This window comes from Pogoniulus pusillus, chromosome 1 (genome assembly GCF_015220805.1).
Source record: "Pogoniulus pusillus isolate bPogPus1 chromosome 1, bPogPus1.pri, whole genome shotgun sequence".
NCBI classification, from domain to species: Eukaryota; Metazoa; Chordata; class Aves; order Piciformes; family Lybiidae; genus Pogoniulus; species Pogoniulus pusillus.
Genome location: NC_087264.1, coordinates 2,725,791 through 2,847,686, shown reverse-complemented (window position 1 = coordinate 2,847,686; position 121,896 = coordinate 2,725,791). Strand labels below are relative to the sequence as shown.

The following is a 121,896-nucleotide window of genomic DNA, read 5'->3' as shown; positions in this document are numbered from 1 at the left end:
ATAGAAAGGGGAATTTCTAGCAAAAAATCCAAACCAGAGTGAATTCCAAGGAATTATATTGACCAGATCAAAACAGTAAAATGCCTCTTTCGATAAAGCAGAGGTCTTTTCTCTGTGGCACCTGCAAGAGGCATTTTTGTAAGAGGAAGGAGAAACCTGGCTGCACAACTGGGCAAAAAAAACCCAGTTAGAAAAGGGAATTTCTAGCAAAAAACCCAAACCAGAGTGAATCCCAGGGAATAATATTGACCAGATCAAAACAGCAAAATGCCTCTTTTGCAGAAGCAGAGGTCTTTTCTCTGTGCCATGTACCACTGGTGTGAAATAAAAAGGCAGCTTTGTAAGAGCAAGGAAAATCCTGGCTGCACAACTGGGCAAAAAAAAAAAACACATAGAAAAGGGAATTTCTAGCAAAAAATCCAAACCAGAGTGAATTCCAAGGAATTATATTGACCAGATCAAAACAGTAAAATGCCTCTTTTGATAAAGCAGAGGTCTTTTCTCTGTGGCATCTGCAAGAGGCATTTTTGTAAGAGCAAGGAGAAACCTGGCTGCACAACTGGGCAAAAAAACACCCAGTTAGAAAAGGGAATTTCTAGCAAAAAAACCCCACAAAGCAGAGTGAATCCCAGGGATTAATATTGACCAGAGGAAAACAGTAAAATGCCTCTTTTGCTAAAGCAGAGATCTTCTCTCTGTGCCATGTGCAAGAAGCAGCTTTGTAATAGCAAGGAGAAACCTGGCTGCAAAACTGGGCAAAAAAAAAAAAAAACCCGGTTAGAAAAGGGAATTTCTAGCAAAAAAAACAAAGCAGAGTGAATCCCAGGGAATAATATTAACCAGATCAAAACAGTAAAATGCCTCTTTTGTAAAAGCAGAGATCTTTTCTCTGTGCCATGTGCCACTGATGTGAAATAAAGAGGCAGCTTTGTAGGAGCAAGGAAAAACCTGGCTGCAAACCCGAGGTAGGGCACAGCGAGTGGGAACATAGCTTGGTTTTGAAGAGGCTGTCTCAGCCATTTGTCCCATTCCAGCAGGACCAAGCAGCATTTGGTATTCAATTGACTTTCTAACTTAGAAGACAGGACTTTCCATCTTCAAATACTGCAAAGAGATTGCATTCTTGGCCCTTTGCTTTGAACGGTTGGAGAGAATAAACGCACACCCTGGTCGTGTCCTAGTGATCTCCCTAATCTCGGTTGCACTTTGTCAGGACGAGGTAACTGGTAGTTAAGTGAAATACCTTAGATCAAAGGGGGATTAATCACCAACTGAATCCTTGCTGAATAAACCTGTCATTCAAGAAAATTATTTCCACTGAACTTAGCAGAGGATTGGAGGTATTTGCATAACAGGGACCAACGTACTTCAGCCAGGTTAAAGGGTTCAGAATTCAGGCAGTGTTTAGCTTTTTGGCTCCTTTTCCTTTCAGCAGCCCTGTACAATGGTTTTTAATCTGATAATACAGCTAACTATCTAAATGATGTCAGAACAGGAAAGTATTGCAAAGTTTGGCTGAGGGATGGATCAATTTCACTTTCAGCAACTCCTAAATCTGATTTGTTGGAATTTAAGATGTAATCATTTAAAAAAAAAAAAAAAAAAAAAAAGGTCCATTTAAACCAGAGAGCTGTTTATTAACATCCTTTTTTATTTGACCTTTGTCTTAGGAACATCAGGGTCTTGCCTGCTGCCTTAGCCAGGGCTCTCTGGGATCTTTTCCTACAGGTTTATCCCGGCAGCCGAAAGCGAGCCCAGCGGATCGGTGCACCCACGGCGCGCGTGGAGCGTGCAAACGCACACTAACAGCTTTTCAGGCTTTCTTCCTCCCCCCCTCCCTTTCTCTTCTTTTTAAGCCCATCTTTTGGAGATCACACTGAATTCGAATGTGAGTCAGAGGGAGGTAATTAAACAACGGGACCCAAGGAGCCGCCATCATTTTCCAGGCTCAACCCTTGGAAGCGATTTGCGGACCGCAGCCTCGATCGGGGTTCGCTGTTTGGTTGCGGCAGCAATTTTAAGCCACGTGAACAATCTGCTGTTTCAGAGCAGCTGCTTTCTGCTCTGACTTTTCATGGAGAAGGCATTTCTCTTAGAAAGAAATCAGGCTTCTTCCAGGGCTGGAAGGGGATGGCTTTTCAATCCACACTCCTAAAAATGGGGGAGAGCAGTTAAAATAACGGAGCTTTCCGGAGAGTGCTTTACACCATCTCCCTCCCCAGCCTTTCTGGGGTTCATTTGCAGGAGTTTCCTCCTCTCCTACCTTCCAGGCACATGGAAAGATGTCAAGCTACGTGGCAGACACCAGGTTTCATAATCAGATTTTGACAAGAAATGGAATTGAGCCACTTCTGCACCTAGCCCGCGCCCGACACCATTCATCCTTTCGGTGGGTGCAGTTCGTATCCGTCGCCGACTCAAAAGCATCTTTCAAGCTAAAAAAGAGAGAGAGAGAAAAAAAAAAGCAGCAAAGAATGGTTATCAAAGAAAATGAATAAAATCCATATTGAGATAATTTTTTTGGGGGGGGAGAAAATGATTGAAGTTTTAACCCAAGAAAGGACTCTTAGAGTTTCTTATAGCTTAGAATAAGAACGTGTCAATCACGATTAAGCTTCTGGAATTGGAATCCCTTTGAAATGCAGCTGTTTCTTCTTTAATTGTGGCAGCAGACTCAGAAGAAAAGAAAGGTCCAGCCTTAAAGATGAGTAAGGAATACAAAATAGCTCGGGATTAGTTGTGGAGTTCAAAGGTCGCTAATTACACTAAGGAGTTCCCAGACACAGAGAAAACATTAAACAGGTCACCTACCAAACGGGAAACAGACTTTGACTTGAGGAAAAAAAAGGCAAAGCAAAGCAAAGCAAAAAGATCCTGAAGAGATAGAGAAAATCAGAAGTGCCCAGCTGATCACATGGGGAAGAAAATGGGTTGGGTTTAGATCCTCACTGTTGTCGCTGCAGAAGACATCAGGCTGTCAAAAAACTATCTAGAGCTCAACCACGTTTCTAGGAGGCTCCATGGGGAAGGGGGGAAAAAGGGGCAGGCCTTTGCCTTAAAAAACCTGACTTGTAGTTGTAGTGTGGCTTGTGGGTCCTTGAAAGGAAATCCAAGAGGGTTGAGACCATCCCATCAGTATTTCATAGAATGATAGAATCAAGCAGGTTGGAAGAGACCTCCAAGATCATCCAGCCCAATCTATCCCCAGCCCTAGCCAGTCAACTAGACCATGGCACTAAGTGCCCCAGCCAGGCTTTTCCTGAACACCTCCAGGGACATTGACTCCACCACCTCCCTGGGCAGCCCATTCCAATGCCAATCACTCTCTCTGTGAAGAACTTCCTCCTAACATCCAGCCTAGACCTACCCTGCCACAACTTGAGACTGTGTCCCCTTGTTCTGTTGCTTGTTGCCTGGGAGAAGAGGCCACCCCCCACCTGGCTACAGCCTCCCTTCAGGGAGTTGTAGACAGCAACGAGGTCACCCCTGAGCCTCCTCTTCTCTAGGCTGCACACCCCCAGCTCCCTCAGCCTCTCCTCACAGGGCTGTGCTCCAGGCCCCTCCCCAGCCTTGCTGCCCTTCTCTGGACACCTTCCAGCACCTCAACATCTCTCTTGAATTGAGGGGCCCAGAACTGGACACAGTTGGCTTGATTTGTTGAAGATGGGAGATCTAGGTTAACTGGTCCATCAACTGGGGACACAGTCTGTGTTTGATCAGGAGGGTTGGACTAGATGATCCCCAGAGATCCCTTCCAGCCCCTACCATTCTGTGATTCTGTGTTTTGCAGATGTCAGCCATAGTGTCCTTGAAGGTAAGGACAGAGACATGTTGCAGTGCTGCAGCCAGCCACCTGTGTATCTTATTTCACATCCAACTCCAGATGTAGAAGCATCAGGTGAGTGACTTAATATCTGAAAGCAGGGTTTGAAACCCTCTGTTCTTGTCTACAGAAACTAAGATGTAGAAGCATCAAGTAAATGGGACCTCATTGCTGTCTACAACTACCCAGAATCATAGAACTGTCAAGGTCCAGAGAACAGAGATTAACCTGAAGGGAGGCTGTAGCCAGGTGGGGTTGGTCTCTTCTGCTAGGCAAGCAGCAACAGAATAAGGGGACACAATCTCAAGCTGTGCCAGGGCAGGTCTAGGCTGGATGTTAGGAGGAAGTTGTTGTCAGAGAGAGTGATTGGCATTGGAATGGGCTGCCCAAGGGAGGTGGTGGAGTCTCTGTGCCTGGAGGTGTTGAAGCCAAGCCTGGCTGGGGCACTAAGTGCCATGGTCTGGTTGATTGGCCAGGGCTGGGTGCTAGGTTGGACTGGATGATCTTGGAGGTCTCTTCCAAGCTGCTTGATTCTGTTTATCCTATGAATAAATAGAGGACAATTGCTGTTGCATGTTTATTGTAGTCTTGTTTCAATGTTCATTTGCCAACAATTGGCCAAAGTGCTTAACTGTGGTTAATGATGATTCTATGACTGCACATCAGCCACCTGAAGAGATCCCTCTCCTCACCATGGTACCTAAGTGCCATGTCCAGAGAAGGGCAACAAAGCTGGTAAGGGGCCTATAGCTCAAACCCTATGAGGAGAGCTGAGGGAGCTGGGCCTGTTTAGCCTGGAGAAGAGGAGGCTCAGGGGTGATCTTATTACTGTCTACAAGTACCTGAAGGGGCATTGTAGCCAGGTGGGGGTGGCCTCTTCTCCCAGGCAACCAGCAATAGAACAAGGGGACACAGTCTCAAGTTGTGCCAGGGTAGGTCTAGGCTGGATATTAGGAGGAAGTTCTTCACAGACAGAGTGATTGGCACTGGAATGGGCTGCCCAGGGAGGTGGTGGAGGCACCGTCACTGGGGGTCTTCAAGCCAAGCCTGGCTGAGGCACTTAGTGCCATGGTCTAGTTGACTGGGCAGGGCTGGGTGCTAGGTTGGCCTGGATGATCTTGGAGATGTCTTCCAACCTGCTTGATTCTATGATTCTATAAGTGCAACTCTTTGGACACAACACTTTGAGGGAGAGGCAGGTGGGCGACAAGGGAGATTTTGGTGAGAGGCTCAGGAGCTGTCAGTAGCTCCAGGATTTGGACATTTCTTTTAGAAACAGGCCACACAGGCTGATGAGAACCACAGCAGCTGTAACTTCATATTCATTGGCATTGCTTACATTAGCCCAAAATGTAAATGGAATTAAAGGAAATTAAATGAAACAAAATCATTTTATTAAAGAAGTGACTTCTAGATTAACTTCTTACTTATTTATAGCCAGTGTCACAGAATAATCAAATCAGTCAGGCTGGGAAGGGACCACAAGGAGCAGCCAGTTCCAACCCCCCTGCCATGCCCAGGGACACCCTACCCTAGAGCAGGCTTCACACAGCCTCAGCCAGCCTGGCCTGAAACACCTCCAGCCATGGGGCCCAACCACCTCCCTGGGCAGCCCAGTCCAGCCTCTCACCACTCTCCTGCTCAACAACTTCCTCCTCACCTCTGGTCTCAATCTCCCCACCTCCAGCTTTGCTCCATTCCCCCCACTCCTGGCACTCCCTGACAGCCTCAAAAGTCCCTCCCCAGCTTTTTTGTAGACCCCTTCAGATCCTGGAAGGCCACAAGAAGGTCACCTGGGAGCCTCCTCTGCTCCAGCCTGCACAGCCCCAACTCTTTCAGTCTGTGCTCACAGCAGAGCTGCTGCAGCCTCTCAGCATCCTCCTGGCCCTGCTCTGGACACTCTCCAGCATCTCCACAGCCCTCTTGTCCCAGGGGCTCCAGAACTGGATGCAGGACTCCAGGTGGGATCTCAGCAGAGCACAGCAGAGGGGGAGAATCCCCTCCCTGGCCCTGCTGGCCACACTTCTGCTGCTGCAGCCCAGGCTCTGCTTGGCTTTCTGGGCTGCAAGTGCACACTGCTGGCTCCTCTTGAGCTTCTCCTCCAGCAGCACCCCTAAGTCCCTCTCCTCAGGGCTGCTCTCCAGCCACTCACTGCACAGCCTGCATTTGTGCTTGGCATTGCCTCCACCCAGCTGCAGGACCTTGCACTTGGTCTTGTTGAACCTCCTGAGGCTGGCTTGTGCCCACCTCTGCAGCCTGCCCAGGTGCCTCTGGATGGATCCCTGCCCTCCAGCCTGGCTGCTGCACCACACAGCTTGGTGTTGCCAGCAGCCTTGCTGTTGTGTTAGGCCTGATAGGCCCAAAATAGGCTTACACATGTCCTGCCTTGCCTGGCCATGTTTTTTTGTTCCACCAGAGAGGCAAGCACGGGAAATGGACACAAAAGAACCTGGAGCCACTGAGTCTGGCCTGCCCAGGGTCCTGTGGTGTAAGGTACACACACTTAGCTTGTGCCTGCCTAGTGCAAGGCCTGTGCTTTTCCTAAATGAGGGAAAAGTGAGCCTGTGGCTTTGCCTAACATGGCAAGGTTTGGCTAACCTGATCTCCTTTTATGATCAGGTTACCCTGCTGGTGAATGTGGGGAAGGCTGTGGATGTAGTCTACCTGGTTCTTGCTAGATGTAGATATTATCCATAGAATGTTTCCATGAGCATGTAAGAACCCAAATGTTATTAACATAAGTGGTGGGGGGTGGTGAGAGTTCTGAATAGCAAAACTAATAACCAATATTAATGGTGGAAAATATCAACTCACAGCAATTTATTTCCCCTCCGTGACACTTGCTGAGGCTGCACTCAGTGCCTCTGTCCATGGCACCCACAAAGATGTCAAACAAGACTGGTGCCAGGACTGATCCCTGAGGGACTCTGCTTGTCCCTGGCCTCCACTTGGCCATGGAGCCATTGACAGCCACTCTTTGGGCACAACCAGCAAGCCAATTCTGTATCCATCCAGTGCTGCACCCATCAAACCCATGTGCCACCAGCTAGGAGACCAGGATGTGGTGAGGGACAGTGTCAAAGGCCTTGCTTAGGTCCAGGTAAATGCCATCAGTTGCTCGCCCCTCACAATGGCTGTGTTTTATCAGCTGGCAGAGGAGTTTCATCTGGAAGGCATTTCACAGGAACTGAGCCATCCTTTAGAACATCTAAGCAGCCAATCAGTTCACTCTCATTTTTTATAGTCTATCTTACAGCTTTTCCCTTTACACAACCATAATCTTGTTTATAATCATAGAATCAAGCAGGTTGGAAGAGAGCTCCAAGCTCATCCAGTCCAACCTAGCACCCAGCCCTGGCCAGTCAACCAGACCATGGCACTAAGTGCCCCAGCCTGGCTTGGCTTCAACACCTCCAGGGATGGTGACTCCACCACCTCCCTGGCAGCCCATTCCAATGCCAATCACTCTCTCTGACAACAACTTCCTCCTAACATCCAGCCTGTACTTCCCCCAGCACAACTTGAGACTGTCTCCCCTTGTTCTGCTGCTGCTTGCCTGGCAGGAAAAACCAACCCCACCTGGCTACAGCCTCCCTACAGGTAGACAGCAATGAACTCTGCCCTGAGCCTGCTCTTCTGCAGGCTGCACACCCCCAGCTCCCTCAGCCTCTCCTCACAGGGTTTGTGTTCCAGGCCTATCACCTAGTGTAGTTAAAGAAGGCATGGCAGGAGCAGCCATGCACTCAGTCATTAGATGGCATTCTTCTCTTCTTTTCTGCTGCTCTCCAGGTCCTGGTTTTCACCACCCTTTCAGAATGTCTTCAGTTCCTGATGACTCTCCTAAAATCCATTTCCACTGTGCCTGCAGATACCAATTTTCTTCTCAACATTAGAGGCCTGCTTCTGGAAACCAATTCATTTTCTGCCTATTTTTCAAGGGAAAAAGGCTCGGTGATGTTTTTTGAAACCTGCAGCTCACTGTGGCTGTTTCTGTCTTGTGATTTGGAAAAAAAAACACAGGTTCACACCTCTGGACCAAAATTAGCTGTCAGGAATGGGCTGCCCAGGGAGGTGGTGGAGGCACTGTCCCTGGAAGTGTTGAAGCAAAGCCTGGCTGAGGCACTTAGTGCCATGGTCTGGTTGATTGGCCAGGGCTGGGTGCTAGGTTGGATTGGATGCTCTTGGAGGTCTCTTCCAACCTGGTTGATTCTGTGACTCTAGAATAAATTGTGCAGAGTGGTTTTGGATGACCTCTCCCTGGAGGTGCTCCAGGCCAGGCTGGATGAGGCCTTGAGTAACATGATCTAGTTGAGAGGCCATAGCAGGGAGGCTGGAGTAGATGGAGAGAAGGGTGACAAAGCTGGTGAAAGGCCTGGAACATAAACCCTATGAGGAGAGGCTGAGGGAGCTGGGGGTGTGCAGCCTGCAGAAGAGGAGGCTCAGGGCAGAGCTCATTGCTGGCTACAACTACCTGAAGGGAGGCTGTAGCCAGATGGGGTTGGGCTCTTATTCCAGGAAAGCAGCAATAGAACAAGGGGACACAGCCTCAAGTTGTTCCAGGGGAAGTATAGGCTGGATGTCAGGAAGAAGTTCTTCCCAGAGAGAGTGATTGGCATTGGAATGGGCTGCCCAGGGAGGCGGTGGAATTGCCATCCCTGGAGGTGTTCAAGCAAAGCCTGGCTGAGGCACTTAGTGCCATGGTCTGGTTGACTGGATAGGACTGGGTGCTAGGTTGGACTGGATGATCTTGGAGGTCTCTTCCATCCTGGTTGATTCTATGATTCTATGATCTCTGAGGTCCTCTCCAACCTAAACCACTCTGTGATTCTGTGCAAGTTAGAAGGGAAAGTAAAACTGGCCATGGCTTGTAGATTCCAAATTGTCTTCTTAAACTGTATTCCACACTAAAGGGTCTAATACCAGTGTATGTTTTTCTGAGACAAGTGCCCTCCTGGTTTTCCTGCACAGAAAATTTGAAGTAAACATCCAAATTCCAAGTGCTGGAGAGTATTTATTTTCACTGCATCCCAACAGCACTCTCATGAACTGTTCTGTTGAAATACAAAAGTCATTCAGAAGCAAATTGGTCGAGTAAGGTTTTGTACGCCACAGGTGCCGGTGCTTTGGAATTCCAGATGTAGTAATCGGAAGAAATCAGTTCCTGGGCTGAAAGAAATAACAAGCAAGCAAGAAAAACAATACTTTGAGGGTGCTTTACAATCAGACATTCCTTTATCCAAGTTAAGAGACTACTAATCCATCCTTACTAGTTTACAGAAAAGGTATAATGGCCTCTTTAAACTCTAAGACTCTTATTATGATTTGAAAATCGTTTCTGATAATGAGACATTTAAAGTCTCAGCTTCAATTACCTTTACTAATGTATCAGTCATGAGCTTAAAATTCAAACAGAGGTGAAGTCAAAGGCAGGTGGATGGCTTGGATTTTGTTCAATGAATATAAATTGCACACTCGATATAAGGCATGCAGGATGAAAACGCTGCCGCTTTGCGTTACGATGTAGGACTGAATGTGACCTGTCACAAAATCAACAGTGTAGATCACGGTTTTCAAGAGGCATTTCTGGGCTTTTGCTAACATGAATGACAGGAGCTGGAGGAGAGAGACAGCTACAAATAAAACTGCTTCCATGAGACAGTGCTGCTCAGGTTTAACAAGGGCCTATTGCTTCCCCGGTAGGTGTAATTGGGGCGAAGATTTGGAATGCGTTTACTGAAAAAGCAGCAGATTTGGTTTCTGCTTCAGGTTATTCTGACTGTTGGTGTGGTGATGACACCAGGCTGTGTGGTGCAGCAGACAGGCTGGAGGGAAGGGATCCATGCAGAGGGACCTCAACAGGCTGCAGAGGTGGGCACAAGCCAAGCTCAGGAGGGTCAACAAGAGCAAGTGCAAGGTCCTGCATCTGGGTCGGGGCAATGCCAAGCACAAATGCAGGCTGGGCAGTGAGTGGCTGGTGAGCAGCCCTGAGAAGAGGGACTTGGGGGTGCTGCTGGAGGAGAAGCTCAACAGGAGCCAGCAGTGTGCACCTGCAGCTCAGAAAGCCAAGCAGAGCCTGGGCTGCAGCAGCAGAAGTGTGGCCAGCAGGGCCAGGGAGGGGATTCTCACCCTCTGCTGTGCTCTGCTGAGATCCCACCTGGAGTCCTGCATCCAGTTCTGGAGCCCCTGGGACAAGAGGGCTGTGGAGGTGCTGGAGAGTGTCCAGAGCAGGGCCAGGAGGGTGCTCAGAGGGCTGCAGCAGCTCTGCTGTGAGCACAGACTGAAAGAGTTGGGGCTGTGCAGGCTGGAGCAGAGGAGGCTCCCAGGTGACCTTCTTGTGGCCTTCCAGGATCTGAAGGGGGCTACAAAAAAGCTGGGGAGGGACTTTTTAGACTGTCATGGAGTGCCAGGCCTAGGGAGAATGGACACATATTGTGTCCCCGACAAAAGTGTCCTAAACCAGGAGCCAGGCTGAAGAGTCATGTTCTGTGCCCCCTAGTAAAGGTTCTGCCACTATGCAGAGCGCAGCAAAACAGAACAGGCTGAAGTATGGAGAGAGCCCAAGAGAGTCTGACTTTGTAACTGAACAAGAAGAGCTTTCCTATAAAAGAAAGATGACAGCCCTTACTCCAAGGATGCTTTGAGCATTACCAAAAAAACCACCCCAAAGTAAAGCAGAGAACAAAATGTGTGCAATGTCACAAGCAAACCAGGAAAAGGCTTTCTCCAACTTCAGCTACACAATTTTAGTCACTGACGCCTAATCTGTAGCCTGAATACACACTTTCAGTTAAACACTTAAGCAGCTCACCTGCAGTCATTTTGAGTTTGCCTGGTGCAAAGATCTGGACAGACTGCTGGTCTGCATAGCATCCAGTAAGTGTGAAGTCTGGGATTCTGAAATACAGCTACAGAAAGAGGGAAAACATCATCAGATGCAATAGTGTTGTGCTTGCTGTGCAAATACTGGCAGTGTGTGCTCCATAGAAGCATGGAATCAGCCAGGCTGGAAGAGACCTCCAAGAGCATCCAGTCCAACCTAGCACCCAGCCCTATCCAGTCAACCAGACCATGGCACTAAGTGCCCCAGCCAGGCTTGGCTTCAACACCTCCAGCCACAGCCACTCCATCACCTCCCTGGGCAGCCCATTCCAATGCCAATCACTCTCTCTGGGAAGAACTTCCTCCTAACATCCAGCCTAGACCTCCCCTGGCACAACTTGAGACTATGTCCCCTTATTCTGTTGCTGGTTGCCTGGGAGAAGAGACCAACCCCACCTGGCTACAGCCTCCCTGCAGGCAGCTACAGACAGCAATGAGCTTTGCCCTAAGCTTCCTATTCTCCATGCTGCACACCCCCAGCTCCCTCAGCCTCTCCTCACAGGGCTGTGCTCCAGGCCCCTCACCAGCTTTGTTGCTCTTCTCTGGCCACCTTCCAGTACCTCAACATCTCTCTTGAATTGAGGAGCCCAGACCTGGACACAGCATTCAAGGTGTGGCCTGACCAGTGACTTCCTCCTCATATGAAGATACACTGATTTTAAACCCAATGTAGCTATTAGCCTCTTCGTTCTCACCATGGAGTTCTCTGTTGTCTTGCTTGCAAGATTTTACATCCTGTCATTTTGGAGCACACTTGAAAAATAAGGGCATGTGCTGGGCCTGATCCTGTTCATTATCTTTATTGATGATCTGGACCAGGGCACTGAGTCCAGCATCAATAAGTTTCCAAATGGCACCAAGCTAGGAGCAGGTGTGGAGCTATTGGTGGGTAGCAGAGCCCTGTAGAGGGACCTTGCTGTCTACAGCTACCTGAAGGGAGGTTGTAGCCAGGTGGGGTTGGTCTCTTCTCACAGGCAAGCACCACCAGAACATGGGAACAAAGTCTCAAGTTGTGCTAGGGTAGGTCTTGTCTGGATGTTAGGAGGAAGTTGTCAGAGAGTGATTAGCATTGGAATGGGCTGCCCAGGGAGGTGGTGGAGTCACCATCCTGGGAGGTGGTGGAGTCACCATCCCTGGAGGTGTTGAAGTAAAGCCTGGCTGAGGCACTTAGTGCCATGGTCTGGTTGACTGGATAGGGCTGAGTGCTAGGTTGGACTGGATGCTCTTGGAGGTTTCTTCCAACCTGGTTGACTCTATGACTCCATGCTTCACAGCCAATTTAAGACAATAAATAAAATACAAAGGCCTCTTTTCTGTGACTTACTTTTACATAAGCAGTGTTGCCAGTGCAAACATAATCAGTTGGGTGCTCTTTGCCTGCAGTGCCAAAAGACACAGTTCCAGTCAGAGAAACTTCCAAAGATTTAGGGAACTTCTGTCCTAAAACCAAAAACAGCATCCATAAGAAATTACACAGCTGTGCCTATGCTATACAGAACTGACTGAGGAGGAAGCAAGAGTGCAGAGGAGTGTTCTGCTTACCAAGGACCCAAATCAGCAGGCTCTTCTCTCGTGACAAATCCACTTGGCCATAACTAACTTTGTACTCCAATTGCGCAATAGGGCCCCTACAATAGGACAGAGGAGAAATAAAGCCATTGGAATTTGTACCAACCAGTATTGGTTAACACTCATTTTGTCAGAGAAAGCAATGAAATGCTGAGAGACATTATTTATGTGCACATAGCCAAATCCTGCACACCACTAATTTATGGAAAGAAATGAGAGAGCAGGAGAAAATCACTGCGGTCTCAACCTAGTAATCATAAAAGTGCTGTTGATATTCTCCTGGCTTTAGTTCACTGATAGCATTTTACTAACACTATGATCAGCAGAAGCAACTTCCTATCATTTCATCTTTAAATTGTCATGATAATTATGTGACAGCATAGTCAGGGCAGTTGTCAGAGAGGCTTAAATGAAAACTATCGTTTTAATTTTAAATGACTGTATTTTTGGTAAGCTGATCTGTAGCTAGGATTAGCAGTCTTAAGGAACAGGTAACCCTGGGTTGGAAGTGATCTTGAGACTTAATCCAGGAGGATTGGGGCAATGTTTTGTGAGAGAAAAAAAATACCACAAGGAAACAGAATGGGCAACAGAAAGAATCACAAGATTATCAATGCTGGAAATGACAAGAATTCCAAGAGGACTGCCCAACACCTGCAAGGTCAGTAGCCACTGGTAGTATAATCACAGGCTCACAGGATGTTAGAGGTTGGAAGGGAACCCAAAGAGATCATCCAGTCCAACCTCTCTGCCAGAGCAGGACCACACAATCCAGCTCAGGTCACTGAGAAACACATCCTGACAGGACTTGAAAGGCTCCAGAGAAGGAGACTTCACAACCTCTCTGGGGAGCCTGTGCCAGTGCTTTGGGACACTAACAGTGAAGAAGTTCCCCCTTGTGTTGAGCTGGAACCTGCTGTGCTGCAACTTACACCCATTGCTGCTTGTCCTATCCCAGGGAGTAGTGAGCAGAGCCTGTCCCCACCTCATGACCCTCAGCCCTCAGATCTTTATAAACATTGATCAAATCCCCTCTCAGTCTTCTCTTCTCCAGACTAAGCAGCTCCAGGTCCCTCAGCCTCTCCTCATCAGGCAGTGCTCCAGTCCCCTCATCACCCTCGTAGCCCTCTGCTGGACCCTCTGCAGCAGATCCCTGTCCCTCTTCAACTGGGGATCCCCAAACTGAACGTGGTATGATGGAGCATAATCTGCTATATTGATTCCTGACAGGTTCATTTCAGAGAAATGGAAGAAACTTATTCAGGATTCTTACCTGTTGAAAAAAGGTATCCGAGCTTCACAGTACTCAAAAGAATTCTTTATGCTTTCATGAAGCTTTAAATTAACTGCTATTTTTAACTGTGATCCTTCTTCAGTGAGTTGATAACATCCCAAAATTGGTGGAACAGGGACCTGGAAGAAACTGTATTCATTCTCTAGATAAATTAAGGCTATCCTCATAAGATCAATTATATAGAGATAGGCAGGTGGGGGTTGGGCTCTTCTCCCAGGCAAGCAGCAACAGAAGAAGGGGACACAGTCTTCAGTTGTGCCAGTGGAGGTCTAGGCTGGATGTTAGGAGGAAGTTCTTGCCAGAGAGAACGACTGGCATTGGAATGGGCTGCCCAGGGAGGTGGTGGAGTCTCTGTGCCTGGAGGTGGTCAAGCAAAGACTGGATGAGGCATTTAGTGCCATGGTATAGTTGACTGGCTAGGGCTGGGTGCTAGGTTGGACTGGATGAGCTTGGAGGTCACTTCCAACCTGGTTGATTCTATGATTCATAGCTAAATCAGTTGGAAAAACAAACACACATTCATTGCTGGCCGTGCCAAACTTTTCCAGGCTGCTTGCAATACACAGATTTATGGAACACTCACCTGACTTCTCAGCCTGGATTCATATTCTCCAATTCAGGCATGTAAGTGGTTCATTTAAATAAAGAGCAGCCCTGACACCTGACTCAGATGACTCAAGTCCTGAAGTGCCTTCCAAGCAGTTTATTGTATAAAAACCATCCTATCAACCTCTGACAGACCTGTCCAACCACACAGGTATTTTTTATTCCCATTTGAAGACTGGAAAATAAGAGGGGTCAGAGATGTTATTACCTGGGAAGTGTAGTAACACAAGTTGAATGAATCTGAAGGAGGAATGAAAGGAAATTTGTAAGGTCCATTAAACACAGAATCATCCAGTGGCTCAGCACTGCTGGACATCAGCATGGCAGGGTCAACAGAAGTCACACAATGATGGACCACAATATCTTGGAGCGGAGGAGCATTGGTTGGGAGATTCAGAGTGAGGGTTACGTTTGGTGCAGATCCCTCTATGTCACACTTTGAAAACAATGAAGTCAAGAAGTTAATCTAAAGCAGCTCCTTCAGGTCAGAATTTGATGTTCACAAGTCAAAATGCAAGCATTAAAAAAAAACCACAAACAACCCACACTAAAATTTTCCAGCTGGTTTCAAACATTCGATTTGATTAACACTGTCAAAGCAAAGTCCCTTTCCCATTTCTGGACCCTTCCCACAGTAGGGCTATGATAGCACAGAATCACAGAATCCCTTAGACTGGAAGAGTCATTGGCTACTGGAATGGGCTGCCCGGGGAGGTGGTGGAGTCGTCGTCCCTGGGGCAGTTCAAGGCAAGGTTGGATGTGGCACTTGGTGCCATGGTCTAGCCTTGAGCTCTGTGGTAAAGGGTTGGACTTGATGATCTGTGAGGTCTCTTCCAACCTTGGTGATACTGTGATACTGTGATACCTTCAAGATGATCAAGTCCATTCACATTGACAAGTCCTTGACTAAACCAAGTCCCTCAGCACAACATCTGATCACTATGAATCGCTAGGGTTGGAAAGGACCACCAGCATCAGCCAGTCCAACCTTCATCCCAGCAGCCTTCTTCACTAGACCACAGCCTCAAGCACCACATCCACTCTCCTTTTAAACACCTCCAGGGATGGTGACTCCACCACCTCCCTAGGCAGCCTGTTCCAGTGCCTGACCACCTGCTCAGGAAAGAACTTCCTCCCAACACCCAACCTAAACCTCCCCTGATGCAACTTGAGGCCATTTCCTCTTGTTCTGTCACTAGTAATTCAGGAGAAGAGACCAGCTCCAGCCTCACTACAACCTCTATTCAGGCTAGAGGTGAGGAAGAAGTTGTTGAGCATGAGAGTGGTGAGAGGCTGGACTGGGTTGCCCAGAAAGGTGGTTGAGACCCCATGGCTGGAGGTGTTTCAGGCCAGGCTGGCTGAGGCTGTGTGCAGCATGCTCTAGGGTAGGGTGTCCCTGGGCATGGCAGGGGAGGTTGGAACTGGCTGCTCCTTGTGGTCCCTTCCAACCCTGCCTGATTCTATGGTTCTACTTTCCCTAGGTCAGCCTCGCACACGAAACGCTCTCACCTTGCAATTGACAGCTCCGTACACTTGCCATGTGTCCACCACATCTCTTTTATCATACTGCATACACTTGACTTTTTCAGTGATGCAGATGTTAACCTGAGGTTTGCCTTTGTACGTGTTGGATCTCCAAGCTGGCTGATTCTCATCTGCAGGCATCTCCTGAATGTCATCAAAGCAGGTGTTGAGGCTGCGGATGTTAGTGTTTAAGGGGGTGCCGAGCGGACAGGCCTGCAGGAGAAGATTTCGAAGCTGGCCTATTTTTGTGCTCATCTCAGCTTCATTTCTCTGACTCGGAGAGATGTAGTCCACGATGCCTAACAGAAGAGCCAGTCCTTGGGAGAGCCCAGGAACGGTGAGGAGGGGTGGCCGTGGCTCCAACCTCTCCTCAACTAGTGGAAGGCAGGCATAAATGAGACCATTCTTCTGGAAAGCAAGGACGGGCCAGAGGTCCCCTCCCTCGGTGCGAACCGAGTACACGGAGGAGTGATTGATTCGCGTGCAGGTGTCTCGATGCTCCACAAAAGTGTGCTCATCCACCAGGCGCAGCTCCAAGAGCAGAGCTGGAAGGAAAGCACTGTCAGAAGGCACAGGCACATGTGTTGGCCCATTGAAGGTCTCAGCACGTATTTCGACAGTGGGGTAACGCCTGGGACGGGGAAAGAAAATCAACTTAAAGCTGTGCATCTTTTCCCACTCAAATTAGCATACCAACAGTTCCTAGAAGCATAGAAGCATAGAATCAAACAGGTTGGAAGAGACCTCCAAGAGCATCCAGTCCAACCCAGCACCCAGCCCTGGCCAGTCAACTAGATCATGGCACTAAGTGCCCCAGCCAGGCTTTGCTTGAACACCTCCAAGGGCGGTGACTCCACCACCTCCCTGGGCAGCCCTTTCCAATGCCAATCAGTCTCTCAATTGAGTTCATCATCAGTAAGTTTGCAGATGATACAAAGCTAGGAGCAGCTGTGGAGCTGTTGGAGAGTAGCAGAGCCCTGCAGAGGGACCTGGCCAAGCTGCATGGGTGGGCAGAAGCCAACAGGATGAGACTGAACAAGGCCAAGTGCAGGGTTCTGCACTTTGGCCACAACAACTCAAAGCAGCACTACAGGCTGGGGACAGAGTGGCTGAGAGCAGCCAAGCAGAGAGGGAGCTGGTGGTACTGGTAGAGAGTAGCTGAAGATGAGGGAGCAGTGTGCCCAGGTGGGCAAGAGAGCCAATGGCATCCTGGCCTGGATCAGGAACAGTGTGGCTAGTAGGATGAGGGAGGTTATTCTGCCCCTATACTCAGCACTGCTCAGGCCACCCCTTGAGTGCTGTGTCCAGTTCTGGGCTCCTCAATTCAAGAGAGATGTTGAGGTGCTGGAAGGTGTCCAGAGAAGGTCAACAAAGCTGGTGAGGGGCCTGGAGCACAGCCCTGTGAGGAGAGGCTGAGGGAGCTGGGGGTGTGCAGCCTGCAGAAGAGGAGGCTCAGGGCAGAGCTCATTGCTGTCTACAACTACCTGAAGGGAAGCTGTAGCCAGGTGGGGTTGGTCTCTTCTGCCAGGCAAGGAGCAAACACAAATACAATACATGTGACTTGAAGCTGTTCTAAGTGTTTCATTAGGGTTTTGGTTTGGTTTTCTTTTTACTTTTGAGCACTTAAGCTGTTAGAGAGACAAAAGGCTTTGTATATTTTAAAGCTGCTCTGTTGCAACACCATATATTTTTATACATTTTATTTTAAACTTCCTAATGTTTGGGGAAAAAAAAAACAAAACATTTTTCTTCTGAAGAAGTATTATTTTTTAAAAGAGAGTAGGATGAATTTCTTCTCCAACTGAACTATTAGGAGGAAGTGGAGAGCTGTGTTTTAATAAATAGCTGAGAGTTGAAAATGTGCTACTTCCTCTAATGCATTGTTTTTCACCCCTTTTTGGAACTACAGACTCACATGAGTGTCTCTTACATTATGTCTGATAACAGGTTGGCTTTTCTACATTCTCCTTTGTGGATCCTCTTAGCAGCTATGCACAGTCCCTCCAAGTGTATAATACAAGTTACCTGCCAGGGAACTAGTTAAATCACTTAAAGAATCATAGAATGGTCTAGGTTGGAAGGGACTTGAAGGAACATCCAACTCCAACCCCCCTGCCAAAGGCAGGGACACTTCCCACTAGAGCAGGTTGCTCAAGGCTTATCCAACCTGGCCTGAAGCACCTCCAGGGAGGGAGCAGCCATGACCTCCCTGGGCAACCTGTGCCAGTGTCTCAGCACTCTCACTGTAAAGAACTTCCTCCTAACATCTAGTCTAAATCTCCCCTCTTCCAGTTTAAACCCATTACCTCTTGTCCTGTCACTACAAGACCTTGTCAATAGTCCCTCCCCAGCATTCCTGTAGGCCCCCTTCAGATACTGGAAGGCCACTAGAAGGTCTCCTTGAATCCTTCTCTTCTCCAGACTGAAGAGCACCAACTTTTGTAGCCTGTCCTCACAGCACAGGTGCTCCTCTGATCATCTTTGTGGCCCTCCTCTGGACTCACTCCAACAGTTCCATGTCCCTCTTGTGCTGGGGAGTTCCAGACCTGTACACAGTACTCCAGGCAGTGTCTGACGAGAGCAGATTTTGTAGCAGATCTGTTCTCTGGCTGCATGTTTGAGCCCAGAGCCATGCTTGCAGGCAAACATGGGAATACAGACCACAGATATATAACTAACTCAATTTATTCCCCTTTAATACCACCTTTAAAAGACATATAGATAATCTTTCTTAAATTGCCATGGAACCTGTAATCCCAGCAATGTGGTACTTTGTTTTATCTACGCCCTCCAGATGTATTGCTCCCCTTCTGCTCTTCAGCACTTGCATGGTTCTTATCCTGCTGCCTCTAAACCCCACCTACACCATCTTTTCTTAACTGACTAGCAAAGTCACTTGCTGGAGGCACTTCCTCATGCTTCTTTTCAATGACTGTGCTTTTTTGGGTTTATTCTTAATTAGGCATCTACAGCTTTGGAGACAGAGATGTGAGATCCGTAAACAGGATACAGATGACAGTAAACTCCTCCCCTCAGTCTCATGTCTGTTCTGAGTAGTAAGGAAACAGTGGTTTTGAGGCTCAAAAATTTATGAAGACCTTCAGAGCAAGGTTATAAAAGGCCACATGTAACCTTGGTGAGCATCTCCTATTTTTCAACAATGTTTTGGAAACAAAGGAAGAGGAAATCTTTCAGTCTGGGTTTGTTTTGCTTATGTCCCAATTTCCCTGCTTCTTTTAGTAAAGGCCTCCTCATGCTTTACCTTCCCAGCTTTCATGATTGCTTAGCCCTTTAGGTATCAGAGCTTTAACAGGGATGATTGGTTAGCCCTTTAGGTATCAGAGCTTTAACAGGGATGATTGGTTAGCCCTTTAGATACCAGAGCTTTAACAGGGATGATTGGTTAGCCCTTTAGATACCAGAGCTTTAACAGGGATGATTGGTTAGCCCTTTAGATACCAGAGCTTTAACAGGGATGATTGGTTAGCCCTTTAGATACCAGAGCTTTAACAGGGATGATTGGTTAGCACTTTAGATACCAGAGCTTTAACAGGGATGATTGGTTAGGCCTTTAGGTATCAGAGCCTTAACAGGGATGATTGGTTAGCCCTTTAGGTATCAGAGCTTTAACAGGGATGATTGGTTAGCCCTTTAGGTATCAGAGCCTTAACAGGGATGATTGGTTAGCCCTTTAGATATCAGAGCTTTAACAGGGATGATTGGTTAGCCCTTTAGGTATCAGAGCTTTAACAGGGATGATTGGTTAGCCCTTTAGATATCAGAGCTTTAACAGGGATGATTGGTTAGCCCTTTAGATATCAGAGCTTTAAGAGAGATGATTGGTTAGCCCTTTAGATATCAGAGCTTTAACAGGGATGATTGCTTAGCCCTTTAGATAGCATTTTTTTCAGTGTTCTCTTCTAGAAAGTAATGAAAATGTAAAAAGATGAAAGTTTCTAGGGTGGATGAATGAGCTTTGGCAATTCAAGAGAGAGACCAAACTTGTTGCCTGAATTAAGTTATGATCAGCCTGAAAAAAAACAAGTGGAATGCTTTGATGTCCCAGATGTCTTCTCTGAGGTTAAAGATCAGGGCTCATGTATCTCCAGCTGAGTGCATAAGTCCTGAAACCAACAGCTTCCATGTGATCTGGCATTCTTTATATTGTCTGCCTGCTTTGTTGAATTTAAGGTCAGTTAGGAGGATAAACCTGGGGTTTTCACAGTCCTATTATTTCCTCTGGGAACTTGAAAGATCTAAGTCTGGAAATCACTTGAAGTATCAAGTATAGTTTGTCCTTTTCAAAGAAGTGCTATTCCTTGTCTCTGCGTCTTACTGTGTGACAAGTTACTTCAGCCATCCCTGTCACCAGCCCCTCCTTCCTCCATGGTGATTACACTCTCAGGTTTTTTGGGACAAGGCTTTCTCTTTCTCTGTGTTTGTAGAGGGGAGGCCTCATCTCTGGTCTTATAGCTAATACAAGGATCATAACACTAATCCTAAAACAATCAGAGGAATGTCCAATGTAGAGATCTGTCTGCACCTTAAGATGGAAGATAGTCTACTGGGTTAACTACTTATAGGTTCTCTCTTCAGTCTACTTGTTTTTTTTATCTCCTTATAGGTTGTCCCTTCAGTCTATTTGATTTTTTTGCCTCCTTATAGGTTCTCCCTTCAGTCTACTTGCTTTTTTTTACCTCCTTAGAGGTTGTCTCTTCAGTCTACTTGCTTTTTTCACCTCCTTAGAGGTTCTCTCTTCAGTCTACTTGCCTTTTTTACCTCCTTATAGGTTCTCTCTTCAGTCTACTTGGGATTTTTTACCTCCTTATAGGTTCTCCCTTCAGTCCACTTGCTTTTTTTACCTCTTTATAGGTTCTCTCTTCAGTCTACTTGGGATTTTTTACCTCCTTATAGGTTCTCTCTTCAGTCCACTTGCTTTTTTTACCTCTTTATAGGTTCTCCCTTCAGTCTACTTGCTTTTTTCACCTCCTTATAGGTTCTCTCTTCAGTCTACTTGCTTTTTTCACCTCCTTATAGGTTCTCCCTTCAGTCTACTTGCTTTTTTCACCTCCTTATAGGTTCTCTCTTCAGTCTACTTGGGTTTTTTTACCTCTTTATAGGTTCTCCCTTCAGTCTACTTGCCTTTTTTACCTCCTTATAGGTTTTCTCTTCAGTCCACTTGGGATTTTTTAACTCCTTATAGGTTCTCCCTTCAGTCTCCTTAGTTTTTTTCATCTCCTTATAGGTTCTCCCTTCAGTCCACTTGCCTTTTTTACCTCTTTATAGGTTCTCCCTTCAGTCCACTTACTTTTTTTACCTCTTTATAGGTTCTCCCTTCAGTCCACTTGCCTTTTTTACCTCTTTATAGGTTCTCCCTTCAGTCCACTTACTTTTTTTACCTCCTTATAGGTTCTCTCTTCAGTCCACTTGCTTTTTTTACCTCTTTATAGGTTCTCTCTTCAGTCTACTTGTTTTTTTTACCTCCTTAGAGGTTGTCCCTTCAGTCTATTTGATTTTTTTTGCCTCCTTATAGGTTCTCCCTTCAGTCTATTTGATTTTTTTTGCCTCCTTATAGGTTCTCCCTTCAGTCTATTTGTTTTTTTTGCCTCCTTATAGGTTCTCCCTTCAGTCTACTTGCTTTTTTCACCTCCTTAGAGGTTCTCTCTTCAGTCTACTTGGGTTTTTTTACCTCTTTATAGGTTCTCCCTTCAGTCTACTTGCCTTTTTTACCTCCTTATAGGTTTTCTCTTCAGTCCACTTGGGATTTTTTAACTCCTTATAGGTTCTCCCTTCAGTCTCCTTAGTTTTTTTCATCTCCTTATAGGTTCTCCCTTCAGTCCACTTGCTTTTTTTACCTCTTTATAGGTTCTCTCTTCAGTCTACTTGGGTTTTTTTGCCTCTTTATAGGTTGTCTCTTCAGTCTACTTTTTTACCTCCTTATGAGTTCTCTCTTCAGTTTTACCGAATGCTCACATCTCTCATTCAAGTCTCATTATTTTTCCTTTTCCTAGCCCCCAGGTTATTTTTCCTCCCATTCTTTGGAATGCTCTGAAATCACAGAGAGCAGAAGGAAACGGCAGCATATTTTCTCAGACCACAAAAACAAGCAGCCTGCCTAGCCCAAAGTCTTACTTAGAATCATAGAATCATAGAATCAACCAGGTTGGAAGAGACCTCCAAGATCATCCAGTCCAACCTAGCACCCAGCCCTAGCCAGTCAACCAGACCATGGCACTAAGTGCCCCATCCAGTCTTTTCTTGAAGACCCCCAGGGACGGTGCCTCTACCACCTCCCTGGGCAGCCCATTCCAATGCCAATCACTCTCTCTGGGCAGAACTTCTTCCTAACATCCAGCCTATACCTACCCTGGCACAACTTGAGACTGTGTCCCCTTGTTCTATTGCTGGTTGCCTGGCAGAAGAGGCCACCCCCCACCTGGCTACAATGTCCCTTCAGGTAGTTGTAGACAGTAATAAGAGTTGTGAACAAAAAAGTTTTGCTTTGGCTGATTAAAAGAAACCTTTTTATATATAAACATTAAAACCAAGTGGAAAATTAATGTTCTGCCTGAAGATGCTGTACTTTTTGTACAGTTACAAACCACCACACAGAGAATATTAGCAAAATCTCTTTCCTACTTTGCACTCTTTGTTCATCTGGCAGTATTTCAGGATCACTACCTTGTTCTTTTGGATATCAGGACAGAAAAGAACTAGGTAAATACACTCAGGGTAGCTACCAGAATCATAGAATCACAGAATCAATCAGGTTGGAAGAGACCTCCAAGCTCATCCAGTCCAACCTAGCACCCAGCCCTAACCAATCAACCAGACCATGGCACTAAGTGCCTCAGCCAGGCTTTTCTTGAAGACCCCCAGGGACGATGCCTCCACCACCTCCCTGGGCAGCCCAGAAAGAGGAAGAGAGAAAGTCCTATGCAAAATCAAGATGCGGTTGAAAAAGTCAAGCTAAAAATCGCATTAGCTGAACTGAGAGATGTTCAAAATCAGGTTCATAAATGTACGGGGGCCTGCGGTGCTATGACAAGCAAAGAGCTTTATCCCGCATCAGAAGATCTTGGTATTTTTGGCTCTGCTCTGGGACCCTGAGGCAGCTCCGGCTGCACTGAAAACCTCGACGCCTCCGATGCGAACCCGCAGCTGCTCCTCTTTCCCCGCTGAAGGGGGGCGGGCGCCCAACAAGCCGCGCAGAGGTGCCCAGCAAACCTCCCCCGGCCCCCCGAGGCTCCTCGTCCCGGCCTGCCCCACCGGCCTGCCCGGGCCGCCGGGCCGCTCCCCGCCCTCCGCCCGCCCCACGGCCCGGCGCGGCGGCCGTTACCTGGAGAAAAGCACGGTGCCGCCGGCCCCAGGGTCGTGCCTGAGGAGCCACAGCGCCCGCAGGGCCATGGCCGCGGCGGCGCCGAGGGCAGCCCGGGCGGCGCGGACGGGCGGCAGCCGCTCCCGCCGCAGCGCGCAGCTCCCGGCCCCACCCCGGCGGCGGCCGCCCCGGCGCAGGCCCAGTTCCGGCGGGTGGAGGCGGCGCCGCCGCGGCAGTCGCTGCTGCTGCCGCCGCTGCCGGGACACAATGGGCGGCAGCGGTGGGGTGCCGGCGGCGGGCCGCTGAGGAGTCCCGCCGCCATCCCTGTGGCCATGGCCACCACGGCCGAGCTCTTCGAGGTGGGTGCGGGCAGTGCCGGGGCCCCGCCGCGGGCATCCCCGAGCTGGGCCTAGGGGCGGCAGGCGGCGACTGGGCCGAGCGGCTCTCCGATTGGGATGCTGCGGCCTCCCTCCGTCACCGCCGGGGCGCGGCGAGGATCTGCTGCGGGGGAGGCTGCGGACGGGCAGACAGGCGAGGGGAGGGCGGGAGGGGGGTGAGCAGCGCCGGGCCGGAACCGGGGGAAGCGGAGTGCCGATGTGGGAAGCGGAGGGCACGGGTGCGATCCTCGGGAGGATGCAGGCCTGCGCCTTCCCTAAGGACCGGGCTTGCGGTGGCCCTTGCGGCCGGGGCGCGCAGGTCTCTGCCGCAGAGAGGGTGCTGCTGTCAGCAGCGGGGCAGACCACGCCAGGCCCCAGCGCCACCCTTCTCCCGAAGGCGCACACGCCTTGACCCCAGCACCCTCGCACTGTAGCATGGCTTCTGCTAAGGAAATAAGCAAATAACTTTTAGCTGCTGTGGAACGGAGGGATGCGAAACCAAAAAGCTCTCTCTCCCAAGGCCACGCGTGAGCAGGACGGGAATATAGCAGGAGTCTGGCAGATCTTGGACTGCTCCCCAGGCTCTCATGGTGTGACCTGTGATTAACACAAAGTGTTTGTCCTACTGCGGCCAGCAGGACAAGGGAGGTTCTTCTGCCCCTGTACTCAGCACTGCTCAGGCCACACCAGGAGTGCTGTGTCCAGCTCTGGGCTCCTCAATTCAAGAGAGATGTTGAGGTGCTGGAAGGTGTCCAGAGAAGGGCAGCAAAGCTGGTGAGGGGCCTGGAGCAGAGCCCTGTGAGGAGAGGCTGAGGGAGCTGGGGGTGTGCAGCCTGCAGCAGAGGAGGCTCAGGGCAGAGCTCATTGCTGTCTGCAGCTGCCTGCAGGGAGGCTGTAGCCAGGTGGGGTTGGGCTCTTCTGCCAGGCAAGCAGCAAGAGAAGAAGGGGACACAGCCTCAAGCTGTTCTGTGAGAGGTCTAGGCTGGATGTTGTTAGGAAGTTGTTGTCAGAGAGAGTGATTGGCATTGGAATGGGCTGCCCAGGGAGGTGGTGGAGTCTCTGTTGCTGGAGGTGTTGAAGCCAAGCCTGGCTGAGGCACTTGGTGCCATGGTCTGGTTGAGTGTCTAGGTCTGCATGCTAGGTTGGCCTGGATGATGTTGGAGGTCTCTTCCAACCTGCTTGATTCTATGATTCTATGATTTGCTGGTGTGTGAGGATGTAGTGTCATTGTCAGGGTATCCTGTGTTTGCTCTCCAAGTCACTCAAGAGCGGGTTGTTCATTTGGTGCCTTAACACCAGGAGATGCTTCACTTAGCCTTCAGGAAAGGTCTTCCTGTTTCTCTGGAAGATCCTATAGCTCTGGCTTGTATAAATGCATTCTGTGTGCTTGCATTTGTGAATCACAGTTATGACACATGAGTGCTGTGACTCACATCTTTTGGCTTGCATGGGATAATAGCAAGACTAATAAACTGTGTTCTAATTGGCTGGATGCTATGTTTCATGCACTCCCTACATGTCTCTAGCTGTCCCAGGGCTAGTTCATGTCATTGGCTGTTCATTCCTGTTCTTTGTGTTGACACTGAATGTGAGATAACTTGGACATGGAAAGAAAACTAAACTTTTGTCTGTTTTGGGTCATGCCACAATTTGTCTTATTTTGCAATAGCAATAAAGATGAAATTGTAAAGCAGGTGAGACCCTTGCCTAGAGATAGGGCTTGAAAATATGTTTTTCATTATAGAAGCTGGTATTTGTTTCCTCTCTTGCTTTCACTTCTCTTTTACTCCCAAGACAAGTGAGGTTTTCATAGAATCAACCAGGTTGGAAGAGACCTCCAACATCATCCAGTCCAACCTAGCACCCAGCCCTAGCCAGTCAAACAGACCATGGCACTAAGTGCCTCAGCCAGGCTTGGCTTCAACACCTCCAGGGAACAGAGACTCCACCACCTCCCTGGACAACCCATGCAATACCAATCACTCTCTCTGCCAACAACTTCCTCCTAACATCCAGCCTAGACCTCCCCTGGTGCAGCTTGAGACTGTGTCCCCTTGTTCTGTTGCTGCTTGCCTGGCAGCAGAGCCCAACCCCACCTGGCTACAGCCTCCCTTCAGGGAGTTGTAGACAGCAATGAGCTCTGCCCTGAGCCTCCTCTGCTGCAGGCTGCACACCCCCAGCTCCCTCAGGGCTGTGCTCCAGGCCCTTCACCAGCTTTGTTGCCCTTCTCTGGACACCTTCCAGCACCTCAACATCTCTTGAATTGAGAGGCCCAAAGCTGGACACCATACTTAAGGTGTGGCCTGACCTCTTAAATTATTGTTGCTTGCTATGTTACTTCCAACATGAAGATAGGAATGACCCTTTTCTGCACAGAGTGTAGTTATTTGTCAGCACGTTTTCATGTGTGATGCTTTGGGTGTTACCTGCCCTCCCACACTTAAGGAAATCACTCAGACTAGGCTCAGCCAGTTGGAAATTGAATGAAGCTTTATACTTAGAGCTTAGCACAATATACAAGCAAGTGTTTGCAGTATATACAACTATGGATAGAAATAGACAAGGGAAAAAGTAATACAGACACACAACTCCCCTCCCAGAAACCTCAGTGCCCAGGAAGGGCTCTCAACCACCCTTCCACCTTCTTCCCACCCCTCTACCTTACCCCAGGCTTTGCCTTATGCTCAAGATGAGTTTGGAGGGTCAGCTGGGGGGTTAGGAAGCAGAAGGGTTAGTCATTTTGACAGCAGGTTAGGTTAGAGAGAAGTTCATGCAGCCCCAGAGACAGACTCCCTTATCTATGTTTATGTTCTTGTTCTTATACATCTCAGCAAGCCTATGAGTGCAGCAGCCATCACCATTGCTTCCTTTTCACATCCTATCACCTAATTCTTCTCACCAAAATATCCCAGCTAGGCTCAAACTAGCACATCATGAACATGTGGGCAGAAGTCTTTTTCAGTATAGATATGTGACACGGGGTAGAGGGATCCATGCTGAAAATGGACACAACATGGACTCAATTCTTCCTCATAACTCAAAGCTTAATTTAGAATCAAACTGGGCTAGGTCCAGTTTAGTTTCATTTGCAAAGACCAGAGCAAACCAGGTTATCATCCACTTCAGACCTATCTTTTATTAAATCAGTAGTATTGGCTAAATGGGGAGGATCAGGTTAATTCATCTTGAGCTGGAGGGAAGTTCAAAGCAGTGGAGAAATTGACTGCTTGAGCTCATCTGATAACAGGCAAAGGACTTGCAAATGACATTTGTAATAGCTGATTTTCAGCAATTTCTGCAGGACTGGATAGGAACCTTAAACTGGGAATTAAACTGCCAGCTATGGGTAACCTGTTATCAAGATAGCATTAAAACTCAGCAAACTATGAGGAATATAGGCTACACAAGCTAAAAACTAAAAAGTTTTGGATTAGCAGTAGAAGCTGTGAAATCTTAAAAAGGCACTGCTGAACTTCATTTATTACTTATAAATCAGGTAGGTTATTTTTAGCACACCCTTTGTGAAAATTTGGAAGGGGAAAACCCTCGTTTTTCATCTCAGTTGGTCAGTTTTCTGCACGTCGTAATTTTCCCTGCAGTTACTGGTTCTTAAATAATACAGAACAAGGTTTATAGAGCTAAAAAAAAACCACTAAAGGACATGTCTCTTATTTAAAATGTCCTGAAAACCGGATTTCCATTGGAATGGGCTGCCCAGGGAGGTGGTGGAGGCACCGTCCCTGGAGGTCTTCAAGAAAAGACTGGATGAGGCATTAGTGCCATGGTCTGGTTGACTGGATAGGGCTGGGTGCTAGGTTGGCCTGGATGAGCTTGGAGGTGTCTTCCAAGCTGCTTGATTCTATGATTATTTTCCAGGTTATACCTCTGGCATACCAATGGCAGTGATTCTGCCATTCTTTATGTTTAACTAAAGTGATTAATAGTCTTTGCTGTTGTATCATAGAATCATAGAATCAGGCAGGTTGGAAGAGACCTCCAAGCTCATTCAGTCCAACCTAGCACCCAGCCCTATCCAGTCAACCAGTCCAAAGCAGCAATTGCCTCATCCAGGCTTTGCTTGAACACCTCCAGGGACAGCCACTCCACCACCTCCCTGGGCAGCCCATTCCAATGCCAATCACTCTCTCTGCCAACAACTTCCTAACAACATCCAGCCTAGACCTCCCCCAGAACAACTTGCCACTGTGTCCCCTTCTTCTGTTGCTGCTTGCCTGGCAGCAGAGCCCAACCCCACCTGGCTACAGCCTCCCTGCAGGCAGCTGCAGACAGCAATGAGCTCTGCCCTGAGCCTCCTCTTCTGCAGGCTGCACAACCCCAGGTCCCTCAGCCTCTCCTCCTGAAGGGAGGCTGTAGCCAGGTGGGGTTGGTCTCTTCTGCCAGGCAAGCAGCAAGAGAACAAGGGGACACAGTCTCAAGTTCTGGCAGGGGATGTTAGGCTGGATGTGAGGAGGAAGTTGTTGTCAGAGAGAGTGATTGGCATTGGAATGGGCTGCCCAGGGAGGTGGTGGAGTGGTCGTGGATGGAGGTGTTGAAGCCAAGCCTGACTGGGGCACTTAGTGCCATGGTCTGGTTGATTGTCTAGGGCTGGGTGCTAGGTTGGGCTGGATGCTCTTGGAGGTCTCTTCCAACCTGCTTGATTCTATGATTCTAAGTCAAATTTACAGATACTGACAGTTCAAAATCAACACAATATCCCCTTGTACAATATTTCAGCTCCCCTCAGCCCCAAACACAAAGAGCTCCAGAGCGCCTGCTGCCTCTACCTCCCCCCCACCTTGTGTCTTTTTCAGTAGCCAGAATAACCAGCAAGCAAGGTCAAGAGAGACAAGCAACAAGCCAGAAGTGGCAGAAAGAAAGGGCAAGCTTGTATTCCTAATATAAGCTATTCAGCAGACCAAGGGAATTAGATCAGTTTGTCCTATTATTATTCTATGTCCACTCCCTGTTTATTCTAAACTAGAACTCTGGAAAAAGAAACAACAATTTTTGGCGTAGCCTTGAACTGATACAGTGTGTTGAAAAAATATTTGAGCTGTTTAACATTTTAGGCCAAATAAAATGGCAGGTTTGGGGATTTTAATGAGGTCTCTGCCTTCAGGAAACATTGTTGGCTGGAGAAAGAATCTGAACTCTTCACCATGGTTCAGTATTTTTATGAAAGACTCTTGAGTAACCTTGTGTTCTTCGCATCTCTTTTCCTTCTTGGCCAAGTGGAGTCTGTGACCTGTTTTTTGTGCTTGCTTTGTTATATTTCTTTTTACCTGCTTTGTTTCTGCAGCTACAGTTTGATGTTGCAGTGTCCCGTGGCAATGTGGCATCGTTCTTGCCGCAGGGCAGTGTCTTGTTCAGTTCTGTCTGTGGTGCCATGTGAACTGCATCAGAGTGCAGTGTCCTCTGAGCATAGACTGAAAGAGTTGGGGCTGTGCAGTGTGGAAAAAAGGAGGCTCCCAGGTGACCTTCTTGTGGCCTTCCAGGATCTGAAGGGGGCCTTCAAAAAATCTGGGGGGGGGGGGGACTTTTTAGGCTATCAGAGAGTGACAGGACTAAGGGGACTGGAGCAAAGCTGGAGGTGGGGAGATTGAGACTGGAGGCGAGGAGGAGGTTGTTGAGGCGAGGAGGAAGTTGTTGAGCATGAGAGTGGTGAGAGGCTGGACTGGATTGCTCAGGGAGGTGGTTGAGGCCCCATGGCTGGAGGTGTTTAAGGCCAGGCTGGCTGAGGCTGTGGGCAGCCTGCTCTAGGGTAGGGTGTCCTATCCTAGACGCCATGGCAAGGGGGTTGGATCTAGATGCTCCTTGGGGTCCCTTCCAACCCTGACTGATTCTGTGTGTTGACCAACTGCAAAGAAAACTTTGCCATCTAACTTTTTTAGGCAGATCACTTCTCCTGCCTTATCTGCTGCACAGCTGATGGCTGAGTCTCATATGGTGGCATCTCAAATCAAAGTAGCTGCTGCATGGTTCAGACACTGTAATGACAAGCCATAAACTCATCTGGTAATGAGGACAGGTAATTTGGAGCCAACTCTTCACAGACCTGCAGCAAGTTCCTTCCCACTCATCTGGCAATCTTTAGACTAGATATTCAAACCCAAACCTTATGAAGACCATTGTTCTCTACATTAACTTTGTAAATATAAAAGGTGATGGGCTAATTATCAACACTCTACTTGCTCTTGATTGTAGTAAATCTTCTAAACACTTTCAGAATGTTGTGTAAGCAGCTGCTAAGGAACAACCTGCAGTGGCTCATTGTAAGGTGTTTTTATTCTGTGGCTAGGAGCCCTTTGTGGCAGATGAATACATTGAACGCCTGGCATGGAGAACACCTGGAGGAGGTTCCAGAGGTGGAGAAGCTTTTGATCCAAAAAGGTAAAATACAATTGCATAATGGTCAAAATGAGTCTATCTCTAATTGTACTGTTTTATTCCACACATCACAAAAAGCCTGTATGTAGTGTTGGGACGTGGCCAAGGAGGCTTTCATTTGGGAGAATTGCTAGAATTTGTGACCATGAGCCAATTATTCAGAACCAATTATTCAGTAACAAGAGCAGGGAAAGTCACTTTCTGGTTGAGACCTTTTGAATGAAGCAGAATTGATGTTGTTTGTCCTTGTCAGACATGACTGTTCCAAAGCACCAGAGCTGCCAGATTAAAGCTTAATGTGAGGCTTCACTGCTATGATAGTTAAGTCAATTTAAATAGTCTCTTGCTAGTTTAGCTCCCTCAACTGCTTTGTTTTAAGACTCAGTAGTTTCCAGTCCTGGTGCAAATAAAAGGCCTAAACAGGTAGGATGGGAAGAAAGGCAATGTTTCCTTAGGTTGTTTTCAACTGAACTGGTGTGAATTTTTACAGCTTTCATCCACTGAACAGCTTGCAGCTGCTGAATGGAGATGGGCTGCTGCTCCTCTTCCTTGCTCTCAGCTGCACACTGTGATGACTCATCTTGAGCTAGTTCTAGGCATGAGATCTGATCATAAACTAATCAAAATATGAGAAAAGATATTTTTTTCCCCTGCTTGGTTTAGCAGTTATAGGGGACTGGAAAAGCCTGGAAGCAAGTGCAAAGGAGGGAGAGGTTGCGTCTGAGCTGGTGTGGGAACCAATGTGTGGAAAGGAGCAAGGCTGGGGCAGGGGATGTGGGGAAGGAGGAGGTAGTGCAGGACCTTCTCTTGTTTGTGGGTAGTTGGTTTGGCATTGAGAAACTTCACCCTCAGAAGCTAGCTCTCTGTGCTCCAGGCCCCTCCCCAGCTTCGTTGCCCTTCTCTGGACACCTTCCAGCACCTCAACATCTCTCTTGAATTGAGGAGCCCAGAGCTGGACACAGCACTCAAGGTGTGGCCTGAGCAGTGCTGAGTACAGGGGAAGAAAAACCTCCCTTCTCCTGCTGCCCACACTGCTCCTGAGCCAGCCCAGGATGCCACTGGCTCTGCTGCCCACCTGGGCACTGCTGCCTCATCTTCAGCTCCTATCTCCCAGCACCCCCAGCTCCCTCTCTGCCTGGCTGCTCTCAGCCACTCTGGCCCCAGCCTGTAGTGCTGCTTGGGGTTGTTATGGCCAAAGTGCAGAACCCTGCACTTGGCCTTGTTCAGTCTCATCCCTCTGCCCACCCATCCAGCCTGTCCAGGTCCCTCTGCAGGGCTCTCCTACCCTCCAACAGATCCTCACCTGCTCCTAGCTTGGTGTCATCAGCAAACTTACTGAGGCTGGACTCAGTCCCCTGGTCCAGATCATCACTAAAGATACTGACCAAGACTGGGCTCAGCACTGATCCTTGGGGATAATAGTAATGCAGCATGCTTACTGTAGGTCTTCTGGCAAGCATGATGTGGAGGAAAAAATGTGACAGACATCTTCCTCAATCCACTTTTCCTTTTAAAAAGTTGTTCCTTTAAGTCACTGTTGCAAGGATACCACCCAAAGTAGGGGTTTAGACCAGTAGAGTGGGGAAAAACACAGTTCCTGAGCTGCAGGTAGCAGGGTAAAACTCAGTCATTTTGCCATAAGATAAAACTGAAAATGCAGTGATCCTCCACACAACTGTGATCATCTGAACTGGAGAGATTCATACTCTTATCCATTAGGTTTTGGAGAAAGCTCTAGATGTTGCTGAGGAGAGGTACTGTCATTGTTACTGGGAAGGAGTCACATGAGGGTAGAGTAATAGATTCTGCTTTTAACTTCTGCTTGCTGAGCTGCTGTAGTCTGACCATGGGGAGCCAGGAGTGGAACATCATGCTGGCTGCCTTTCAGTGGCTCTGCAGGGTGGAAGAGCTTCACATTTCACAGTTTACCTGCTGAACAGAGTACCTGTGAAAAAGCAGATTCCTTAGTAGTCTAGAAATAATTCCCTGGAAAAGATTCCCATTTCCTCTGCTCTGCTTTGACATTAAACCTAGACAGCAGAGTGCTCAAATCTTTCATATGTTTTCAGGTATTAGCATGAGCTTAATGGCTGTGGAGGGTCTGGAAATAATCCATTCCATGGACCCCAGTGACTGGGGTGTTTAGAGAAGTAGGTTGAAAAGACAACTGTAATGGGACAGAGTGGACAGAAGGAATGAGAAAGACATTGAGAATGGAATGAACAATAAAGAAAGTTTGAGAATGCATCCTGAAGTGTATGTCTGGGAGAAGTAAAATGTTAGTCTGGAAGAAAAGTTGACTGGCTAGGGCTGGGGGATAGGTTGGACTGGATGATCTTGGAGGTCTCTTCCAACCTGCTTGATTCTATGATTCTAAAAATCAAAGTGATGGGAAAGAACAGGGAAAACCCCTTAAAATACTGTATGGTGTAAGAAGCAGTGAAGTCAGGGAGCAACATGGTTATAAGCAAAACAATATTATGAACTGTGTGATTGTGTTCATAGTATAGTATCACAGTATCATCAGGGTTGGAAGAGACCTCACAGATCATCGAGTCCAACCCTTCACCACAGAGCTCAAGGCCAGACCATGGCACCAAGTGCCACGTCCAGTCCTGCCTTGAACAGCTCCAGGGACAGCGACTCCACCACCTCCCCGGGCAGCCCATTCCAGTGTCCAATGACTCTCTCAGGGAAGAACTTTCTCCTCACCTCCAGCCTAAATTTCCCCTGGTGCAGCCTGAGGCTGTGTCCTCTCGTTCTGGTGCTGGCCACCTGAGAGAAGAGAGCAACCTCCTCCTGGCCACAACCACCCCTCAGGTAGTTGTAGACAACAATAAGGTCACCCCTGAGCCTCCTCTTCTCCAGGCTAACCAATCCCAGCTCCCTCAGCCTCTCCTCGTAGGGCTGTGCTCAAGGCCTCTCCCCAGCCTCGTTGCCCTTCTCTGGACACGCTCAAGCATCTCAATGTCCCTCCTAAACTGGGGGGCCCAGAACTGAACACAATACTCAAGGTGTGGTCTAACCAGTGCAGAGTACAGGGGCAGAATGACCTCCCTGCTCCTGCTGACCACACCATTCCTGATGCAGGCCAGGATGCCACTGGCTCTCTTGGCCACCTGGGCACACTGCTGGCTCATGTTCAGGCGGGTATCAATCAGCACCCCCAGATCCCTCTCTGTCTGGCTGCTCTCCAGCCACTCTGACCCCAGCCTGTATCTCTGCATGGGGTTGTTGTGGCCAAAGTGCAGCACCCTGCACTTGGAGCTATTGAACCCCATCCCATTGGACTCTGCCCATCTGTACAGGTGTTCACTGCTTATTAATAAAATGCTGAGTTACAAGTGTACAATAATATGTGAAGGGTATTTTCCAGTTAGAGCCCATACATTGAAGGGATGTAGTGGCCTAAGATCTCCTTGTCCTTAAGAGACTTCTGTGGCCAGAGGGATTTTTGTATCTGTGGCAGAGCCACATTTCTCGAGTGAGTATTCCTCTCTACCCTGGCATACCTCCTGTATAGAATCATAGAATCAAGGCAGGGGTGAAAGGGACCACAAGGATCAGCCAGTTCCAACCCCCCTGCCATGGCCAGGGACACTCTTCCCTAGTTCAGGCTGCACACAGCCTTATCCAGCCTGGCCTTAAACACTTCCAGGGATGGTTTCTGAACCACCTCCCTGGGCAGCCCATTCCAGGCTCTCAATAGTCACACACTTTTCGTGTAGGCTTAGAGTTCTACACACTTAGAATGATGTAATTCAAAACAAAATAGCATCTGTAAGCTAGACATGATTATCTCAGCCTTGTAGGAACATTCTTTGAGTTCTTATTCACCTCCCTGCAGAAGACAATGTCTTTCTGACTAAAATCTACTTTCTTGTCTTTCACTTTAAATCAGATTATTGGAAGAATTTGTAAATCACATCCAAGAATTACAGGTAATGGATGAAAGGATTCAGAGAAAAGTGGAGAAACTGGAACAGCAATGCCAGAAGGAAGCAAAGGAATTTGCCAAGAAAGTACAAGAGCTGCAGAAAAGCAACCAGGTAAAATCTAAAGTGACTGCTAAGTTGTGCAAGTTTTACAAGCATTACCTGCTCTTTTGACATTTCTTTGGTACAGTGTGCTGCTGTTTGAGGTAAGTATGAAGAGGGTTTGACAGAAAACAATTTCCTTTGTCACAGGGTGCTAAGCTATTTGCATGTTCCGTGACCAAGTGTTAGCTGTTCTGAAAGTAGTGAATCTCCACAGTAGTTTAAAGGAGGGCACTAAACTTGAAGAAAATGTGTGTTTAGTGTGTGATTCTGAGTTACAGCACCTGGAAAGAAGAGGAGGCTCAGGGGTGATCTCATTGCTGTCTACAACTCCCTGAAGGGAGGATGTAGCCAGGTGGGGTTGGTCTCTTCTCCCAGACAACCAGCAACAGAACAAGGGGACACAGTCTCAAATTGGCCCGGGGGAGGTCTGGGCTGGATGTTGTTAGGAAGTTGTTGCCAGAGAGAGTGATTTGCACTGGAATGGGCTGCCCAGGGAGGTGGTGGAGTCTCTGTGCCTGGAGGTGTTGAAGCCAAGCCTAGCTGAGACACTTAGTGCCATGGTCTGGTTGCTTGGGCAGGGCTGGGTGCTAGGTTGGCCTGGATGATGTTGGAGGTCTCTTCCAACCTGCTTGATTCTATGATTCTATGTAAGCTGATGCCTGGTTTCAGTGCATTTCTTACTTAGTAAATTTAATGCTTCTTAAAGTGCAGCAAATGGAAATCCTGAGTTTTGTCTGTGTCTGTGTTCTCCCAGGTTGCCTTCCAACACTTCCAAGAACTAGATGAGCACATCAGCTATGTAGCAACTAAGGTCTGTCACCTTGGCGACCAACTGGAGGGGGTAAACACGCCACGGCAACGGGCTGTGGAGGCTCAGAAGCTGATGAAATACTTTAATGAGTTTCTGGATGGAGAGCTGAAGTCTGATGTTTTTACAAACTCTGAAAAGGTAAGAGCTGTCAGCGGGATGAAAGCAGTTCAAAGCACTAAGCAGTACTGCCCTAATTACAAGCTGCTACCATGACTTACCATGGTCAGGCTTCAAACCACTGAGTGACTGACTTGTTCAAGTTTCATTGTTCTGAAATGTAAATTAACAACACTGGGCTGCAGATTGCTGATAAAGCATTTGTATTCAGTGATGCTTAATGTGGCAATGTTGGCATTTTTCATTTTATGAAATTATCAGAGATTTGAGAAACGCTGGGAGGGCAACTTTAGGGTGCATACAATGTCTGCCTTTTCTCTTTGAACCTCTTGCCTCAGATCCACCCTGTAATGCAGAACGTTTCTGAATGCAGCTTCTTTGTGAAACTTTGCTCTGTTGGGTCAGTCCACTGGCCTTGGATACCTTTTTGTCACAGCATGCCTTTGGTCTTTGTGTAATCCTGTGGTTATGTCTCCACCCTCTGAATTTAGAGGAACAGAGCAGGAAAACTTCAAAGAAACAAAGTATTTTGTTTTTCTTATGCTCCCAAGAGTAAGTTCATGAAGCAAATACTCTCTGAATGGTGTGGATAATAGAAATAAAGAAAAGTGTCTAGCTGTAAGCAAAAGGGCACACATCAGATTTCCTTCTGCAGTCTGAAAGCCAAATGGTTGGTTTGGGTTGCAAGTTTATTGTCAGGAGGTTCTGTTTGCTTGTTTGGGGTTCTTTTTGATATCCTTAAGCAGTCTGAGAGCTAAATGGTTGGTTTGGGTTGTGAGTTTATTGTCAGGAGGTTCTCTTTGCTTGTTTAGGGTTCTTTTTGATATCCCTGTGCAGTCTGAAAGCTAAATGGTCGTTTTGGGTTGTGAGTTTATTGTCAGGAGGTTCTGTTTGCTTGTTTAGGGTTCTTTTTGATATGCCTGTGCAGTCTGAAAGCTAAATGGTTGGTTTGGGTTGTGAGTTTGTTGTCAGGAGGTTCTGTTTGCTTGTTTGGGGTTCTTTTTGATATCCCTGTGCAGTCTGGAAGCTAAATGGTTGGTTTGGGTTGTGAGTTTGTTGTCAGGAGGTTCTGTTTGCTTGTTTGGGGTTCTTTGTGATATCCCTGTGCAGTCTGAAAGCTAAATGGTTGGTTTGGGTTGTGAGTTTGTTGTCAGGAGGTTCTGTTTGCTTGTTTGGGGTTCTTTGTGATATCCCTGTGCAGTCTGAAAGCTAAATGGTTGGTTTGGGTTGTGAGTTTATTGTCAGGAGGTTCTGTTTGCTTGTTTAGGGTTCTTTTTGATATCCCTGTGCAGTCTGAAAGCTAAATGGTTGGTTTGGGTTGCAAGTTTGTTGTCAGGAGGTTCTGTTTGCTTGTTTGGGGTTCTTTGTGATATCCCTGTGCAGTCTGAAAGCTAAATGGTTGGTTTGGGTTGTGAGTTTAGTGTCAGGAGGTTCTGTTTGCTTGTTTGGGGTTCTTTTTTATATCCTTAAGCAGTCTGAGAGCTAAATGGTTGGTTTGGGTTGTGAGTTTATTGTCAGGAGGCTCTGTTTGCTTGTTTAGGGCTCTTTGTGATATCCCTATGCAGTCTGAAAGCTAAATGGTTGGTTTGGGTTGTGAGTTTGTTGTCAGGAGGTTCTGCTTGCTTGTTTGGGGCTCTTTTTGATATCTCTGTGCAGTCTGGAACATAAATGGTTGGTTTGTTGTCAGGAGCTTTTGTTTGTTTGTCTGGGTGTTTGTTGTTTTTATTTTTTAATATCTATCCTGAAGAATCTTTTTCCTTTCCTCAAATTCTGTGCAGTGGTAAGGTTGTAGTATGGAAAAAAAAATTACACTCTGTGAGAACATCAAAGACTTCATTCACAGATTCAGCAAAAAATCACAGAGTATCACAGTATTATTAGGATTGGAAGAGACCTCACAGATCATCAAGTCCAACCCTTTACCACAGAGCTCAAGGCCAGACCATGGCACCAAGTGCCACGTCCAGTCCTGCCTTGAACAGCTCCAGGGACGGCGACTCCACCACCTCCCCGGGCAGCCCATTCCAGTGCCCAATGACTCTCTCAGTGAAGAACTTTCTCCTCACTTCCAGCCTAAATCTCCCCTGGCACAGCCTGAGGCTGTGTCCTCTCGTTCTGGTGCTGGCCACCTGAGAGAAGAGAGCAACCTCCTCCTGGCCACAACCACCCCTCAGGTAGTTGTAGACAGCAATAAGGTCACCCCTGAGCCTCCTCTTCTCCAGGCTAACCAATCCCAGCTCCCTCAGCCTCTCCTCGTAGGGCTGTGCTCAAGGCCTCTCCCCAGCCTCGTCGCCCTTCTCTGGACACGCTCAAGCATCTCAATGTCCCTCCTAAACTGGGGAGCCCAGAACTGAACACAGTACTCAAGGTGTGGTCTAACCAGTGCAGAGTACAGGGGCAGAATGACCTCCCTGCTCCTGCTGACCACACCATTCCTGATGCAGGCCAGGATGCCACTGGCTCTCTTGGCCACCTGGGCACACTGCTGGCTCATGTTCAGGTGGGTATCAATCAGCACCCCCAGATCCCTCTCTGTCTGGCTGCTCTCCAGCCACTCCGACCCCAGCCTGTATCTCTGCATGGGGTTGTTGTGGCCAAAGTGCAGCACTCTGCACTTGGAGCTATTGAACGCCATCCCCTTGGACTCTGCCCATCTGTGCAGGTGGTCAAGGTCCCGCTGCAGAGCCCTTCTGCCCTCCAACTCAGTCACATCTGCCTTCAGCTTAGTGTCATCTGCAAACTTGCTGATGACTGACTCCATGCCCTCATCCAGGTCATCTATGAAGATGTTAAAGAGGATCTGCTCGTGAAATGCAGGTTCTAAAGGACCTGAGAATAGGTCTCTGCTGAGCTGAAGGTATATCTCAAGGGCAGGAAAAAAGAATAATCTCATACAGTTGTATTCCCAAGAAATCAATTGCAGAGTGGCTTTTGCTGTATGGTAATTACCAGTTGATTGGTCGCTGTGATATAAGGAGCTTCCAACATAACAAAAGTTCTTCTATGGACAGCCTTTTCCAGATCTCTGTTAAGTTTTGTTGCTGCTGTTTGTTGGGTTTGTTTCTCCCTTAACTGGAAATAAGCATTTTCAAAAGTATTTAATGGCAACATGGTAAATAACAAAGTACAAGTTAAAGTGAAGTAGGTATTGTCTGCTGGAGAGTCTCACCTAGAATTCAGCTTCTACTTTAAATTATAAGTTTCTTAATACTTTCTGTATTACCATGGTAGATAAATGGGGGAGGCTAATAAGACATTCAAGAAATGTGAAGTGAGACTGATGTAATAGACTCATAGAATCATAGGATCAACCAGGTTGGAAGAGACCTCGAAGATCATCCAGTCCAACCTATCCCCCAGCCCTAGCCAGTAAACCAGACCATGGCACTAAGTGCCTCAGCCAGCAGTGTGCCCAGGTGGCCAAGAGAGCCAATGGCATCCTGGCCTGGATTAGGAAGAGTGTGGGCAGCAGGACAAGGGAGGTTCTTCTGCCCCTGTGCTCAGCACTGCTCAGGCCACACCTTGAGTGCTGTGTCCAGTTCTGGGCCCCTCAATTGAAGAGAGATGTTGAGGTGCTGGAAGGTGTCCAGAGAAGGGCAATGAAGCTGGGGAGGGGCCTGGAGCAGAGCCCTGTGAGGAGAGGCTGAGGGAGCTGGGGGTGTGCAGCCTGCAGAAGAGGAGGCTCAGGGCAGAGCTCATTGCTGTCTACAGCTTCCTGCAGGGAGGCTTTAGCCAGGTGGGGTTGGGCTCTGCTGGCAGGCAAGCAGCAAGAGAACAAGGGGACACAGTCTCAAGCTGTGCCAGGGGAGGTCTGTGCTGGATGTTGTTAGGAAGTTGTTGTCAGAGAGAGTGATTGGCATTGGAATGGGCTGCCCAGGGAGGTGGTGGAGTCGCCGTCCCTGGAGGTGTTGAATCAAAGCCTGGCTGAGGCACTTAGTGCCATGGTCTGGTTGATTGGCCATGGCTCGGTGCTAGGTTGGACTGGATGATCTTGGAGGTCTCTTCCAACCTGCTTGATTCTGTGATTCAGGATTTCTTTTTCCTTTCCCCCCGCCCCTGTGCTTAGGTTGTTGCTTTCCACCTTGCTTTCTCCTGACTATATTTAGCAGTTTCTTAATTGCTTCTGTGCAGTTTCTTTTCTTCATTGCTATCTTGTCCTATGCTATGTGTGTTTTCATCTCTGAATCCTTATAATTCCCCATATGCTCCTAGCTACCCAGTCCCTCTCCTGGGCTAAAGGCTTGAAATCACTCAGTTAAAACAATTCAATTATCAGAATGATCTAACAGCTCCCTTGTTCCTCATTCCCTGACATTGTCCTCTGTTTTAATGTATTTACTTTTCTTATTACATCATTTTTCCCATTTATGTTCTGTGCTCAACATCATTACTCTTTTTAGCTCGTTCATAAAAATACTTCATGGTGAGATTCTGTCTGAGTATTATTTGTCTGTAATTTTCTGAGTGTTATTTGTCCATAATTTTTGGAATATGCCTGGGTTTTAGCAGAAACCATGTAGAATTGATTTGTCCTGGCTTCTGTTGTGTGTAAGAAAGAAAACCTTAAGTTAGTTAACAGCTACTGTGTGAAGAGGAGACAAAGAAAATGTTGTTTGTGAGCTGATTGTTCTGTTTTGTTTGGCTTTCTCTGCTAACAGCAGTAAATAACAGTGAATATGTGGCCTATATTAATGACATCAATATTGATTACAATTGCTAGTCAGGTATTAAGGTTGCTGTAAGCCAACAGAAATAACTGCTGTTTCATTGGATTTATTTGAGGAGCGTGGCTGCTTTTGACTTAAGAGGCTATTGTGAGCTGACAGTTCAAAACATAAGCTGCTCTTAATAAGCAGAATGGATGTTCTTTATGAGAGCCCTGTCTTTGCTGCACAGTTAACCTAGCATGATGCCTGTGCTCTGTGTTCTTACCTGTGCATCTTGCTCTGTTCTTGAAAAGTTTTAATCCTTACCTTCTCTAAGGTGAGAGAATTGGGCTTTATTACCTTCTTTCCTGTCACTCCAGTTCCCTGGAACATGAATCATAGAATCATACAATCAGCCAGATTGGAAGAGACTTCCAAGGTCATCCAGTCCAAACTAGCACCTAGCCGTAGACAATCAAGCAGACCATGGCACTAAGTGCCCCAGCCAGGCTTTGCCTTGACACCTCCAGGCACAGCAACTTCACCACCTCCCTGGGCAGCCCATTCCAATGCCAATCACTCTCTCTGCCAACAGCTTCCTCCTAACATCCAGCCTAGACCTGCCCTACCACAACTCCAGACTGTGTCTCCTTGTTCTCTTGCTGCTTGCCTGGCAGAAGAGCCCAACCCCACCTGGCTACAGCCTCCCTTCAGGTAGTTGTAGACAGCAATGAGGTCACCCCTAAGCCTCCTCCAGGCTAAATGAGCCTCTCCTCATACGGTTTGTGTTCCAGGCCTTTCACCAGCCTTTCTGCCCTTCTCTGGACACCTTCCAGCACCTCAGCATCTCTCTTGAGTTGCAACCAGCTGCATTCCTCACATTTTCAGATTGATGTTTTCTGTAGTTTTAGTCAGCCTTCTGAAACAGTCACTAAGTGTTGCTGAGGTGCACCTCCCCTGCTGATTGATCAGGGAAGAGTAAATGATGAAAGGCTGTGCTGTCAAGACAGCAGATACTTGCATGCTGAGTTAACTTTAGCTTTTGTATTCATTCCACTAGTCTGTTTTGTAGATGTAGGATTAACTGATCTTTGCTTTGAACCTCAGTAGTTTCTCATTTCTAACACAACTTCCATTTCTCCTTCCTTAGGATAATGTAATTCCACTTTGCTTTGGTCCCCTTCTTCCAAATCCTCCCTAGAATTGTCATCTCTTTTAGATACAGCTAATTTCATCAGTTGCAAAGATTTCCCTAGTGCTTTTCCTGACCTGTCTGAAAGGGTTGCTGTTTCAGTTCTGAGTTCAACAGATGCCTCTTCTTGGTTAGGTGTGAGTCAGTAAGGCCTTTATCCTAATGCCTTGTAAAGTATAATGGTGCAGTTCAGCCAGCTCTTGTGTTACTTACATATGTTAATCCCAAATGGAAGAGTTCAGATTTTCATGAGATTGCTTTAGCCACATCCTGATCAAATCAGCCTTGAGGAGTCTTTGGTCTGTAAACTCTACAACCATAGTGCAACAATGTGCTGTTTGTCTAGTAGCTTAGACAGCTACACAGACAACCCAATGTGAAGCTATAATAAAAGGCTTTTTATCATGTTTTATAGAATCATGGAATCAACCAGGTTGGAAGAGACCTCCAAGATCATCCAATCCAACCTATCCCCCAGCCCTAGCCAGTCAACTAGACCATGGCACTAAGTGCCTCAGCCAGTCTCTTCTTGAACACCTCCAGGGGTGGTGACTCCACCACCTCCGTGGGCAGCCCATTCCAATGCCAATCACTCTCTCTGACAACAACTTCCTAACAACATCCAGCCTATACTTTCACCAGCACAACTTGAGACTGTGTCCTCTTGTTCTATTGCTGGTTGCCTGGCAGAAGAGACCAACCCCCACCTGGCTACAGCCTCCCTGCAGGTAGTTGTAGACAGCACTGAGGTCACCCCTGAGCTTCCTCTTCTGCAGGCTGCACACCCCCAGCTCCCTCAGCCTCTCCTCACAGGGCTGTGCTCCAGGCCCCTCCCCAGCTTTGTTGCCCTCTCTGGACACCTTCCAGCACCTCAACATCTCTCTTGAATGGAGGAGCCCAGAACTGGACACAGCACTCAAGCAGTGACCTGAGCAGTTTTGAGTACAGAGGAAGAATATCCTCCCTTGTCCTGCTGGTCATAGTGTTCCTGAGCCAGGCCAGGATGCCTTTGGCTCTTTTGGCCACCTGGGCACACTGCTGCCTCATCTTCAGCCTACTATCAGTACCCCCAGGTCCATCTCCTCTTGGCTGCTTTCCAGCCACTCAGTCCCCAGCCTGTAGTGCTGCTTGGGGTTGTTGTGGCCAAAGTGCAGAACCCTGCACTTGGCCTTGTTCAGTCTCATCCCATTGGCCTCTGCCCACCTATCCAGCCTGGCCAGGTCCCTCTGCAGTGCTCTCCTACCCTCCAACAGCTCCACAGCTGCTCCTAGCTTGGTGTCATCTGCAAACTTACTGATGCTGGACTCTATCCCTTCGTCCAGATCATCAATAAAGATATTGAACAGGACTGTTAGGTTTAAACCCTCTAAACTTTAAGTGTCATAGAAGTGCATACTAAAACTTTGAAGGGGTGGTCTCTTCCATGGGTGTATCACCTTATCCAGCTTTACAGATAGGAACTACATGTTTGAAAATTGGGACAGTGGAGGAGGAAAGGAATACCTCACAATCAGACCACCTTTCATAACGCTGTCGTGTTTTACTCCTAACAGATTAAAGAGGCAGCTGACATTATTCAGAAGCTGCATTTGATTGCACAAGAGCTGCCTTTTGACAGGTAAAATTCTATCTGAACATCTTTTAGAAGTAATCTTCACATAGGTATGATTTTCTGATGCTTCCCTTGTCTACTTTTTGGTGCTTTGCTTCCTGATTCCTGCAGCTTTTGAGCTGGATTGTGTGCTTATTTCTCCCTTCTGTTCTCAAATTTGCCTTCACCCACTCGTGTTGCAGGATCATCTTTACATACACATCCTAAACTGCTTAACAGACTTTTAATGGGATAATTTTCCTGTGCTGACTTAATGCTAGATTTGAATTTGATGCTTGTAGGTTTTTATGCCTCTAAAGCATGTAACTTCTCTGTCGTCTTTGTGATGCATGTTCTCATTTTAAAGTAGAGTGCCTGTTACTCGTGATCTGGAATGCCTGTGATTTCCCTTGTGATGTGGATTGGAATTTAATCATGGTATTTTTGTTGTTAACAGGTTTTCTGAAGTAAAATCAAAGATAGCAAGTAAGTTATCTATCTGGTTCAATCCATATTCCTATATTTGCATTGTTAAAGATGATTAAAGGGGTAGGCAGTACTGTCAGTATTGCAGCTTTTGTCAATGCTTGTAATATGTAGCCTTATGGATTTTTGTTGTTATCCCCTTTCCTCCTCAGGTAAGTACCATGATTTAGAGTGCCAGCTAATACAAGAATTTACCAGTGCACAACGAAGAGGAGAAATATCCAGAATGAGAGAAGTAGCAGCAGTTTTGCTTCACTTTAAGGTAAAACCTGAAGGGTTTTGTTTAAATCATAGAATCAGTCAGGGTTGGAAGGGATCACAAAGGTCATCTAGTTCCAACCCCCCTGCCATGCCCAGGGACACCCTACCCGAGAGCAGGCTGCACACAGCCTCATCTATCTTGGCCTTAAACACCTCCAGGGATGGGGTCTCAACCACCTCCCTGGGTAACCCATTCCAGCCTCTCACCACTCTCATGCTGAACAACTTCCTCCTCATGTCCAGTCTCAGTCTGCCCACCTCCAGCTTTGCTCCATTCCCCCCAGTCCTGGCACTCCCTGTTATCCTGAAAAGTCCTTCCCCAGCTTTTTTGGAGGCCCCCTTCAGATCCTGGAAGGCCACAAGAAGCCTTGGAGCCTCCTCTTCTGCAGACTGCATAGCCCCAACTCTTTCAGTCTGTCTTCATAGCAGAGGTGCTGCAGCCCTCTGAGCATCCTCCTGGCCCTGATCATCCTCGTGTAAATAAAACCACTCCTGATACAGTAAGAGGCTGTTTCAAGGGAACATATCTGCATATTGGCACAACCACCATATCAGATAACACATAGAACTTTAGAAATAACTGAGATGTTCCACCTCAAATCAAATGCAGGGGAATAAAAGAGGGAGATATCAAGGGACTGAAGGTGGTGTCAGTGGAGACCATTCTATATCTTATCTTCTATCTGTGTAAACTGATTTCCATGCTTGAGAAAGTGGTGAAACCTGTTGTCTACACCCATGTAGAGTTTTGATAAGTGACATTGCATCAGATTTATGGCAAAAGTGGATTTGAAATCATCTGCATTTTTGGTGACTTCTTTTGGGGTGGTTGTTTGTGGGGGTTTTTTTGGGGGGGTGTTTGTTTGGTATAGGCTTTTCTGCATGCATAGGTTTTTTTAGGTGTTGTGGGGTTTTTCTTTGCTGCTGTTGTATTTTTTAGCCCCAATAACTTCCTCACAGAGGTTGTACATCCTTGATTTCAGTCTATAATAAACCCATGGAGAACCTGCTTTAACATTGAGTCGTTTTGCTCCTTCCTTAGGGCTACTCCCATTGTGTTGATGTGTACATTAAACAGTGTCAAGAGGTAAAAGCATTTTGTTTTACATAAATCTCTTTGGGTGATGATTTATTATTTATTTAGTGTTATAGATTGTTGTAAATGCATTGTAAAATGTGCTTCTGAAAATCCTAGGGTGCATTCCTGAGGAATGATGTCTTTGAAGATGCAGCCATTCTCTGCCAGCGAGTGAATAAACAAGTTGGAGAAGTCTTTAGCAACCCAGAGACTGTGCTAGCCAAACTCATTCAAAATATCTTTGAAGTTAAACTTCAGGTATTTAATATCTTAGTGTGCTGAAGTTCATTGGGGAAACTTGTAAAGCAAAAGTACTGTGTTTAGTAAGAATAGTTCATGAGAAATTCCAATATTTGTAATATTATCTAGGGATGTGGAATCATAACTTTGTAACAACTCAGACAGCTGAACCCACATGAAAGCAGCTTATGCTCTGAGCAAGGGCAACTGAAAGTACTCAAGTTCAATGTAGAATCATAGAATCATCTAGGTTGGAAGAGACCTCCAACATCATGCAGTCCAACCTAGCACACAGCCCTATCCAGTCAACTAGACCATGGCACTAAGTGCCTCATCCTGGCTTTGCTTCAACACCTCCAGGCACAGTGACTCCACCACCTTCCTGGGCAGCCCATTCCAATGCCAATCACTCTCTCTGATGACAACTTCCTAACAACATCCAGCCTAGACCTGCCCTGCCACAACTCCAGACTGTGTCCCCTTGTTCTGGTGCTGCTTGCCTGGCAGAAGAGACCAACCCCACCTGGCTACAGCCTCCCTTCAGGGAGCTGTAGACAGCAATGAGCTCTGCCCTGAGCCTCCTCTTCTGCAGGCTGCACACCCCCAGCTCCCTCAGCCTCTCCTTATAGGGTTTGTGCTCCAGGCCCCTCACCAGCCTTGCTGCCCTTCTCTGGACACATTCCAGCACCTCAACATCTCTCTTGAATTCAGGAGCCCAGAACTGGACACAGTACTCAAGGTGTGGCCTGAGCAGTTTTGAGTACAGAGGAAGAATAACCTCCCTTGTCCTGCTATCCACACTCTTCCTGGTCCAGGCCAGGATGCCATTGGCTCTCTTGCCCACCTAGGCACACTACTGCCTAATCTTCAGCCTATTGTCCACCAGTACCCCCAGGTCCCTCTCTGCCTGCCTGCTCTCAGCCACTCTGTCCCCAGCCTGTAGTGCTGCTTGGGGTTGTTGTGGCCAAAGTGCAGAACCCTGCCCTTGGCCTTGTTCAGTCTCATCCCATTGGCCTCTGCCCACCCATCCAGCCTGGCCAGGTCCCTCTGCAGGTCTCTCCTACCCTCCAACAGCTCCACAGCTGCTCCTAGCTTGGTGTCATCTGCAAACTTACTGATGCTGGACACTATCCCATCGTCCAGATCATCAATAAAGCTATTGAACAGGACTGGGTCCAGCACTGATGCCTGGGACACACCACTGGTGCCAACTGCCAGTTGGATGTGCCACCATTCACCAGCACTCTCTGGGCTCTGCCATCCAGCCAGTTCCTGTTCCACATCAGAGTGAATCTGTCGAAGCCAGGAGCTGCCAGCTTGGTTAGGAGCTTGTTGTGGCAGACACAGATATGTACAATTAAAAGGGCATCAGTGTTTTCATTAGCTAATTCACTGGAGGTCATCTGCATATTTGATATTTTTCCTCTGTGCCCCCTACCAAGAATATCTCAGACTTCATATTTAGTGATTTTTATCTCTTCATTCTTGGAATTTGGATTCATGTGAGAGTAACATCAAGTAAAATAACTGGTGGTGACTGCTGTCTTGCAGTTACTGCAATATCTGTATGGTAGTCTGGAATAGTTGAAGATAGAAGTTTTCTGTCCTGTGAATGCAGTCAAGTGTGTCAAAATCAACAGCATGACTGTTTGTTGCAAAAAGCAGTTTTCCTGTAGATCTGATTTCTTTTTGTAGCATAGAGATTGAGATTGTGTTCCAACCCCCAATTCATTTAGAATCATAAAATCACAGAATCAGTCAGGGTTGGAAGGGACCACAAGGAGCAGCCAGTTCCAACCCTGCCCAGGGACACCCTACTCTAGAGCAGGCTGAACACAGCCTCATCCAGCCTGGCCTCAAACACCTCCAGCCATGGGGCCTCAACCACCTCCCTGGGCAACCCAGTCCAGCCTCTCGCCACTCTCCTGCTCAACAACTTCCTCCTCACTTCCAGGCTGAATCTTCCCACCTCCAGCTTTGCTCCATTCCCCCTTGTCCTGTCACTCCCTGAGAGCCTAAAAAGTCCCTCCCCAGCTTTTTTGTAGCCCCCTTCAGATCCTGGAAGGCCACAAGAAGGTCACCTGGGAGCCTCCTCTTCTGCAGACTGCACAGCCCCAACTCTTTCAGTCTGTGCTCACAGCAGAGCTGCTGCAGCCCTCTGAGCATCCTCCTGGCCCTGCTCTGGACACACTCCAGCATCTCCACATCCCTCTTTTCCCAGGGGCTCCAGAGCTGGCTGCACTACTCCAGGTGGGGTCTCAGCAGAGCACAGCAGAGGAGGAGAATCACCTCCCTGGCCTCGCTGGCCACACTTCTGCTGCTGCAGCCCAGGCTCTGCTTGGCTTTCTGGGCCACAAGTGCACACTACTGGCTCATGTTGATCTACTCATCCACCAGCACCTCCAAGACCCTCTCCTCAGGGCTGCTCTCCAGCCACTCACTGCCCAGCCTGCATTTGTGCTTGGCATTGCCTCAACCCAGCTGCAGGACCTTGCATTTGTCAGTTTTGATTTAGTGTTTTATGTCAAGTGATAATTTTGTTTAAATACTCAATAACAAGAAGGCTCTAAGCTCCTATCTGCTTTGTGTATGTATTATGATAAGGAAATATGTAAGCATCTCCTTTACTTACTGTCAACTGCAGAAATGCCCTTAGGCCTCTGTTGCTTTTGATTCTGAAAAAGAAGAGGATTTCATGTGGTTGGTCAAGCATATTTTCAAAGCAATCTGCCTTTTGTCTTTGCATCACACACTGCTGCTTTGTATTATGAAATTACTTTTTCTAGAAGATGCATTGAAGTCTATCTGTAGATAATGCAGAGATTTAAAACCAAAGAATGTCTGAATTGAGTAAGATACACACTTTGCAGTAAATTCCACTTAATCTAACAAGTAGTGAGCAGGACCTGTGATTGCAAGTTTGTCTTCTAACAGATGCCCCCTGATTTTACAGAGTTATGTGAAAGAGCAGCTTGAAGAACACAGGAAATCAGATGCAGAGCAGTACCTTAAGAATCTCTATGATCTATATACAAGGTATTTATGATGCAGTTATTGCTGCAGTAGATTGATTTATTGTCAAGATGAAGAATGATAGAATTACAGAATTCTTTGGGTTGGAAGGGACCTTTAAAGTTTACTTCATCTAGCCTCCACTTCAGTCAGCAGGAACATAGAGTCATAGGATTAGTCAGGGTTGGAAGGGACCACAAGGATCAGCCAGGTCTAACCCCCCCTGCCATGGCCAGGGACACCCTACCCTAGAGCAGGCTGCACACAGCCTAATCCAACCTGGCCTGAAACACCTCCAGCTATGGGGCCTCAACCACCTCTATGGGCAACCCATTCCAGCCTCTCACCACTCTCATGCTAAAGAACTTCCTCATGTCCAGTCTGAACCTAACCACCTCCAGCTTTGCTCCAAAGTCCCTCCCAAGCATTTTTGGAGCCCCCCATCAGATCCCGGAAGGCCGGAAGAAGGTCACCTGGAAGCCTCCTCTGCTCCAGCCTGCACAGCCCCAACTCTTTCAGTCTGTGCTCACAGCAGAGCTGCTGCAGCCCTCTCAGCATCCTCCTGGCCCTGCTCTGGACACGGTTCAGGATGTCCACATCCTTCTTTTAATGGGGGCTCCAGAACTGGATGCAGTACTCCAGGTGGGGTCTCAGCAGAGTGGAGCAGAGGGGAAAAATCCCCTCCCTGGCCCTGCTGGCCACACTGCTGCTGCTGCAGCCCAGGCTCTGCTTGGCTCTCTTGGCTGCAAGTGCACACTGCTGGCTCCTGTTGAGCCTCTCATCTTTGACTAGATCGTGTTGCTCAGAGCTTCATTCAACCAGACTTTGAATGTTTCCAGGAACAGTGCATTCAGCACCTCTCTGGACAACCTGTGCCAGTCTTTCACCACCCTTCCTGTAAAATATGTTTTCCTTGTTTCTAGACTAAAACAGAGAACTTTTACTGCTGTTCACCTTTACAGTGATGGCTTTGCTAAAGAAAACCTGAAATTGCTGTTATTATTTTGAATGGGAAGTATTCAGTGCTGTGACCTTGAGAGAATAACTTCAAAACTGTGCAAAAGGCAGTCCTCAGCATTTCACTGGCAACTTACTTGATGCCAGATGTACTGTATGTAATTAAACATGAATTATGTCAAAGTCTTTACTTAAATGCAAAGCTGCCAGAAGCCTTAATAGCAATCAGGATTCTGTTGTGCTCTGTACTTTACAAACATATAATGCTGTAATTCATACAAATTCAACCTTTTCCTCCTCTCCCCTTCTTTGTTTCTTTTGCATAAAGAACTACTAATCTGTCAAGCAAATTGATGGAATTTAACTTGGGTACTGATAAGCAGACTTTCTTGTCTAAGCTTATCAAATCCATTTTCATTCCCTACTTGGAGAATTACATTGAGGTGGAAATTGGTTATTTGAAAAGTAGGAGTGCTATGATTCTGCAACGCTATTATGATTCCAAAAACCACCAGAAGAGGTCCATTGGCACTGGAGGGTAAGTTTCTTCTGTCAAGTTTCCTGCTTATATAAAATGGAAGGGAGGCAATAAGGGGAGAAACATAACATTTACCACATCAGATGTATGGTGATGGACTGCAAAAGGACTTCTAAAATGACCTACAGCTCTTTTTTTTTTGGTCATTTGTTGTCACTTTTATGTTAACTTCTGCTTAAAAAAACAAGTGTATTGCTCTTGGTCCATGTGAAAGGTGATGCATGGTATTTGTATGCTCATGGGAAATGAAAAATCCCAGTTAAACCTATGTTTCAACTTAGGAGCCAGATCCACAAAAGGACTGAAGCAAAATTAAGGTACCTAAAGCATGTATATGTGTGTATCTAAAAGCAGACATTTTTTTTTCACCTGCCCAGGTCTTGTGGTCCCCTCCCAAGACCTAGGAAGGGGAAAAGACCATAGCAATGTCAGTGAGAAAGCTCTTAATGAGCCCAGAAGATGCAATGGACTTAGAGAAAGGTAAAACAAGACTTCGTTATCCTCAGGGTAGAGAAATTCTAATCAAGGAGTAGTGAGAAGTGGGAAAGGAAGAATTAAAACTTGTATGAAGGTAAAGGTGATAAAACTACTTCACCTTTCAGAGAGCTACTGGGTTCAGTGTGTCAGGAATGAGAAGTCATTTGGAGAGACTTCTCAGGGGTAGAGAAACTCTAGTCAAGGAGTAGTGAGAAGTGGGAAAGAAAGAATTAAAACTTGTATGAAGGTAAAGGTGATAAGACTACTTCACCTTTCAGAGAGCTACTGGGTTCAGTGTGTCAGGAATGAGAAGTCATTTGGAGAGAGCAGCAGCAGCAAAGTAACTAAATGAACTAAAAAACAGAGATGGAAATTTAATTTTCTTGGAGAAAATTAAATTGGTTGTAGTGTCTGGGTTGTGTTATGCATGAAAATGTGTTGGAGCATGCTTGACTAAATCAGGACTGCTGAGATACTGAATGAGGATGAGAGGATCAGTGGGTGTGGATGACACAGAAAGCCCTCAGTAGTGTTTTGAAAGTGCAGTGTGACAGAATGTATGGAGGCTACACTTTGTCTGCAGAGCCTAAGTACCATAAGAGTCAATTGAAATGACTCTTACTCCACAATGGGGAGTAGCTGGTGCCGTGGTGTGAACATGCCATGGGAGAAGACAATTGACTGTGGGATCAGACATGGTAGCTTTGCATTTGCTGGCAGTTTTTAAGCTTGCAGGAATGTTGTAATGCTTGTGTATCCTAAAAAGTGTGTCTTGGGTTCTGTGTTTTAACAACTAAAACATTCTAAGTCATTGTTGAATTTGAGCTTCAGGACTTCCATCCAGTGAAGCTAACTTCTGGTGTGTCTTTGTTCTAGTATTCAAGACCTCAAAGAGAGAATAAGGCAACGCACAAACTTGCCCCTGGGGCCAAGTATTGACACACATGGAGAAACTTTTCTGTCTCAGGAAGTGGTGGTTAACCTTTTGCAAGAGACTAAACAAGCTTTTGAAAGATGTCACAGGGTAAGTTTGCTTCCTGTGATCTCCACTAGTGGAAGGATTTCGTGCATGAAGTTAAACCTTGAGATTCAGTTCTGAAGTGTCCAGTTCTGGGCTCCTCAGCTCAAGAGAGATCATAGAATCATAGAATCAACCAGGTTGGAAGAGACCTCCAAGATCATCCAGTCCAACCTAGCAGCCAGCCCTAGACAGTCAACCAGACCATGGCACTAAGTGCCTCATCCAGGCTTTGCTTCAACACCTCCAGGGACGGTGACTCTACCACCTCCCTGGGCAGCCCATTCCAATGCCAAGATGTTGAGATACTGAAACATGTAGATGGTAGCTGAACATGATCCAGCAGTGTGCCCAGGTGGCCAAGAGAGCCAATGGCATCCTGGCCTGGATCAGCAACAATGTGGCCAGCAGGACAAGGGAGGTTATTCTGCCATTGTCCCTGTACTCAGCACTGGTCAGGCCACACCAGGAGTGCTATGTCCAGTTGTGGACTCCTCAATTCAAGAGAGATGTTGAGGTACTGGAAGGTGTCCAGAGAAGGGCAGCAAGGCTGGTGAGGGCCCTGGAGCACAGCCCTGTGAGGGGAGGCTGAGGGAGCTGGGGGTGTGCAGTCTGCAGAAGAGGAGGCTCAGGGCAGAGCTCATTGCTGTCTACAGCTCCCTGAAGGGAGGCTGTAGCCAGGTGGGGTTGGGCTCTGATGCCAGGCAAGCAGCAACAGAAGAAGGGGACAGAGTCACAAGTTGTGTCAGGGGAGGTCTAGGCTGGCTGTGAGGAGGAAGTTGTTGTCAGAGAGAGTGATTGGCATTGGAATGGGCTGTCCAGGGAGGTGGTGGAGTTGCCATCCCTGGAGGTGATCAAGCAAAGCCTGGATGAGGCAATTACTAGTTGACTGGCTAGGCCTGGGTGCTAGGTTGGACTGAATGGTCTTGGAGGTATCTTCCAACCTGCTTGATTCTCTGATTGCTTGGATTTTTGCTGTGAGGTTTTCAGGGTTTTCTGTTCATATGGCAGAAACCTTTTGGACTTTTGTTAAATAGGTTACTGTTGCAATTCAAGTTAATTTTTCTTCTTCCTAGCCTCATGAAGTCTTCCTATAATTCCTCAAAAACCTAAGCTGTGTGTCTTATGTGTAAAAGCCCTGTCACCTTTTTCTTTAGAAAAGGGATTTACTGACAGGTTGATGTCCCAAATCCCCAAATTGGTTGCAGCTCATGGAGGTACAGATGCTCTCTGTGTGTGTGGGCATTACTTCACTTAATAAAAGTTTTCATGCTCTGCTGGCTCCAGCTGAACTGTGGTGAGTGGAGCTGAGGTTCAATCTCTAGTATTTTTTATTGGGGTACTATGGCAGTCTTCAAAGAACAGCTGCACTGAGTGAGACTGGAGGTCTGTCTTACCCAGTGTCCTGTCTCTGGCTAGGGGCAGCAGCAGAAGCTTGGCAAAAGGGGGAAAAAAAGGCATGCTATGAAGACAGTCCTGTGTCCAGTTCTGGGCCCCTCAATTCAAAAGAGATGTTGAGGTGCTGGAAGGTGTTCAGAGAAGGGCAATGAAGCTGGTGAAGAGCCTGGAGCAGAGCCCTGTGAGAAGAGGCTGAGGGAGCTGGGGGTGTGCAGCCTGCAGCAGAGGAGGCTCAGGGCAGAGCTCATTGCTGTCTACAGCTCCCTGAAGGGAGGCTGTATCCAGGTGGGGTTGGGCTCTTCTCCCAGACAACCAGCAAGATAACAAGGGGACACAGTCTGGAGTTGTGGCAGGGGAGGTCTAGGCTGGATGTTGTTAGGAAGTTGTTGTCAGAGAGAGTGATTGGCATTGGAATGGGCTGCCCAGGGAGGTGGTGGAGTCACCATCCCTGGAGGTGTTGAAGCCAAGCCTGGCTGAGACACTTAGTGCCATAGTCTGGTTGACTGGCCAGGGCTGGGTGCTAGGTTGGACTGGATGGTTTTAGGGGTGTCCTTGAGGCTCTGGCCTGCCTGATCTAGGGTAGGGTATCCCTGTCCATGGCAGGGGGTTGGAGCTAGATGATCCTTGTGGTCTCTTCCAACCCTGACTGATTCTTTGTTTCTATGATTCTCTTCCATGACAGTTACTTCTTCTGCGTGTCTTTTCCCAGCATCCAGTGGTACACAGTTTAGGTCATTCCTGACATTACACTGGGACAATTCTGGCTTAAGGGCTACTAAATAATATCTACCTTTATTATTCCTATTGGAAACTGTTTGCTTTTGATAGCATCCTGTGGCATGCCAGCTTCAGTTTACCTGCTGATGTCAAATACTGCTACTAAAGTCTGTTGCTGCGTAGTTCTCTGTGCAGTTACTTTTCCTTTAGAACAAAAAATTCCAATTATTCTGGAATATTTGTTGCATTTTAAGCTTATCCCTTACACAATATTGGATAAACTTTCAAATGTATGTAGAAGTGACCTTTAGGATAAATGATTTTTCCTTTTCCTTCAAAGCTCTCTGATCCATCTGACTTACCCAAGAATGCTTTCAGAATTTTCTCTATGCTGGTCGAGTTCTTATGTACTGAACACATCGATTATGCATTAGAAACAGGCCTTGCTGGTGAGTATAATATCTTCTGAGCATTTCATCTCATTGGCCTTTTTGTGCAGATGATCTTTGCAGATCCTTGCTCTGCTCTTATTGATTGACCTCGTTCAGAATGTGATGGCTACATGAAATTTGGTTTGTGTGTTTGGGAGTCGGCACTGAGCATCTAAAGCGTAACCTCCGTGTGAGGATTTGATGTGCAGCTGGAAATGAGCTTCAGAACATTTAATGTGCAGCTGGAAATGAGCTTCAGAACATTTGATGTGCAGGTGGAAATGGTCTTCAGAACCACTGGTATCACAGAAAGTGGGACATCAGCACTGCTTGCCTCTTTTAATTGTTCTCTGTGCCATACCAGGAGGATATTTTAGTACTGAGGCTTAGCGTCTTCCACTTTATGAGCATTCCGTGTCCTGTTTGTGTACCTGTGCCATTTCAAGAGCAACAGTGAAAGAGAAAACTGCCTCTATTAAGTTAATCCTGACAGTGAGAACCTGTCTTTCCTACATGAAAGAGCAAAACTCTCCTTCTGAAGCAATGTTTCAATTGGCTGCTCCATTTCAGTTTTAGAACCATTACAAGCGAGATATTTCAGTGCTTGTTAGCTGAGATAGCTGCGAGAAGTATTCTCTCTGTGGCACCAGGGTGTATTTTTGAAACTCTAAGCTGGTGATTGAAACACTCATGGAAAAATTCTGCATATGAAAAAAAATCATCATGCTAATTATAACAGCAGCACATCATTACTGTCTACAACTACCTGAAGGGGCATTGTAGCCAGATGGGGGGTGGCCTCTTCTGCCAGGCAACCAGCAATAGAACAAGGGGACACAGTCTCAAGTTGTGCCAGGATAGGTATAGGCTGGATATTAGGAAGAAGTTCTTCACAGAGAGAGTGATTGGCATTGGAATGGGCTGCCCAGGGAGGTGGTGGAGGCACCGTCCCTGGGGGTCTTCAAGAAAAGCCTGGCTGAGGCACTTAGTGCCATGGTCTGGTTGACTGGCTAGGGCTGGGTGCTAGGTTGGACTGGATGATCTTGGAGGTCTCTCCCAACCTGGTTGATTCTATGATTCTATGATTACAGACCTAATGAGACTTCCTTTGCTTTAGGCATTCCCTCTTCTGATTCAAAGAACGCAAATCTTTATTTCTTGGATGTTGTCCACCAGGCCAATACCATTTTCCATTTGTTTGACAAGCAGTTCAATGATCATCTGATGCCATTAATCAGGTACCTTTTGTTTAGATTGATGTTTTCTTGCAAAATGGTCATTTGTAGAGAAGAAAGCAATTATTTTTTTCCCATTTGTCATCTCTCTTAGGAGGACTTAGTTTTTTGGGGTGGTTCAGCTTGATGTGGGAAGATAATGGCATAATGTGAGGGGAAGGGAAGTTAAATCACTTCCTTAGAGAGCTAATGGGAGTAAGGGAGCTCAAAAAGCATTGAGAATGGCATCCTGGCCTGGATCAGGAACCGTGTGGCCAGCAGGACAAGGGAGGTTCCTCTGCCCCTGTGCTCAGCACTGCTCAGGCCACACTTTGAGTACTGTGTCCAGTTCTGGGCTCATCAATTGCAGAGAGATGTTGAGGTGCTGGAAGGTGTCCAGAGAAGGGCAGCAAGGCTGGGGAGGGACCTGGAACACAAACCCTGTGAGGAGAGGCTGAGGGAGCTGGGGGTGTGCAGCCTGCAGCAGAGGAGGCTCAGGGCAGAGCTCATTGCGGCCTTCAGGTCCCTGAAAGGAGGCTGTAGCCAGGTGGGGTTGGGCTCTTCTGCCAGGCAAGCAGCAAGAGAACAAGGGGACACAGTCTGGAGTTGTGGCAGGGGAGGTCTAGGCTGGATGTTGTTAGGAAGTTGTTGTCAGAGAGAGTGATTGGCATTGGAATGGGCTGCCCAGGGAGGTGGTGGAGTTGCTGTCCCTGGAGGTGTTGAAGCCAAGCCTGGCTGAGGCACTTAGTGCCATGGTCTGGTTGCTTGGCTAGGGCTGGGTGCTAGGTTGGGCTGGATGCTCTTGGAGATCTCTTCCAACCTGCTTGATTCTATGAAGGGAACCTCATTGCTGTATTACAGGCCAGTACTAGAGGGGATCTGTGGCTGCTCTTTGGGGTAAGTTAGTGATGTCAGGGCTGCTGAGACTCCTGGAGGTACAAAAGGAGCAGCTGGTTGTACATTGAGAGCCACACATGAACGACAGGAAAGCTGCATGGTGCTTGGAGCCATTAGTCAGATACACTTAAGGTAGAGCACATTGAAAATGTAGGTTTTCTTGCTCACCTGCCAGGGGCTGGTGGCAGTGGTGAGGCCCAGCTCAGTAGATGCAACACTGCCTGAGGTTTGCTACAGCGCTGCCCATCAGCACCCAACAGATCTCGTCAAGTGTTGGTTTGTTGCTCTGAAGGCAGCTACCTCCATCTAAATTAGTCTTTTCTGATGGAATGGGGAAGCTTAACAAAATCTTGTTGCAAGGAATGGAGCCAACAGGCAGTTTTGTTTTAAGTGCTGTAATGTTTTGTCACACATCCAACACTTTATGTTGTTGCAGTTCTTCTCCTAAATTATCTGAATGCCTTCAGAAGAAAAAGGATATCATAGAACAAATGGAAGTGAAGCTGGATATGGGCATTGATAGGCAAGTAGAGATTTATGCTTTCTGTTAATCATTAATTCTTTGTGTGATGTACCTTTACCTTTCCCTCTAAGGATGAATTACTTTTGAACAAAACTGTTTTTCTCCTTTTTACCTTCAGAAATCCCTAAATATGCATAGTTGTGCATAGGAAATTTAGATTGTCTTTGCTTACAAGCTCATAGCTACCATTTCAGATTTCTGACCCATAAATATTTGTGGAAGGATGTTAAAGGGTTTTGGTTATGTTGAAGGAGTGCAGTAATTCAGCTTTACCTTATTGTTTCAAACTACTTTTTTCCATCTCCTGTCCAATATCTTTATCAATTATCTGGATGAGGGAAATTGAGTCCAGCATCAGTAAGTTTGCAGATGACACCAAGCTAGGAGCAGGTGTGGAGCTGTTGGAGGGTAGGAGAGCCCTGCAGAGGGACCTGGCCAGGCTGGATGGGTGGGCAGAGACCAATGGGATGAGATTGAACAAGGCCAAGTGCAGGGTTCTACACTTTGGCCACAACAACCCCAAGCAGCACTTGGGGCTGGGGACAGAGTGGCTGAGAGCAGGCAGGCAGAGAGGGCCCTGGGGGTGCTGGTAGAGGGTAGCTGAAGATGAGGCAGCAGTGCCCAGGTGGGCAGCAGAGCCAATGGCATCCTGGGCTGGCTCATGAACACTGTGGCCAGCAGGACAAGGGAGGTTCCTCTGCCCCTGTGCTCAGCACTGCTCAGGCCACCCCTTGAGTGCTGTGTCCAGTTCTGGGCTCCTCAATTCAAGAGAGATGTTGAGATACTGGAAGGTGTCCAGAGAAGGGCAACTAAGCTGGTGAGTGGCCTGGAGCACAGCCCTGTGAGGAGAGGCTGAGGGAGCTGGGGATGTGCAGCCTGCAGCAGAGGAGGCTCAGGGCAGAGCTCATTGCTGTCTGCAGCTCCCTGCAGGGAAGCTGTAGCCAGGTGGGGTTGGGCTCTGCTGCCAGGCAAGCAGCAACAGAACAAGGGGACACAGTCTCAAGCTGTGGCAGGGGAGGTCTAGGCTGGATGTTGTTAGGAAGTTGTTGTCAGAGAGAGTGATTGGCATTGGAATGGGCTGCCCAGGGAGGTGGTGGAGTCTCTGTCCCTGGAGGTGTTCAAGCAAAGCCTGGATGAGGCAACTGCTGCTTTGGACTGGTTGACTGGATAGGGCTGAGTGCTAGGTTGGACTGGATGCTCTTGGAGGTCTCTTCCAGCCTGGTTGATTCTATGTTTCTATAATTCTTTAATGGAGAGAGGCATGATGATTGAAATAGGTTAATACTTGCAGGATTTCCAGCAGGAGCAAAGTTTGACAAAACTAGGTTAGATGATTTGCTTGAGTCTGTGCAGTGCTATGGATTAAACCTAGCCATAGAAGCCTGTAGACCTGCAATAATTTTCACTCTGACATTTGAGTTGCTTTGAGGTTGCAAGTGACTCATTTAATCTTTTAAAAACTCCTTTCTCCAGATAAAAATGTGAGGATAGCTGTAAAAGCTGCAAATTAAAATCAGAGCTGTTTTGCAACAGAGGAAAATAACAACCTCATAGAATCAGTCAGGGTTTGAAGGGTCCACAAGGATCAAGTTCCAACCCCCTGCCATGCCCAGGGACACCCTACCCTAGAGCAGGCTGCACACAGCCTCAGCCAGCCTGGCCTCAAACACCTCCAGCCATGGGGCCTCAACCACCTCCCTGGGCAACCCAGTCCAGCCTCTCACCACTCTCATGCTCAGCAACTTCCTCCTCACAGCCAGCCTGAGTCTCCCCACCTCCAGCTCTGCTCCATTCCCCCCACTCCTGTCTGACTTTCTTGATACCAGGATTGGAGCTGTTGCACAATGTCCTGTTTTGGCCTGGGAAGAATGTAGTGTTCAGATGCTGCCAAGTGGTATTAGTCAACCTAGAACATATCATCTAAACTTTCTGTGCCTGTTTTCTTTCTGCAGTAGCAGAAATAAGCTACCCTGTGAGGAATGAGGGCTGCTCTGGAAGTTACTTATGAGGTTTTGCAAGGATACTGCCATACTGGAGGGAGATGGGAACAGAATAGGCAGAACAGGTGTGTCCTGGTGGCCATTTTTTGTGGAGACACAAGGAGGAGAAAGAGATTTGATCTATGTTTTCTGTAAGTACACAAGGAAAGGTGGAGATAGGGGATAGGAACCTGGCAATCAGGATTCTCAGCTGCTTCTACTGCACAGTGTCCTTAGAGCTTTGAACACAACACTTTAAAGATGTGAACCATTGAGACTGTAAGCTTAGATCTTAAGACCACGAGGATGCTCAGAGGGCTGGAGCAGCTCTGCTATGAGGACAGACTGAAAGAGTTGGGGCTGTGCAGTCTGGAGCAGAGGAGGCTCCCAGGTGACCTTCTTGTGGCCTTCCAGCCTGTCCAGGCAGGTGCTGGAGTCGCCATGCCTGGAGGTGTTGAAACAAAGCCTGGATGAGGCACTTAGTGCCATGGTCTGGTTGATTGGATAGGGCTGGGTGCTAGGTTGGGCTGGATGAGCTTGAAGCTCTCTTCCAGCCGGGCTGATTCTGTGATTCTGTGATTCTTGTGGCCTTCCAGTATCTCAAGGGGGCCTACAAAAAAGCTGGTGAGGAACTTTTTAGGCTATCAGGGAGTGACAGGACTGGGGGGAATAGGGTGAAGCTGGAGATGGGTAGGTTCAGAGTGGAGGTGAGGAGGGGAAGTTGTTCATCATGAGAGTGGTGAGAGGCTGGACTGGGTTGCCCAGGGAGGTGGTTGAGGCCCCATGGCTGGAGGTGTTTGAGGCCAGGCTGGCTGAGGCTGTGTGCAGCCTGCTGTAGGATAGGGTGTCCCTGGCCATGGCAGGGGGGGTGGAATTGGCTGCTCCTTGTGGTCCCTTCCAACCCTGACTGATTCTATGGTTCTGCCAAACAGAATCAGTTCAGCAGCAGTGCTTTCAGAGCTCTGGCCAAACAGCCTTTTGGGAATATTTGTTGAAAATTAACATTGAGGAGAATTCAAGTTGTCATTTCTTTACTTTTCTATTGCTATGTGAATTGCTGAATGCACTACACCTGAAATTCAGGTCCAGGTTCTGCATAGAGAAGAGTTTATTCCCTCTTTGTGTGTGTGTGTGTGTGTGTATTCTTCCTTTCATCTCAGTTCCAATCTTTCAAGGCTTGCAATGGCTTTGAATGTTTTCATTGAGGAGGTTGGGAAGGGAGTGATGAGCAGGAAGAAAAGGGAAGGGGAAAAAAGATGAGGGAGATTCCTGGCAAAGGTAGGCACAAAGAGAGGTGTGCAGCTTCTTTTCTGCTGTGCTGTTTGACCTTTGGTTGAACTCAGCCAGGAAGAAAGGGACCTGGGGGTGCTGGTAGATAGTAGCTAACATGAGCCAGCAAAGTGCCCAGGTGGCCAAGAGAGCCAATGGCATCCTGGGCTGGCTCAGGAGCAGTGTGACCAGCAGGACAAGGGAGGTTCTTCTGCCCCTGTGTTCAGCACTGCTCAGGCCACCCCTTGAGTGCTGTGTCCAGTTCTGGGCTCCTCAATCCAAGAGAGATGTTGAGGTGCTGGAAGGTGTTTGGAGAAGGGCAGCAAGGCTGGTGAGGGGCCTGGAGCAGAGCCCTGTGAGGAGAGGCTGAGGGAGCTGGGGGTGTGCAGCCTGCAGCAGAGGAGGCTCAGGGCAGAGCTCATTGCTGTCTGCAGCTGCCTGCAGGGATGCTGTAGCCAGGTGGGGTTGGGCTCTGCTGCCAGGCAAGCAGCAACAGAAGAAGGGGACACAGTATCAAGTGGTGCCAGGGGAGGTCTAGGCTGGCTGTGAGGAGGAAGTTGTTGTCAGAGAGAGTGATTGGCATTGGAATGGGCTGCCCAGGGAGGTGGTGGAGTCTTCATCCTTGGAGGTGTTGAAGCCAAGCCTGGCTGGGGCACTTAGTGCCATGGTCTGGTTGCTTGGGCAGGGCTGGGTGCTAGGTTGGCCTAGATGCTCTTGGAGGTCTCTTCCAGCCTGGCTGATTCTATGAATTAGTGTCCCCTGTAAAAGAAGCTGCCCAACATGCTGTGTGCTGTGCTCCAAGACCCTAAACGTGGAGAGAAGTGTTTTTGGGTTGTTGTCTCTTTGTTTTTTTTAACTGACTCTCCTTTTTCTACCTGTTTACCTAAAATCAAACAAATTTTCCCTATAGAAGTGCACTGCAGCTTCAGGAGGAGTGCATTTGTGTGTCTGTCCTAGCACCACTTGCTTCTTACACTAAATCCAAACATTTATTGAATCTTCTGTAGATTACTCAAATGTTAGGTAGTGAGATTTTTATTTCACATTGCTTTATGCTGTTTATTTGTTTTATGTAGTCATGATACTATGTATAAATAAAAGAACCAAGGAAATTAAAGTGTTCCCTTCCAAACTCAATCTGTATTTGTCATTTTGAAGGACACTGAACTGCATGATTGGACAGATGAAGCACATCTTGGCTGCAGAACAGAAGAAGACAGATTTTAAACCAGAAGATGAAAACAATGTTTTGATTCAATATACTAATGTAAGTAAACAAAGTGCCAGCTCATCAGTGTAGCTTCAAGTCACTTGAGGTGTCCCCCAAGGATCAGTGCTGGGCCCAGTCCTGTTCAATAGCTTTATTGATGATCTGGACCAGGGGATTGAGTCCAGCATCAGTAAGTTTGCAGATGACACCAAGCTAGGAGCAGCTGTGGAGCTGTTGGAGGGTAGGAGAGCCCTGCAGAGGGACCTGTCCAGGCTGGATGGGTGGGCAGAGGCCAATGGGATGAGATTGAACAAGGCCAAGGGCAGGGTTCTGCACTTTGGCCACAACAACCCCAAGCAGCACTTGGGGCTGGGGCCAGAGTGGCTGAGAGCAGCCAGGCAGAGAGGGAGCTGGGGGTGCTGGGAGAGAGGAGCTGAAGCTGAGGCAGAAGTTTGTGCAGGTGGGCAGCAGAGCCAATGGCATCCTGGGCTGGCTCAGGAGCAGTGTGGGCAGCAGGACAAGGGAGGTTCTTCTGCCCCTGTACTCAGCACTGGTCAGGCCACACCTTGAGTGCTGTGTCCAGTTCTGGGCTCCTCAACTCTTGAATCTCTCAATTCAAGAGAGATGTTGAGGTGCTGGAGGATGTCCAGAGAAGGGCGATGAAGCTGGTGAGGGGCCTGGAGCAGAGCCCTGTGAGGAGAGGCTGAGGGAGCTGGGGGTGTGCAGCCTGCAGAAGAGGAGGCTCAGGGCAGAGCTCATTGCTGTCTGCAGCTGCCTGCAGGGAGGCTGTAGCCAGGTGGGGTTGGGCTCTGCTGCCAGGCAAGCAGCAACAGAACAAGGGGACACAGTCTCAAGCTGTGCCAGGGGAGGTCTAGGCTGGATGTTGTTAGGAAGTTGTTGTCAGAGAGAGTGATTGGCATTGGAATGGGCTGCCCAGGGAGGTGGTGGAGTCTCTGTGGCTGGAGGTGTTGAAGCAAAGCCTGGCTGAGGCACTGAGTGCCATGGTCTGGTTGACTGGGTAGGGCTGAGTGCTAGATTAGAGTGTATGATCTTAGAGGTCTCTTCCAACCTGCTTGATTCCATGATTCTATGATTCTGTGATACTCTGCTTGTGATGAATCCACTTTGGGAATAACAGATTTCTAGAAACTAGCATAATGATTTCCCCTTTTTCCTCTTTTTTTGTTTCATTTAGGCTTGTGTTAAAGTCTGTGCCTACGTTAGAAAGCAAGTGGAAAAGATTAGAAATTCTATGGATGGTAAAAACGTGGACACAGTTTTGATGGAGTTTGGAGTTCGTTTCCATCGACTGATCTATGAACACCTACAGCAGTACTCCTACAGCTGCATGGGAGGCATGTTGGCTATCTGTGATGTGGCTGAATACAGGAAGTGTGCCAAAGACTTTAAGGTAAGCATCCACAGGTTGTTGATGACAAAATTAGTGGCAAGGCTCTGATTTTAATCAGATGGTCTTAGCTGTCTGTGATGTGGCTGAATACAGGAAGTGTGCCAAAGACTTTAAGGTAAGCATCTACAGGTTGTTGATGTCAAAATTAGTAGCAGGACTCTCTTTTTAATGAGATGGTCTTTTTTTTCCTAAAAGGAGTTCTGTTTCTGTTTGAACACTACCTTTTCCTATACTGATGTTATGTGTTTTCTGGTTCTAAGCTAGTAGTTCTTTTAGCATGCCCTAAAGAGCAGTTTCCTGAGGGAAGACTGAAAGAGTTGGGGCTGTGCAGTCTGCAGAAGAGGAGGCTCCCAGGTGACCTTCTAGTGGCCTTCCAGCATCTGAATGGGGCTACCAAAAGCTGGGGAGGGACTTTTTTGGCTGTGAGGGAGTGACAGGACTGGGGGGAATGGAGCAAAGCTGGAGGTGGGTAGGTTCAGTCTGGATGTGAGGAGGAAGTTCTTCTGCATGAGAGTGTTGAGAGGCTGGACTGGGTTGCCCAGGGAGGTGGTTGAGGCCCCATGGCTGGAGGTGTTTAAGGTCAGGCTGGCTGAGGCTGTGGGCAGCCTGCTGTAGGGTAGGGTGTCCCTGGACATGGCAGGGAGGTTGGAACTGAATGATACTTGAGGTCCCTTCCAGTCCTCACTGATCCTATGATACTGTGTTGCTTGCTGCCTGTGTGTCTGTTGAGGAAGGGTTGTTTGCAGCTTTAGTAGAGTTATTATTCCCCTTTGCTCTCATGAGACCCCAGCCTCAATACTGAGCCCAGTTCTGGTGTCCCAATCATAAGGAGGACACAAAACTGTTGGAGCAAGTCCAGAGAAGGACCATAAAGATGATCTAAGGTCTGAAACACCTTTGCTGTGAGATTAGGCTGAGGGACCTGAGGCTGTTCAGCCTGGAGAAGAGAAGGCTCTGGCAGGACCTTGTTGCTGCCTTCCAGTACCTGAAGGGAATCATAGAATCATAGAATCAACCAGGCTGGAAGAGACCTCCAAGCTCATCCAGTCCAATCTAGCACCCAGCCCTGGCCAAGCAACCAGACCATGGCACTAAGTGCCTCAGCCAGGCTTGGCTTCAACACCTCCCTGGGCAGCCCATTCCACTGCCAATCACTCTCTCTGGGAAGAACTTCCTCCTGACATCCAGCCTAGACCTCCCCTGGCACAGAGGGTCTGTGTCCCCTTCTTCTGTTGCTGCTTGCCTAGCAGAAGAGATCAACCCCACCTGGCTACAGCCTCCCTTCAGGGAGCTGTAGCCAGCAATGAGCTCTGCCCTGAGCCTCTTCTTCTGCAGGCTGCACACCCCCAGCTCCCTCAGCCTCTCCTCATAGGGCTTCTGTTGCAGTTTTGCTGCCCTTCTCTGGACACCTTCCAGTATCTTAGCATCTCTCTTGAATTGAGGAGCCCAGAACTGCACAGAGCACTCAAGATACATGTCTAGATACCTTTGTGCACACGAGGAGAGGATGATGTATGTGACTGGCTAGGGCTGGGTGCTAGGTTGGACTGGATGAGCTTGGAGGTCTCTTCCAACCTGGTTGATTCTATGATTCTGTGATTCTAATCCTGTGTCAGGAGAGGAAGCATTTTGATGACCTAGATGGACATTGCGTTGTAAGACTGGCAGCAACTCTGCTTTGTAACCTCTGCATCTTTTTCTTTCTCTTCTCTCAACCACAGATTGCCCTGGTGTTACAACTCTTTGATACCTTGCATGCCCTTTGCAATCTCCTGGTGGTAGCCCCGGATAATTTAAAGCAGGTTTGCTCAGGAGAGCAGCTTGCTAATCTGGACAAGAACATCCTTCACTCCTTTGTTCAGCTGCGGGTTGATTATAGGTCTGCTCGTCTCGCTCGTCACTTCAGCTGAGGGCAGGCAAAGCAATGCTGGTACCTCTGGGCCAGGCCTCAGTTGTTAGAAAGCACAGGGGAATGATTTACCAAACCATGGGTTATTACTTTTGTGGAGTTAATGACTCTTCAGGATAAAGCAGCAGCTGCTATATTGAAACATGATTCTATGGCAGGTGAGCAGGTAAAAATCTGAATGATCTTTCATGTCAGCTAAAGCTCTCCCACTGGAAGAATCTGCTTCCTACTGTTGGTTTGTTTTTCTACTGGAAACATTTTGGTGGAGGGAAGCAAGTGGTGCACTGGAAGTATTTTAGCCTTCACTATTGAATTATCAGATACCATTTGTTAGACTTGAACTACAGAGCATAGCGTAGGTAATGGATTACATAGAATAGACCAGTGTAAAAACATCCTTCATCAGTTTTAATGACTTAGACTTCAGCACAGCTAATCATAATCAAATTATCTTTGATTGGTGTTTCTAAGTCATTTCTTTCATTTAAAACCTTATCCTGCTCAATGTAATTTCTTGCTCTAATTAATTAGCTTGGAATTTCTTTGAGATGTAGAAGTAAAAGCAACCCCATCCCAAAAGTAATTTATTCATTGTGTAGCATACTAAAGAGAACTAAATTAGTGAAAAGGTGGTTTATTTTGGGGGGGGGAGGGGGTGCTTTTTTTGAGTTCTTTGATTTTTGGGGAGTATCTTTTGTACCTAAACAGTCAGGAGCCCACCAGAACCTATTGGCATTGTCTGATCTGACATTCTGGTCTGTTTGATGCCGGCACACTGAATTTTGTATGTGCTTCTAAAGTAAATCCAGCTGTCTTGCCTAAGGCATTCTTACTCCAACGTGAAGGTGCCTATTGTTGGGTTAATACAAGAGAATTTTCTCCTGTCTCTTGTTTTGTATCTAAATAAATTCAAATTCTGATGAAGGGAAAGGATAAAATGCAGCCCAGGTTTTTCACCTGGGAGGAATGGGCAGCAAATCTAGACAGAACCTGGAGCTGAAAATTCCTGTGTTGATGATTGAGCCTCAGTGCCTGAGCAGTATAAAATACTGAAAGCTTCACTTTCACTGCTGTTAGTATTGGAGAAAGGCTCTTTCTGTCTCCATTCTGCTCCAGCATTTGTTCAGGCTGAGGTAGATCCACGGTGTGCATATAGTCAGTTGAAGCAACAGCCACGTTTGAAACATCTGGGGTAGCTTTTCCACAAGCAGCTGAAAACTGTTGTAAATAGACCTTTCTGCACAGTGAGCCCTTGTGGAAAACAGGGTGGAAGTGCAGTGGTTTGAGTCTTCAATCTGGTTTACATAATCCTTAAACAAAACATCTGTGACTCTCTTTCTACTGTAGGCTCAGCCTATGTTATGGAAACCTTTCTCCTATTTCAGGGCAGCATTTCTATAGATCTCCTTTATGGGTGGGTCAGATCCAATTAATTCTGTTCCTCTTTAGTTAATTCCCAGGTGTAGTCAATATTGGACAGGTGTGTGTGGAACTTGTGTTGCTTAGCTGAGGTTCTTCTGCTTCATTTTGTACATAGCAGAGCATTATGTCAGATAACAGGAGAAGGGATGCCAGACTTGTCTCGAAGGTGGTTTTCAGGAGGTGGGCTGCTTTGTTGAGTTGCATAGCTCTGGTTTTAGGCCATGGCAAAGCCACAAAGAGTTTTTGGGCACTGGAGGAGTCACATGCTTGTACTGCTGCCATTATTGATCAAAAGCTCTGATGTAAATTCAGATGATACCTCTCTGTTACCTCTGTAACTGAAAGCCAACACTTTTCAGGCTGTGGTTTTATTAACCAATACAAAAACCTTTCTACAGAAGAAGACAAAAAAAAAACCAATGTCAATTTGTAAACACAGTGAACATCATCTTAAGAGTGCAGATCACAGAAGTGCTTCAGAACTTGTTGTATGATTGTTTGAGTTCTTTTCCAGGTTGTATGAAATGTATTTACTATCATTTCTGGCTTTACTAGCTGTATTCCCCATGCATCTGCTCAGTGCAATACTTTCATTATTATGCCTGTTAACAGAAGGCAGCAAACAGTAGGTGAGTACTTCAATATGTAAACTCTTCCTCAATAAAAAGAATTCCCTCTGGACACCTTCTTCATTTCAGTTCATTTCCATGTTCTTCAAATATCTTTATACTCAATTGTATAAGCCCTTCTATTAAAAAATTAATAAAAGCCATTAAAAAAAGAGAGAATAAAGTGATTTTACTGACCAAATATATCACTGGTGTGAGCATTGCCTCTCCCCTTCCTGTAGACAACCTCAAGCACATGCCAGACGAGTTCTGTGCTTAGAGAAGATGACACTGTCAGTAACCACAGAGTTAGAGTCTTAGGGGATTGGAAGGGACCTCAAAAGATGGATGCTCAGAGGGCTGGAGTAGCTCTGCTGTGAGGACAGACTGAAAGAGTTGAGGCTGTGCAGCTGTGAGGACAGACTGAAAGAGTTGGGGCTGTGCAACTGTGAGGACAGACTGAAAGAGTTGGGGCTGTGCAGCTGTGAGGACAGACTGAAAGAGTTGGGGCTGTGCAACTCTCTCAGTCTGTGCTCACAGCAGAGCTGCTGCAGCCCTCTGAGCATCCTCATGGCCCTACTTTACTAAGTTTTTTCCAGCCCAACTCTCCAGCCTGTCCAGAACATGGTCAATAGCAGCTGATCTTTCTGGGGGGGTCAGCCACTCCTCCCAGGTTCATGTTGTCAGTGAGACTTGCTGACAGTGCACTTTGTTCCCTCATCCAGGTCAATGAAAATTTTGAGCAGTACAGTAGGTTTTACTCTACAATAGAGGTTGGGTTGATGTGGACTTGGATTGGGGAACTATAATTTTTACAGATAGAATCATAGAATCAAGCAGGTTGGAAGAGACCTCCCAAGCTCAGCCAGCCCAACCTAGCACCCAGCCCTGGCCAACCAACCAGACCATAGCACTAAGTGCCTCATCCAGGCTTTGCTTCAACATCTCCAGGGATGGCAACTCCACCACCTCCCTGGGCAGCCCATTCCAATGCCAATCACTCTCTGCCACCAACTTCCTCCTAACATCCAGTCTCAATCTCCCCAACTCCAGCTTTGCTCCATTCCCCCCAATCCTCTCACTCCCTGATGGCCTAAAAAGTCCCTCTCCAGCTTTTTCAGCTTTACTGAAAGACCACAAGAAGTTCACCTCACAGCCTCCTCTTCTCCATAGAATCACAGAATCAACCAGATTGGAAGAGCCCTCCGAGATCATCCAGTCCAACCTAGCACCCAGCCCTGTCCAGTCAACTAGACCATGGCCCTCCTGACTGAACATCCAGCCCAGGCACAGTTTGAGACTGTCTCCTATTTTTCTGTCCTGGGTGTCTGGGTGAAGAGACCAACCCCCTCCTCCAGGCTGCACACCCCACCTGGCTACAGCCTCCCTTCAGGTTCATAAGGTCACCCCTGAGCCTCCTCTGCTGCAGGCTGCACACCCCCAGCTCCCTCAGCCTCTCCTCACAGGGCTGTGCTCCAGGCCCCTCACCAGCTTCCTTGCCCTTCTCTGGACACCTTCCAGCACCTCAACATCTCTCTTGAATTGAGGAGCCCATTTTTAAGTTTAGAGCTTTTATAGCCTGTTATTTGAGCAAATACTTCCACGAGCTGCTGAATACAATAAAGTGCTATCCAAAATATAATTATGCCTTTTAATGTTCAGGTAATGAGTTAAAAGTGTTGCCTTTCTAATGTTTGCTCCTAGAATGCAGGCATTTAGCAGGCTGGCAGCCAAATGAGAGCCTGAGTGGAGGTGTCTGTATGTGTGTGTGTAATTATGTTGTCTACAATTGGTGGAAATGGCTTTGTGGCAAACTGTTGTAGGCTGGCAAACAGAGCTGTGTTTTTTACAAGTCCTATAATTTATTAACATGATTTGGTATTGTGTTCTGTTTGCATAGGCACAGAGGGCAGGAAGGAGTTGGTGGTTTGTAAGAGTTCTTCTCAACACGAGAGAAAATACAGAAACAGTGCATGGAAGGGCTTGGAAAGATTAGATCTGGGTGTGTAGAACTAGAGGAAGAAGGGAAGGAGAGATGGATTGAGAAAGGATGTGGGGAATGAGCAGTCTTGAATGGGCTGCCCAAGGAGGTGGTGGAGTCATAGAATCATAGAATCAAGCAGGTTGGAAGAGACCTCCTGGAGCATCCATTCCAACCTAGCACCCAGCCCTGGCCAATCAACCAGACCATGGCACTAAGTGCCTCAGCCAGGCTTTGCTTCAACACCTCCAGGCACAGCGACTCCACCACCTCCCTGGGCAGCCCATTCCAATGCCAATCACTCTCTCTGCCAGGAACTTCCTCCTAACATCCAGCCCAGACCTTCCCTGGCACAACTTGAGACTATGTCCCCTTGTTCTGTTGCTGGTTGTCTGTGAGAAGAGCCCAACCTCACCTGGCTACAGCCTCCCTTCAGGGAGTTGTAGCCAGCAGTGAGCTCTGCCCTGAGCCTCCTCTTCTCTAGACTAAACCCCAGCTCCCTGTTCAGTCAACTATACCATGGCTCTAAGTGCAACTAGACCATGGCACTAAGAGATGTTGCAGCCAAGCCTGGCTGAGGCACTTAGTGCCATGGTCTGGTTGATTGGCCAGGGCTGGGTGCTAGGTTGGACTGAATGATCTTGGAGGTCTCTTCCAACCTGCTTGATTCTATGGTTCTATGACCAGTACCAAAAGCTGCTCTTGTAAAGGACAACGGAAAGGTAGGAGTGAGCACTTTTTCTGTCCTCCTGTCCTGCTGGATATTGACTTCCAGGCATTGTTTTCATCACATCTGTGCTGGCTGCAAGTGGAGATCAGCTTTTGTTTGGCTGCCTTGGAGTATTCTCTCTCTGGACACCAAAGACTAGCTGAATGTTTGATTTTGCTTTCCCAGTGTTTCTACCCCTGTTTTAAGGAGGGGATGGATCCAGATCATGTTCATTGCTTTGCTTGCCTTCTTTTTTTCCCCCTCCATTCTCATTTCTTTTGGTGGTGGGAGACTTCCAAACCTTGTCTTCTGCTTATCTTAGGGTGGGGAAGCAGCTGTGTTTGCTTGTCGTCTTTTCTCTTGTACGGGGCACTGCTTACCCTGTGTCAACACAGCTCTTGGTGTGTGTGGAAGCCTTGGTCTCTACTTTATTCTCTTAGCTTTACATCCCTCTGCCCTGTTTTTCTTCCCAGATCTCAGGATTGCACTGTCCCTTCCCTGTTACCATGCTGGCAGAGATAGAGACAACTTTAACTTCACAGCATGGTTTCCAGGAGTCCTTTAGGTACTACCTCCTGGTTCTTCATCCATATGTAGCCTGCTGGAAGGAATTTAGCTTCCTTTCTCTTTGCAACTCTACCTTCCCCATATTCTCTCAACTCTGCAGCTCTCTGTTCCCACTTACTGACTCCTGACCTGACTGTACAGTGCATTACACTGAAACTCTATGGAATGGACCAGCCATGGGTGTGGAAAGTGTCAGGAGTCTTTGCTTCAGTGGCAGTTTGGTAGTGCACCTGCAAAGTAACATCAAATGTGAAGCTGGATCCTTGCTGAACAGCATCTCTGAGGAAAGCATCAACCAGAATAAATTGTTTGGGTGCTTGAGGATCAAGAGAAATTAACATTGTAATGCACCACTTCATAGAATCATAGAATCAGTCAGGGTTGGAAGGGAGCACAAGGAGCAGACAGTTCCAACCCCCTGCCATGCCCAGGGACACCCTACCCTAGAGCAGCCTGACCACAGCCTCAGCCAGCCTGGCCTCAAACACCTCCAGCCATGGGGCCTCAACCACCTCCCTGGGCAACCCAGTCCAGCCTCTCACCACTCTCCTGCTCAACAACTTCCTCCTCACTGCCAGTCTGAATTTCCCCACACCAGTCTGAATTTCCCCACCTCCAGCTTTGCTCCACACATGGTCCTTCTCAACTCTGCACCATTCTGACGTGTGACATTTGAATGTTGCAGAGAAGCCAACTACCAGGAGCTGCTGTGTGCTAGTTTGAAGCAAGCTAGAATGTTTTGGTGAGAAAAACTAGATCATAGGCTGTGAAAGGAAAACAGTGGTGGTGTCTCCTGCCCTCAGAGTCTTGCTGAAGAAGAAAGGTAAACACTAGGTAACACTCTTGCCATTTTGTGGCACTCTGCTTTGGGCTTCTGACTGAGCTGCATCTCCCTAACCTCACCTGCCACTCACCTTTGCTTCTTAACCTCTTGGCTGAACCTCTGTTCTTCTTTAGGACTGGGCTAAGGTTGAGAGGGGGAAGGGGAAGGTAAGGGGTGGCTGAGAGCCCCTCCTGGGGACTCAGGTTTCTGGGAGGGGAGTTGTGCTTCTGTGTTACTTTTACCTTGTATATTTCTGTCTATAATTATATATACTGTAAATATCTGCTTGTATATTGTGCTAGCTGTATATAAATAGCTTCATTTATATTCCCAGAGCTGGCTGGGACTAGTCTGGGCGACTTCTAAAGTGTGGGGGTGCAGGTAACACCCAAACCATCACATGCTGTTTGAACCATTTTTATCACCTTACTGCAGATAATTCATTAAAGTGACTCCCAGAGTCTCAGGCAAGTGCATTTTGGAAGCCTGCTCATTTTCCTTACCTCACCCAAAGTCAATTCGAGTAGGAATAGAAAACATTTATCATAAAATCATAAAATCAATCAGGTTAGAAGAGAGCTCCAAGCTCATCCAGCCCAACCTAGCACCCAGCCCTGGCCAAGCAACCAGACCATGGCACTAAGTGCCTCAGCCAGGCTTGGCTTCAACAAGTTCAGGGATGCTGACGGCACCACCTCCCTGGGCAGCCCATTCCAATGAGTTTGGAGATCTCTTCCAATTAGATCTGGGTGTGTAGAACTAGAGGAAGAAGGGAAGGAGAGATGGACTGAGAAAGGATGTGGGGAATGAGCAGTCTTGAATGGGCTGCCCAAGGAGGTGGTGGAGTCATAGAATCATAGAATCAAGCAGGTTGGAAGAGACCTCCAGGAGCATCCATTCCAACCTAGCACCCAGCCCTGCCCAATCAACCAGACCATGGCACTAAGTGCCCCAGCCAGGCTTGGCTGCAACACCTCCAGGCACAGAGACTCCACCACCTCCCTGGGCAGCCCATTCCAATGCCAATCACTCTCTCTGGCAGGAACTTCCTCCTAACATCCAGCCCAGACCTCCCCTGGCACAACTTGAGACTGTGTCCCCTTCTTCTGTTGCTGCTTGCCTGGCAGCAGAGCCCAACCCCACCTGGCTACAGCCTCCCTGCAGGCAGCTGCAGGCAGCAATGAGCTCTGCCCTGAGCCTCCTCTGCTGCAGGCAGCACACCCCCATCTCCCTCAGCCTCTCCTCACAGGCTTTTAACTCATAACAGCAAACAACTCCAGAGGAGAGGCATTTATTCTGGAGGCAGAGCTTCCAGCTCGACAGCGACGCTGCATTACAAATATATAATTATTTGCACTAATATTTGAGCAGGTGGAATGGATTAGTCCATGGTCAACATTGCACTGCTGATAACATGTATTTTTCTGTATTAATATGTACTGTGCAACATGTATTAAAATGGTCAATAATTCATTTTAACAGAGATAGCAGTATTTATATTGCTGGGCTCTACAGACAGCAGAGTGAATTGGTAGAGCAGGGAAAGCTGAAGCTAGATGCAGCCCAACTTCATTTCCCAGTGTGTCTGCTTTTAGTTTGCCTTTTAAAACAGAACCAAAACAAAACCACCACACATCCTTCGACCTAGAAAGATTTCAGACTAGAAAGTGTGCACTTGCAGCCCAGAAAGCCAAGCAGAGCCTGGGCTGCAGCAGCAGATGTGTGGCCAGCAGGGCCAGGGAGGTGATTCTCCCCCTCTGCTGTGCTCTGCTGAGACCCCACCTGGAGTCCTGCATCCAGTTCTGGAGCCCCTGGGACAAGAGGGCTGTGGAGATGCTGGAGTGTGTCCAGAGCAGGGCCAGGAGGATGCTCAGAGGCTGCAGCAGCTCTGCTGTGAGCACAGACGGAAAGAGTTGGGGCTGTGCAGGCTGGAGCAGAGGAGGCTCCCAGGTGACCTTCTTGTGGCCTTCCAGCATCTGAAGGGGGCTCCAAAAAAGCTGGGGAGGGACTTGTGGGTTGTCAGGGAGTGCCAGGAGTGGGGGGAATGGAGCAAAGCTGAGATGGGGAGACTGAGAGTGGAGGTGAGGAGGAAATTGCTGAGCAGGAGAGTGGTGAGAGGCTGGACTGGGTTGCCCAGGGAGGTGGTTGAGGCCCCATGGCTGGAGGTGTTTGAGGCCAAGCCTGGCTGGGGCACTTAGTGCCATGGTCTGGTTGCTTGGCCAGGGCTGGGTTCTAGGTTGGCCTGGATGCTCTTGGAGGTCTCTTCCAACCTGCTGATTCTATGACTATGACTCTGTGCTCTGTATTAGACAGTATTGTCCTGCTCTGGCAAGTGGGTTGGTCTCAATAATCTCCTTGGGTCCCTTCCAACCCCTAGTACCCTGTGAGCCTGTGAAGTTGATTCTCAACAGCTAAGCAAGACTTCTGCTTTAGTCTCTTAGTCTCAAGTGGGGGCTCAACTCATACAGGCATTTGTGGCAGATTCTCAGACACCACCAAAGGCTGTTGCTGTGCTTCTAGAGAAGCTTTTCAAATGGAGGGTTCTATTTCATAGAATCAGAGTCATAGAATCAGCCAGGGCTGGAAGGGACCACAAGGATCATCTGGTTCCAACCTCTCTGCCATGCCCAGGAACACCCTACCCTAGAGCAGGCTGCACACAGCCTCAGCCAGCCTGGCCTGAAACACCTCCAGCCATGGGGCCTCAACCACCTCCCTGGGCAACCCAGAATTCTCTCCACCTTCAGAGAATTACAGAACCAACCAGGTTGGAAGAGACCTCCAAGAGCATCATCTTGGCCTTTCAGCCCCACTGTGTGAGGTAGCAAACAGGAAGGTGGGCAGTTTTCTGGTTTGGTTCCTATCTGAATGGTGCATTTAGCAACAGCTTAGAAACAGAAGGCAGAAAATAATGAAGGAAGTTGTTGGCAGAGAGAGTGATTGGCATGGGAATGGGCTGGAGGAAGGTGGTGGAGGCACCATCCCTGGGGGTGTTCAAGCAAAGACTGGATGAGGCACTTAGTGCCATGGTCTAGGTGACTGGATTGGGCTGGGGGATAGGTTGGACTGGATGATCTTGGAGGTCTCCAAGCAAAGCCTGGCTGGGGCACTTAGTGCCATGGTCTGGTTGACTGGCCAGGGCTGGGTGCTAGGTTGGCCTGGAAGAGCTTGGAGCTCTCTTCCAACCTGGTTGATTCTATGATTCAAGGAGAGCTCTTAATCCTCAGCTGTTCAGTCATGTTGTGAGGGCAGAAATCCACAGGAATATCACCTAAAGAAGAATTCATCCTCCTTCTGTCTTTCCAGGGCTGAATAAGGTCCTAATCAGGCTCAGGGAATGTCTGAACTTTACTCTTAGAAGCTTGCAAGAGGCTGTCAGCTTGGTTTAAAAGATGTCATGAGTTGTGTCGTGTGCTGTCAGATAGGCTTTAGGCTTGTCTCAAATTCTGAATTAAAGTGTGGTTTCCTTCAGTTGGAAGTGCCAGCAAAATTACTTCATGCCATAAAAGAGGAGTAATGGCTCTCAGTCTTGGACACAACTTGCTAGACAAAGAGAGAAGTGGGTGTGTTGAAGAACCCAGGGGAGACTGACACAACATTCTCTTCTTTTTTTTGGTTCTGATTTAGTACAATGTTAAATTTGGATCTCAAACCATGTGGGTTCCAAGGGGAAAATGGAATGGAGCCAGGTCTGCAATGAAAGAAGAGTGTAGAAGACAACACAGCTACTCTGCACTGCCATGCAAGGCATAACTGCAGCCAAAAGTGGCTTTAAGTGGAGCAGTTCTCAGGGCATGGTAATATGCTATGAGGTGAGGGGCCTGGAGCACAGCCCTGTGAGGAGAGGCTGAGGGAGCTGGGGGTGTGCAGCCTCGAGAAGAGGAGGCTCAGGGCAGACCTCATTGCTGGCTACAAGTACCTGCAGGGAGGCTGTAGCCAGGTGGGGTTGGGCTCTGCTGCCAGGAAAGCAGCAACAGAAGAAGGGGACAGAGTCTGGAGTTGTGGCAGGGGAGGTCTAGGCTGGATGTTGTTAGGAAGTTGTTGTCAGAGAGAGTGATTGGCATTGGAATGGGCTGCTTGGGGAGGTGGTGGAGTCTCTGTGCCTGGAGGTGTTGAAGCCAAGCCTGGCTGAGGCACTTAGTGCCATGGTCTGGTTGGTTGGGCAGGGCTGGGTGCTAGGTTGGGCTGGATGAGCTTGGAGGTCTCTTCCAACCTGCTTGATTCTCTGATTCTATAACCATGGGGGCCTGATAGCAGCAAATTCCCATGTGGTGAATTGGAATTGTGTACTGAGCTACTTGTGTAGGTTACCTCTAGCATAGACTGGGAGAGAAGGGAGCTGTTCCAAAGTGATTCATCCTGGCATAGGACTAAAGCAGGACAGATGCTTTACTTCCTAGAAGAGTCTCAGTTGCTTTATCAGTTATGTAGGGATGCAGCTACTCCTTTAGACCAACTAAAATAAGATGCTGAAGGTGGAAGATGGCCTCACCTACTTTTAGAGGCCAAGGAAACCCACTGATACTTATTATTTTGACCCCTGAGGACTATCTGTAATGAATTCAGCCCCTTCAGCTTGCTTGGCTCCTTGGATTTGATTTTCCCTGGCAAATGGAATAATCTAGAGCTGATGGTCATTTCATTTGGAAGTCTGGTGGCAGACCAGAGAACAGAGAATTTGATAGCAGGCAAATGATGCCTTTCAGCATTTAGGAGTTTATGAAGGCTGCACATTAACTGTGGCTGCTTTGGCACAACATTGCTTATGGATTTATCTCCAGTGGCAGAGTGAAGATGCAGGTTAGCATGCACAGTGATGCAGGCATGAAAGCTGTGCTTCCTAAATTGCTTTCATCTTGGTCTCTTTGGTGATCTGCATCACAAACCCTGTGAGGAGAGGCTGAGGGAGCTGGGGGTGTGCAGCCTGCAGAAGAGGAGGCTCAGGGCAGAGCTCATTGCTGTCTACAACTCCCTGAAGGGAGGCTGTAGCCAGGTGGGGTTGAGCTCTTCTTGCAGGCCACCAGCAACAGAAGAAGGGGAGTCTCAAGTTGTAGCAGGGGAGGTCTAGGCTGGATGTTGTTAGGAAGTTGTTGTCAGAGAGAGTGATTGGCATTGGAATGGGCTGCCCAGGGAGGTACTGGAGTTGCTGTGCCTGGAGGTGTTGAAGCCAAGCCTGGCTGAGGCACTTAGTGCCATGGTCTGGTTGCTTGGCCAGGGCTGGGTGCTAGGTTGGGACTGGATGATGTTGGAGGTCTCTTCCAACCTGGTTGATTCTATGATTCTGTGATTCCCTTCCTGTACTGGAAGGCAGCAATAAGGTCCTGCCAGAGCCTTCTCATCTCCAGGGTAAACAGAGACTCTTAAGTCTCTCATTACTTTCTACAACTACCTGGAAGAAGGAGGTTGCAGTGAATTGGGCTGGGTGCTAGGTTGGACTGGATGAGCTTGGAGGTCTCTTCCAACCTGGTTGATTCTGTGATTCTATGACTGAATTCCAACAAAATGCTTCCTTTATTTCTCTTTGCTTTACCCTAAACAAGTCTTTGATTTCTTTAATCTGACACTGGCTAACTTCAAACAGAATGAGTTTTCTTCTAGCTTGGTTCCCTTCTGCTTGGCATCTTTCTCCTTCCACACCTGCTGGTGGTTGGCATGGAAGAACAGACCCCTCTCCTCTTGCTTTCCCTTGGATCTCAGCTCTGCCTGCATGAGTGGCAGCTGCTGTCTGCCTGTTTGGGTGGCTGATGGCTGTGTGTTTGTCTAAGGCTGCACAAGGAGGTGTGCTGCAGGTCAGACAATCTGCAGATGCCATCCATCTGTTCCAGCACCAGCTTCTTGTAGAAAGGGACTTTCTTCCATTGTGCTTGAAAGTTTCTTTTGTGGATCTCTTCCTCCATGAGGAACACAGTGAAGGGTCCTTCACAGCTGGAGTTCTGCAGTGCTGCTCCTGGTCTGGGTGACCTCTCAGGGTTTTTGCTATTTCAGAGCTACTCTGGTAGTCTGTTGGGGCTTACCTCATCACTGTCTCATAGAATCAAGCAGGTTGGAAGAGACCTCCAAGAGCATCCAGTCCAAACTAGCACCCAGCCCTATCCAGTCAACATGGCACTACGTGCCCCAGCCAGTCTTTTCTTGAACACCTCCAAGGATGATGCCACCACCACCTCCCTGGGCAGCCCATTCCAATGCCAATCACTCTCTGCCAACAACTTCCTCCTAACATCCAGCCTAGACCTCCCTTAGCACAACTTGAGACTCTGTCCCCTTGTTCTACTGCTGATTGTCTGGCAGAAGTATCTCTAGCCCTTGTATTTGCCCTTCTCAGTGGTATGAATGGTGATCCACAAACCACCTTTTAGGACTACTTGGACCTCTTGGGGTTTGGGTGGGATTTGTTTCTTTGGCCTTTCTCTTTGCTTTGTTTTGTGGTTGAGGTGTTTGGCTGTTTTTTTTAAAAGGGGAATTAATTCCCTTAATTTAAGGATGTTAGGAGGAAGTTGTTGCCAGAGAGAGTGATTGGCATGGGAATGGGCTGCCCAGGGATGGTGGTGGAGTCACCATCCCTGGGGGTGTTGAAGCCAAGCCTGGCTGAGGCACTTAGTGCCATGGTCTGGTTGACTGGCTAGGGCTGGGTGCTAGGTTGGGCTGGATGCTCTTGGAGGTCCCTTCCAACCTGCTTGATTCTATGATTCTAAGACCTTCAAAGTCCCTAAAGCTGAAGGCTGCCACCAACATCAGAGGGAAATTATTTCACTTCTGAAGAAAACCCTGGGTTTAGTTGGACATCCTCTCAGATGCCCAATCTCTCGAGGGTGCTTCCATCTGACCTGCATTCTCGTTTGAGTCTGCCTTGGGCCTACCTTACCTGGAAGGCAGTTTTGCTCCTCAGCACTCCCTTCCCTCTCTTCATAGGATCATAGAATCACAGAATCAAGCAGGTTGGAAGAGACCTCCAAGATCATCCAGTCCAACCTAGCACCCAGCCCGGGCCAATCCGGTTCATCCCTCCTCCCAGGCCACCACACACTCTTCAGCCAAGGCATATTTGGCAGCATAGACAGGAGCTGTTCCAAGCCTGGGATCTTTATCAGTCAAACAGTTGCTTGTCATCTTGTCCCCTCCTGAGTCACAGGTGGCTTTGAGCTTCTTCGTCTGGCAACGCAGGAGGCAACTGTTAACAGAGCCTAGTTCCTTGAACTCAATAAAAGAGAAGCCTTTGGAAGGACAGGATGAAAGGTCACCTTTTTGCACTGTGGTACCTTGAAGGCAGGATTTTTGTTCTGCAAAATGTTGGAAATTGTTATTGGCCTCAACTTTGATGGAGCAAAATGTAGCTTCTGTCCAGCCTGAGGCTGCCTTGTTGTGTTTAATGTTTGATTAGCTGCTTCATGGCATCCATGTCTGTCTCCTCTACCTGTTGGAACAGTATGCCATGGACTCACTGTGCCAGGTTGTCCTATCTGAGCTTAATCTTCACTGACTTGGATGTTTCTGGAGCCTAGGCTTTGCAGCTGCCCCATTCAACTAGAACTGTACTTAGCTGCATGACAACTCCAAGTCTTACTGCTTACATGGTAGACATGTGAGGGTTTCTAGGTACAGGAGGGGTTGGGCTCTTCTCCCAGGCAACCAGCAATAGAACAAGGGGACACAATCTCAAGTTGTGCTGGGGGAAGTATAGGCTGGGTGTTAGGAGGAAGTTCTTCACAGAGAGAGTGATTGGCATTGGAATGGGCTGCCCAGGGAGGTGGTGGAGGCACCGTCCCTGGAGGTCTTCAAGAAAAGCCTGGCTGAGGCACTTAGTGCCATGGTCTAGTTCATTGGATAGGGCTGGGTGCTAGGTTGGACTGGATGAGCTTGGAGGTTTCTTCCAACCTGGTTGATTCTATGATTCTCTGGGTTAATTCTGATTCCAAACGACCTCAGAAAGCCATCTGGTTCACCCACCCTACAAGGCTAAGTGCAGGGTTCTACACTTAAGCCACAACAACCCCCAGCTGAAGTGTCACCTCACCTCTACTAACACAAAACCCTTGGGCACATACTTGTTAGCTGCTTTGCCTTCCTTCATTTTACATTTGCAGAGGGACCTGGCCAGGCTGGATGGGTGGGCAGAGGCCAATGGGATGAGATTGAACAAGGCCAAGTGCAGGGTTCTGCACTTTGGCCATAACAACCCCAAGCAGCACTACAGGCAGGGGACTGAGTGGCTGAGAGCAGGCAGGCATAGAGGGAGCTGGGGGTGGTGGTAGGCAGGAGCTGGAGGTGACGCAGCAGTGCCCAGGTGGGCAGCAGAGCCAATGGCATCCTGGGCTGGCTCAGGAGCAGTGTGGGCAGCAGGACAAGGGAGGTTCTTCTGCCCCTGTGCTCAGCACTGCTCAGGCCACCCCTTGAGTGTTGTGTCCAGTTCTGGGCTCCTCCATTGCAGAGAGATGTTGAGGTGCTGGAAGGTGCTTGGAGAAGGGCAGCAAGGCTGGGGAGGGTCCTGGAGCAGAGCCCTGTGAGGAGAGGCTGAGGGAGCTGGGGGTGTGCAGCCTGCAGCAGAGGAGGGAGTTGGTCTCTTCACTCAGACACCCAGGGACAGAGCCAGGCAGGTTTAGGTTGGATGTTAGGAAGAAATTCTTCACAGGAAGAGTGATTGGCATTGGAATGGGCTGCCTGGGGAGGTGGTGGAGTCACCATCCCTGGAGGTGTTTATGAGGAGGCTGAATGAGGCTGTTAGTGCCATGGGTTAGTTAATTAAAAGGGTTAGGTGATGAGTTGGAGTCCATGATCCCAGAGGTCTTCTCCAACCTGGTTAATTCTGTAATTCTTTGAAGGGCAGTCCCTTTCTATGTAGGAACAGAAAAATAGATTTAAAGCATATTTAGAAGAATAAATTCTTGGTCCAAGGTGCACATTACTCATTTTTTAAGTTCCTAAGAAGGAGGGGAAATGTGAAGCACTTGTTCAAGCATTTTAACCATTTCTGTTCCTGATTCCCCAGGGAAAGTAGCTTTGGAATTTATTTTTCACCTCACATCTCTGGGACATTTGTGGTGTTTTGCAATGTTTCTGTCATCTGAGGTTGGAGAGTTGTGCCATAGAATCAGAGAATCAACCAGGTTGGACGAGACCTCCAAGAGCATCCAGTCCAACCTAGCACCCAGCCCTAGACAATCAACCAGACCATGGCACTAAGTGCCTCAGCCAGGCTTGGCTTCAACACCCCCAGGGATCGTGACTCCACCACCTCCCTGGGCAGCCCATTCCAATGCCAATCACTCTCTCTGGGAAGAACTTCCTAACAACATCCAGCCTAGACCTCCCCTGCCACAACTCCAGACTCTGTCCCCTTGTTCTATTGCTGCTTGCCTGGCAGCAGAGCCCAACCCCACCTGGCTACAGCCTCCCTTCAGGCAGCTGCAGGCAGCAATGAGCTCTGCCCTGAGCCTCCTCTGCTGCAGCCTGCACACCCCCAGCTCCCTCAGCCTCTCCTCACAATGCTGTGCTCCAGACCTCTCCTCAGCCTTGCTGCCCTTCTCTGGACACCTTCCAGCACCTCAACATCTCTCTTGAATTGAGGAGCCCAGAACTGGACACAGCACTCAAGGGGTGGCCTGAGCAGTGCTGAGCACAGGGGCAGAAGAACCTCCCTTGTCCTGCTGCCCACACTGCTCCTGAGCCAGCCCAGGATGCCATTGGCTCTGCTGCCCACCTGGGCACTGCTGCCTCAGCTTCAGCTTCTGTCTACCAGCACCTCTAGGTCCGTCTCGGCCTGCCTGCTCTCAGCCACTCTGGCCCCAGCCTGTAGTGCTGCTTGGGGTTGCTGTGGCCAAAGTGCAGAACCCTGCACTTGGCCTCGTTGAATCCTGATCTCTCTTTCTAACAGACAAAGAAGGGTGCTTGCTCATAACACAAGCAGAGAAATAGTTAAGCATCTTAAGCTGTGTAAGCAAAAAAAAAAAGGGGGGGGGGGAACATTGCCAACATATTTTTGACAAAGGGCAGGAAAATGGCAGGCTCTTTGGGGCATGCAAAAAATGTTTCCTTTCATACATATTGACAACCAGAGGGGGGTTATTATTGAGAATATGGGTAAAGTTGCTGCCAGCTTGCTGCTGGTACTCATGTTTAAAAAGAAACTATGGAAACCAGGAGTAGGAATATTAATTAAGTTGAAATTTGGAATGTCTTTGCCAGGAGTGGCTGCATGAGTTCAATGAAGCAGCCTGTTGGGTTGCAATTCATGATGTTGTTTGCAACTTAATAGAATGCTGAACTTTTCATAAATTAACATGTTGTTTCAATAATCTGATTAAAAGGTTCTGTGTTGATAAGATTAGCCTTAGCTTAGGTTCTTTTCCCCCTTTCCTGCTTAAAGAACCAGAGGATGTTTTCTTCAGTCGGTACATTGCCATAAACTGTACCTTAGAGGCAAAGTCATTGGCTCATTGAGGTTGTGGAAGTGCAGCTGAATTCAGTGCAGGTGGGACAGGTTACACCAGCTGAGGATGTGACCCTTGTCTCCACATCCAGGGTGATCCTGCTCTGGCAGGGGTGATCTTTCATGCTCTCTTCCAACTCTTACCAGTCTGCATTATGGTCGCAACAACCCCAAGCAGCAATTGGGGCTGGGGACAGAGTGGCTGGAAAGCAGCCAGGCAGAAAGGGACCTGGGGGTACTGATAGATAGTAGGCCAAAGATGAGGCAGCAGTGCCCAGGTGGGCAGCAGAGCCAATGGCATCCTGGGCTGGCTCAGGAGCAGTGTGGGCAGCAGGACAAGGGAGGTTCTTGTGCCCCTGTGCTCAGCACTGCTCAGGCCACCCCTTGAGTGCTGTGTCCAGTTCTGGGCTCCTCAAGTCAAGAGAGATGTTGAGGTGCTGGAAGGTGTCCAGAGAAGGGCAGCAAGGCTGGTGAGGGGCCTGGAGCAGAGCCCTGTGAGGAGAGGCTGAGGGAGCTGGGGGGTGCAGCCTGCAGCAGAGGAGGCTCAGGGCAGAGCTCATTGCTGTCTGCAGCTGCCTGCAGGGAGGCTGTAGCCAGGTGGGGTTGGGCTCTGCTGCCAGGCAAGCAGCAACAGAACAAGGGGACACAGCCTGGAGTTGTGGCAGGGGAGGTCTAGGCTGGATGTTGTTAGGAAGTTGTTGTCAGAGAGAGTGATTGGCATTGGAATGGGCTGCCCAGGGAGGTGGTGGAGTTGTCATCCCTGGAGGTGTTCAATAAAAGCCTGGCTGAGGCACTTAGTGCCATGGTCTGGTTGACTGGCTAGGGCTGGGTGCTAGGTTGGACTGGCTGAGCTTGCAGGCCTCTTCCAACCTGGTTGATTCTATGATAAGCTTCTATGATAAGCTGTCATACCATCTGAAGTACCTGCACATGCAAGTTAGATGGAGAGCTGACACAGATGAACAGCTGTGGGGTGCAGGTGTGGCTAAATCTGTGCAGAAGAGAAGGTACACATGGAATCAGGCAGAGAGGGGGCTGTCTAGACATTTTGAAACGTGGCCTCTAATATAGTCAAGTTACAAGGAAGAAAAAGACAGAGCAGAAGGGAATAACTAGAACATCAGCATTGTTATTCTATCCTAGAAAAATGGGATTCATGGAATCATAGAATCAAGCAGGTTGGAAGAGACCTCCAAGCTCAGCCAGTCCAACCTAGCACCCAGCCCTGGCCAGTCAACCAGACCATGGCACTAAGTGCCTCAGCCAGTTTTTTCTTCAACACGTTCAGGGATGCTGACGGCACCACCTCCCTGGGCAGCCCATTCCAATGAGTTTGGAGATCTCTTCCAACATGCTTGAATCTGGGATTCTATGATCCCATGGGATGAGAGTAAAAGGAAATGCATTCCAAGTAGAATAGAATAGAATAGAATAGAATAGAATAGAATAGAATAGAATAGAATAGAATAGAATAGAATAGAATCAACCAGGTTGGAAGAGACCTCCAAGATCATCCAGTGCAACCTAGCACCCAGCCCTGGCCAGTCAACCAGACCATGGCACTAAGTGCCTCAGCCAGGCTTGGCTTCAACACCTCCAGGGACGGTGACTCTACCACCTCCCTGGGCAGCCCCTTCCAATGAGTTTGGAGATCTCGTCCAACTTGCTTCATTCTGTGATTCTATTATCCCATGGGATGGGAGTAAAAGAAAATGCATTCCAAGTAGAATAGAATAGAATCAGCCAGGTTGGAAGAGACCTCCAAGTTCATCCAGTCCAACCTAGCACCCGGCCCTGTCCAATTATAGAATCAACCAGGTTAGAAGAGTCCTCCAAGCTCATCCAGTCCAACCTAGCACCCAGTCCTGACCAATCATAGAATCAACCAGGTTGGAAGAGACCTCCAAGATCATCCAGCCCAACCTAGCACCCAGCCCTAGACAATCAACCAGAGCATGGCACTAAGTGCCTCAGCCAGGCTTTGCTTGAACACCTCCAGGGATGGCGACTCCACCACCTCTCTGGGCAGCCCATTCCAATGGCAAATCACTCTCTCTGGGAAGAACTTCCTCCTAACATCCATGTCTCAAACGTCTCCTTACAAGAGGCAGCAGCACAGGAAGGCTGCCAGTTTGGTGTAAGAATAGAGTAGCTGCTCTGGGTTTTAACTGCCTTACATCTTTGTGATAAGAAGGGTGGCTGTGTTCAGAAAGCGCTTATTAAGCCAAAAATAACCCCCCATTTCTCTGGGAAAAGCGAGTTATAAATATAATCACAGTCAGCAGTAGATCTCAAATCTAAATTGTATGCTTTGCTGAGGCTCTTTCTTCCACCCCCCCACCCCCCCTCCCCAACCAGAGGTTAGCAGATGGTAAAGATGCACTTCCCTGAGCCGGTAGAAGGGAGGCAGCCTTGGTTCAAGTAACGCCGCTTCTGGGCGGCAATCCAAAACGCACAGTAGGCAGAAGTTGAAAGGAAGTGCTTGCTTTTAGGTTTTTAAACTATATCCCTTAATCCTGGGTGATGATTGACAATCATGATTTAGAGCACGAGGTGCCCCTTTCTAATCCGGCGAGTTTGATGTTATTTGCGTATCCAGTACGGCTTTATTCAAGGAAAACTAAATGGGAGCCTGTGCAATTGATGCCACATTGCAGAGATGAGGCCTGGGCTGGGAGTCTATTTACAGATTAGTGCATGCACAGTAGCCATAGTGCTGGCCTCTTTTAATAGGTGTCTGTGTGATTTAAGGACTCCGAAAGGCAAATCTACAGTTAAAATGTTTCTTGCTGGGTAAGAAGGCTAGTGGGGAGTTTTGGCATAGTTCAGTTCACCATGAATCATAGAATCAGAGAATCAAGCAGGTTGGAAGAGACCTCCAAGAGCATCCAGGCCAACCTAGCACCCAGCCCTGGCCAGTCATAGAATCGTAGAATCAAGCAGGTTGGAAGAGACCTCCAAGAGCATCCAGGCCAACCTAGCACCCAGCCCTGGCCAGTCATAGAATCATAGAATCAAGCAGGTTGGAAGAGACCTCCAAGAGCATCCAGGCCAACCAAGCACCCAGCCCTGCCCAAGCAACCAGACCATGGCACTAAGTGCCCCAGCCAGGCTTGGCTTCAACACCTCCAGGCACAGAGACTCCACCACCTCCCTGGGCAGCCCATTCCAATGCCAATCACTCTCTCTGACAACAACTTCCTAACAACATCCAGCCTAGACCTCCCCTGGCACAACTTGAGACTGTGTCCCCTTGTTCTGTTGCTGCTTGCCTGGCAGCAGAGCCCAACCCCACCTGGCTACTACCTCCCTTCAGGTAGCTGTAGCCAGCAATGAGCTCTGCCCTGAATCATGAGAGTGTGCCACCACGAATGGGGCACAGGCATGTGCTGTGTGCTTTCAAAATCCCCCACGAGGGCAGGAATATTTTCCTTTGTGTCTGGATTCTGTCAGGGGAAGACAATAGAGGATGTTTTCTCTACTGTCCTAGAGAAACAACAGCTCAATAGAGCACCACATACAGCTCAGGAGCTGGGGGGGAGGAGGGGGTGGGGAGCTCAGATGGATTTGCATATTGCCAGCAGAGGAATTTGGCTGCCAGTGGGGCAGGGGGAAGCAGGGAGGGGGTTAGAATTCACTCTCTTGATTGTAAATAGCACTGGGACCTCCATGCTGAACTACTGGGATGGAGCCATGGTGGGCCTGGGCACGCTTCCAGCATGCTCTGTTGCAGAGGAAATTCTTCAGTGGTTTTTTTTTTCTCTGAGTAAAGAGGGCAGGGCCACGATCCTGATTATCTGAGAGTCATGAGGGATCCATCTATATTGTCATCTTCTTACAGGGTTTGATGATTTTTCTTTCTATAGCTTCTAACAGCATCAAATCTTGGGACATTGTTGAATCATAGAGTCAGTCAATCATGGAATCAGTCAATCATAGCATCAGTCAATCTTAGCATCAGTGAATCAGTCAATCATAGCATCAGTGAATCAGTCAATCAGTCAATCATAGAATAAGGGAATCAGTCAATCATGGGAATCAGTCAATCATAGCATCAGTCAATCATAGCATCAGTGAACCAGTCAATCATAGAATCAGTCAATCATAGCATCAGTGAATCAGTCAATCAGTCAATCATAGAATAAGTGAATCAGTCAATCATGGAATCAGTCAATCATAGCATCAGTGAATCAGTCAATCATAGCATCCGTGAATCAGTGAATCAGTCAATCATAGCATCAGTGAATCAGTCAATCATAGCATCAGTGAATCAGTGAATCAGTCAATCATAGAATAAGTGAACCAGTCAATCATAGAATCAGTAATCATAAAATCAGTCAATCATTGAATCATAGAATCAGTGAATCATAGAATCATTGAATCATTGAATCACAGAATCACAGAATCATTGTATCATAGAATCAGTGAATCACAGAATCACAGAATCATTGAATCATTGAATCACAGAATCACAGAATCAGTGAATCATAGAATCAGTGAATCATAGAATCATTGAATCACAGAATCACAGAATCATTGTATCATAGAATCAGTGAATCATAGAATCAGTGAATCACAGAATCATTGAATCACAGAATCACAGAATCAGTGAATCATAGAATCAGTGAATCATAGAATCAGTGAATCACAGAATCAGTGAATCACTGAATCACAGAATCAGTCAGGGTTGCAAGGGATCACAAGGATCAGCCAGTTCCAACCTCCCTGCCATGCCCAGGGACCTGGAAGAAGAGGGAGTGGGACTGGAGGGTGAACACAAAGGAGGGGGAGTTTGTGAAGGGTGCTGTTCTTAGAATCATAGACTCAGTCAGGGTTGGAAGGGACCACAAGGAGCAGCCAGTTCCAACTCTCCTGTCATGCCCAGGGACACCCTACCCTAAAGCAGGCTGCACACAGCCTCAGCCAGCCTGGCCTCAAACACCTCCAGCCATGGGGCCTCAACCACCTCCCTGGGCAACCCATTCCAGCCTCTCACCACTCTCCTGCTCAACAATTTCCTCCTCACATCCACTCTGAACCTACCCATCTCCAGTTTTGTTCCATTCTCCCCACCCCACCCCACCCCCCATCACTGGACACTCTGAGCCAGGTCTAAAAGCACTTCCTTGCTGTTTGTCTGGTTTTGTACATTGAATGTGGAGCTCAGAGCTGGGTCCTGCTCTTTAAAATTGGAAGCCAATGTCTCCTGCACTTGCAGTGTAGTGCTGCAGGCCCACATGTTGCTCTCCTACCTTGTGAGCCCAGTGTGTATCTGCCTTGAGAGATGGATCTTGAACTGTGAGAGGGGCCCATGGTGCTTACTCCAGCTTGGGTCCTGTGTCCCTGCAGCATAGAATCATGGAAAAGTTCAGATTGGAAGGGACCTTTGAAGGTCACCTAATCCAATCCAGATGTAATCAACAGGGACATCTGCAACTAAGGAGGGCTATCAAAGTCCTGTCCAACTTGATCTGGAGTGTTTCTAGGATGCAGCATTTGCCATCTCTCTGGGAAACCTAGGGCAGTGTTTCTCCACATTCAGCAAAAAATAAGTCTTTGTTTTGCCTAGTCTGAATCTCCTTTCTTTTATCATGGACTCACAGAATCAACAAGGTTGGAAGAGACCTCCAAGCTCATCCAGTCCAACCTTGCACAGTGCGGAGCAGTGTGGGCAGCAGGACAAGGGAGGTTCTTCTGCCCCTGTGCTCAGCACTGCTCAGGCCACACCTGCAGTGCTGTGTCCAGTTCTGGGCTCCTCAATTCAAGAGAGATGTTGAGGTGCTGGAAGGTGTCCAGAGAAGGGCAGCAAGGCTGGAGAGGGGCCTGAAGCAGAGCCCTGTGAGGAGAGGCTGAGGGAGCTGGGGATGTGCAGCCTGCAGCAGAGGAGGCTCAGGGCAGAGCTCATTGCTGCCTACAAGTACCTGAAGGGAGGCTGTAGCCAGGTGGGGTTGGGCTCTGCTGCCAGGCAAGCAGCAACAGAAGAAGGGGACACAGTGGCAAGTTGTTCTGGGGGAGGTCTAGGCTGGATGTTGTTAGGAAGTTGTTGTCAGAGAGAGTGATTGGCATTGGAATGGGCTGCCCAGGGAGGTGGTGGAGTCACTGTGGCTGGAGGTGTTGAAGCCAAGCCTGGCTGGGGCACATAGTGCCATGGTCTGGTTGATTGTCCAGGGCTGGGTACTAGGTTGGGCTGGATGCTCTTGGAGGTCTCTTCCAACCTGCTTGATTCTATGATTCTAAGTCTGAGTCCTATCACACTCCAATTGCTCTAGTCACAGTCATATCATTGTACCTGTCTAACCTATGCTCTGCGTCATGTATTTGAAGAGCATAGGGTTTGAGAGTTTCTTTTATGCTTCCAGAGCTGGCATGGTCTCCAATTAAATAGAGATCTACACACTAATTTAACTGATGTGACAAATATCTGGGTGTTTAAACCTTTGAGAGGTGAGGCTTGCCCAGGAGGGCTCACTTGGAAGCTAATCAATATATACTGCAAAGTATCTCAGAATGATTCTGAACTGTGTCCAGTTCTGGGCCACTCAATTCAAGAGAGATGTTGAGGTGCTGGAAGGAGTCCAGAGAATGGCAACAAAGCTGGGGAGGGGCCTGGAGCAGAGCCCTGTGAGGAGAGGCTGAGGGAGCTGGGGGTGTGCAGCCTGCAGCAGAGGAGGCTCAGGGCAGAGCTCATTGATGGCTACAACTCCCTGAAGGGAGGCTGTAGCCAGGTGGGGTTGGGCTCTCTGCCAGGCAAGCAGCAACAGAACAAGGGGACACAGCCTCAAGCTGTGCCAGGGCAGGTCTAGGGTGGATGTTGTTAGGAAGTTGTTGTCAGAGAGAGTGATTGGCATTGGAATGGGCTGCCCAGGGAGGTGGTGGAGTCGCTGTGCCTGGAGGTGTTCAAGGAAAGCCTGGCTGAGGCACTTAGTGCCATGGTCTGGTTGACTGGACAGGGCTGGGTGCTAGGTTGGACTGGATGCTCTTGGAGGTCTCTTCCAACCTGCTTGGTTCTATGATTCTATGATTTTCCTAGGTGATTCCACTGAATAAGTCACCATAGAATCATAGAACCATGGGGCCATGTTTGATGCTTTGGCTCACTTACACTTGAAAAATGCAGGGAATACTTTGGCTTGTAGCAGGGTTTAGTTTCTCTGTTGTTTTTTTCTAGGCAGTGTCCTCATTTTCCACTGGATCCCAGGCTGATCTTGCAGCACGTTGCTGAAGTGTCATTATTCAGCAGCAGTGCCACAGCTGGAGGCAAATCAGGGCAGGGACTTGGAAGCACCTTCAATAAGTTGGGACTGGAAAGATCAGAAAGGCATTGGGATTTGGACTCTTGATTCCACTCAGGAATCCTCGAAAATTGAATCTGTTGAGCTCAATTAATCCCTTTCCTGTTTAATGAATACTCTGAGTACCTGAAACACGTGCCACTAAAACTTAATGACATATTCCACAGCTTGTGGCTTCTTATTATCTTTCCTTGTGTTTCAGAGGGGGCCAGCAAGCTGGTGTGTGAAGGATCAGCTGAGTGACTTGGGACAGCATCTCTCAGTAGGTGTGAAACCAGAAAGGTCTTTCAAACGACGCCTGTGAAACCTCTGTCCCTGCAATTATTGTCTCTTTAGTTTAAGGTATGCATTTTTCAGGCAGACTTGATGGGAAAGGACTTCCTTATTTATTCATTTATTTGTTTGTTTACATTTGGGATGGTTCTTAGGTTGGTGTCTATCTGCGAAGTCTCCTGTCCTTGTACTGCATCATAGAATCATACTGTATCATAAAGTTGCATGTCTCTATACTGTATCAAAAACGCCTGGCTGAGGCACTTAGTGCCATGGTCTGGTTAACTGGACAGGGCTGGGTGCTAGGGTGGGCTGGATGGGTTTGGAGGTCCCTTCCAACCTGCTTGATTCTATGATTCTATGACGAATCAACCAGACCATGGCACTAAGTGCCTCAGCCAGGCTTGGCTTCAACACCTCCAGGCACAGAGACTCCACCACCTCCCTGGGCAGCCCATTCCAATGCCAATCACTCTCTCTGACAACAACTTCCTAACAACATCCAGCCTAGACCTGCCCCAGAACAACTTGAGACTCTGTCCCAGTGTTCTATTGCTGCTTGCTTGGCAGCAGAGCCCAACCCCACCTGGCTACAGCCTCCCTGCAGGGAGTTGTAGACAGCAATGAGCTCTGCCCTGAGCCTCCTCTGCTGCAGGCTGCACACCCCCAGCTCCCTCAGCCTCTCCTCACAGGGCTCTGCTCCAGGCCCCTCCCCAGCCTTGCTGCCCTGCTCCAAACACCTTCCAGCACCTCAACATCTCTCTTGAATGGAGGGGCCCAGAACTGGACACAGCACTCAAGGTGTGGCCTGAGCAGTGCTGAGCACAGGGGCACAAGAACCTCCCTTGTCCTGCTGGCCACACTGCTCCTGAGCCAGCCCAGGATGCCATTGGCTCTGCTGCCCACCTGGGCACTGCTGCCTCAGCTTCAGCTTCTGTCTACCAGCACCTCTAGGTCTGTCTCTGCCTGGCTGCTTTCCAGCCACTCTGTCCCCAGCCTGTAGTGCTGCTTGGGGTTGTTGTGGCCAAAGTGCAGAACCCTGCATTTGGCCTTGTTCAATCCCATCTCATTGGCCTCTGCCCATCCATCCATCCATCCATCCATTCTTTCAAAGAGATCATATTAAGTTCTTTGAAGGAGGAAGCTGGGTTAAGAATGAGCTTTCATCTTTAAATCTGCCTTTTCTGACTTTTTAAAAGCTTGATTTGTGAAGATGTAGTTGCCTCTTCCTTTTTTTGTGTGTGTGTTTATAGATTTCCTATCTTTGTTTTTCATTTAAACAAAGTGTGTGTCAGGGGGAAGCCAGAATAACATCAAAGCATTCAAATAAAGAGCTTTAAGGGAAGGAGAAGAGAGATGTGAAGATTAGGTGACTAAGGGAAGGCAAAGGTGTGGAGGAGATATAATCAAGTAAATAAAGACATGGCAGTGAACTGCTCTAATGAGACACAAGGCTAATTAAAGAGAAGAAACATTTAATTATTCTCAGATATTTTTACTAGGCTTGAGAATGAGGTTGGATGAAATCTCAGTCATCCACAACTCCAATTAAATACATATATATATATATCTCCCAGACAACCAGCAAGAGAACAAGGGGACACAGTCTCAAGTTGTTCCAGGGGAAGTATAGGCTGGATGTTAGGAAGAAGTTGTTGGCAGAGAGAGTGATTGACATTGGAATGGGCTGCCCAGGGAGGTGGTGGAGTCACCATCCCTGGGGGTGTTCAAGCCAAGCCTGGCTGAGGCACTTAGTGCCATGGTCTAGTTCATTGGCTAGGGCTGGGTGCTAGGTTGGACTGGATGATCTTGGAGGTCTCTTCCAACCTGGTTGATTCTATGATTCTATGATCCTTGTGGTTCCTTCCAACCCTGCCTGACTCTCTGATTCTGTGTTTCTATGTATGTGCTCACCACACAAAGGCACCTAGACTGAAGCTGCCTCTGTAGGAGTAAACCTGCTGTTACCTTCCTAGGTCCAGATCATTGCTGATGTCTTCTGTTGTCATCCAAAAATGAAAGACTTTTATGACAGGTTTAGCTTTCAGACAAGGTGCCTTTCTCCTAACCCCAGCCCTCCTCCTTCCATTGCCCTCATCTTCCAAAGAAAACTTCTGTGTGCCTGCTCCCATCACCACCTTGGCAGCGCATTAAAATACTTGCAGCAGAAGGAGCGAAAGGGAAAATCCTGAAAGCTCTGCTTTTCCCTCTAGGTTGGCACCATCCCTCCAGCTTTCAGCAGCAGCAGCAGAGTGCCAATCTCATGCCAGCACAAACAGATGTGACTCTAGAGCTTTGAGTGTCCAAAGAAAGAGGCATTGCTCACTGAACTCTGTTCTGAGTGCAGCCAAATGAATCGGCCGTAGGATTTTCCAATGAGAGTGGATGGTTTCTCAGGCTCCAAGGTGCCTGCACTTGGAGTGCTTTTATTTATTGATTTTCCCTTCCTTTGTGTGCTGACATTATTCCAACCTTCAGCATATGATTTCTGTTTTGGAAGAATGTTATCAGACCAGGGTAAGCACAGGGGAAGAAAGGTGTTTGCTGCTCCCTGAGAACCACTCTATACTTAACACAGCTCCGTATATATAGAATCATAGAATCAACCAGGTTGGAAGAGACCTCCAAGGTCAGCCAGCCCACGAATCATAGAATCAACCAGATTGGAAGGGACCTCCAGGATCAACAAGTCCAAGAATCATAGAATCATAGAGTCAAACAGGTTGGAAGAGACCTCCAAGATCATCCAGTTCAAGAATCATAGAATCAATCAGGCTGGAAGAGACCTGCAGGATCAACCAGTCCAAGAATCATACAATCAACAGGTTGGAAGAGACCTCCAGGATCATCCAGTCCAAGAATCATTGAATCATAGAATCAAACAGGTTGGAAGAGACCTCCAAGATCATCCAGTCCAAGAATCATAGAATCATGGAATCAGTCAGGGTTGGAAGGCACCACAAGGAGCAGCCAGTTCCAACCTCCTTGCCATACCCAGGGATGCCCTATCCTAGATCAGGCTGCCCACAGCCTCATCCACCCTGGCCATAAACACATCCAGCCATGGAGCCACAACCACCTCCCTGGGCAACCCATTCCAGCCTCTCACCACTCTTGTGCTGAACCACTTCATCCTCATGTCCAGTCTGAATCTCTCCACCTCCATCTTTGCTCCATTCCCCCCAGTCCTGTCACTCCCTGAGAGCCTAAAAAGTCCCTCCCCCAACAGACCATGACACTAAGTGCCTCATCCAGCCTTTGCTTCAGCACCTCCAGGGACGGTGATTCCAGCACCTCCCTGGGCAGCCCATTCCAATGCCAATCACTCTCTCTGACAACAACTTCCTAACAACATCCAGCCTAGACCTGCCCTGCCACAACTTGAGACTGTGTCCCCTTCTTCTGTTGCTGCTTGCCTGGCATCAGAGCCCAACCCCACCTGGCTACAGCCTCCCTTCAGGGAGTTGTAGATAGCAATGAGCTCTGCCCTGAGCCTCCTCTTCTCCAGGCTACAGAGGGGGTGAAATGTGCCCCACAGGCATTGGGAGCTCACGTGTAGTGAAACTTTGTGCACCATCTAAGCCTTATTTCAGTTCCCACAAACCAGCCACTTCCCATGCTGTTTGCAATACACAAAGCAGTAAAATAGGTACGCCTCGGCACGCTCCGCTGAGGCAGAAAAAGGAGGTGCTTAGTTGGCAAAACCACTTAATCCAGGCATCTACAAGGGAAATCACCTAAGTCCAATGATGCTTAGTGGCAATGAGTGCCACTTAATAGGGATTGTAGTTCTGCTTAACTGGGACACCTCCAGATGATTTAGTAGGCTTAGTGGAACGGGGCGAGCAATTTGCAAGCTGTATTCTTCTGAACGCATCCCCTTCTCTGATATGCAGAGCCAGCTGGCCTGTGAATTTGGGATGATATTTGCTCCTCACAGCTTTGCCCTGGGACTACTCCTTGCATGGCCTGTGTGTTGACACGGTAAGAAATCACTGCTTGCTCCTGAGCCTGTAATAAGAGTTGGCCAGTGTGGGCGAGCTGATCTTTTGTAGGACTAGCAGAGCCTACTGTGGTTGTCTGTTGTATAGGATTAACACTCTAGTGGGAGTAACCTTGAACCTGATCCTAGGTAGTCTTGACCCCTCCCCAGGGGTGGGTCTGAACACCACCAGGTGATGGTTATCCCACTCCCCCTTCCTGTCTAAAGACCCATAAAAGCAGGGGAATTCCTGTTTCACTCTCTGTCTGTGCTCCCTGCCTCCGTGCATACCACCATCACTATCCTGTTCCTGATTCTCTTTGTTTCACCACCTGGCCATCACCCACGAGGTGGACAAAGCCATCACCATCAAAAGCAGGTTGTATTTATACATTTTGTATTTGCTTTCCCTTCCTTATACCTTTTGTAACTTCCCTACCTCAGATACCTTTTGAAGTTATTGTTAAACTTTTCTTTTTGATTTTCAAATCGAGTGAGATTCATTTATTTGGGTGTGCTCACCTTTCCTCTCTCTCTACATCTCTTCTCCCAGACAACCAGCAATAGAAGAAGGGGACACAGTCTCAAGTTGTGCTGGGAGAGGTCTAGGCTGGATGTTAGGAGCAAGTTGTTGGCATAGAGAGTGATTTGCCATTGGAATGGGCTGCCCAGGGAGGTATTGGAGTCACCACACCTGAGGATGTTCAAGAAAAGCCTGGCTGAGGCATTTAGTGCCATGGTCTGGTTGACTGGCTAGGGCTGGGTGCTAGGCTGGACTGGATGTTCCTGGAGGTCTCTTCCAACCTGCTAATTCTATGATTCTATCTAATTCTGCTGTTTTGGGAAAGAAGGGGGCAGAGGGAAGGACACTCTATGAAAATTGTTATTGGTTCTATCAAATTTATTTGAGTCTCTGGAAAATCAAATTAGAACCAGGACATCTGTCCTGACCTCTGGCTAATATAGGCCAGATAATTTCACCTTCAACTCTCTGCATCAAGCCCATTGGTTTTAGGCTGACATTAAGTTCATGTCTGGGGCTAGGAGTCACAAAACTGACTTCCTTCTTCGTAGAATCAACCAGGTTGGAAGGGACCTCCAGGATCATGCAGTCCAATAATCATTGAATCATAGAATCAAGCAGGTTGGAAGAGACCTCCAAGCTCATCCAGTCCAACCCAGCACCCAGCCTTGTCCAATAAACCACACCATGGCACCAAGTGCCTCTTCCAGGCTTTATTTTGAACACCTCCAGGGACAGTGACCTTCACATGTAAGCAGCCATGCAATCCCAAGTCACTCAGCTGATCCTTCAAGCACCAGCTTGCTGGCTCTTCTGAAATACAAGGAAAGATATTAAGAAGCCACAAGCTGTAGAATATGTTATTAAGATTTACTGGAACATGTTTCGGGTACTCAGAGTATTCATTAAATAGGAAAGGGTTTAATTGAGCTCAACAGATTCAATTTTCAAGGATTCCTGAGTGGGATCAAGTGCCCAAATCATGGAATCACAGAATCATAGAATCAACCAGGTTGGAAGAGACCTCCAACATCATCCAGTTCAACCTAGCACCCAGCCCTGGCCAAGCAACCAGACCATGGCACTAAGTGCCTCAGCCAGGCTTGACTTCAACACCTCCAAGCACAGTGACTCCACCACCTCCCTGGGCAGCCCATTCCAATGCCAATCACTCTCTCTGACAACAACTTCCTCCTAACATCCAGCCTAGACCTCCCCTGCCATATCTTGAGATTGTGTCCCCTTGTTCTGTTGCTGCTTGCCTGGCAGTATAGCCCAACTCCACCTGGCTACAATGTCCCTTCTGGGAACTGTAGCCAGCAACGAGCTCTGCCCTGAGCCTCCTCTTCTGCAGGCTGCACACCCCCAGCTCCCTCAGCCTCTTCTCATAGGGTTTGTGTTCCAGACCCTTCACCAGCCTTGTTGCCTTTCTCTGGACACCTTCCAGCACCTCAACATCTCTCTTGAATTGAGGAGCCCAGAACTGGACACAGCACTCAGGTGCTGATTTCTTAGTGTTTGTGCAGTAAGCATGAAATTACAGATGATATTCCTTTGGATCTGAAGGACTCATACCAGGGTGAGAGAAGAAATGACTCTTAAGTGCCAAATCACGTTGAGAACCAATGATGTAGCTGATCTGTGGTTTTTAAGATGGGGTCAGCTCTCCAGTTCTGGACAGTTTTTGGCCTGACCTGGTTTTAAGGGCTGCATCTGCCACCTTTGGCATTATTTCACTGGCGTTCACCAATATTGCTCCACTGCTTAGGATCTCAAGAGACTGAACAGGCAATCTCAAAGGAGCCATATCATCCCCATTCTACAAGTTGAAAGCTGCACCTTGGAGGGATTAAATAAGTTCTTCAAAGCTCAGAAGCAGGTCACTCTTGTGACTTTGCAGCCCAGTCCAGTTGTAGCTGCAAGACGAGCTCCCTCCTGAGATAAGGAGCGCTCAAGGTAAGATTAGAGGCAGAGGCTGGAAAGCAAGTTGAATTCTGAGCTGTGTGTCAAGATGTTCTGGTGAATTTTTAATGCTTGGCTGTATGGACATGTGTGTAAGGCAATAACCTGAGGAGCTCTGTCCTACATTTTGGAAATAATTGTAGTTTTGCAGCTCTTTGAATGAGACTCAAAAGGAAAAACCCTTCTGTAGCACAAAGCATGCTCCCTCTAGATAAAGCTTGGAACTTGTCAACTTAGTGACTTTAATGCCAGGAATTCATCCTTAGAACCTGTATCCCTAATATCTGTCTGTATCCCTAATATCTGTCTAGAAACAAATCTCTTCTAGGGAAGACTGAGATGGTGCAAGCTGATTGCAAATTGATAGTTGTCAGTTTCCTTGTTGCACAGGTTCAATGATCTGTGATTTTCTTTGCTCCTTGACTTGGTTCATGTCATTGGTTTCTTCTAACAAATACCAGTGTGAGTTTAATCCCAGGGAAGTAAAAATAGGGGAGCTTGTTTAAAAAAAATACCTTAAAATGGAGCTATATTGCTGTGGTTCTCATTCCATGGAATCTCCCTGAAGAGTAGTCTAGATGTTCATAGAATCATAGAATCAACCAGATTGGAAGAGACCTCCAACATCATCCAGTCCAGCCTAGCACCCAGCCCTGCCCAATCAACCAGACATTGGCAGTAATTGCCCCAGCCAGGCTTTGCTTCATCACCTCCAGGCACAGCAACTCCACCACCTCCCTGGGCAGCCCATTCCAATGCCAATCACTCTCTCTGACAACAACTTCCTAACAACATCCAGCCTAGACCTCCCCTGGCACAATTCCAGACTGTGTCCTCTTGTTCTATTGCTGCTGCCTGGCAACAGAGCTCAACCCCACCTGGCTACAGCCTCCCTTCAGGTAGTTGTAGACAGCAATGAGCTCTGCCCTGAGCCTCCTCTTCTGCAGGCTGCACACCCCCAGCTCCCTCAGCCTCTCCTCATAGGGAGGAGACATTTGGAGATGTTCAAAACCCACCTGGACACATTTTTTCATGATCTGGTATAGATGGTCTCAAGTTGTGACAGGGGAGGTCTAGGATAGATGTCAGGAGGAAGTTGTTGACAGGCAGACTGGTTGGCATTGGAATGGGGTGCCCAGGATGGTGCTGCAGTTGCTGTTCCTAGAGGTGTTGAAGCCAAGCCTGGCTGAGGCACTTAGTGCCATGGTCTGGTTGACTGGACAGGGCTGGGTGCTAGGTTGGCCTGGATGCTCTTGGAGGTCTCTTCCAACCTACTTGATTCTATGATTCTAGGAACATGCTGATGAGACCAACTGAGGCCTTGAAACATGAACTTTAAACTACTTAAGTCACTTGAAAGTCACTTGAAGTCATTTGAAAGTCAACTAATTGATAAGCCCTGCCTCTAAACAAACTCTCCCAGTTAGTCTGCAGCAGTTCATTGGGATTGGTGGTTTTGTTTGGTGGTTTTGTTTTGTTTTGTTTTGTTCTGTTATTTTCTTGTTGTTGTTGTTGTTTTTTTTCCCCTGTGCTGTCATTTCTGTCCTGTTAATTTGAGCAGAAACTGTAATTAGATGTAAGTGGTCTTGTTCCCACAGAAATGAATGGCAGCATCTGGAGAGAGACAACCGTTCCAAATGCTTTTGGCTCCCAGCTCTCTACAAGTTAGCAGTATGGAGCAAGGGCCTGCATCCAGACTTCTGTCTGCCTAATTTTATATCTATGGAAGCACAACACTAAATCCAATATTCAAATGCTGGACCGTGATGGGTGCAGGATAGAGCACATTCCAGGCTTTTATCTTGCCTGCTGCTCATGGGGAGGCCAGTCCTCACTGCATCTCCAAGATGAGGTTGCATATATGTCTCTGCATGACCAGGACTAGGAAAAGGAGAACTGCTGGGACAAAAGATGGTTGAGGTTTTATTGGGAAGGGGTTTTTTTTGCCTTCCTTTTTCCATTTAATTATCCAGCTTGACAGTATCTGGGCTCTGCTTCCCCAGACAGGAGCACAGCTCTGTTTGTAAACAGTAATTGAGTTAAAAGATGTTTTGTGTCAGAGCTGAGCTCGTTTCTTTATTTGCTTTCTGGGTAGAAGAGCTGCTCCTGTGCGGAGGTGCAGCTGCTGCCACCGCAAGTGTCTGCCTTGGAGCAATGGGTCCCCACAAGGTCACACAGCTCCTTATCACCACCAAAATACATCTTCAATGAGCATTAATCGTAATCAGCACCAGGGTGTTGCATTTTTATCTAACTTTCTGTCCCCTAAAGGAGAATCAGACTTGAAGCTGATAGTGCTATTTGGGAGTAAATATTTCCATTCAGCCTTCCTGGTTAATTGAAATGAGATGAATTTCTTTCCTCTCTGCAGCTTTTTACACTTCTCTTCCTTTAGTTTTTGGTAATTTTTTTAATGATCAGAAGTAATTTGCAATCTTTCAGAGGCATTTTCATCTCCAGCCAACCACAGCATAGGTGGGCAGAGGCCAATGGGATGAGACTGAACAAGGACAAGGGCAGGGTTCTGCACTTTGGCCACAACAACCCCAAGCAGCACTGCAGTCTGGGGACTGAGTGGCTGAGAGCAGCCAGGAGGAAAGGGACCTGGGGGTACTGGTAGATAGTAGCCTGAAGATGAGGCAGCAGTGTGCCCAGGTGGGCAGAAGAGCCAAGGGCATCCTGGGCTGTATCCAGAACAGTGTGGCCAGTAGGACAAGGGAGGTTCTTCTGCCCCTGTACTCAGCACTGCTCAGGCCACCCCTTGAGTGCTGTGTCCAGTTCTGGGCTCCTCAGTTCAAGAGAGATGTTGAGGTGCTGGAAGGTGTCCAGAGAAGGGTGACAAAGCTGGTGAGGGTCCTGGAACACAAAGCCTATGAGGAGAGGCTGAGGCAGCTGGGGTTGTTTAGCCTAGAGAATAGGAGGCTCAGGGGTGACCTCATTGCTGTCTACAACTACCTGAAGGGGCATTGTAGCCAGGTGGGGTTGGGCTCTTCTCCCAGACAACCACCAATAGAACACAGGGACACAGTCTCAAGATGTGCCAGGGCAGGTCTAGGCTGGATGTTAGGAGGAAGTTCTTGCCAGAGAGAGTGATTGGCATTGGAATGGGCTGCCCAGGGAGGTGGTGGAGGCACCGTGCCTGGAGGTGTTCAAGAAAAGACTGGATGAGGCACTTAGTGCCATGGTCTGGTTGATTGGTTAGGGCTGGGTGCTAGGTTGGACTGGATGATGTTGGAGGTCTCTTCCAACCTGGTTGATTCTATGATTCTATGACAACATGCAGCTGAATTTGAGGTTGTATTATCTGGCACTGCAACATCACTCGCTCAGTAGAAACCACGCAATGGTTTGGGTTAGAAAGGACCTTTCCAAGTCATTTCATTCCAGTCCCCCTGCAAGGGGCAGGGATGCTTCTTTATGTGCATACATCCTGCATTGCATGTGCTTCTATGGAGGTGTTGTGTATGTCTGTGCATTGTGAATGCATTCCAGGATCTGAAAGAGGCCTCCAAAAAAGCTGGGGAGGGACTTTTTAGGCTGTCAGAGAGTGACAGGACTGGGGGGAATGGAGCAAAGATGGAGGTGGGGAGATTCAGATTGGAAGTGAGTGAGGATTTTGTTTTAGCATAAGAGTGGTGAGAGGCTGGACTGGGTTGCCCAGGGAGGTGGTTGAGGCCCCATGGCTGGAGGTGTTTAAGGCCAGGCTGGCTGAGGCTGTGGGCAGCCTGCTCTAGGGTAGAGTGTCCTTGGCCGTGGCAAAGGGGTTGGAACTGGCTGCTCCTTGTGGTCCCTCCCAACTCTGTCTGATTCCATGATTCTATGATTCTTGGACTGAATGATCTTGGAGGTCTCTTCCCACCTGTTTGATTCTATGATTCTTGGACTGGATGGAGGTGTCTTCCAACCTGGTTGATTCTATGATTCTATGTGTGACAGCTACATGTGCAGGACAAACACGATGGCACTTCAAATTGCCTTTTACTGAGTCTTCCTACCATGCAAAGCTAATTCTCCTCTTTTACCTTGCTAGCACTGATGACAGCATTGTCTTCCTTCTGCTTCGCTGCTGTTCTTCGGGATTGGATCCAGCTTCCTTAAAGCATGCAGGAGGAGGAGGAAGGAATTTAGACTAAAAAAGTTTAGCTCTGCCTGAAAGATTTCCAGGAATGGTCGCTGGGCCCAGTCCTGTTCAATACCTTTATTGATGATCTGGATGAGGGGGTTGAGTCTAGCATCAGTAAGTTTGCAGATGACACCAAGCTAGGAGCAGCTGTGGAGCTGTTGGAGGGTAGCAGAGCCCTGCAGAGGGACCTGGCCAGGCTGGATGGGTGGGCAGAGGCCAATGGGATGAGATTGAACAAGGCCAAGTGCAGCCAGGCAGAGAGAGAACTGTGGCTACTGGTAGACAGTAGGCTGAAGATGAGGCAACAGAATGCCCAGGTGGGCAGCAGAGCCAATGGCATCCTGGGCTGGCTCAGGAGCAGTGTGGGCTGCAGGACAAGGGAGGTTCTTCTGCCCCTGTGCTCAGCACTGCTCAGGCCACCCCTTGAGTGCTGTGTCCAGTTCTGGGCTCCTCAATTAGAGAGAGATGTTGAGGTGCTGGAAGGCATCAAGAGAAGGGCAGCAAGGCTGGGGAGGGGCCTGGAGCAGAGCCCTGTGAGGAGAGGCTGAAGGAGCTGGGGGTGTGCAGCCTGCAGCAGAGGAGGCTCAGGGCAGAGCTCATTGCTGTCTACAGCTCCCTGAAGGGAGGCTGTAGCCAGGTGAGGTTGTTCTCTGCTGCCAGAGAAGAAGCAACAGACTCAAGCTGTGCTGGAGGAAGTATAGGCTGGATGTTGTTAGGAAGTTGTTGTCAGAGAGAGTGATTGGCATTGGAATGGGCTGCCCAGGGAGGTGGTGGAGGCACCATCCCTGGTGGTGTTTAATAAAAGCCTGGCTGAGGCACTTAGTGCCATGCTCTGGTTGACTGGATAGGGCTGGGTGCTAGGTTGGACTGGTTGATCTTGGAGGTCTCTTCCAACCTGGTTGATTCTGTGGTTCTATGATTCTATGTGTGTCTAATGGGACTTGTGTATCTAAAGCCTTTTTAAAACTCTCAAATCTCTGACTTGTGCTGCAATGGAGGGATCAGTGATGGCCCAATAAATGAGGGCAATCGAGATTTACAGTTGAAGGGTTGTCTTCAACTTACTGTCGTGCACAAAAGAAAATGCAGTGCTTCTTCCTCCAAGCCAGGCTGCTTACCCTCAGAGCAGAATGCACATCTGAGCATTTACAAGTAAATCTGTTATTGAGTCTGGGGAATTAAATGAAATTATTCATCCTTTAAGAAATTTAGGAACATCAGACTCCTCTCTCCCTGATCATTTCAGTAATGCAGAGGCAAAGTAACTTCAGCCTTGTCAGATGGCTGAGCTTCAGTGACATCTTTCCTCTCTACATTTGACACTGTTGGCTGTGTACATAAAAATTGTGCACTCACAAGTGGATGTATTCTGTGGAGGGTAATTTGTATAGTTCCATTCAAAGAGTAATCTTTCTCTTGCAAAAGAGTTTTGCTCTGCAGACGCTGGAAGTCTTTGCTCACTGTTGGGAGTTGTCCTCCTTTCACTCAAAGATGGTTGCAGATGACACTAAGCTGGGGGCAGATGTGGCTGGGTTGGAGGGCAGAAGGACTCTGCAGCAGGACCTTGACCGCCTGCACAGATGGGCAGAGTCCAATGGGATGGGATTCAATAGCTCCAAGTGCAGGGTGCTGCACTTTGGCCACAACAACCCCATGCAGAGATACAGGCTGGGGTCGGAGTGGCTGAGAGCAGCCAGATAGAGAGGGATCTGGGGGTGCTGATTGATACCCACCTGAACATGAGCCAGCAGTGTGCCCAGGTGGCCAAGAGAGCCAGTGGCATCCTGGCCTGCATCAGGAATGGTGTGGTCAGCAGGAGCAGGGAGGTCATTCTGCCCCTGTACTCTGCACTGGTTAGACCACACCTTGAGTGCTGTGTTCAGTTCTGGGCCCCCCAGTTTAGGAGGGACATTGAGATGCTTGAGCGTGTCCAGAGAAGGGCAACGAGGCTGGGGAGAGGCCTTGAGCACAGCCCTACGAGGAGAGGCTGAGGGAGCTGGGATTGGTTAGCCTGGAGAAGAGGAGGCTCAGGGGTGACCTTATTGCTGTCTACAGCTACCTGAGAGGTGGTTGTGGCCAGGAGGAGGTTGCTCTCTTCTCTCAGGTGGCCAGCACCAGAACAAGAGGACACAGCCTCAGGCTGTGCCAGGGGAGATTTAGGGTGGAGGTGAGGAGAAAGTTCTTCCCTGAGAGAGTCATTGGACACTGGAATGGGCTGCCCGGGGAGGTGGTGGAGTCGCCGTCCCTGGAGCTGTTCAAGGCAGGATTGGACGTGGCACTTGGTGCCATGGTCTGGCCTTGAGCTCTGTGGTAAAGGGTTGGACTTGATGGTCTGTGAGGTCTCTTCCTACCCTGATGATACTGTGATACTGTGATGTGCTGGGGGCTCTCTGTTGGAAAAAATGATGGACCTCTGAATTGTCCATAAACCCTTATTCTTCACAGAATCTCAGAAGCTGTAGATGTGAATGTGACCAGGCAAGTGTAGGGGAGGCAGAATGCCAAGAGGTAAAAATATGTCCAGTCATTCTCAGCTTTGAACTGTACTCCATACACAGTCCTCATGGGTAGTAGCTAAGGTGCTGCTGATAACTGAAGAACATGAGAGACCTCCTGGGTCATAGAGTTAGGTCACCTCTTGACCCCATACAGTGATGAAGTGTGTTCATAAACAGTGGAAGGATCATTTTAATCCAAGTTGAGATTTGTTCTCTTGGATGGAGAGAGCGAGGGAACAAACTGTCCTGCCAGTTCATCAAGCCAGGCAGCCCCATAGCCTCTCTGATCTCACACTTTGAAACCTTCCTCTAATTTCCAGTCTAAATGAGATCCAAGTTCTCTTCTCTTCATGTGTCCTTTAGTTTCTCCCTCTAGGCATTAAACCTACAGATTTATTTACAGCAGCTCTATCTCCTCCCAGCCTCCTTTTGCTGAGGCTGAAGCGTTATTGTTTCCGTGCTCTCTTGCCCTGTGACAAAGCATGAGCCCCACTCCTCAAAGACCTATTTGATATCTGAAGCTGCTTTAACAAGAAGTCACTTAGCTCTTCTCTCCACCAGGCCTTGCATTATTCCCTGAACAAAGCCACTTTGGCGTGTGGAAAGTCAAGAACTCGGCTCAATGTCAGAGTGACATCCAGTGGAAGAGCTGCAGAGCATCCCTGTCGTGCACCCACCTCGAACACTCACTTGTCACTGCTCTGAGTTTATTTTATTCTTGCTCCACTGAGCAGGGCAGAAACTTGCCAAAGTCAACATGTGATGAATGAAATGGCTTTCCTTGTAAGACCTGTCAATACACTTCAGCCTCCTCACAATAAAAGGGTGACTCCTTTGACGTCTGGGACTTGCACCTGTCCTCCTCCTGAAAGCAATACGTTCTCGAGATGCTGAAATGCCACTCTCAGGCAATCAACAGAGCTAATCTATTGGGAACACTGAGGTCTCAGGGCCAGCTGTTCAGCTTTTCTTAGTATCATGGCTCCATTGATCTAAAGCAGCTCTGATGATACACACTGACTGCTCATGCCAGATAAAATCCCCTTTTTAAGTTATTTTATGCAAGGAGAAGAGTGATTAAGGCTGATCTGGGAACAGAACAAAATAGATTATCATAACTGAGAAAGGGGAGGTCCCTACAGTTGGGCCATTTAATGTTTAACCTTAAGTGGGAAGGGGTTAAGGGGAAGCAAAAGGTGATGTGGCTTTTTTTCTGCCTATATTAAGTAGGTGGTACAAAAAATTATCCTTTAACTTCCATTTTCATGTGCTGATAGAATCATCATAGAATCAAGCAGGTTGGAAGAGACCTCCAAGCTCATCCAGTCCAACCTAGCACCCAGCCCTATCCAGTCAAGTACACCATGGCACTAAGTGCCTTATCAAGTCTATTCTTCAACACCTCCAGGGACAGCAACTCCAGCACCTCCCTGGGCAGCCCATTCCAATGCCAATCACTCTCTCTGGGAAGAACTTCCTCCTAACATCCAGCCTAGACCTGCCCTGGCACAGCTTGAGACTGTGTCCCCTTGCTCTATTGCTGGTTGTCTGGGAGAAGAGACCAACCCCCACCTGGCTACAACCTCCCTCCATGCTTCCTACATGGGTTTTGTGTGTTTGTTTTCGTTTCTGGGAATTAATTCCTTTCTTCTACTTGCAGGGTATGGTCCTCAGGATACTTCATAGAATGACAGAAACAGGCAGGGTTGGAAGGGACCAAAAGGATCAGCCAGTTCCAAGCCCCCTGCCCATGGGGGCTGCACTTGCAGCCCAGAAAGCCAAGCAGAGCCTGGGCTGCAGCAGCAGAAGTGTGGCCAGCAGGGCCAGGGAGGGGATTCTCCCTCTCTGCTGTGCTCTGCTGAGACCCCACCTGGAGTCCTGCATCCAGTTCTGGAGCCCCTGGGACAAGAGGGCTGTGGAGATGCTGGAGTGTGTCCAGAGCAGGGCCAGGAGGATGCTGAGAGGCTGCAGCAGCTCTGCTGTGAGCACAGCCTGAAAGAGTTGGGGCTGAGCAGGCTGGAGCAGAGGAGGCTCCCAGGTGACCTTCTTGTGGCTTTCCAGGATCTGAAGGGGACCTCCAAAAAAGCTGGGGAGGGACTTTTGAGGCTGTGAGGGAGTGGCAGGAGTGGGGGGAATGGAGCAAAGCTGGAGGTGGGGAGATTGAGAGTGGAGGTGAGGAGGAAGTTGCTGAGCATGAGAGTGGTGAGAGGCTGGACTGGGTTGCCCAGGGAGGTGGTTGAGGCCCCATGGCTGGAGGTGTTTGAGGCCAGGCTGGCTGAGGCTGTGTGCAGCCTGCTCTAGGGTAGGGTGTCCCTGGGCATGGCAGGGGGGTTGGAACTGGCTGCTCCTTGTGCTCCCTTCCAACCCTGACTGATTCTATGATTCTATTCTAAGTTCTTCACCGTGAGAGTGATGAGAGAGCCTGGAATGGGTTGCCCAGGGAGGTGGTTGAGGCCCCATCCCTTGGAGGCATTTAAGGGCAGGCTGGATGAGGCTGTAGCTAGGCTGCTCTAGGGTAGGGTGTCCCTGGCCATAGCAGGGGGGGTTGGAAGTTCTCCAGCATGAGAGGCTGGACTGGATTGCCCAGGGAGGTGGTTGAGGCCCCATGGCTGGAGGTGTTTAAGGCCAGCCTGATATAGGATAGGGCATCCCTGGGCATGGCAGGGGGTGTTTGAACTAGATGCTCCCTGTGGTCCATTCCAACCCTGCCTGCCTCCATGACTCTAAGCACAAATCCTGTGGCCATGGCAGCACACTTTAGATCAGATTTCCTATTTGCATGCTTCATCCATAAACATAAACCACATTTCACGTCGCAAGTTAAGCAATGCACAATACTTAAACTCTTCTTACTTTTTATCCTTTGGTGATTGTAATTACAAGTAATTTTGTGAAGGATTTTCTATTTTTAAGAAATCACACTTTTGTACTCGATCCAGCTAACAGGATTTTCTTACATTACTTCATAAAGAGACCATCTTTAAACTTCTAATGTTATTTCTTATTCATTAGTACATATGCCTGTAGGGTACGTTCATAAATGGGTTAAAGTTACAAAGTTATGCTTATAAAAGCTCATGGTAATTTGGAGTATCAGGAGGATTTATTAATTTTTGAAATCTTAAAAGAGCAAAAGCTAAAATGAGATTGGATTAAGTATATTCTTGCATGCAGTTATTCTAAACACCCTTAAGGACCACAGACTAACTTACAGAGGACATTATGCAAATAGGAATATATCTCTAAGTGCCTCATAGGCTTGCTGATGTAATATTTTACATGGTGAGTTAAGTACATCAAGTAAAAGGTTTGACCTTGATCTACTGTAAAAGGTTCTTATCCCACAACACCCAATTGTTTTCGGTGCCATTGTGAAATTGTGATGGTTTGGGTGTCACCTGCCCCCCTACACTTGGGAAAATCACCCAGACTAGACTCAGCCCAGCTGGAAAGTGGAGAATGAAGCTTTATATTTACAGCTTAGCACATGATACAAGCAGGTATTTACAATATAGACAGCTTTAGACAGAAATAGACGAGGTAAAAACGTAATAGAGTGATAGAATCAACCAGGATGGAAGAGAGCTTCAAGCTCAGCCAGCCCAACCTAGCACCCAGCCCTGGCCAAGCAACCAGACCATGGCACTAAGTGCCTCATCCAGGCTTTGCTTCAACACCTCCAGGCACAGCAACTCCACCACCTCCCTGGGCAGCCCATTCCAATGCCAATCACTCTCTCTGACAACAACTTCCTCCTAACATTTCTCCTACCTAGAGAATCCTTGTGGTCCCTTCCAACCCTGACTGATTCTATGGTTCTATGACTATGAGGACAAAGAGAGTTCCTAGGCTTTATTTCTGGCATCTGTTCCCATTCTACACTTTAATTATTATTGTAATTTTTTTTTAATTGGAGGAAATATAGAAGATGGAAGACTACATTGCCCTAAAGTCAAACAGTGTTTTGGGGAAGGAAAACAAGTTACAGTTTGATCTCAGCTCAGAATTTCTGTACATAACAGGAGCAGTGTGGCCAGCAGGACAAGGGAGGTTCTTGTGCCCCTGTGCTCAGCACTGCTCAGGCCACACCTTGAGTGCTGTGTCCAGTTCTGGGCTCCTCAATTCAAGAGAGATGTTGAGGTGCTGGAAGGTGTTCAGAGAAGGGCAAGGAAACTGGTGAGAGACCTGGAGCAGAGCCCTGTGAGGAGAGGCTGAGGGAGCTGGGGGTGTGCAGCCTGCAGCAGAGGAGGCTCAGGGCAGAGCTCATTGCTGTCTGCAGCTACCTGAAGGGAGGCTGTAGCCAGGTGGGGTTGGGCTCTGCTGCCAGGCAAGCAGCAACAGAACAAGGGGACACAGTCTGGAATTGTGGCATGGAAGGTCTAGGCTGGATGTTGTTAGGAAGTTGTTGCCAGAGAGAGTGATTGGCATTGGAATGGGCTGCCCAGGGAGATGCTGGAGTCACTGTGCCTGGAGGTGTTGAAGCCAAGCCTGGCTGGGGCACTTAGTGCCATGGTCTGGTTGACTGGCTAGGGCTGGATGCTAGCTTGGGCTGGATGCTCTTGGAGGTCTCTTCCAACCTGCTTGATTCTATGATTCTATGATTTACTTTCCACTTTGATTATGCAGCAGTAAGCTTGACTATAGGGACTTAAATGTTATATTTTCCTCTATCTTCACTTCTTCTGCCTCCACTCCATTCCATATGTGTCTCTGTGTGTATTTATATACATACACATTCCATTGGGATAATAACATAGAGTAGGAAAAAAAATGGATAGCTAAATATTGTGTGTGTTATCTTTTCTCTGTGTGTATCTGAAGGGAAGATTGACTGATGTGGCACCTGCAGATTACTTTAGGGTAAATCCTTGTTTGTTCTGTTTAGCATTTTTGTGGTTATCACTGACTGAACTGGAGGGAAAGGCTCTGTAGATGGAAGGGGTAGGTGTGGATTCTTCATACAAATCAGATGGAAAAAAACACCAAGATATCAACCCCTTCTACAGTCTGTATCATATCAAACAATTCCTGTGGGGTTCAAGCAGTAAAGAGTATAATCCCTCTCAAGTCTTAGGAGGAACTTGTTGCCAGAGTGATTGGCATTGGAATGGGCTGCCCAGGGAGGTGGTGGAGTCTGTGTGGCTGGAGGTGTTGAAGCCAAGCCTGGCTGAGGCACTTAGTGCCATGGTCTGGTTGACAGGGCTGGGTACTAGGTTGGCCTGGACGCTCTTGGAGGTCTCTTCCAACCTGGTTGAGACTATGATTCCATGATTCTACACTCTGTATCACAATGTGTAGTGTCAGGGCATAGAGTAATGACTTTCAACTCCAAGAGCACAGATTTAGGTGAGATATAAAGAAAATATTTTTTACTGTGAGAGTGGTAAGATATAGGATTAGATTGCCCAGAAACACTGTGGATGCTCTTCCAATTGAAATAGTTCTACCATTCTCTGGTTAATATAATGTCATTTTTTCTTAGCTTTGCTTCTCCTTCAGGGAGTGACCCTGCCAGGCTGTATGGGTGGGCAGAGCCCAATGGGATGAGATTGAACAAGGCCAAGTGCAGGGTTCTGCACTGTGACTACAACAACCCCAAGCAGCACTACAGGCTGGGGATGGAGTGATTGAGAGCAGCCAGGCAGAGAGGGAGCTGGGGATGCTGGGACAGAGGAGCTGAAGATGAGGCAGCAGTGTGCCCAGGTGGGCAGCAGAGCCAATGGCATCCTGGGCTGGCTCAGGAGCAGTGTGGGCAGCAGGGCAAGGGAGGTCCTTGTGCCCCTGTGCTCAGCACTGCTCAGGACACCCCTTGAGTGCTGTGTCCAGTTCTAGGCTCCTGAATTGAAGAGAGATGTTGAGGTGCTGGAAGGTGTTTGGAGAAGGGCAGCAAGGCTGGGGAGTGGCCTGGAGCAGAGCCCTGTGAGGAGAGGCTGAGGGAGCTGGGGGTGTGCAGCCTGCAGCAGAGGAGGTTCTGGGCTGACCTCTTTGCTGTCTGTAACTCCCTGCAGGGAGGCTGTAGCCAGGTGGGGTTGGGCTCTGCTGCCAGGCAAGCAGCAAGAGAACAAGGGGACACAGTCTGGAGTTGTTGTCAGAGAGAGTGATTGGCATTGGAATGGGCTGCCCAGGGAGGTGGTGGAGTTGCTGTGCCTGGAGGTGTTGAAGCCAAGCCTGGATGAGGCACTTAGTGCCATGGTCTGGTTGCTTGGCCAGGGCTAGGTGCTAGGTTGGACTGGATGCTCTTGGAGGTCTCTTCCAACCTGCTTAGTACTACGATTCCATGATTCGTAAATCTCCTGCATATGCTGTTAAGAGCTTTCCTGGTGGATTCTACTACAACAAGCAATCTGTTGTGTGCAAGAGGACAGTAGTTGCCTCCCTCTTTGAAGAAGGGTATCATAGAATCATAGAATCAAGCAGATTGGAAGAGACCTCCAACATCACCCAGGCCAACCTAGCACCCAGCCCTATCCAGTCAACCAGACCATGGCACCAAGTGCCTCAGCCAGGCTTTTCTTGAACACCTCCAGGGACGGTGACTCCACCACCTCCCTGGGCAGCCCATTCCAATGCCAATCACTCTCTCTGACAACAACTTCCTCCTCACATCCAGCCTATACTTCCCCTGGCACATCTTGAGACTGTGTCCCCTTGTTCCATTGGTGGTAAATAAAACCCTGGTGGTTGCACAACAGCTCACCTTTGTCGTGGGCGAGCATCGCAAGCGCCGGAGCCCTGGGTGCAGGACGTCACCGGTTGGTTGAAGGAACTGGCAGGTGTAGGAGCTATAGGGAGGTGCAGCTGAAATTTCATTTCCTCCACAAGCATTCTCCACAAGCTGTGCAAACTTTTCTTTAGCTAAATAAATAGACTTAAAGACAAAGATTTCCCATTTTTCTTCCTGGAAATACTCATGGTAGCGACTGCCTGTGCCTGCGCTCCTGGAGCCTTCACAAACAGTCTGCACATTTGCATTTTCTCTAATGGTCTCAGCAGTAAACTTCCTTCCAAAAAGAGGGGGAAAAAAGGAAATCTTGTGCTCCCTGAATGCAGACAGAAATTACACATTCTGCCTCTGTCTCTCGTACATACAGATACACAATTTAGCACTTCACATCTTCAAAGCGCTGCTCAAAGAGGGACTAAATTGTGTTTGTAAACTCTCGCGTTGGGAGACAAGTTCAAATAGGGCTTAAGTCCCAAATGAAATGTTGATGGTCTCAGTCAAGCTCCTAGTGGACATTTGCCACAAAAGCACAGCATTGGTGGCTTGTATTGATAACAATTAGTACTATTACTCTGTGTTGCAGCATGGCCCTGATCAAAGAGGCATTGTACGATGCGCTGGGTGCAGGCGGAATAAAGGAGCGACCCTGCCTCAAAACGTGAAGGGAAGGGAAAGTAAACAGCAGTAAAGCAGCAGAAATTATCTGCTCTTATTTCTCTTTTGCAGAGGAGGGACTAGGGGGCTGCAGTCAGCAAATGCAGCTAAACTGATGATTGCTGCTCGGTGCATTACCCATTTTGCTAAACCCAAGGTAAAAATGACAACGGTCACGGGGGGAGTCTGTGTCAAAGCTAGGAGCAGAACCAAGCTCTCACCAGCCCATAGAAATTGTGTTAACTGGAAGGTTACCCTTCCTCTCCAAATGGAGTTTAATGAATATAACACACTTCAATAGGTGTATTCATAAGAAGTTGCCCATTATGGATGTAATGCATGAGTTTTTCTCTCTTGGAAATAGGTTACTCTTACTGGCCATTTCCTGGTCAGGTTTTGATGAGTTCCCTTTCAGGCACAGTTCCCATTGAAATAGGTTTGCCTGAATGAGGACTTAAGGAACAACTGAATAAAGACCTCTATAATTGCTCTATAATGATTAAATGGTTCCCATGAGCAAGGCAGTTCAGAAAGACGTGCTTTCACTTAGCAACATTCGTGCTGCCAGGATGAAATAGCCACATCGACTGCAGGCAGAATTTCATTCAGCATTGTTGCTGCTGTTATTGTGGCAAACTAGAGACTGGACAGCATCAGGCTGGGAGAGTGGTAGAGCCTGTACAGGCACACTCTACACGGCAGTCTACGTCCTGGGGCTCCTGATCTCCTCGCCCAGGTGCCGATGATGTGCCCATTTGGAGCAATTTCTTTGCTTGGCCTTGTTTTTTGCCCCACTTGTTCTGCTTTTTTAAATGATATTTGGGCACAGATGTTAGTGATGTGGGTTAAAGGCAATGCTTCTTCTGGAGGACTGGGCTGGAGGCAAGATGGAGACAAGCTTTACTCTGAGATGAGATGCAGACTATTGCTATGGGAATAACCAGCTCTTCTTCAGGTGCCATGTGGCTAGCCAGATGAACAGGAAGAAGGCAAAAAAAAGGCATTTTGTTTCTCCAGTCTCAGGGTGGTTTCCTGTTGTTTTGGTTTTTTGGTTCCACTTCCCTTTTCTTTCCTCCCTCTCCTTTCTTTCATCTCTCTGCTTTTTTTCCTCCCCCTCCTTTGTTTCCTCCACTTTCCTCCATCCCTTTTATTTCTCCCCCTTTCCTCCCCTTCCTTTCCTCCCCTTCCTTTCCTCCCCTTTCCTTCATCCGTTTTCTTTCCTCCCCTTTCTTTCCACCCCTTTCCTTCCTTCCCTTTTCCTCTCTCTCCTTTCTTCCCTCCTTTTTCCTCTCTCTCCTTTCCTCTCTCCTTTCTTTCCTCCCCTTTCTTTCTTCCCCTTTCTTTCCTCCCCTTTCCTTCCTCCCTTTTCTCTCCTCCCCCTTCTTCCCTCCTTCTCTTCCTCCCTTTCCTTCTGTTTTGTTGGGGTTTTTGGGGGGTGTGGGGGAAGCCTGGGGGGCTTTTGTTATTGTTGGGGTTTTGTTCATTTCTTTTTACTGTTGCTGAAAAGAAAGCAGAAGAAATTATATTGAACTCTTTAATCACAACAGAGGGGGAGCAGGATGACCTAGAGGCTTAATTAAAAGCGCACCTCAGAAGTGCCTCACTCTGTGGACCCAAATACATCCTAAGGCTCCTAGAAGCATTATGTCAAGCACTGGAATTGGCTGTCCAGGGAGTGATGGAGTCAACATCTCTGAAGGTGTTCAAAAAATGTGTAGACATGGCAGTTTTGGACATGATTTAGTGGGCATGGTGGTATTGGGATGCCAATTGGACTTGATGCTCCTAGCTGGGCACTAGGTTGGACTGGATGATGTTGGAGGTCTCTTCCAACCTGGTTGATTCTATGATTCTATCTTATGTGGTGGGAGGGGAAGGCAGGAGGTGGTGTGTGATGGACTGCTAAAAAGCAGCAAGAGGAGAGCACAGGAGCTAAGCAATCATCCTGGAGTTTCCGAGAGCATCTTCTTCTTGTGTGTGCATCTTTCCCAGATATTTAAGCCTGTTTATTGAAATGCTGGAAGTCTCCCCAGATGGTCTTGAAATGCATTAGTGTACTTTGGCACACACTCCAGAGGTCAATGTCACCAGGTGAATGCTGGCATCCTAGAGGTAGAGTCATAGAATCACCTAGTGGAAGGTGTCTGTGGCCATGGGCTGAAACTAAACAATCTTCAAGGATCTTTCTAATGTATCACAGTATCACAGTATCACCAAGGTTGGAAGAGACCTCACAGATCATCAAGTGCAACCCTTTACCACAGAGCTCAAGGCTAGACCATGGCACCAAGTGCCACGTCCAGTCCTGCCTTGAACAGCTCCAGGGACGGCGACTCCACCACCTCCCCGGGCAGCCCATTCCAGTGTCCAATGACTCTCTCAGGGAAGAACTTTCTCCTCACCTCCAGCCTAAATCTCCCCTGGCACAGCCTGAGGCTGTGTCCTCTCGTTCTGGTGCTGGCCATCTGAGAGAAGAGAGCAACCTCTTCCTGGCCACAACCTCCCCTCAGGTAGTTGTAGACAGCAATAAGGTCACCCCTGTAAATCATTCCAAGGTTCTATGATTCTATGTATGGTCTTTCAGGTCTGTCGAGAATCATAGAATCAAGCAGGTTGGAAGAGATCTCCAAGAGCATCCAGCCCAACCTAGCACCCAGCCCTGGCCAAGCAACCAGACCATGGCACTAAGTCCCCCAGCCAGGCTTGGCTTCAACACCTCCAGGCACAGCAACTCCACCACCTCCCTGGGCAGCCCATTCCAATGCCAATCACTCTCTCTGACAACAACTTCCTAACAACATCCAGCCTAGACCTCCCCTGCCACAACTCCAGACTCTGTCCCCTTCTTCTGTTGCTGCTTGCCTGGCAGAAGACACCAATCTCCACCTGGCTACAACCTCCTTCAGGTAGTTGTAGACAGCAATGAGCTCTGCCCTGAGCCTCCTCTTCTGCAGGCTGCACACCCCCAGCTCCCTCAGCCTCTCCTCACAGGGCTCTGCTCCAGGCCCCTCACCAGCTTTGTCACCCTGAATGATCTTGGAGGTCTCTTCCAACATGGTTGATTCTATGATTCTATAATTCTATGATTCTATGATCCAGTCCAAGCTAGCACCCAGCCCTGTCCAATCAACCAGACCATGACACTAAGTGCCCCAGCCAGGCTTGGCTTCAACACCTCCAGCCACAGAGACTCCACCACCTCCCTGGGCAGCCCATTCCAATGCCAATCACTCTCTCTGACAACAACTTCCTCCTGACTTCCTTCCTAGGCCTCCCCTGGCACAACCTGAGACTGTGTCTCCTCGTTCTGCTGAAATAGCAATGCTCAAAGTTGAACCATCTTTGGAGGTTTCCCTTGCAGCTGGCTGCCCAACAAGGGAGCTGAATATCTTACATGTGAGGAACTCACAAAAATAAGCTATGCCTTGTCAGCTGTAAAGAGAGAAGAGCATTTTGTTCCTCAGGGCCATATTCTAATCTCACAGTGTGCATTACCATATAGCTTAAAAAAGCAGATATTTCTAAGATGATATGTGGAGTTGTGTGCAAAGCTCTCAAAGAAACCTTCAGGAGTTTTTCATGCTCTCAATGACATGGGCCTCTGTAGAGGGGGTAAAAGAGAGAGGGTGGAAAAGCCGAAGAGAAGCGGAGCTGAATAAGCAGAAGTAGACTGTGCTAGAATTGGAGGTAGAAGCTTGTGAGCAGCCTTTCAGTTCTGAGAGGGATGTGGCCAGCAGATTGAAGGAGGTTCTCCTCCCCCTCTACTGTGCCCTGGTGAGACCTCATCTTGAGTGCTGCCTTCAGTTTTGGGCTGCCCAGTTGAAGAGGGACAGGGAACTGCTGGAGAGGGACCAGCGGAGGGCTCTGAGGATGATGAGGGGACAGGAGGGCACTGCCTGATGAAGAGAGGCTGAGGGACCTGGGGCTGCTTAGTCTGGAGAAGAGAAGACTGAGAGGGGATTTAATCAATGCTCATACACATCTGAGGGCTGGGGGTCAGGAGGGGAGGACAGGCTCTGCTCACTGCTCCCTGGAATAAGACAAGGAGCAATAGGTGTAAGTTGCAGCACAGGAGGTTCCAGCTCAACACAAGGGGGAACTTCTTTCCTGTAAGGGTCCCAGAGTACTTGAACAGGCTCCCCAGAGAGGTTGTGGAGTCTCCTTCTGTGGAGACTTTCAAGACCTGTCTGAATGTGTTTCTGTGTGACCTGAGCTAGATTGTGTGGTCCTGCTCTGGCAGGGGGGTTGGACTGGATGACCTCTGAGTCCCTTTCAACCCCTGACATCCTTTGATATCTGTGATGTATCTGCACCATTGCAGGCTGTCCACCTCATGGTAGTAAGATGTCACTGGAGCATAACACCAGAGAGTGTATTGAGTGCTACAGTGCTGCTGAGGCAGTAAGGGAAATCATTTCAGAGGCTGTGGGTTTCACTTGATTATTTGGTTTGGGTTGTGGTTTTGGTGGTGGTGGTAGTCTTAGCTTGCAACATGAACAGATTATTTGGGCCATTCAAGCCAGAACTAACCAATGTCAACAACAAACTGGTGTCTGACCTCAGTGGAACAGCTGCTAGCACTGCAAACCCACCATAACAGAAGGTGGTGGTGAGTGATGGCAGAAATATGGAATCAGAAGGAATCTCAGGAGGTTAATTCACCGATGAACAGGTGTCTCCTCTAGCCCTACAGGTTGAATGTCAAACTCTTCACATGTAAGAAGTCCCAACAGGCATAACCTCATTTCTTTGAGAGCTCCAGGAGTGAAACTTTGCAAGGGGGCAGGTATCAATGTCTCTCTACTGTGCCATGATGCAGGGTGGGGCTGGGCTAGGCAGGGTGGAGGTGCAGTGATGCTCGGCAGCCTGGTCTGCAGTCCTTGCTAACTTTTCTCCAGCAACCACCAAGTGGGACTGCTAAGCAGTCTTTGTGCTGGTACAAGTCTAGCTGGCAGCCCAGGGATGCTGTCTTCCAGGGGGGCTGCACTAGAGTTGGGTTAGAGCCAAATGGCTGCCCCTGGAAGCTGGAATATCTGCAGCTGACATCTAGGCTTGCAAGAGTTAATGGGGGTCCAGATTAGCTGAGGGTTCTTGTGCTTGTAGTGTAGCATTTCTTGTCTAGGAAGATTTTGGCTAAACTTTGCATGGGTCTAGATGAAGATGATTCTATGATTCTGTGATTCCATGATAGTAGATAGTAGCTGAAGATGAGCCAGCAGTGCCCAGGTGGGCAGCAGAGCCAATGGCATCCTGGGCTGTCTCAGGAGCAGTGTGGGCAGCAGGACAAGAGAGGTTCTTCTGCCCTTGTGCTCAGCACTGCTCAGGCCACCCCTGGAGTGCTGTGTCCAGTTCTGGGCTCCTCAATTCAAGAGAGATGTTGAGGTGCTGGAAGGCGTCCAGAGAAGGGTGACAAAGCTGGTGAGGGGCCTGGAGCAGAGCCCTGTGAGGAGAGGCTGAGGGAGCTGGGGGTGTGTAGCCTAGAGAAGAGGAGGCTCAGGGCAGAGCTCATTGCTGTCTACAACTACCTGCAGGGAGGCTGTAGCCAGGTGGGGGTTGGGCTCTTCTCCCAGGCAAGCAGCAACAGAAGAAGGGGACAGAGTGTTAAGTTGTGGCAGGGAGGTCTAGGCTGGATGTTGTTAGGAAGTTGTTGTCAGAGAGAGTGATTGGCATTGGAATGGGCTGCCCAGGGAGGTGGTGGAGTCTCTGTGCCTGGAGGTGTTGAAGCCAAGCCTGGCTGGGGCACTTAGTGCCATGGTCTGGTTGACTGGCTAGGGCTGGGTGCTAGGTTGGAGTGGCTGAGCTTGGAGGTCCCTTCCAACCTGGTTGATTCACTCATTCTATATGATGAGAGCCAACAGGACAGAGAAAGCTTAAGCCAGGCTGTAGCACCCTCATTTTTCTGAGCCTGGCTTTGTGCACCTGAGAGCTGTTTCATGCTGCATCTTGGCTTACAGGGCTGGTGTCTCAGATTCATGTTGGTTGGAAATGATCTTTTAGATCATCAGGCTCGACTATTACCTAAGTGCATTATCTAACTCTGTCTGAGATGTGAGTGGCCCAGTGAATGCTTCACAGGTTAGCATCTCAATTAAAGGGCTGCAGCAGCAGGATGCTCTCTCTGCTGAGTGTCAAAACATAATCAGTTTTTCCTTTGGATTTTGGCAATCATCCTTGTGTGGAACAGGTATCAAACACTGCTGCAGCACAGTGGTGGCATTTCCAGGTTTGGATCTGAAAAGAAAGTAAAGAAAGAGGGGAAAAAAAAAAAAACCCTTCCTTTCTGCCATGCATAGGAGCTGTAAGAGGTCTCTGGCATCCCAGTGGCATGCCAAAGGCCTCGAGATTTTAGGGTATTTCCTTTGCACGTTGTTCTTATCCCAAACATCAGTTCCCATGACCATGTATTGGGCCTTAGCCAGCTTCTTTGTCTTTCATCTAGGAGTTTGTCTTTTATGGGCATCAGGACAGCTGGGGGAGAAAAGACAATTCTGGCTGTGACAGGGAAGTGTCACAGTTTGGCAGGCACTGAAGTCACATCAGATCTCTGAGCCTCGCTCCTGGATTCCTCACACAACCTGGTGGTGAAAAGAAGACACGAGTTCGCCTTGTGCATCCTTGAAGAGACAGAACAGATGCTACTGATGACCCTCCGGGATCCATCTGAGAGGGAGAAGCAAAGCCAGCTTCATGACTCCATTTATCTCTGCCAGGCCTGTAAGATGAATTCAGCCATGCCAGTGTCAGAAATTGCTCTCAGGTCCAGGAATTGAAAATGGGCATTTGTCATTTCCTGTTGGGAATGGTAGGACTTTTAGTGCTGTACTGCTGCTTGATCTTGACATACTGGAACATAAGCCATGGGTTCAGAATGTGTAAAGGGGAAAAGTACTGAGTTAAGGAAATAGAGAGTCCAAATGATCTTAGAGGATGACTACAGCAGACAAAACAATGTAGAGCTTGGACCTGTGGTTTTCTTAACCTTTGCTTAGCTCTTTGCCAGGCAGAAAGGGACCTGGGGATACTGGTAGATAGTAGCTGAAGATGAGGCAGCAGTGTGCCCAGGTGGGCAGCAGAGCCAATGGCATCCTGGGCTGGCTCAGGAGCAGTGTGGGCAGCAGGACAAGGGAGGTTCTTCTGCCCCTGTACTCAGCACTGCTCAGGCCACCCCTTGAGTGCTGTGTCCAGTTGTGGGCTCCTCAATTCAAGAGAGATGTTGAGGTGCTGGAAGGTGTCCAGAGAAGGGCAGCAAGGCTGGGGAGGGGCCTGGAACACAAACCCTATGAGGAGAGGCTGAGGGAGCTGGGGGTGTGCAGCCTGCAGAAGAGGAGGCTCAGGGGTGACATCATTGCTCTCTACAACTACCTGAAGGGAGGCTGTAGCCAGGTGGGGTTGGGCTCTGCTGCCAGACAACCAGCAACAGCACGAGGGGACAGAGTCTCAAGTTGTGTCAGGGGAGGTCTAGGCTGGATGTTGTTAGGAAGTTGTTGTCAGAGAGAGTGATTGGCATTGGAATGGGCTGCCCAGGGAGGTGGTGGAGTCACCGTCCCTGGAGGTGTTCAAGAGAAGCCTGGCTGAGGCACTTAGTGCCATGGTCTGGTTGACTGTATAGGGCTGGGTGCTAGGCTGGAGGGGATGAGCTTGGAGGTCTCTTCCATCCTGGTTGATTCTATGATTCTAACGTACGAGGTCTGTCTTAATGAGATATGTACTGAGGTCTGTCTTAATGACCAATTAGGATTTGGCATGATCTTTTAGCTTGTATGTGAGGTATATAACCAAGTGATGAAAGTACAATAAAGAGAACTTAGCTTGCATCAAGCTGCTCCCCATCTCTTCAATCATGGCAATTTCCAGAGCTGCAACTTCTGCTTGCCCCAACAGAGTCATTCTTGTGCCATTTGAAGAAGCAGTGCAACATACCTCTAGGAAGGATGTACAGGCTGGAAGTTAGGGGGAAGTTCTTCACAGAGAGAGTGATTGGCATTGGAATGGGCTGCCCAGGGAGGTGGTGGAGTCACTGTCCCTGGAAGTGCTCAAGAAAAGCCTAGCTGGGGCACTTAGTGCCATGGTCTGGTTGATTGGATAGGAATGAGTGCTAGGCTGGACTAGATGAGCTTGGAGGTCTCTTCCAACGTGGTTGATTCTATGATTCTATGAAGGTAATGCAGTTGCACATTTGTCTCCTGATGCCTCTCAACCTCTTTCCCTACTGGTAAGTTTAAACTGGCATAATCCTCAGTGAAATGATTCACTTGGTGGTGACTTCTTAGACAATGGCTAAACTACCATATGACTTGAGAAAACCTCTCTAATAATCTTTTAGATGTTGACCTCCATGGCCAGCAGTGACCTTCCATTGTGCTATTCTCCAGCAAAGATGTGTGCAGTTTCATCCTTTGGATCCTTTCTCATCCTTTCTGAAGGAATTCAGGGAAAATAAGGCAAGACACTGGCAAAGATTGCCCAGGGAGGTTGTGGCTGCTGTCTCCCTGGAGGTGTTCAAGGCCATGTTGGATGAGGCCTTGAGCAACCTTTCCTAGTAGGAGGTGTTATGGCAGGGGGTGGAACTGGATGATCTTTGAGGTCCCTTCCCACCTAAACCTTTCTACGAAGCCTATGAAGCATGATGCAGTTGCTTGCATGCTTGGACTTAAGCACATCTGTAATGAGTTGCTGGAGGTGGGCTGGTGCTCAGCACCAAGATTCCAGGGCAGAGATTGCTCAGGAAGAGACTCAAATAATAGTAAATTAGTGAGTAAGAATCTGCCTGTTTACTGCACCATCTTTGGAAGGACAAGAGGCAGGTTTTGGGGAGCAAAGATGAAATGAAAGTGGCAGAAGAAGAAGCTGTTTCCAGCAGCTGAGAAAAGACTTCCAGCAAGAGAGAAGAGAAACAGGGGGGAAAAAAAAGAGAGTAAAGCAGAACTTGAATGCATTTTTTTTTCAGCTACTGGTTGAGGTATTCCCTTTCTTACTGAATATTCTTACCCTTTGCACTGAAAAGATGCCTTTTCTTCCAACCCTTCTTCAGCAGAGCAAATCTCAACTGAAAACAAGCCACGTGTTTGGCCAGCCCTGCCTGAAGATTGCACATCAAGAAGTTCTTTGCAGTGAGGATGGCAAGACACTGGCACAGGTTGCCCAGGAAGGTTGTGGCTGCTCCCTCCCTGGAGGTGGCCAAGGCCAGGTTGGATGAGGCCTTGAGCAACCTTTCCTAGTAGGAAGTGTTATGGCAGGGGGTGGAACTGGATGATCTTTGAGGTCTCTTCCCACCTAAACCTTTCTACGAAGCCTATGAAGCACGATGCAGTTGCTTGCATGCTTGGACTTAAGCACATCTGTAATGAGTTGCTGGAGGTGGGCTGGTGCTCAGCACCAAGATTCCAGGGCAGAGATTGCTCAGGAAGAGACTCAAATGATAGCAAATTAGTGAGTAAGAATCTGCCTGTTTACTGCACCATCTATGGAAGGACAAGAGGCAGGTTTTGGGGAGCAAAGATGAAATGAAAATGGCAGAAGAAGAAGCTGTTTCCAGCAGCTGAGAAAAGACTTCCAGCAAGAGAGAAGAGAAACAGGGGGGAAAAACAAGAGAGTAAAGCAGAACTTGAATGCATTTTTTTTTTCAACTACTGATTGATGTATTCCCTTTCTTACTGAATATTCTTACCCTTTGCACTGAAAAGATGCCTTTTCTTCCCACCCTTCTTCAGCAGAGCAAATCTCAACTGAACACAAGCCACGTGTTTGGCCAGCCCTGCCTTAAGATTGCACATCAACAAGTTCTTTGCAGTGAGGATGGCAAGACACTGGCACAGGTTGCCCAGGAAGGTTGTGGCTGCTCCCTCCCTGGAGATGGCCAAGGCCAGGTTGGATGAGGTCTTGAGCTACCTTTCCTAGTAGGAAGGGTTATAGCAGGGGGTGGAACTGGATGATCTTTGAGGTCCCTTCCCACCTAAACCTTTCTACGAAGCCTATGAAGCAAGATGCAGTTGCTTGTGTGCTTGGACTTAAGAACATCTGTAATGAGTTGCTGGAGGTGGGCTGGTGCTCAGCACCAAGATTCCAGGGCAGAGATTGCTCAGGAAGAGACTCAAATGATAGCAAATTAGTGAGTAAGAATCTGCCTGTTTACTGCACCATCTTTGGAAGGACAAAAGGCAGGTTTTGGGGAGCAAAGATGAAATGAAAGTGGCAGAAGAAGAAGCTATTTCCAGCAGCTGAGAAAAGACTTCCAGCAAGAGAGAACAGAAACAGGGGGGGAAAAAAAGAGAGTAAAGCAGAACTTGAATGCATTTTTTTTTCAGCTACTGGTTGATGTATTCCCTTTCTTACTGAATATTCTCTCCCTTTGCACTGAAAAGATGCCTTTTCTTCCAACCCTTCTTCAGCAGAGCATATCTCAACTGAACACAAGCCACGTGTTTGGCCAGCCCTGCCTGAAGATTGCACATCAAGAAGTTCTTTGCAGTGAGGATGGCAAGACACTGGCACAGGTTGCCCAGGAAGGTTGTGGCTGCTCCCTCCCTGGAGGTGGCCAAGGCCAGGTTGGATGAGGCCTTGAGCAACCTTTCCTAGTAGGAAGTGTTATGGCAGGGGGTGGAACTGGATGATCTTTGAGGTCCCTTCCCACCTAAACCTTTCTACAAAGCCTATGAAGCACGATGCAGTTGCTTGCATGCTTGGACTTAAGCACATCTGTAATGAGTTGCTGGAGGTGGGCTGGTGCTCAGCACCAAGATTCCAGGGCAGAGATTGCTCAGGAAGAGACTCAAATAATAGCAAATTAGTGAGTAAGAACCTGCCTGTTTACTGCACCATCTTTGGAAGGACAAGAGGCAGGTTTTGGGGAGCAAAGATGAAATGAAAGTGGCAGAAGAAGAAGATGTTTCCAGCAGCTGAGAAAAGACTTCCAGCAAGAGAGAACAGAAACAGGGGAACAAAAAGAGAGTAAAGCAGCACTTGAGTGCAATCTTTTATCAGCTGCTGGTTGATGTATTCCCTTTCTTACTGAATATTCTCTCTCTTTGCACTGAAAAGATGCCTTTTCTTCCCACCCTTCTTCAGCAGAGCAAATCTCAACTGAACACAAGCCACATATTTGGCCAGCCCTGCCTTAAGATTGCACATCAAGAATGTTTCCAGTGACAAATACTTTCAAGGCAAACAAACTGAAGAGAAATTAAAAAATCTCTGTGGGGCATAAATATGTAATTACACTCACACAGGGAGCAGTTTATCAGGTAAACCATCCTACTTTGTTAATTGAAATGCTGCAGCACAAGGTTTTTTGACAAAGGGGCTGAGTATGCATGCCTATTGCTCACTACTGCTGTTCCCTTCCCCTCTCTCCTTTCCCTGTGTGCTCCAGAGATGGAGGAGTGAGCACTCCTGCTCTCTTTGTTCAGATGTCCTCCTTTCTACCACCTCCACTTAATTCTAGTAGGGAAAGGTTTCCTTTCACTGGAGGCATAGATTTTGAGGAGGGTTTTGTTGATTGGAAAAAGATTTGTAGAATCATAGAATCAGTCAGGGCTGGAAGGGAGCACAAGGAGCAGCCAGTTCCAGCCCCCCTGCCATGCCCAGGGACACCCTACCCTAGAGCAGGCTGCACACAGCCTCAGCCAGCCTGGCCTCAAACACCTCCAGCCATGGGGCCTCAGCCACCTCCCTGGGCAACCCACTCCAGCCTCTCACCACTCTCATGCCCAACAACTTCCTCCTCACCTCCAGTCTCAATCTCCTCACCTCCAGCTTTGCTCCATTCCTCCCACTCCTGCCACTCCCTCACAGCCTCAAAAGTCCCTCCCCAGCATTCTTGGAGGCCCCTTCAGATGCTGGAAGGCCACAAGAAGGTCACCTGGGAGCCTCCTCTGCTCCAGCCTGCACAGCCCCAACTCTTGCAGTCTGTCCTCACAGCAGAGCTGCTGCAGCCTCTCAGCATCCTCCTGGCCCTGCTGTGGACACTCTCCAGCATCTCCACATCCCTCTTGTCATGGGGCCTCCAGAGCTGGATGCAGGACTCCAGGTGGGGTCTCAGCAGAGCAGAGCAGAGGGGGAGAATCCCCTCCCTGGCCCTGCTGGCCACACTTCTGCTGCTGCAGCCCAGGCTCTGCTTGGCTTTCTGGGCTGCAAGTGCACACTGCTGGCTCCTCTTGAGCTTCTCCTCCAGCAGCAGCCCCAAGACCCTCTCCTCAGGGCTGCTCTCCAGCCACTCACTGCCCAGCCTGGATTGGTGCTTGGCATTGCCTCCACCCAGCTGCAGGACCTTGCACTTGCTCTTGCTGAACTCAGAAACCAAGCCACCTTCTGAAATTGAATTCTCCAGGAACAATAAAACCTTGAGAATAAAAAATGAAAGCAGAGATAGTAAAAATAACTTCAGGATGGAGGTACAGCTGTGTTGTCCTAATCCCACTAAGCCAACCTTACTAGGGTGAAAATGAGTTATGAGGAGCAATGGGTGCAAAGCTGAAGTCTGGGACTGATGAGATGTGAGGTCCAGATACCAAGTCTTTGTTACAGAAGCATTTGCCACTATCTAGTGGCCATGGGCAAGACTTGGTGAAATATTTACTGCATGATCACTTCCAAGAAGCATGGCTGCTGGCAGGCTATTTAATTGTCTAAATGCAAGCTGCCCTGCCAGATGTGCTTTTCCTCACCCATCTGTGCTGGCTCTTCCATGCCAGTTCTTCTGCCCTGAGAAGGAAGCTGAGTGTACCCTCCCCAGGAAGGAAGGAGAAGAGGATGCTCAGAGGAAACATTATTATTCTCTACTGGAAAGGAGGTTGCAGCCAGGTGGGGTTGGTCTCTACTGCCAGACAAGCAGCAACAGAAGAAGGGGACACAGTCTCAAGTTGTGCCAGGGGAGGTCTTGGTTGGATGTTAGGAAGAAGTTTTTGTCAGAGAGAGTGATTGGCACTGGAATGGGCTGCCCAGGGAGGTGGTGGAGTCTCTGTGTGTAAAAAGAGACTGGATGAGACACTTAGTGCCATGGTCTAGCTAATTAGAAGGTGTTGGTTGCTAGGTTGGACAAGATGACCCTGAAGATCTTTTCCAACCTGATTAATTCTATGATATGGAATAGTCCCATGCACAGACCAGCTACTAGCACTTGCTCACCACAAGTCACCAACTGTGAGAGTAACTTGGCAGTGAGGAGATGCAGCACCCAGCCTTCAGAGCAGAGTCAGATGTCAGCATCTCCACTGCCTGCATGTGAATGAATAAGATAGAATCACAGAATCAGCCAGGTTGGAAGTGACCTCCAAGCTCATCCAGTCCAACCTAGCACCCAGCCCTGGCCAATCACCCAGACCATGGCACTGAGTCTTTTCTCAAACACCTCCAGGAACAGCAACTCCAGCCACTCTGTCCCCAGCCTGTAATGCTGCTTGGAATTGTTGTGGCCAAAGTGTAGTGCACTGCACTTAGCCTTGTCAAATCTCATCCCATTGGCCTCTGCCCACCCATCCAGCCTGGCCAGGTCCCTCTGCAGGTACATTATAAGGAAAAAAAGTCAGGCACTGAAATAGACTGGTGGAGCTATGAGAACCTTCTTGTGGCCTTTCAGCATCTGAAGGGGGACTACAAAACAGCTGGGGAGGGACTTTTTAGGCTATCAGGGAGTGACAGGACTGGGGGAATGGAGCAAAGCTGGAGGTGGGGAGAGTCAGAGTGGAAGTGAGGAGGAAGTTGTTGGGTGAGAGGCTGGACTGGGTTGCCCAGGGAGGTGGTTGAGTCCCCATGGCTGGAGGTGTTTGAGGCCAGGCTGGCTGAGGCTGTGTGCAGCCTGATTTAGGGTAGGGTGTCCCTGCCCATGGCAGGGGGGTTGGAACTGGCTGCTCCTTGTGGTCCCTTCCAACCCTGACTCATTCTGTGATCTTCTAGTCAGGGCAGCTGATGGTCTCACTTCTTCCTCTCATCTCCAACAGCACCTAGCCAAGGGGCTCCTAATAATGCAAGATGTAAAAGCCATTTATGTTCCTTGTAGTCCCAACCCTGACTGATTCAATGATTCTATGATTCTCTATATGCTGGGGTGACTTAGTCTTCCCCATTCAAGCCTGCAGGGATGGGAGTTTAACACCCACTTCTTTACACATCCCAAACCCCTGGAGCCAGATGTGG

The 121,896-nt window shown here is 48.2% G+C and overlaps 2 protein-coding genes across 5 annotated transcripts; one reads left to right on the top strand and one right to left on the bottom strand.

The window, feature by feature from the left end:
• Positions 1-1,636: 1,636 nt before the first annotated feature.
• On the bottom strand, positions 1,637-23,153 carry AP5M1 (adaptor related protein complex 5 subunit mu 1). 2 transcript variants are annotated; one of them, XR_010303695.1, is made up of 9 exons: positions 23,035-23,153; positions 15,681-16,326; positions 14,380-14,607; positions 13,545-13,684; positions 12,245-12,330; positions 12,027-12,142; positions 10,632-10,728; positions 2,264-2,435; positions 1,637-2,151 (listed from the first exon to the last, which is right to left on the bottom strand). XR_010303695.1 is itself a non-coding variant. In XM_064149762.1 (8 exons), the coding sequence occupies exons 1-8, from the start codon at positions 23,100-23,102 to the stop codon at positions 8,892-8,894; spliced, it is 1,479 nt and encodes a 492-aa protein (XP_064005832.1). In that variant the 5' UTR covers positions 23,103-23,153; the 3' UTR covers positions 8,815-8,891. The 2 variants fall into 2 exon arrangements, 1 of the variants encoding a protein (XP_064005832.1); XM_064149762.1 differs by lacking the exons at positions 1,637-2,151; positions 2,264-2,435 and adding an exon at positions 8,815-8,989.
• A 76-nt stretch (positions 23,154-23,229) lies between these two features.
• On the top strand, positions 23,230-114,818 carry EXOC5 (exocyst complex component 5). 3 transcript variants are annotated; one of them, XM_064149645.1, is made up of 19 exons: positions 23,230-23,372; positions 29,689-29,780; positions 33,679-33,826; positions 34,572-34,766; positions 42,137-42,201; positions 42,632-42,660; positions 42,813-42,922; positions 43,964-44,008; positions 44,117-44,257; positions 47,193-47,275; positions 48,537-48,746; positions 49,028-49,063; positions 50,100-50,247; positions 52,697-52,805; positions 53,905-54,025; positions 55,335-55,421; positions 59,828-59,936; positions 61,075-61,290; positions 114,206-114,818. In XM_064149645.1, exons 1-19 carry the CDS (start codon positions 23,346-23,348, stop codon positions 114,293-114,295), a joined length of 2,061 nt encoding a protein of 686 aa, XP_064005715.1. In that variant the 5' UTR covers positions 23,230-23,345; the 3' UTR covers positions 114,296-114,818. The 3 variants fall into 3 exon arrangements, with proteins under 3 accessions (XP_064005715.1, XP_064005555.1, XP_064005631.1); XM_064149485.1 differs by lacking the exon at positions 114,206-114,818 and adding an exon at positions 63,012-65,435; XM_064149561.1 differs by lacking the exons at positions 49,028-49,063; positions 114,206-114,818 and adding an exon at positions 63,012-65,435.
• Positions 114,819-121,896: the final 7,078 nt, after the last annotated feature.

What these genes read in the sequence shown, in the direction of transcription:
- EXOC5 (XM_064149485.1), top strand. Translation starts at nt 23,346, where the DNA reads ATGGCCACCACGGCCGAGCTCTTCGAG. An exon ending in TTTTTACAAACTCTGAAAAG is followed by an intron (nt 34,767 to 42,136) that starts GTAAGAGCTGTC and finishes TACTCCTAACAG; the next exon opens with ATTAAAGAGGCAGCTGACAT. An exon ending in AGTGTGCCAAAGACTTTAAG is followed by an intron (nt 61,291 to 63,011) that starts GTAAGCATCCAC and finishes TCTCAACCACAG; the next exon opens with ATTGCCCTGGTGTTACAACT.
- AP5M1 (XM_064149762.1), bottom strand. Translation starts at nt 23,102, where the DNA reads ATGGCCCTGCGGGCGCTGTGGCTCCTCAGGCACGACCCTGGGGCCGGC. An exon ending in TGTGTTACTACACTTCCCAG is followed by an intron (nt 13,685 to 14,379) that starts GTAATAACATCT and finishes AGTTTCTTCCAG; the next exon opens with GTCCCTGTTCCACCAATTTT. An exon ending in CAAACTCAAAATGACTGCAG is followed by an intron (nt 8,990 to 10,631) that starts GTGAGCTGCTTA and finishes TATTTCTTTCAG; the next exon opens with CCCAGGAACTGATTTCTTCC.